Raw genomic sequence first — 144,179 nt, 5'->3', positions numbered from 1 at the left:
TTTTAAGCGCCTTCCATCGAATCGGTCTATATAACTGTTCACCGCTCACTCCTCTTCATCTGTACTCTCTGTTTAAACAAAACCAAAACTTTCCATCCAATTCAAACCACTAGCTATCCGAGGTGGGTCTCTACACCGTACATCCTCAATGCATTCTAGAGATGTGAGACCAATCTTTGCAGTCTCTATTTCTTCAAATGTCTCATTAATTAGTCAGTGAAAGTCATCGAGAAATGATCATCTAGAAAAGAAGCGCTTTTGTTTTAATAACACATTTTTTCTTCTATTAAACACAATTTTAAGTGGACTAGCAAGATCCCGCTGTGATGTCAGAGAAGCACACAAACACTAACATTTCATAGGAATAACAGAAATGCAGAACCAACCCTGCAAATCCGCTCCAGAATTCCTAAGCACATCACTTCGAAATTCTATATAAACATATTTAATGTGTCAGGGTGGAGTTTTCCTTTATGTGATGAGTCACTGTCAGGTCATCCATGTCTAAGTGTTATTACACTCAGCATGAATATGTCTGTAGAGAAATCAAGAAAAACAGAAAGGCAACGAGCGTACTGATACGGTATTAGGTGTTTGACATCATCAGTATGGGTTCTGTTCTTATGTCAGTCTTGTGCTGGTGCTAAGAGCATGTAACCGCTTGCATAAATTCTTCAGAGAGCCAACCACTGATACAATAAGGAACCCATGATACAAAAAACCCACATAACCACTCAAATAGGGGTAAACAAAACAATGGTGATGCCATAATATCATGTTAGGAATATGTTGTTTTTTTCTCTTGCAGTCTAGACATTATGGTTGGTGCTATGTTAGGAAACAAAACCAGCAAAATTGTTCTATTTTGGTGTGTTTTCTTGCAGAACAGGCTGTGTAAACAGGGGGAATGCATGGGCTAAAAACATCAACTGGTTCTTCAAATAGCACTGGTTAGAAATGTGGAATTAGCCAGTACATATTTAGAAACACTGAGGAACACTGAGGCCTAAGCAGCTATGTATTGTATGTTGTTCAGTTTGCAGTGTAGACTGAAAACTAGCTTCTTTCCCGTGGCTGTTTCTGCACTGAACAGCTGATATGGTGTTAACAATAACCACTTTTCTTCTGTGTTTTGCACTATTTTGCACATTTTAACTGCATTTCATTGGCTTTGTACATGTACCTTGCACAATGACAATAAAGTTGAATCTAATCTAATCTAAACCAGGAAAATGATATACTGTTGGACCTGGTTTCCTGGTAAACACAGCACTATTTGTCTGTTTGTCAACTATTAAAAAAAGATATGTATGACATCATAGGGTCATGTCTGGATAAGCTTGATATTTTGGTTATTTGGTTGGAATCATTCAGACAAATTTTATGGAAATGAATTGATATACATTTATGCATATATAGTTTTAAGATGATCCTTTCCAGAACGAACTTACTTTGTAGCAAATTTGGACATTTCATTTTGACCCTCAAAGCCAAGGAAGGCAATGTCTTTGTCACTTGTACTGTTGTTGAGTGATGTGGCGGCTTTGGTTACTGTTTATTTTACTGTATAATTATAGATGTAGAGTCTAGAAACAGAAAGAACACAGAGGAATGGAGGGGGGGGGGGTTGGAAGGGGGTGGGGGGTCGGTTGCAGGCATTAGGTTCACATTTCAACCTCTCAACCATCAGTGGAAAACACATGTTCTACAGAGACACCCAAACACTAAGGACTGACTGGGTGGGGATTGGCCAACAGCAGCCAAAATCTCAGAATCTCAGACATGGAAGACATAAGCTTCCCCCAGACTCCAGTCATCCCCTGGTTTCTATCAGCTAACTATGGAATGTTATAGTTTTGTATTCTGTATTTTACATCAGTGGGAGCCACTGAAAGTAGACATATGAAAGCACAGCATCCAAATCAGATAATTATCTCACATATGCTGTATGGGATACTGTACATTATGTCTAGTGGTGGGGATTTGGGGAATTATATGTAGTTAATTATATATACGTATATTTGATATACTGGGATTTGGTAAATAGTGTTCATCTCTATCTCTCCTCTGCTTTCTGTCTCTATTTTTCTCTCTCCCTCACACACACACACACACACACACACACACACACACACACACACACACACACACACACACACACACACACACACACACACACACACACACACACACACACACACACACACACAAACACACACACACACACACACACACACACACACACACACACACACACACACACACACACACACACACACACACACACACACACACACAGGTTCTCTCTTACTCTCTGTAGACAGGATCCCTGCGGGGTGCTGTGGTCCAGGGAAACTTCTGGAAACTTGCCTGGAGGATGCTGATCACTGTTGACGGCTCTTTGGAAACATGCAACGAGAGCCATAGTGCACATGTACTTAAACACCTACTTTTGTACCACTTTTATCCTTCTCTTACTTCCTCACTGGTTCATTTGCCTTATATTTACTGTAACTGCTCAAAGCTGCGAGCTGCCTTTCATGTTGCTACCTGTGATAGAACTTTAAAAAGAAACCAGTCAAAGCTAAAGCTTTAAGAAAGAAAGAAAGAAAGAAAGAAAGAAAGAAAGAAAGAAAGAAAGAAAGAAAGAAATAAAGAAAGAAAGAAAGAAAGAAAGAAAGAAAGAAAGAAAGAAAGAAAGAAAGAAAGAAAATGGAAAAACAATTGTAAAATGTACAGATTACTCAAATGGATAAAAATATTTTATGTTATATGTTTTGGCATTGCCAAAAGCCAAGGTACTGTATATGTCTTCAGGTCACTAGAGTTTAAAGGCCTAAATTCTAGAGGTCTTGCATTTAATGCACTTCAAAGTAGTACTTTTACAAATGCCAGCCTTTTACTTATGGTTGAGTTTTTCTCTCTCTTTCTGGAGTGCCAGGGCCCAGAGATCAGTTATTTTGGTTAACCACTTTACCTCAAAGCAGAGCTTTCTGAAGTCCAACAACTCCTTTGCTGTTGAGCCACATGTCTGCATTCAGCAGTCTGACATGCAGTAATCCACACAGCAAAGAAAAAGCACTGATCCTTCCTTTACTTCATCTTGAGAACGTGCTTTGTCCTGGTCAGTCTCAGGGTCAGTGGGGTTTCAGAGTCTATTCTAACAACACTAGGAGGAAGGTGGGACACAAACCTTGAATGGGACTTGAGTCCATCACTTGGTACCATACACACACACACACACACACACACACACACACACACACACACACACACACACACACACACACACACACACACACACAATTTAGCATAATCTCTCTGCATGATTTTGGGAGCCGGAAACCTTAGATTAGGGTTAAAGTTGGGACTGAAAAAATCTGAAAAAATATTTGGAATATAGTCAAATTGTTCTAGTATTTCTAAGTAATATTACATTAAACCAAATTGTTTAACTATGATTATTATACCTGTATTTATACATGCTCTACTATTTTCACTTGCTAAAATGTGTTAAAACTGTCTTTCATTTGTGCAAATGCAAGTGTAAGTTACATTACCTTACATTACATTACCAATCTGATCACTACACTTTCATAACTTCACAGGTATAAGTCATAGCAGAATTTCTCTAACTTTATTAACTTTTTCTTAAATTCAGCAGTGAAGATTTATATGTTGTTGCATATGCATCACTGTTTTAAAGCCTTGCAGACAGTAAATGCAGGATTATATACAGTAGTGAAAATAGGGGCATCATAATAAAGAGAATAACTAGTCCATATGGAACCCAGATGAATCTCAGCCTATGAAGGACGTCCTCTAGTTATAATAGATAATGGACAGTGAAGAAAGCATTTCTCAGAGATTGCTTCTCTGGTTAAGGGCTTCTAAATTCTAGTACAAGTTGAGGGCTGACACCTGTCCTATCTCAAATATTTGCTCTAAACCAAGATTACACTTGGTAATGTAGGCAAAATAAAAAAAAACTGGAAAAATAAAAATAAAAAAACCCCAATAAAACCTTTATTAAAACCAAAAAGTTCACTAGCATTACAATCTTTTCAGTCACTGGTGGTTATCAGTTTTATACAGTGAATGTATGAACATGTATGAAGTTGTTATATTGGATAAGAGACTTTTCTCTTTGCTAGATCTAGTTAATAAACAGCTAGGTTACTGCATGATTATGTTATTTTCAAATGTATTTTATGGTAGCTCCTGTCTAACATGCTAGTTCTGTTTTCATATATACTTACATTCAATATCTATCTGTTGGGTTTCATATATACTTACATTCAATATCTATCTGTCGGGTTTCATATATACTTACATTCAATATCTATCTGTCGGGTTTCATATATACTTACATACTTAGTGGGCATGCGGTGGCCCAGTGGTTAAGTTGATGGACTACCAATCGGAAGGTTGTGAGTTCAATTCCCACACCTACCAGGCTGCCACTGTTGGGCCCCTGAGCAAGGCCCTTAACCCTCAATTGCTCAGTTGTATAAAATGAGATATAAATGTGAGTCGGTCTGGATAAGGGCATCTGCTAAATGTTGTAAATGTACTCATCTTTACCTCAGCCACTAAGAATATGAATTCCTAACTACACATGAATGAACAACCATAGTAAATGTGATTTTTAGCCATACTCAACAATCAGCAGCAAACATATTAGCATATGCGAGTAGAGTATCTGTGATTGGGGGACAATTTACATCATTCCAAAGAGACTGAGAATAGTCATGGACTTTATTCTGTATATGACTACCTAGAATTTCACTAGAGACAAAAGTGCACACAACCAAAGCAAGCCTGAGTAAAATGCATTGATGCATGAATATTTATGTCTACAAACATGTTTGCCAGTATTAGCAACAATAGATCTTTTTGGCCCTATCATAGTGGTTCTGCTTAACTGTAAGGCTCTATAACTTTTATGAAAATTAAAGCAACTAGAGCTGCCATTGCAGGTGATAGGCTGAGCCATAGGGCACGTGGGTTAAGAGTTCAGTTCCTGCAGTGCTGCTCCTATCTAGGGCCCTGCACTGTTTGTATTTCATTAGGGGAATAGAGTGTTGTTTCCCTCTGTTTCCAGTGCTTCACTATGGGGCCAGTGGATAAGGATTTCTGGCCTTACAGAAGGACTGCATGCTGGGGGCCAGCGCATATCAGGAAGTATTTCTGTAGGTCAATAATGAGGTGTGACACTGAGAATGTATGTTAGGGGACGGGTTATCACTCATGCACAACCCTTCGGTAACCCTTCAGTGGAAAAAGATGTAGCTGAGGGGACATAAGTGGTATCGGGGAGGAAAGGAGATTCCCACCTGGAGCAGCTGGTATCTCCTTAAACTCTCTAAATGATTGTGACATTCATGGACAGGCCACTGGACTGAATTTACCTCACTCTGAGAGCTAAGAAACTCATATATATTCTTGATGGGATTTGAGGTTACACACACACAAAAACTCCTACATATAAATAGACATATAAGCTTGCATCCCCCACAAATGATTAAACAGAAGAAAAGATTTGCACTGTTAGACACACACATGGGCCACATTTTCATGAAATATATGTTGCTCTCATTTTTTAAACACACACTCATCTTCAAGCTTGTCAATATCAGATCCCGAGGTGAACCTGGGGACAGAGAAACTCATAAACAGGTGACCTTGGTGAAGAAAGAGGCAAAGATCAAGAAAAGGTCACAGATCACCAAGTTTTTCATGAGCAAAATAATGTCTAACCTCTTAAAGAGTAAAGGAAGGAGAGAAGGGAGCCAAACCCCTCAGAAGGTCTCACTAACACTTGCTGTAAATTATCACGTTTGCGGCTAGCATGCAGCCACTTTTGCAAAGCCTTGTGAAGTTCAATGAATAGTGAATAAGTCTGCAAGAATATTAACAGCCAGCTCTTTTCTCCACAGGGAGATTAGAGAAGTGGTGGTCTAAGCTGCAAGGCTGATGAAGATATATGAAGGCAAGTATTTAATATCATCACCTTTAAGGACACCGAATAAATTTACTGAGAAAACCAAACTTTAAAAAGTACAAACTGGTTCCTTTTTAAATTTGGGTCTATGAAAGTAAATTATCATTTGAAACATTAACAACAACATATCAGTATTCTCTGTCATCAACCCCATGAAGTGACGATGGGAGCTACTTAAGAGCTGATTTCAAATATTGTGCTCTCTTATACAAGTTTCTTGAATAGTGCCATCTTGGATAAAGTGTATATCTTTACTACTGTGCTTTCAGGTCTCCCTGCTCTGGTCAAACTCCAGGCTCAATATTTTCTCTCAATTTGCTCTGAAGAAGCAGCTATGCCTGCCAGGCTTCTGTCCTTCACAAGAAAGATTGTGTAGGTTTCAAAGTCAAACACAGCCTGATGTCCAAAGCATACATCCAGAAGGCTTTATCACCCCTTAGAGTTTAAATTCAAAGGCAATGTCTGTCACCAGTGTTTCCATTGTCCATTGTAGTTGGAAACTGTGATTAAAAAATACAATATGCTTTAAAGCAAAGAGGAAGCAACAGACAGGAGAAAGAGAGTTGCTTTGATGGAGTGATTCAGGGAACAGTTGCTTACTCTACTAAGTGACTTACTGTATAGGAGTCCTCATTGCCCCTTCCTTTTTTTTATTTTGTGGGGGGCATTTGGGGCATCATCTAATCAAAATATCATCTACTTATTACCGCCTTTGTTATAACATCCACTTGTTACTCAACCTTTATACTGTTTCAAAAATACATTCGAGGAGTCATAAATTCTACACTTAAATCCCACAGAATAAACATTACTAAATGTTTATTCTGTGACATTAAGTCAAAAATATATATCCTCATGTGTTCTTATTTTTTCATGGAATTTGTTCAGGAAGGAGCTCATATGTGTGCTGTGAGCATGTTTGGGTTTCAATATTACATAAGTCTACAAATGTGATGTATTATGCATTATTATTTACTTTATGTTATCTGTGAATATATTTCCTCCTCAGAATGCTTTTCTTTTCGGAACTATTATGTACTTTTGAAGAGTAATTTACATTTTAAACCCTATTCCATTAATATATCACTGCTTTCAAGGCTACATTTAAAGGTGAAGCTGCTTTGCTCCTTCTGGTTTAAGAAAAAAGACTAAATCTGTGTAATTTTCAAATTCAAATTCAAATTTAATTGTATAGTGCCATTAAAAGTCTCAAAGCAGCTTTACAGAACATTATCATAAAACAAAAGGTTAATATAAAGATTAATATAATACAAAAATTCAAGATTAATATGAGATATATTTAAATGTGTTATTATGGATTAACTTCACGTGATAATATTAATATTATATCCATATCTGTAATGTACACACTAAGCTGATATTTTTAAATAAATTAGACGGGTGTAATGAATGAGAATCTCTGATTAAGTGCTTATGTAGAAACATGCAGTGCGCCATAGTAAAAAAATACCAATATATAAAGTTAAAAAAAAAAAAAAATCACGATATGCAGTAAGAATGGCTCAGTGATGCAGAAGGTAGTGTTTCCACCTCATAGGTCCAGGATCTCCATTTCAATCCTGAGCTTAGGTTACTGTCTGTGTGGAGTTTCACACATTCCTCCATGCCACTGTTGGTTTGCTCCCACTTTCTCAAACACCTCCTGCCAGTAGGTGGATTGGCAACTGTGACTATTAGGCTGTGTTTCTGGAAAATAGTTTTTTAAGCTTTACTCTTTTGTGCAAACTCAACAAGGCTTGTCACTCTGGTGTAGATCTTACCTCTATTCTTAAGGAGGCTATAACAGCCTTCTTTGCAACATGAGTCAAAATGTGGGTCTCTCAGGACCACTGTTGGGTTCTGACTTCTTCACCTCAACCCTCTTTTCTTTTCCTTCATCTTGCTAACTCACTGACTCTGATTTAATGGGGAGGACAGTAAACCTTCCTTCTGGGGCAGGAGAAAGGTTTACAGGTTCTCTAGCTAGGGCTGGAAGTGTTTATTTACATTCTGGGTCTAGCCTTTGGGTGTCAGAATACAACAACTATGGGATTTTGATGAAAAGACAGAAAATGTTAGAAAATGATTTAGATTAAAGTAATCATGCCAAACTGAATGCTTAAGTTCTGAGGTAAACCTGCTCCCATAAGGATTTGAGTAATCAACTGTATAAAGATAATGGCACTTTTATATAAATTATGTATCAATTATTTATTAATTTATTAATCTGGTACAGTGTCCTTGCAAGTTGATCAGTAGGTGGCTATCCATCTCTGTGGTATTGAGGTACACTGTGGCACTGTGTAGTCACTGCCATTAGACTGTATTTACCTTGCTCCTATGTCGGTTCAAGTTCCCAAGACCGGCACTCAGGTTTTGTAATGACCTCACACTTTTCAGTGACAGATACGGCATTGTTTAAGGAGTAATATTTGATGCTGTTCACAACTCAGAGAAATGGATGAGGATTGCTGGGTACTCCATTCCTGGAGAAAAAATGATGCAGCTATAGATAAGGCACAATCTACTCATATGTACAGCCCTAGAATTGAGGCATTCCTGTTTTTGTGAGACCGGTGGTTAAGGATTAGAGGCAGAATGTTACTGTACAGTATATGGGCGACAGAATACAGTAGGTTGTGGTTGGATTATTGGTAAGGTTTGGTGGTCTCCAAAGTGTAGAATCAGGAAAAATGTGGCATAAAGGTGGAGGCTAATCTTACCATACACATATAACCATGCAGTATTTGTGTGTGTGTGTGTGTATATATATATATATGCTAAAATTAACACACCTAATCGCATGTTAGTCATTCTACTCACTATATCTTGCTATTGGTTTCTGATGAGCTGGGGAAGGAGCTGTTTGTGACATAAAATGAGCTTACAGCAGGGAGAAAACGGACCACACTAGGATAACAGCCCTGAGTCACAGGAAGCAGCAAACAACATAATACCACACTCAACTTCCTTTATGAGAAGACACATAGCCCCAAACAAGCAGCTAGATCTGCCTGCCTAAACTGTGGTTGGGCACTTTGTTCCATGACTCACATTCTTCTTTCTACAACTGGCACAGCAGGGACAAAGACCGGAGACGGTGGATATTATAGCAATGTAGTAGGAGTGTGATTCTGTCTCAATGAAATACACAGTGATAGAGTTATATAATCTTGTAATGGAATTTTAACTTAGAGAGAGGGCGGAATTAACTGTATATGGGATTACAGCTTGGACTTTGTGTGCTCTTTTCATGTACTTATGCCAGATTAAATCATTAGTCATCCATTAAAAGCCATATGATGCCAAAGAAAAGCTCGAAAGCAGTGGAAACGTCTTGATGGTACACTGCAACACTGTGACCCATACTGCAATGTCAGTGAAAGTCACTTAGTAGAGTAGACCTGGCTGATGTTAAACTGTAAGATCCATCAGGACCAGAGGGTGGATGCTTGACCCGGTCAGTGGTTTCATGCAGCTTGTGGTCAGTCTCCGGTCCAGCTTTTGCTGCTGGGACGCACATTTTCACTATGACTGTATGTGTGAGTGTGTGTTTGTTGGACACCATACCCCCTGACTAACCAAGCACATCCATTCTCAAATGAGCTGAGAAATGGTGTTATTGTCTGTCAAAAATGATACACGTTTGACAAATTTGAGGTTAAGGGCGGTTGAAAGGCAAAGTTTTACTATTCACATTGCACACAGGCTCCTGGAAGTGCAATGATGGTTCATTAGGGTGTGTCGCTACAATTCCCATAATACCCATCAAACACCACTTCCTGACAGGGAAAAGGAAATCTGAAATCTTTTAATCTTAATATTTGCCACCTTAACCATTTGTGGAGGTTATTTTTCTTCTTCTCAGTGCAGTGCCCATTCTAATGAAAGTACTGCATGGCTTTTAAAATGTCAGTGTTGCATGACTTTTATTGCTGTCAATAACCATACAAAAGAGTGGATTATATTAAGAGCAAAGCAGATTAACATTTAGTAGTCTTTTTGCATGTGTAGCGATTACTGCATTACAGTCCACAAGGTTGTTATAATGGATGTCTCCATCAATTGCATCATCCGAAGTGTCTAAGGTCAGCATATTGCTTTAATAAATCACACCTAAAAAGCTTTACTGAAAAGAAATTATTTGTATTTTATTTCAGTTCCTTATATGTTTTCTGCAGAGGTGTTGGCATTAAATAGAGTGAATTTCCCCATCAAGCATTTCCTATGTTTTACACCTCCTCTCTCACACTGTGTTACCGGTTACCATATTTAGCAATTATTTAATAATTGGCAATAAACTTCAAACGGTTACACAGGATGGAGTGAAAATGAATTGGCTCATGTGTGGGTGTTTTACAGTAAGAGTCATATTATGGCAGGAAGCCAACGCACAACTTAAACAGCATACACACTTGCTTCCAGCTGCATGTTCTAACATTGCAAAATTATATCTATATAATATGATCATATAGTATTCCATACCTTTGGACACTATTTGCATGCCAGCAATCATCTCTATATTATGAGGCAACAACAACAAATATATTTTATTCAAATGTGTCAGGCTAAAGGAGAGGAGAAATGACAGGTCCACATAAAAACAAAATGCAATACAATCTTGACACAGGTGAAGAGTGAGAGAAGGAAAGAAAATTCTTCTGCTTCTAATAGCTAAAACACAAAGCTTCCCATTACTGTAAACTCTGCGGTGTTCCTAATCACTGTGGGAATCTGTTACCCTGGGATCATGAGGTCAAAGTACCCTAGACTGCCACAGCCAGTGCTACATTCTGTGCTCAGCATATCACAAGGCTTCCCACAACATCAGGCCCCATCACCCCGGTGTATGAAAATACGCTAACCGCTGGCATTACCTATAAACTCACTTCCTACGGCAATATAACCATGCCCTCTAGCCTGACACACAGGCACTGATCACAGGTCAGTCGCTTTAACTGGTCCAATTACCATGCTTACACAATCAAACAGACTGACAGTGGGCCCCTCTGCAACCCCGCATACCCCAGCACTGTCATTAAAGCTTGGTCATTACTCCACACCAAAACCACACTTCTGGGGTTTAATAAATTCACCTTCTTCACCCCTCTAAATCTGCTGCTCCCCCTCTTCCCCCTCATTCTCCTCTCTGGTGCTTGCTCTTTTTTGTCTAACGAGAACAGGGTGAAAAGTGCAAAAACATACCACAACAGGGCTGGAACGTATTTACTGTGAGAGCATGGGTCATTATTTCAGTGAAGAGAGCCCTGTGAAACTCTGCCAGGGGATGGTGGCAGTCTGTGTGTGTGTGTTGTCGCTCTCTCTCTCTCTCTCTCTCTCTCTCTCTCTCTCTCTCTCTCTCTCTCTCTCTCTCTCTCTCTCTCTCTCTCTCTCTCAGGGAGAGAGTTTGTAGGGGAGAGAAAGTATGTGGGGGGTAGATTTACAGCCCTAGTCGAACAGCCTGAGCCACTCATTAGTCCTCACCCTCATAACACACACCTCGACGTTTCTACATGCCCCAGTAGAGACACACATACCACCTCCCCTGTGATAGTTTTAGCAGAACCCGTCTGTACAAGGCTCACGAGGGACGCCCACAGGTCAAAGGACAAACAAATTTTCTGTCAGATTTACTGGCGCAGCAAGGTTGGTGGCAGCACAGTTAAAATGCTCAGCACAAGTTCAACAGCAAAAGCCATTATTATAATTGAACTGACTGTAGATGAATAATGACATTTCTTACAACAACTGTAAAGAGGGAAATATGGAAACAGCTGTGAGGCTTCTTTCTATTGCTGTATCAACAATGTTCAATACACACATCTGCATGCATTATGTCTTACTTAATTAAAGGAAATATGATGAAAAAAATGTGGGTCTCTAGTGACCTGCATTTGAGTCACTGTAATGGTCTGCTGGTAAATACATGGCCTATCACTGACCCTAACACACACTCACAAATCTGTTAATGGGGTGCCATAGAGGACATGGTTATTCTAGTAACCTATCACTGACCCACAGAAGTCTTCTCATGGGAACAGAAGAAAAACTAAAAACTAAACATGCATACATGAACATGCACACTCACATCACACACTCACACACAAACCACTGTTATTAGACTGCTGATTAAAAAAAGAGATACAGATGATTTGCATGATTTACAATTAAAGGGCAACAACATAGCACTGTGTATAGCTTTCAATTCTGAGCTTGGCTTACTGTCTGTGAAATGTTGTATATGATCATTCTGCATCTGTATTTCAAAAGATTTATCTTTTATGAGACCTGAGTGTACAGTATCTGCAGATACAGGATTACTACCCTGCATTTCAGATGAGTTTCAGATGAGGATTACCTCCCTTTCATTATTCACTGCTACATGCATGAATAAGTGTGTGTGTGTGTGTGTGTGTGTGTGTGTGTGTGTGTGTGTGTGTGTGTGTGTGTGTGTGTGTGTGTGTGTGTGTGTGTGTGTGTGTGTGTATGTGTGTGTGCGTGTGTTTGTGTGTGTTAGTATGGATAGACAGAGTGTACTCATGTGCTCAGTGTCTCTAGGTTAGTTTCTGTTTCGACCGTAACTTAGTGAAGATGAATGAACTAAAGAATGGGATGGCTTATATGAGCACTCACCAATATTGGAGACAATCTTATTTGAAGTGTAAGCTTTTCCTGCACATATAATTTTGATGTGAATCATGGTTTAACTGACCTGCAGACTCATATATATTTTAAAATCCTCAAACCTTCCTAAACCCAGAAGCTACAGAAGTTATTTGGTTAGGTATACAACAAAACCAATGAAATTAATTTCACAGACACATCTCTGCTGTGTAATAGAGCAGAAACAGGTCTAAAGCTGAACCAAACGTACAGGCTTCAGCTGTGGTTAAAATAAGAGCTTTGGCCTAAAAAAAATGTCATTTATTTTTTAACTTGGAAAAAAGTTTCTTTTAAAAAGTTGTTTGGGTTTGGGTAATCCTCTGCTTTAGACAAGAACGAAAATATCGAAAATGTCCAGTGGCAGGCCACAGACAGTATGAGAGGCCAAACTTGAACTACACTGCCACCAAACCAACACCACATCTATCAGCAAGAGTCCAGTGTGACCATAAGGAAGCATACATCATTTACTTCAATGCCACTAACCAAACACATTAACAAATACTGCATTCACAACCCTGACAGATGCAAGCCAAAAATATTTAGGAATATTTGCCTAAATATTCAAAGAAGGCTGAAGGCAATCCGCTCACACTCTTTAAGTCCCGTTAGGTTATTGTTTTAGCCATTTTTAAATGTAGCTAGGATGTAAGAGATTGATTAGAAAAATAAATCCACTGTACGCTTCCCGTTCCCTTCAATTTGGAAGAGGTCTGTTGTTGCAATGAGGCAAGTTTGGTTTCTTATTTAAATATTTATTTAGTTTTATAAATGATCGTGCATTGGAGTTATACACTCAGGGTTTGCAAGCAGAGGAATTTCATGTGCTTGCAAACTCTGAGAATTGGCACTTGCTGAACCCCTTAAGCCAGAGACAATTAAATCCACATTTTTGTGCCAATCAAGGACAGAAAGAGAAAGAAATGGAGGATGGGAGGGGAGATGGGGGTGGAATACTGAATATGTGGTGAGGATCCTTTTTTGTCTTCTGTCAAGAAGCCATCAACATCACACCAATGGGCCAAGCCAAAGTAAAGACGGAAAACACATTTCCACTCACCTCAGAATATATACCTCCGGTCCACAGGTCCAGTATTATACACTGCACACAGCTTTAGATATGTGAATTGTCATATAGAGATCTTAAGGTCTCTTATCACTTTGTTATGCAGTATGTCACACTTTCTGTTTATTCTCTGAGCAGTTTTGAGAATGAATGCTCTAACTGCAGGGACTCAAGACCTTCCAACTGAGTTTGACCTTTATCATAGCATTTACAGTAAGCACCAGTGTTATTTGTCCCTTAAATCCCATTTAGACAAATTTAGGCAAAACACTCCTATTAACTACTCTGCATGAACATCCCCTGCTATCTGCCCCACCAGCATTACACAGGCAACATTAGAGATACTGTACCACACATGCTTCCAAAGTTGCTAAGTATGTTAGACAATGCTAGCACACATGTTGAGGCTGGATTTGGGTTTCCTTCCATTCTCGCCTTTGGGTCTGGACCTTCTTTATCAGCTAAGTCTATCTAAGTTCATCTACTAAAGTAGTCTACTCAGTTTTCCAAGCTGTACCATGTGCTGTTTACTGCTGAGCCTGCTACATTAACCACAACCAAAGGACTGGTTCTGATTGGTGGATTTGTGTATAAGTAAATATGTAATTCATAAAATAAATTAATTATAACATATAGGTCTTGAAGACTGCACTTTACGCACACATAATAATAATAATAATAATAATAATAATAATAATAATAATAATAATAATAATAATAATAATAATAATAATAATAATGAATAAAAATTGGCAGATAATGCTTGTTATCTCCCAGTAGCCCATGCCAAAACAGCCTGCACAACTAAAAACATCCACCCATAATTATCACTAATTTGTGTCTGCAGCCGAGCTGCATTTTTCACTTGTGCGCCAAGTGTTTCTAAATTATTGACACACAGCAATTTTAGATACAAAAGCTATAATTTAAATTAAATCATATGTGTTCTTCAGTAGTCTTTCATCTATGCACAACAGTTCTAGTCTGTGTAGCCTGAGGTTTCATTCATAAAGCATGTTTTTTTGTAGACATTTTGACAGCTGGTATCTGATTACAAACAGAATTGATTAGGCTTGTGTCCATTTCGCAATGGCATGTATCTATCCAACAATCTGATCAAAGTGTAACATTAATTGCATGAGAGAGGCATACTTGGCCAGGTTTTAGACATCTTTAGGCAGACTGATCAATTTTTTTTAACTTGTTTGTTAAACTGGCTCGTAACCCAACATGAGGCAGGATTAAAATAAAAACATTTCCACATGTCTGTGGTGAAATATATTTATGGTTTCTAAAAAGTGATGTTTGAAAGTATGTTTTCAACAGTAAAACCCAGTTTTGACTATATTTTCTACTTTATTGACTATTTTACATGTCACCTTAAAAAATATGAACATATTACACATGTGCTAAGCCAAAAAGAATGTCAATGACAGCCCAGACAATATGGTACTGTAGAACATCAAGGCATGCTAACTGTCAATACAAAAAAACAGATATCACTGGAACCTAATGGCGGTTGAAGACCTACTTATTCAGGAAACACTTCAACTAGCACTTCTTTCCCTATCTTTTGCATTGAAAAACAAACAAACAAACAAACAAACAAATAAATAAATAAAACCTTTGAAACTTTTTCATTGTAACTTTGAAAAATGTTTTGAACTCTTGGTATCTTAAGTATGTAACCTAGTGGACCAGCATTAATGTATCCAATGTTAGAGATTTAAGCACTCATGTACGTCGCTCTGGATAAGGGCGTCTGCCAAATGCTGTAAATGTAAATGTAATGGCAGCTTATGTTTGCTTGCAGTGCTAGTTATATGGGAGTAAGCAAAAGTATTTTAAATGAACAGAAATGTGTATAAGGTACGTGAGGTCACTACAGAATGTTAAAGAGCTGATTTCCTAGGCAGGAGACAGGCCTCATAAAACTATGTCCATAAAAACTGGGTTCCAAAAAAAAGTTTAGAATTATTTGCACTTGCCTGTGGTGAGTTTAAGAGTCTTGTTTGCAATCCAGGGTTGGTAACGCAAATGCTACTCACACTGTGCACCTCATGCTTTAGCAACAGGTCCAATATATAGTTGTGCTCAAAAAGTTTGCATGGAGAATTGGAGAATTTGCAAGATGTGTACCATTTTTTAAAGAAAACATGAGTGAGAAGGCAAAACAATTTTTTTTATAGGACACGAGTTAATATGTAAGGCACAAGAGAATGACACAAAACATAAAAAAAATTAAAAAAAAAGAAAATAAGGAGATAATCCCTGTTCAAAAGTTTGCATACCTTTAGTTTCTTAATATTGTGTATTGTCCCCTTTAGCATTAATTATAGTATGCATTCTTTTCTGATAATTGTACATGAAGTCCTTAATTCTCTCTGATTGTATAGCTGCCCCTTCTTCTTGGCAAATTGCCTCTAGTTCCTGTAAATCTTTTGGTTGTCTTGCACAAACTGAAATCTCCCCAAAGTGGCTCAATGCTCTTGAGGTCAGAGGACTGTGATGGCCACTCCAGAACTTAACACCTTTTTCTGCTGTAGCCATTGGAGAGTCAACCTTGCCATGTGCTTTGGATCATTGTCATGTTGGAACATCCTAGAGTGTATCATGTGCAGCTTTCGTGCTTTAGAATGCAAGTTGTCTGCCAGTATTTTCTGATAACATGCTGCATTCATCTTGCCATTATTTTTTACTAACTTTTCTGTGTCACAGGAGCTTACACAGCCCCAAAACATAAGAAGTCCACCACCATACTTTACAGTGGGGATGGTGTACTTTTCACCGTAGGCCTTGTTTACTCCTCTCCAAACATACAGTAGCATTTGGGACTATAAAGTTCAATTTTGGTCTCACCAGTCCAAATGACTCTGCTAAAGCTGTCAGCCTTGTCTTAGTGCTGCCTGTACTGAAGAATGGCATGGACACAGTAACGATTTTCTCCCTACAACTTGTTTGTGGGTTTTTCTTTGCATCCTGAACAATTTTTTAGGCAGTAGTAGGTGAAATCTTATTGGTCTATCTGACTGTGGCTTAGTATCAACAGACACTCATATTTATCATATTTATCAGAGTTTAAACAGTACTGACTAAAATCTTCACGTGTTGAGTTCAACTACATTATTACACAGGTGTATTGGCAGTTCTTTAGTCTTCCCAATGGTGGAGTACTCAGCCATGTCTGTGCATCACCTCATAAGCTGAAAAACTATGTGTTTTATTTATTTACTATGTGACTATTTATGCACAGACACTAATTACAAAAACAATGAGTCACAGGTGTGGAAACTTCCCTTTAATAGCCATTTAAACCTCTGCGTGTCTTCCTGTGTGTTTGTACGTGTAACACATACAGTAATGTGGCCAAACTTTCAAGGATATGTAAACTTTTGATCAGGGTTATTTAGGTGATTTCAGTTAACATTAGGTTTTAAAAGGGAGTCAAACAACTACTGTATCCTTAAATAAGGAAAAATCTTTTGCATTATCAGTTCATTCATTCATTTTCTACCGCTTATCCAAACTTCTCGGGTAACAGGGAGCCTGTATCTATCTAATGCGCCATCGGGCATCGAGGCAGGATACACCCTGGACGGAGTGCCAACATATCACAGGACACACACACACACACACACACACACACACACACACACACACACACACACAATATTTTCCAGAGATGCCAATCAACCTACCATGCATGCCTTTGGACCGGGGGAGGAAACCGGAGTACCCGGAGAAAACCCCTGAGGCACAGGGTAGAACATGCAAACTCCACACACACAAGGCGGAGGCAGGAATCGAACCCCCAACCCTGGAGGTGTAAGGCGAACCACTAACCACTAAGCCACCATGCCCCCTGCATTTTCAGGTATGTTTTCCAAATAAATTTCAATGCTCATCCAATTTTTTTAGGGTATGCAAACTTTTGAGCACAACTGTAGTTATGCTGACACTTATTTAAATTCCTTCTGCCTTCATTTGACATCACAGTCTGAAAAGTAGCAAGGTCACAAGCTCAACACTTTTGATTTTGCCCTGTTCATTTTCTCTGCCCATCTTCTCTCATGTCATTTCTCTCTTCAGACAGGTGGTTAATTATTACAGAGTGATCTGGCCCTTTCTACACAAATGCATCTCCTGTTCTCTTCTGTATGTATGTGACTCTCACACCTGCACTGGTCCTCTGTATCACTCACCATTACTTTATATTTCACCCCAGCTGCTGAGCAAATCCATCTTCCCAATGAGCTGAACTCATCACTAGCTTCTACCAAAGTGATTACACTGCAAATGGACGATTCCAATGACTGTAGTCCTCTTTGATCACTAACAGAGTGTAGATATGGTGAAAGACATGCAAGAATGGCCTTGTATGTAAATAAGCAGGCACACACACACACACACACACACACACACACACACACACACACACACACACACACACACACACACACACACACACACACAGAGAGAGAGAGAGAGAGAGAGAGAGAGAGAGAGAGAGAGAGAGAGAGAGAGAGAGAGAGAGAGAGAGAGAGAGAGCATTGAATTAACACATCAAAGAGCTTCTTTAACAGCCCCATTTTCTGGCATTTTTGCTCAGTATTCTCATTCATTTGTTAAGCACTTTTCCAAAACAAAATAATAGTGTAGCAAAATACCACCAAGGCAAGCAGATGTTGCAGTAGAGGTATGAACAAAGAAATGTGAAGGATTGAATGCAACAATGAAAATGCTGTGAGATGTTTTGAGGTCTACATAAATTGTTTGGTAAAGTCCAAAAGGAAGAAAATGACTCCTATCTAAATATATTTATGTTTTACACTTTAAAATGGTTTTGACAATTCAGAGGACATTCATGTAAATGTGGAACCAAGAAAGCCTACCACTAAGAACATCAGCTAATTGTATACATATAAACCCATCTTAGAATCTGAAACCTCTGTACACACTTCATATAAACAGTCACATAAATGAGTTATTATGTGTGTGTGCATGTATGACAGGAACAAATCAGTAAAACATACAGATATTCATTCATTCGTTCATTCGTTCATTCATTCATTCATTCATTCATTCATTCATTCATTCATTCATTCATTCGTTCGTTCGTTCATTCATTCTACTTTATGCTGGTCAGGCTCACAGGATATTTTAAAAAGACTGGGTTTAACACAAGACAACACCTTGTATGGAACGTCAGTTTATTGCTGGTAACAATGCACATCCACATTCACTAATTCACACCTAATAGAAATTTAGAATAGCCAAACTAACTACTAGTATGGGTGAAAACCACAGGGTGCAAAGAATGCTGCACCACCACACAACACAAGCATAGAAATCATATTTTTATGTTACATAATGACACAGTGTATGCTATGTTTTACTCCCCCTACTTTAAATTTTTTTTCTTTATTTCTATTTATTTTTAGCTAAATTCAAGTGAGGCCTGGTTGAGAAGGGGCTTCGAAGGGCCCCATAGTGACAGATTGCAGGGACTAAGAAGAATTGGATACACTGATATGGTTGACTTGAGGAGGATGACGGGTCTGAGTGTCTGGTTGTTCTCAGAAAGCACTCCATGAAGCTCCACAGCAAATCTGATCATAGTACAGCCCGACTGAGAGGGAACAGGCCAAATGCAAAAAGCACAAATGGTCAGAGAACAGACCTTCTAAGAAAGAGTAAGCCAACAGACCTAGGGATCAAAACAAGTCACTTGGTAATTTCAATGAAAACTGATGGAAAAGTCAACAAAGGATGTATATTGAAACCTTCTGAGTTTATGCTGATTTTCAGAAATCCTTAACTTTTCAGAACGTCTGGTAGTCAGGTTTCCAGGATTCCACACTCATTCATAACATTAAGGACTATAGTTTTTTTAATGTTAAATTCAAAAGAATTACCTGTGGTTAAATGTCAAAGGTGAGCTGATGACCTTTACTTTTCACAAACAGCTGTGAGATGACATTTATTTACAGCGCTGCATGGTGGTGGAATAATGCTACAGCAGATCATTTACAGAAGGGGACATGAAAGGATATGGACAGATGGCAAAAGAGGAGCAGACATTAGAGAAAGTACCACAACTTAAATGTAAACCAGTCTTGTGACTTCAAGGGATGAACGTTTCCTTTGCTGGAGTCTATTCCTTTCTGTCTCTTCTCCTCCTGCTCCTGCAGGGATCTGGAAAGTTAAGGTTTAATGCTTCATTGGGCGCACATGTGCCGGCCATGGAGAACTATGTAGTATTCTTTCCGCCATCGCCAGCTCATCTCCATTCTTACATCAGTTTGGTTTCTTCTCAAGGCTTAGCGGCTGATTGAACAACCCCTCAAATGACTTTTCAGCTGGTAGGAGATGTTATTCTGGTTATGATGAAAAGGCAAATTCAATACATCAAGTCCTCTTTTCTCCTCCCCTCCCCCCACCTTCCTTTGAAAAAAGAGACTTGCACAAGTGATTCTGGTAAATGAGGCCGCAAGTCTAATTAGGTTCTTAAGCCAATAAGGGGTCATCTTGAAGTAATTTGTGGAGAGATGAAAAAGAGAAATTCAATTCCATACTGTCTATGGGACGAAGGAGAACAACTCTAATCCCCATCATGGGATGGAATGGCTTTGGGTGGTGGGGTATGAGCTGGAGGTCACATCCCACAAGCCTTTGTGTGAGTCTGTGAAGCTACTGTAGTTAGAAAGCTATGAGTGTCACTACAAATATGTACAGTATGTGATCAGTGTCTGAATGAGTTCTGCTGGTTCTTGATACCTTCAGGGTCGGTGAAATGGATCTCAGAAGATCACAGTGAGAGGAGATGTTTTATTAGGTAGTGCAATCTACCATCACTGTTTCCTAATGCCTGTGTTAGTGCCATCGCTTCTGTCTCTCTGGAGTAAGACACATCAAAGTGTAATAAATAAAATTAGACTGTAGTGTTTTGCAATATGGGTAAGTAATAAATGTATGGTGGAAAAGCAAAAAATGAATAACACACAGTATTAAAGGGTTATTGGAATTGCTTATCCCAATGGGTTTCCTAATTAATCGTACTTTGATGCACACATGACTCAATCCTGATCCGTTTTGCATTTGTTCTCATCTGTGCTTGACAAAAGAAAACCAAATGTCCCACAAGGCTATGGATCTGCAACAGCTTTTGTAATTCTCCCCTATCCCCTTCAAAGATGCCTCACTTCATTGATTTCTTTCACCCTGCAAACTTCTTTTTGTCTCTTTTTTCTCCTCTGCTGGCCTCCTGGCTGTTGTTTTGAACTCTACAGGGAATGCCTCAGAAGAGTGTTTTTTACTGCAAAACATGCCCTGAGCACATTGTTAGCCAGCGAGATTTAAAGGATCTGTCTAATCAATCCCAGATCATGGTTCATGTCAGGGTCAGCATTCCGACTCCACAGGAGCTCGCAACTGGACCACGCCTGCTTATCGCTCACATTCCACGAGTCTGATCTGTGGTCGGACAGCCAGGTGTGAGGATGGGATTGTGCCCGACTCTACCCACACCAAGCCAGACCTTCACACACACAACTCCAACAGTGCAATAATAAAACGCCACTGAAAGAACCTATTGGCATAAGGTTTTATCAGATTTTTTTCTTCTCTTCTAATAGGAGAAGGTGAATAAAAAGGAAGAATGGTGAAATTAATGTAGCACAACTCCAAGTACTAATGAGCCTGCTATTTGTTCTTGTAGCTTGTTATAGGGCTATGTGAAGGATAATGTCCAAACATATGGGCCGTGCTAATGAACAGATGTAACCTAAGTGTTTCAGTAATTGAAACAGCTCAGAGAGGATTAATGTTCAATTTAAAGCTATGTATTTTGTGTTTGTCCACACTGACACAATATACCAAGCTAAGCTGTACATTATAGCCATTTAAATACCTGCACATTCACATAACTGTACATATGGCCATGCATATTCATCCACATATTGGATCAGAATAATTCTTCATTAGTTTGACGATGACGACACTAAAGAATTTAAAGGTAGCAGTCATAATGACTGTCATGTTGACACAGCAAATCGTACACCCCTGTTCACTCTTACCTCCCTGTCTCACCTTATGCGAGTGCTACATTCTTAACCTGGGGTCCCTCATGAAAGAAAGTGTGAGATACAAAATCCATGTACCTATAAAGAATAAAATCCAAAGGCCTCTATTTCCCTTCACACCACATGCTACTTCATTTCAGCATCTCTTCTTACACCATTGTGGCCCCTCTGTTCTGGCTACTGCTCCTGACTGCTCTCGCTCTGAACCGCAGCCCAGAAGACCCAAACGTCACATTTACTCCTACTGTTCTGATAAATAGTAAAGAGTAGAGAAACAGAGTTATATAAAACACAAAAAAAAGGACATCATGATGATCCTTTAATGTAAGATTCATAATGATGTAGATTTATCATTTTTGAATAAGCCTTCACCCTGCAACCTATTAGTTCTCACCAGATTCATGAGCTTGAAATAATAAATATACAATGCAGGATCTTTGGTTATCATCTTCCAAGTTTAGCTTCATCCTATAACGTTGGGGTAATTAGATAAAATAACTACACTCTAACAGAGGCTAATTGGATCCCATTAGAATTGGTTTGTTTTGCAGGTGAAATAAGCATATAACTTCTAAAGGCTGGATCCCAGCTTCTACTGCCCGAAACTCATCCTCTTTCAGCACAGCTATGATCTCTTGCAGATGGCATGGTTTGAGAGAAGAAAAATGAGAGGCGAATAGCAGTGGTAGGGGAAAAATGTCAGGGAAAACACACAAAAAAGACTTTCATTTCTAAATCTGCTGTTTTAAATTGGGCCCGGGCTCCGGCGTCTCAGGTCTCTTGGATTGTGTGGTGGAAACTGGATACTTCAGTCTACTGTAGATCTGTTTAAGTTATTCTGCACTCGCGAAGAGGGACGCATGTTTGAGCGATGCTTGAGAGTGCAGGAGTGATGACAGGTGGAATAGAGCCGAGGCATATGAATCCACATGGAACCCTTCAGACCTCTCAACAAATGGAGAGTATCCAGGGTGGAGACTGTCACCTTGACCTTAATAGGAGGGGAGACTCCTAGAAATAGGAAACTAGTAATAAGCTACTCCATACAGAGAAATGATTATTCTATGGATCCTCATTTATGCCTGATCTGCAAAATTGTGTTTTTCAACTAATACATTTTTTTCAATCAGTACAAATCGCTAAGTAGGACAATTGGTTAATCTGTCTAATGAGTGAGGTTCTCATTCATATTCAGTATCTGCTTTATCCTGGTTAGAGTCATGGTAGAGCATTTAGGCAATTTATTGCAGCCAGTTAACATATGGGTATGTTTTTGTAGATGAGGGAGGAAACCGGGGAACTTGGAAGAACACAGAACACAGAACATGATTGACCCCGGAGCTAAGAATGAGTAATGTTACCTTCTGATTGTTTTTCATTCATCTTGATTTAATTTTGCAACACAACCTGGAAAACACAGCCGTTCATTACCAGTAAATGCGTACATACAGTACACACCACACATACAGTCTTTGATTCTTTTTTTTTCAGTCCTCAGTCTTAAGTATAGCAGCTGTGAAAAGCCACATTTCTAAGCATTTTAAGGAGATACACTTCAGTAGACATCAGTGTTCACCTAGTAAAAAATGTACTATCATACGAGTCCACGCTTTAGACTATTTATACACAGAGACTATACACACTTCTTCAGTGCCTTAAACCCCAGACAGATACAGTGCAGCAATATTCTACACTTTCCATCCTGCTGTGTCATCCAGTTTTCATCCAGTTTTGCTATAACTTTCACTGACAGCTATAAAAATTATTCAACAGAACTCCAAGCACTCCTCACTCATCCGACATATCTGGCTTGCCTTACCTTCCTTTGGATTTACTCTCCTTTCACCCAGTATGCACTGGTTCATTTAATCCGAATTAAAATTTCCGTTATTAGGATTTTTCAGCCTGTTCTGCAATTCACTTTTATTTGAATGCTGGTTTCCTTTCATCCCTGAAAATGAGGTTTGTTTTGTTGCTGCTTTAAAAGTAAGGAAACCTTAATTATAATGACAGCACCAGTATTGGGCTACATCATTTATTAAGAGTGAATAAAGCTGTCGGGGGCCCAGCTAGGTAAAGACAATGAAAGAAAAAAAGGATTAATTTTTCTACTCATTAAGAACAAAATGTGGCAGTAGAGGGCATTAACGAATACTCCAAAAAACAAAAAACATACAGCTATTCAGTTACTCAGTCTGGTTTGTTCCTTGATTCCACAAGGCCACTTGCTACTCAGGGCAGCACATTGGTACAGCAGGTAGTATTGTTATTTCACAATTCTAGCATCCAAGATTTTATCCTGAATTCCGGTTAGTTTCTTTGCATGTCCATGTGTGTTTCCATCTACATTTCAAAATCATGCAAGGACGTGGCTTGCCTATCCTGAATTTCCTTGATAATTGTGTGTGTATGGTGCCATGCTATGGACTAGGGGACCATCCAGGGTGTATTCCTGGCTCATGGATAAAGTTCCTGTGATATGCTCTGTATCCAGAAACAATATGACCAGCAATGTTCCCTAATTTGCTCACACACACACACACACACACACACACACACACACACACACACACACACACACACACACACACACACACACACACACACACACACACACACACACACACACACAAAAGTTGTTCACTAAAATTATTTTTATAATCCCATCATGGTTGGTCCTCATTTGTTAGTTGCTTGGAAATTTGCCAAATGAATAAATCTGTTGGGGGTAAACTAATCCCTAACTTGTCCCAACTGCAAAAATAAATAAACAAATAAAAATAAATCTGAACTTATACTAAATCTGAAAGTTACCTCTTGTGAACTTCTCTTCTCTAGCACTCAATTAAAAATTGTCTATGGTAGAAATATATATTATATATTCATATGTACAGTATATACTTGTATTCACTTGTATTTCCTCATTTGTTAGTTGCATTAGATCAAAGCTAGTGAATGGTGTAAGAAGACCATGGTTGTAAATATCCAACCTGCTTATCTGTGATAATTATCTAAAATACCTGGTCAGGCATACATAAATGTTGGACCTTTCTTAAAAGCAGTGTGTCTTACATGAGTGCCTCTTATTTACTGATTTACTCATTCAATTATTAGTACAAACTCACTGACCGACTGGATTGGATGAGGTCTAATGGAAGATGGGGAGAAAGTAACCAAAGACCAAAATCACCAGACCGAGGGGGTTCTATTGCAGAAGCACTCAGCTTCACAGAACATTTAGAGTGGCAGCATGAAATCAAAGCCACATCTGAGCCTTTTGCAGGGTCTTCTGGAGGATTCTGGACTTACACCACTACGTGGTCTGGAAAAGTAACCATGCAATCCAGAGATAATCAGAGCAGTGGAAGAAAGGGATGGAGGGAAAGAAAGAGGGAGAAAAGGAAAAGTAATAAATCGCCCTCACTGGGCCAGAGTCTGCGGTTCGGATGTGACAGGAGGCAGTAATTTATCAGACGTTTTATAGCAAGATGATGGACTGGCATAGAGTGAAAGGTTTTAATGGAGGATTTCGTTTTGGATACACTCTGGGTGCAGTTTCAACCTGTACAAATGGTGAAGTCACACAGATATGGTGGTCTTCAGAACAGAAGTGGTAATCACAGTAAGTTTATACAAAACTAGCCTCATTGATGAGGTTCTTTATAAAAGAAGTGATTATTTTAATTCCCTCTTACTTCCTTTGAGTGTTTTGATTCATAAACCTTCAAAGTATAAAAGAATGAAAGAAAATGAAACCTTTTAGAATGTATGGAATTTTGGTTTGCAAATCTTCCAATTCACTATGACAGTATACCATATACAGTATAGAACTCTAAAATAATTCTTTCTTTACACACAATCTGCTAATCATATTAGATATAATATAGTTATATATATTTATAATAATAATTTACATGGGGGCCATGGTGGCTTAGTGGCTTAGTGGGTAGCACGTTCGCCTCACACCTCCAGGGTCGGGTCCTCCGCCTTGTGTGTGCGGAGTTTGCATGTTCTCCCCGTGCCTCGGGGGTTTCCTCCGCCAGTCCAAAGACATGCATGGTAGGTTGATACTCGTCTCTGGAAAATTGTCCGTAGTGTGTGAATGCGTGAGTGAATGAGAGTGTGTGTGCCCTGCAATGTGTTGGCACTCCATCCAGGGTGTATCCTGCCTTGCTGCCCGATGACGCCTGAGATAGGCACAGGCTCCCCGTGACCCGAGGTAGTTCGGATAAGCGGTAGAAAATGAGTGAGAGTGAGTGAGTAATTTACATTGTTAAGTGTCTAGTGGTGAAGGCTCACTTTTGGAGATTGTAAAATTGATATATTGGGATTTGGAAAACACCAATCTCTCTCTCTCTCTCTCTCTCTCTCTCTCTCTCTCTCTCTCTCTCTCTCTCTCTTTCCCTAGTCAGGTTTATTTTCTGGTAATGCTACTCTGCTGAACAGGACATCATTCATGAACTAGCACTTTGTGAGTAAGGCAAGCTTTTTATTTGGTATCTTAATTCTGCTTGACAGGAAAGGAGGGACATTGTTTGTTAAAACAGGGTGGCTCCTCTTTTGCCCTTGTTTGTGAATGAAAAGAAATAAAGAGGCCCACTTGACACATTTAATGGAAATAATAACTCAAACTGAGGGTAGTATTGGCTGGAGACAGCGCTGCTTGTGGGTGATACTTGTACTTGTCATTGGTCCGGTAATCCGGCCAGGCATGTTCAATGGCACATAAAAAAAGAACAGAGTTAATAATGATGTAAGACTGGTGACCTATGGAAACCATGCCATGTGTGGGTGATAATGTTGTTTGGAACTTAATCACTTACCGCACGGGAGGGTGGGAAAGCAGGAATGTGTGTCTGACAATTTGTATGTTTGTGTTTGCATTTGTGTGTTTGAGAAAAAGAAAACAGACGGAGAGCAGAACCAAAGATCGAGACACTTTGACTTACTTTGCTTCATACTCCATCTCCACTATTACCAAAATAACATGGCACTCAAATATCATGGCACTCAAATAATGTGGCTTCAGAGACAGACTTCAAATAAAAAAGTTACAGGAAAATGGGGCAGTGTGGCAGTAGCGTCAGCGGGCACATATGAAGGAAAATGACTGTTGATTAGAATCAGTCCCTTATAAGCCACTACATTCAGCTTAAAAGAACAACCCCAAGTTCCAAAAAGGAATGAAATACCAAAGAAAACAGTAAAAGAGAAATAACATTGAGAATAATTGTGCCCTTTGGGCAGTCTAGCCACAGTCAGTGTGTGGGAGAGCGATTACACAAGCTATTGGTATGGAAAAGGTCATTTTATACTACCAAGCCACTGTTCATAGAACTTACTGGAAAAATCTAGTGGCAAACCTGCAGATTACCTTTGAACTTTTGCCGTTCTGTTCTCTACCATGCACATTGGGCCTTAAAGTCAGTACAATACTGATTCAGACAAGGCAGACACAAGCAATCCTAAAAATGACTTGCTCTGAAATGTTGATACTGGTGTCAGAACAACAGTGATTTTTATTCTAATATAAATTTATTTACATATTCCATTATTATATAAATGAATTAATTTCTCATTCTCCCTTCAAGGCCCAAACCATATTTCAGAGCATGACAAAAAAAGAGTTTCTCTGTGTAACATTTCATGTGCTAGTTCTACCTTTGATTCTTTCCACTTGGTCCTCTGTAAAGCAAACAGTCTGCAGCCTAAAGAAAGAGGGACTTGTTCTACAGTGTGTGGGTGGCTAACATTCACTCGCACACCCCACTTGCCATTTCTCCATCACAAAATATAAAAAATAATAAGAATCATTTTGGGCTTTGGAGAAAATGTTTAAAAGTAAGTATGTCTGGAGTGTGTGTCAGGGAGGCAGGAGACACAGTAAGTTACAGCATCAGGAGGAGTTTGGGCTCCACACCTAAGCAAACTTGCAAGTAAAGGGCATGTTTTCTTCACCTTTATGCTCCATTTCTGAAGCAAATGAAAGAATGTCTGAAAAGAGAGAGAAGGCTAGTGAGGAACTTTGTAGTTGAAAAATGAAAGAAACCTACATTAATGAATGAAAATTGCATTTTCATCGCCAATAAATTTTTAAACCTGTGTTTACATTTTGTGCCATGCCGCTGTTGTTATTGTCTGAATTTGAAGCATGGTTCATTGTAAAAGCCACACACAGTGTAGTTCCTGGTCAAATGTTTTCCTCACTTCTTTTTGTGCATATTTTTCTTTCTCAATTTTCATTCATTTCCTCTTAAAGTACTGTAATTAGGTATAGATCCACTTTAAATGATGTTATTAAAGCAACAAAATTAGCAAATGATTAGTTAAATAAATAATTAGTATTTATTTAAATGTTAGCTAAATACACCTTCATTGACTAATATTTATTCAAACCAAGACTAAAAATAAAGACCACAAAAGATTACATTTCCTTAAATTTTGGTAATTAACTGAACTCTGGTCTCTGGATGTGAATACTGGAACATAGCTCTGACATAACTCAGGGGTTGGTACATATTATTCATTGTGGGTGTAATTTTAAACAAAGCTCACAATCAGTGAACAAAAGTGAATGGCAGCATGTGTATGTGTCCTCAGTCTGATCCTATTTATTGTCTGCTCATAGGTGTGAATAAGTCAAGAAGCATTTGTGTGTGTGTGTGTGTGTGTGTGTGTGTGTGTGTGTGTGTGTGTGTGTGTGTGTGTGTGTGTGTGTGTGTGTGTGTGTGTGTGTGTGTGTGTGTGTGTATGTGTGTGTGTGTGTGTGTGTGTGTGTGTGTGTGTGTGTGTGTGTGTGTGTGTGTGTGTGTGTGTGTGTGTGTGTTTGTGCAAGAAGCTCTTAAATTAACTGCCATGTCATCCAGGCTATTACAGCCTCACACCCAATATTCCCAAGACGACCAGGTGAAAACGCATAAAAAAAATTAATGAATGAAGAAATGAATGAATACTAATGTTAGATTATTTCTTAATGTTGCTTGTGGTGTATTCATTCTGACATTCGTGGTTTGTTTATGTTAAGGGTAAAGGTAAAGCGTTACTAATAAAATTACAAATACTGAGTATGAACTATTTTTTATGAATATGGTGAGTAATGTCTTGCACTTGTTCTGACCTCAGAAAGCCAAGACCAAACACACAGTAAGGAAAATAGCACATCATTACCCAGATGTCCTAAAGTCGCATCCCTCACTGCAAGTTCAATCAATCTTCTGAAATTTGGCAAAAGCCACTTTCTCTGTATACACTGACAAGACACATAGACACATGTAAAGGTGTATGATCCCCACCCCACCCCACCTCCAAACACAGTTACTGGTGTCTTCTCTTACTTTCCTTTTCACACAAATGTACACACACACACACACACACACACACACACACACACACACACACACACACACACACACACACACACACACACACACACACACACCACACACACACACACCACACACACATGCAGAGTAATGCTTCAGCATTGATTACCCTCCTGAGACACAACCTTTATAAGTGGAATAGAAAACAAAGCCTGTGCTTATGTGCACATTCTTGTCCAAGTTTCACATGTGATTTATTGTGATAACAGCAAAAACGGCTCAGTTGGCAGACACTCTTTACATTTTTACAAAGATGATTTTTTCTTCTGCTGTTTGTGTTGGTCGCAAGCTAATAGAAGGGCCTCAGACCGAGGTGCTTTGAATTTCCAGCTACTGAGAACATTTGTGTATTCAGGTATTTTTCTACTAGCACTGCATTCTATCATATAAATTATTGTTTTTATGGCCATTGTAAGTATTTAATCATGTATTTTAACTTTGCTTGGCACGAATTTTTTACTCCAGTTTTAACTTTTTATCAAAGATGAAAAAACTCTGTAAATCTTAAAAACTCAAACAACGCCAAGTTGTCTACTGCCATACAGTACATTTTGGACTTGAGGTTAGACCAAAAATAGTTTGGTGAATAGTTGCTGATATTTATGTAGAAGTTACAGCATGCTCTGAAATGTGAGCACCGTGATTGTTGACAGCATTGCAACATGTAGTAGGAATTCAGGCAAGGTGGTGGTATAGTTATAAAATATTTTAAGCCTGCTAATATTTCAGAAAATCAAAGAAATATGCAGCAGATACGAAGACAAAATAAAACTGTGGGAGGTTCTGAACATCACTTTTCTTTTTAGATGAAGAGGTTACCAAATTAAGAAACATGGGGAAAAACAAGTAAATGCCAGCTGCCATGTCTATCCCACATCAGCCTGGATTGTTTCATGTTTCTTAGGGATTTACTAAAGCAGCACACAGCCCTTTTAATCACTATAACAGATAGAACTATTAATTTATTAAATTAATCTATTAAGTATCAGCAACATGCTATACTACTTAACCCGTAGAGCTTAACATAAGCAGTCTTAATTCCAGTGTCTAGTGATGTGGTCTAGTTCTTGGAAAATAATACGGCTGAACGGCTTCATCTCTAATCTTTTACCAGTAACAAAAGGATAAGGATCCATTTCTGCATATTAACCACCTTATTTATTCCTGCCAGTACAAAAGCTGCTTAGGGAGGTACAGAGAAATAAAGCTGTTGAAAGGTTATTAGGCCCACTTTACAACCAAGTGTACCATGCAACGGCTGCCTGAAAAAGAGAATCAGGTAATGCAGTGGAATAATTTTACTAGTGTTATTCAGAGGCATTTTCCATCCCTGAGGGGACCAACCTTAATTCTCTTTTACTGAATTTCATTTCTTGGTACATATGCTGTCTAGCATTTACTCATTGGCACTAGAAGCTAGTTTCACCCCTATTTTCCAGCCCTCATGTACAAGAGTACAGGGGGGTGATGTCATGAAGGATTCTTGTGGATTTCTCCCTTTCAGAAAGCCATGGTGTCACTGTAACCACACAGAAAAATGAAGGGGAATACTAGTAGGATGTTGGATCTTGTAAGGCCACTAGAACTGGAGGATGATGGACTGGGTTTTAGATTGGAAATGATTGAACAGTGCTGAGCTTTGGTTTGTGAGTGTGACGTCAAACCTAAGAGAGTAGCATGCATATTGAGGAAGTCTGAGTTTTTACAGATGAGTAGACTTCTAGTGCGTGCACTCTGTTGATCCAGGGGATTTTGCATCAGTGGATTTTGTTCAATGTCCAAATTTCCCTTATGTCTCTATTTTGAAATATGAAAGTCAATGTAGAACTCCTAAAAAGCTAGCTTTGTATTTTTTTTTTTTTTTTTTTTTTTTGTGGTAACCAAATAAAATGATGTCTAGCAGAATCAGGCACTGACATTACTTCAGGGATCTGTACCTAGTTTAATTAACAGTTTAAAACGTTAAATATTGAATCATTTTCACAAAATTTATACCTGTATACTGTAGTAATAAAACTAACTCACTGTCTATGTGGCAGAAAAGGCAAGAAGCACCCCACCAACATGCTTTATAGGGTACCAACTTAAAAAAAAAAAAAAGATGTGAAATGCATTTTAGAATTTTTTGAATTCTACTTCAATTCAATTCAATTCAAGTTTATTTGTATAGCGCTTTTTACAATAGACTCAAAAGCAGCTTTACAGAACATAAACATAGAGCAGAAGGTAGACATAATTAATGATAAAGGAAATAACGAATAATAAAAGAAATAAGAGTTAACAGAATAAAAATTCTAGATTATTATTAGTTGTATATAGTTCACAGTGTGTATGTATTTATTCCCCTATGAGCAAGTCTGAGGTGACTCAGGCAGCAGTGGCAAGGAAAAACTCCCTTAAATTGGTAAAGGAAGAAACCTTGAGAAGAACCGGACTCAAGGGGGAACCCATCCTCATATGGGTGACACTGGGGGTGTGATTGTAATATACAGTCAGTTAAATGTTGTATTGGTGTGAGGTTCAAGGACTTCTGATCTCCTGAGTACCACAGAGTCTAACTGGAGATGTCTCAGGATTCTTAGAGTCGGCCTCGGCTCAGTGGAAGTTCCAAGGCTTCGTCCCACAGAGGACGATGGGAGCTGGTACAGTGTCTGGATGCCTCGGGATAGGTACAAAGAGAAAAGCAGTGGAAAGGGATTAACATATCTGCCGTTCATAAAAATGCGCTGGTCTGATGTACTGGTGCATGATATTATGGGATGTATTATGTGTACGCCTGACTGAAGAGATGAGTTTTTAATCTACATTTAAACTGGGAAAGTGTGTCTGCGCCCCGAACACTATCAGGAAGACTATTCCAAAGTTTGGGAGCTAAATAAGAAAATGCTCTACCACCTTTAGTAGACTTAGATATTCTGGGAACTACCAGAAGCCCTGAGTTTTGTGATCTCAGAGAGCGTGAAGGATTGTAACGTGTTAGAAGACTAGTTAGATACATGGGAGCTAAACCATTAAGAGCCTTGTACGTAAGTAGCAGCAGTTTGTAGTCAATTCTATACCTAACAGGTAGCCAGTGTAGAGATGATAAAATTGGGGTTATATGGTCATACTTTCTTGTCCTAGTGAGAACTATGGCAGCTGCATTTTGGACTAACTGTAACCTATTTATTAAAGATGCAGGACAACCACCTAGTAATGCATTACAATAGTCCAGTCTAGAGGTCATGAACGCATGAACTAGCTTCTCAGCATCAGATACAGACAGGATGTTTCTCAGCTTGGCAATGTTTCTAAGGTGGAAGAAGGCCGTTTTGGTAGTATGGGCGATATGATTTTTAAAAGACAAGTTACTGTCTAATATAACACTGAGGTCTTTCACTGTCGAGCTACTAGTAACAGTACATCCCTCTAAATGGGAGTTAAGTTGTGAGAGTTTACGTGCACTGGTTTCTGGACCTATGAGTAGTATTTCAGTCTTATCGGAGTTTAACAATAGAAAGTTGCAGCTCATCCAGTCTTTTATCTCTCTAAGGCACTGAGTTAATTTGGACACTGTGGCTATTTCATCTGGTTTTGATGAGATATATAACTGTGTGTCATCAGCATAACAATGGAAACTAATCCCATTTCTTCTAATAATGTTCCCTAATGGAAGCATGTATATAGAGAAAAGCAGAGGTCCTAGAACTGATCCTTGAGGGACCCCATAATTAACTGGTAGTAAACTGGAGGATTCACCATTTAATTCTACAAAATGGTATCGGTCGGACAGGTAGGATCTAAACCAGCTTAAAGCCTGACCATGAATACCTGTGTAATATTGTAAGCGATCTAGAAGAATGTTGTGATCTATAGTGTCGAATGCAGCACTAAGGTCAAGTAGAACTAATAGTGACATACAGTCTTGGTCCGAAGCTAAGAACAAGTCGTTTGTAACTTTAACAAGTGCAGTTTCTGTGCTATGATGGGGCCTGAAACCTGACTGAAACTCTTCAAGGATGTTGCTCTCCTGTAAGAAGGAGCTCAGTTGAACAGACACAACCTTTTCAAGTATTTTAGACATAAACGGGAGGTGTGAGATAGGTCTGTAATTTGATAGTTCATTAGGGTCTAGGTTAGGTTTTTTGATGAGTGGCCTAATAACTGCCAACTTAAAAGACTTCGGGACGTAACCTAAAGATAACGAGGAGTTAATGATATTAAGAAGAGGCTCACCAGCTTTATGTAACACTTCTTTCAGTAATTTAGTTGGGATGGGGTCTAGTGAACATGTTGTTGATTTAGCTGTAGTAATAAGTTTATCTAACTCTTCCTGTCCTGTACTTGTAAAGCTGTGTAAAGCCTTAGGTGAGATTGTGTCACTGGTTGCTCTCATATGTTGGGCGTCACCTATTTTATTCCTGATACTTTCGATTTTATCAGTGAAGAATCTCATAAAGTCCTCACTACTGAAATGTGATGGAATAGTGTGTTCAGATTTCTGATTTTTTGTTAAACTAGCCACTGTGCTAAATAAAAACCTGGGATTGTTCTGGTTATTTTCTATGAGTTTGCTCATACTTCCTATCCTTTCTACAAAAATCATATTGTGTAAAGAGCAAGGTTAATAAATGTAGGACCAAAGACTTACTATCTTCCTAACGATGTCTAAGCAACGCTAGCTACGTGTGACTTCCTCACAATGACTTCATGCTTTGATCCAGTTGTTGGATAATTACATTCTGTAGTTCTGCAGTTGTTATCATTTCAGATTGCAATCTGTGCTATTACGTCCCAATAGAGAAGCTGAAACAAATGCGTTTACAGGTAAAGGAGTTTAATAGATGAGCTGTGCGGTTATGTTTGTAGGCTGCAGTAAATCTTGGGAGTTGAAGTTCAATGTCTCTGATGACCTATAACATCATCAAAACTTAGTTTTAAAGTTCTAAGTTGTAAATTGTTTGAACAGAAACAAAATCAGTGACGATTACCACTAGGATGTAAGTTTGGACACAAATCAGCTAATTGAAAAGTGATGATGAAGCTTGTCTTTAACTGGCATAAGTGATTAAATTCGGGTGATACTGTAAGACTAGACAGACTGATGTGAATAAAGATAATAAAAAACAAAAAAAGATTACACATTATCCATCGTCAATTAATTTTCCCATGAATAGATACTGTATCAGTGTAAAAATTCAAGTCAAATCAAATCAAGATGCTTTTATTGTCATTTCAACCATTTACTGTATAGCTGACCCAGTTCATCGTGAAACTTGATAGCCATTAAGATATGTGAACTTATTTCTTCACTTCTACTTCAATTGCCATGAGAGGATTAGGATACTGAGCTCAAGTTTATACGTCTTAAACAACAAAAACTTTGAGTAATCCATTGTCATGACTTGTGATTCGGATCAAAGTTTACCTTCAAGTTGAGTTTACTCATATTTTTAAAGCAGCAGGTGAACTTTCATTTCTAGGTTTAACCATTTTAAAATGCTTTCTGTCAGCTCAGGGTTATACTTAAATCAGTTAAAATTAAAACTTAAAAATAGTTTTGAATTTAAAAAAATATATCAATGTATATATTATATTCTTTTTAGAAGATAACGTTATTTAACATGGAATGACTGATGGATGCCTGTAGGATAAGAGAGAATGTTGGCTATGAATAAATGATGTTATTCAGTAAAGTAAATATCTATAATTGACCATTAAAATGACAGCAACTGATTTGAGGGAATGTACCGGTGTCTTTCAGCAGAAATGTTAAGTTATGTATCGAGTTATGAGCAATAGAGAATATTCAGTTCAGGAAATCTTGTAGCTTCCTTAGCTTAATATAGTGGTTAATGTCAAAATTTCAATGTGTGAAGGTGTGTCTCAAGCCATCACTTTATTTAGTTACATATGCTTTCTATCATAGCTCTTTGAGAGCCATTATGATGGGAAATAGGTTATTTAGCCTTTTGATAGGCATTTGCAAAAAAAACAACAACAACAACAACAACAAAACTGGTTGGTGTGGTACAGTTGGCACTGTAATTGTTTCTACATCTTTTTTTATTGGGGTAATGGACAAGGACAATTACAGGGTGCTTTATTAAGTTCTAAAGTCCATGTGGCTGAGCATACACTAAAGTAGCAGTTTCACGTAGTAATTATAACATGGAAACACTCACTATAAAAAGCCAATTAATGTTTGCCAATTTTGTCTGCAATGAGAGGCAATAAAATATTCTGGAACACACAAAGTGGTGGTGTAGTTTAAGAGTGTTCTACACACATTCCATCTGTTAGAGTGATTTAGAGACCAAAGGGGGTCTTACACACTTAGTGTGGCACAACAACCGAAAGCACTTTAAGGAGGAAATATAGAATGAGATGTGTTATCCTATATCATTCTATTCTCTCTCTCTCTCTCTCTCTCTCTCTCTCTCTCTCTCTCTCTCTCTCTCTCTCTCTCTCTCTCTCTCTCTCTCTCTCTCTCTCTCTGTCTCTCTGTCTCTCTCTCTCTCTCTCTCTCTCTCTCTCTCACACACACACACACACACACACACACACACACACACACACACACACACACACACACACACACATGTTGGATGTGCTTATGTGTGATTAAGGGTGAAGAGCAGAAGGGGAATCAGGATGGAAATAAGTTTGAGTTATTCATTAAATCATGGTCCAAACAGATAATAAAACATATTTAATGCACCCTCCAGAATTATCCGCCCCCTTCATAAAAATGAGTTAACATTATCAATTAAACATTACACAATAATTGTAAACAGTTTTTACTTTCAATGTTCAGAAATTCTATTGTTTAAAAATGTTCATGAGGGAAAGAGCAAAGATCAACAGAAAACAACCAGATGGATGTTGAAATGCATGAATCAGATATCGGATTGTTAAAAAAATTATATTTGTGGTTAATATTACTATTATGTATAATTAGGGACAGAACAAAAAGTGTCATATGTCTGAAACAGTTGGAGGCTTAGCAGGAATTGGGCTCATAAGCCCATTTCTAGTAGTTTTCAAGTTTCCAAAATAACAAAAATCCATAATTGCAAGAAAGAAGCCCTGCCTGAAAGTATCTCACAATATGCAGCATCTGCACTTCACCAAGTGTCATTACAACTACAATAATTGTGAGGTATTTTGTGGTCAAATGAGACCTGAATAAAAATTTTGGTCATGCATACTTTCAGTATTTTTGTCGTCAAAAACACCCAATGCTCACTGTAAAATATGATGGTGGCACAGTGATGCTTTGGGCTGTAGAGCTTGTATTATGGTTATGACAAATAAATAAACTAAAATAAAAAAGAAACTCTCAGTCTCAGATTCCAACCCCAAATGAAAGAAGTCCACAAATGTTAGAATTAATTGTAGGTTAAAATGGTTTGCATTGAAGATTGGACCAAGATTGTTATTCTCTCCAGGGCAGGCATCACAAAATTTAAAATGTGCCAATCATTAATGGGAAAAAATGCATTTATACAAAAAAATACAATTGTATAACTCTCCTGTAGCTTAGAACATCACTGATTGCATGTGTTTACATATTAAATTGGCATAGATTTATGAAGTTTGCCAATAATTTTGAATGGCACTGTGAAAAAAGTTTTTTTTTACGTTTTTAAAGATGTTGTTGGCAAGAATATAATCTTGATTATCCATGTAGGGAAAATGCTGACCACATGAGAAATGATTATCTTGGCCTGCTGTATATAGTATTTGGGTGGAAAGACAAAAAAAAAATGATTTAATAACTTTTGACACATTACTGTAGGTGTTGGTCTTCTCATTATGGAAATTTTTGTTCAGGGAAAATTCTTTGTTCAGGTTTCAAAAGAATGCTGAGCAGCTCAAAAAGAAATGTTAAGAAAGCGTGACAGATTTGACTTTTACTATGGAATATGCACCTCTATTTCAATCACTCATTTCCTGTACCATGTCTGAAACAACAACAGAGTGTCACTTTGCGAGCTCGCAAGCCATCAGTGAATGCATCACAACATTAATGCACGTATTGGTTTCGACATTTCTTTTGAGAAAACCCGCTGAATATCACAAATTCATTCCAATTATTATTAAATGGATTATGGACATAATCGATTCAAGCTAGGCGTCAAAATCAGTTTGTTTGTTTCAACTTTTGGGATTGCCGGGTACATATAGAAAGCTATGACAGTTCACTTCTTCATTCCACAGTATATACTGTAAGTTCACAGGGTTCAGCCTGCCAAGGAAAAGTCTTGCCAGTCTCATAGCTATAAAAGTTCCGAGTCTTGTTTATTCATAAAAGTCTTGAATATGTTTAGATTGTTTATCCGTATACTTACCTGTCCTCTAAACTTGGCTTTCTCTAACCTGATCTGTAATTATGGATATGCACAATGGACCCTTAACAACCCTTGATACAATGATCTAGACTTTTGAGGCAATACTGATCCAATTAGCGAAACTAGAGAAATATGAAGGTGAGATTTCACTTGAAATAAAAAGGTTCCAAATATATATGGTATGTTACACTGGGTAAATTACACAGTGGCATATTGTGTGCCTCAAGGGACTCAGCTAGATTGATTTGCCCCATGTGCAGACAATTTATTCAACGGATTCAAGAGCAAATTTCTAAATTAAGAAATCAAACTCTACACCCAGGATCATGAAAGTGTAGGATGAAGGCCAGATCTGGCACCACCCATCCTCCACAAACTTTACTGTCACATTATATAGAATATCTTAAGAGGCTGAGAATTGAATACTGTCCTAATATCAAGCTCTACTGATATGTAACACATGTGAACAGCCTAACACACTGCTACTGCTGGCTATTAGATGGAAAATGATGAGTGTTTTTATAGCAAGCATACATTTTTTCCCCAAGAAGAATGAGAGCATAGTGAGAAGAATCTTTATCTCCCAGGTTTTGTCAAGTAGTACTGGCTTTTTCTTTCATAAATAGTAAAGCAGTTTTAAGGGGGATTATTTTTCATAGTTTTTTAGATTTTTATTTTTTCAGATTATCACGTAAGAAGTCACATTATTTACAACTGGATTTGTAATTCTGTGCTTTTATCCTAGCTTGTCAGGTAGACTGTGTTTGTCAAGATGTAACCAAGTTGGACTGTCCAACAGTTTGACATAGATTATGTTATTTGGTCACTTTGGTTACTTGCATAAGTTACTGCGATCTCTAGGTCATTGTGATCCCTAATTTCATCATCATCATCATCTTCTTCTTCTTCTTCCTCTTCTTCTTCTTCTTCTTCTTCTTCTTCTTCTTCTTCTTATTATTATTATTATTATTATTAATGTGGTACATATGATTATTTGTTGCAGAAAATACTCAAGGCATCACATATTTACCTCGAAATGTTAGTTGAAGCCGATCTTATCTGAGTAGAGCTGCTTCACTTCTGTGCTTCTTTACATCTGTAGTTTAAATACCTGAGTAATAGCAGGAACCAAGTTAATGTAATTGCAGGAAATGAAGTAGATCAAAATAGATACAAAATAGATCTCAGGGTAGGTTGACATCTGGTGGTAAGGAGGTAAATTAAGCGGAGCTGTAAAAGTCAATGAATTGATTACTAGGAAAAGCTATGATCACTTGCAGTACACACAGAAACCCATTATGTACATTTTCCATTTTCCAGTTTGCATGAGCTGCATGAAATTAAATTCAAATATTGGGAATTATGTGAATAATAAACTGGTATTTAAATGTTTGAATGACTTTTTGTAACTTGTTGTATGTCTAGACGTAATTCCACTGTACGCACGTATTTTTATGCAAAGAAAGCCGACCACCTTACTGCTTCATGAACATTTTTTTCATTTATTGCTCCAAGTCTGGCATCTATGCTTCAACAGATTAGTAAAAGGAATGACCGAAATGTCTTCCATATGACTGGGAAAAACATCTCTGGTAAAGCACCACTCAAATCCCAAACGTTTTTTTCTTGGAATATAACCTGGGATTTGGTTTCCCTTTGCTGAAGGACAGTTCCTGGGAACATGCTGTACTGGCTGTGGTGAAATTATAGTGACCAAACCAACCCCAGGCCAGGTGCAATAAGCCAAAACCTCATCTTAGCCATCAAAACATTCCTGGAATTCATATTGAGACACATGTCTTCCCTATTATTGAAAGAACTTAGATGTTATGAAAAATGTGATTTTGATATTTTTAGAAATTGTGTCAATATCTCACCAAATTGTGTGCTTTCAAATTCCTTCATGAACAGTACATTGTTTACTTTTACTGCTTACTGAGACCTGCTAATGAGCAATGTGTCGGCTGTTCCCATATTATTCTGGTTACAATGAAAATTTCTGTCATAATGGAAATGTATCGGCTCAAATTGTCCATGTAAATGAGAGCATCATTTTTGCAACAGATATTTTAGCATCGTGCTTTTCTGGGACTTCAGGGTAAAGGAAAGGGCTGCAGGCACATATAAGGAGGCCAAAAGAATGAAGTGGTGAACTGAATGCCACTGGGGATGACAATGTCGCTGCCCACAACAAAAGGACATATTGTTTGCTCTCGATTCTTGGGCAAAACAAAATAATGAGTTAAAAGAGGCAATGCCTGAAAAGGAAGGGCACAGTTAAGATCCCACAATGGAACTTCAAAGAAGTGGGCATTTTTCAGTTCCTGTGAGTTGACCTCTAATGTTTCCTCTTGATGTAATGAGAGGAAATAGATGGTGTCTGAGTAAAGTTCAATTCCCAGACATCCCGACATAAGAGTGATACCCCAACTGAGCAGCCACAGCCCACACACTTGTCTTCCATAACAGAAGGTCCTGTAAGGTCACGTTTCAAAAGATCACACTATTGTTTTTATTAGAATGCTTCCTTTCAGACAACAGATACTTCTAAGGATAGCATTAAATGGAAATTTTGTCTTTAAATCCCTTTCATTAACATAATATTGCTGCCTTTATTAATACTTCTAATGAGGACATTCTCCCTTTTGCACCTCCTTTCTCTTTACTATACCATATCTCCTCACAGTTTTAGTTGTATTTTTTGTGCTTGATGTCTCCCAGGCTCTGTGGTAGGTAGAAGTGCCAGACAGAGCTCTAGCAGGAGCAGCTTACTGTCAGGGTGGCAAACTCTGGAGACCACAAACCACGGCATTCTCAAAAGTATGCTTAGTGTTTTGTGTGAATAGTTTTATGTGGTGTGTGTGTATGTGTGTGTTTGTGTGTGGATGCCACCCCACTGCTTGCAGAATGCATAAAACAGGCAAACAATTACATTCACAGTGCCATAAAACCACTCCTTGGGTAGCATTCTCATAATGGGCTTTAGAGAGCATCGCATGGTGCAACGCAGCATTTAGTGAGCAATGCAGAGCGACCTGGCCTGTAAAAGATCACAAAACAATCCCAAATTTTAACTAAATTATAGCTTTTCTTTTAAATGGGGACTGTTTTATCCTTAATAAACTAAAGTCATCAAAACTGTTACAAAACAGTAGTGTAGCAAATAAATGTTTCATTGTTATCTGCATCTTGATCAAAAGAGACTTTATAAAAAAGGCATTTTGAAAAAACAAAAATGACTCAACGCATAAAAAAAAAACATGGTTGTGTGGCTCATAAAATTATATAGCTTTTTCCATTTCAGAGTGAAAAATTCCTCCTTGTTTATTCTGTTGATAATTATGTGTAAAAAGAGTTAATACCTATGTATATGATTGCTAAATTGACTTTAAGAGCCCACTTATTGAAGCTATTAAGCAGTTAGCTACAATACCAGAGATGGCTAATGAGATAGCCTCCATATCCCAAATCGCCCACTTATGACATCTCTGTTGTTTGAGAACTATTAGTTTGTTAATTCAATTTGCGTGATAATGGCCCTTTTGGTCTACAGCGACTGAAGGTTGATTTCTAAATGTTTGGCCATGCCAAGTTAGCAGTCAATGCAGATGTTGTTTAATAGGTGAAGGTTTTTGATGTCTAGATTTTTCCATGATCTCATTCTAGAGACAATAAAACATTTTCTAAGTTGAGAATCAAACATGCCTCACCTTTGTAATTACAGTGTAAGATGAGCAATGCCCCAACTATGTAGGTAATACAATTTAAGCAAATCTTTCCCAAAATGCAGTTAAACAACTCTGAAAAACAAATAAACAATTTTTTGATAAGATGAAAGCCATGGAGAATTTAAAGGTACAATGTACAGGTCAGCATCTTCTGTCTGCTAAATGTATTGTCAAATGTATTCTGTCAATAAAATAGGAGATCTGATCCCTTTTCCTGTATACTGTAGGAATTATGAGAGTCCAGGTTAGGCATGACTCTAGCCTCCAATCTTCAGTACTCAGTGGACAATGGTCAAGTAGCACAGGAAGTTCAGCCAGGCTGAAATAACATACCCAAGCTAAACACAAGGAACACACACACACACACACACACACACACACACACACACACACACACACACACACACACACACACACACACACACACACACACACACATTCATTACCTACACAAAGTAAGAAATGGAGAAAGAGAGAGAGAAAGAGAGAGAGAGAGAGAGAGAGAGAGAGAGAGAGAGAGAGAGAGAGAGAGAGAGAGAGAGAGAGAGAGAGAGAGAGAGAGAGAGAGATGGAAAGGTAGCAATTAAGGAAAACTCTAAGGCCATCAAAATACAATTATATAGAGACATGCTGACTGGACAATTTCTAAAATAGGTCAGTACATCGGACTATCTCTCATCCTCAATTTCTTTGTAAATACAGCTTACTATAGTCAGGCTAGCTCAGGCCATCTAATATCAATTTTCCATTAAACTACATCCTTTGATAAAATTGTGCCATAAGGAATCGTTCCTTTAGAGGGATCATTTTTTATTAAAACCTTTTCACCAGGAAATTATTCCACCAACAATGCCTTATAAGACTGGTGAACAGATCAGAGAGTTTTATAAAGCCGTGGATACAGCAAATCAGTTTGCAATTGATTTAAGATGGCTCTTTAAATGTTCCACTTTCTATTGGAAAACGTGCTGTACAGACGTTGCACAGAGTGTTCTAAAAACTATGAACAATATGGTTCCTTTAAACAAATCATGATAAAGCAACTAAAACTTACAATGGAATTGTTGGAATTTTCACTAGTGAACTGCAGCTGATTGATCTCAGTGATACTATAATACATCGTGGTCCACACCAATTACATCACATTAAAGTACATATATAGCGTACACACCCCACCCTTCTACATATAGCACTTTTCCACTGTATATATCAAATCATCCAAACAGGGTTTCATTTCACGGACTGTAAACCCACAATTATGACTTTTTAGTGCAGACCGGTGGGTTGTATTTGAGCTGTTGGACAGCAATAACTTTGTATAAAAGTTTGCCAAGATGTGGTGCAATCTAAGCAAAGGCTAGTAGGTGCCGATTATATCACTGTGTTACTGGTCGCACTGGGAGCTGTAATATAAATGTTTCCCTCCATTGTAACCAGGTTACAGTGAGTCAGAGACAGAGTGTTGTGGCCCGCTGGTATTGAGTCACATTCAGCACCATGATTTATTATGTTGTTATATTTCCTCCACAAACTAAAAAGACGTATTTAAAAGCACATATTGAAGCAGATGCCACTGTTTAAGCTTATTACATGTTAGTTACAATGTAACAATCATTTCAATATGTTTTGTGTTAAGATCATTTGTGGATGGATTTACTATCACTGCTCTAAAATGTCATCTTTAGTAATGGCTTTATCCTCGTTGTGGTCACAGTGTATCTGGAGACTTTCCCCAGAGCACTAGGCAAAAGGTGAGGTATATCTGTACACCCTGGAAATCCATGGCAGAATACAATGCATGGACACACACCTGAATTTTTCAGGTTTTTTTGTAAGAGCATCACACCTTCGTTGGCAAAAGGGTTAGATTAGCATGTTAGCATTTTTCATAATCACAAGTGAATCCTCACCTAGAGAAAAGAGAAATCCTAATCACCAAATTCTTCCTTTTCTATGAATTTACACTCCTTAGGGTAGAGTTTGATGACAACAATAGAAGTACAAATAAAGAATAGATTGCAGCACAGCATCATTCGTTCTTAGGACTTGGGAATATTGACACTGGGGTAAATCTGGCAAAAAGTGGAATAAATGTATTTGAAAAAAGAGTTGGAAAAGATGTCCATGCTGTTGTAACATTTAATCACAATACCTCATCATTCCTTTTAAAAACTGAATCTAACGGTGTTTTCCCTGCAGTTATACAAGATCAGATTATACTCATAAAGGTTGCATTGTGGTAAAAATAACAACTAACAACAACAACAGTTTGTTGTCTGTCTTCTTGTATCCTTTCGTAGTGTTCATGCATGGGTCTAAGCCCTCTGGAACATAATGTTCATATAAACAAAATCCTATGGAAGCAAGCCACTTGGTGAGTGTAGTCTTTAATTCTTATTAGTTTTAAGAATTAAAACTAATTCTTAAACTATGAATTATTAATAATAATTCTTAAACTAATTCTAAAATTCTTAAACTAATTCTTAAACTAAGAATTAAAACTAATTCTTATAATGATGCTTTAACTGGCTAATTTCTATTTAGCAGCCACAACTGAGCTGCTTGTTCTTATATGTTACGGAAAAAATAGTTCAGCTAGATTTATTTAGCTAGTATTATTGAAATGGAGTAATATGAACAGTGATCATCAAAGCAAGGTAATGAGAAAAGTCAAGAAAATAATGTCTTGCATTGCTTTTGGCGGGCTGTAATGCAAAATGAATTTTGGCCTCATCATTGTACAGGTGCATTGTCAGTCTCGCTGTTATCGTCATCAGCAATACAGGGGCTTTCCTTTTTCTGCCCATCTTTAAACAGTGCACTTCATGATGTCACGATGATGTCATTTGACTGGGTTACTTTGCCATTCATCCTGTGAGGTACTATACATAATTTAGAATAATGGAATTGTGGAATTCTTTGAATGATTTCACAGATCCAGTTGAGAACGCTTTGAATCCTTACCAAATTTCACCTTAATAGTGATGTGGCTGACAGTTGCTCCAAGTATCGTAGAAATAGATCACATGCTTGTAAGAATAAGCTTCTATTTTGTTTTTCCACCCTCTCTCTCTCTCTCTCTCTCTCTCTCTCTCTCTCTCTCTCTCTCTCTCTCTTTCTCACTCACTTTTACAGGGCCATGATTCACACTCGATTAAATTCCTGCTTTTATTTCAAGGCAGGCCAGCACATTTGAAGCGTCAGCAAGGCGACGGCAGTGAGACAGGGTCTGGTGGAGGTCCATTCCACATGGCACAACCCGAACTCTCTGTTCATGTGCCACACCTTTCTCGAGTTCCTGCTGGTTAATGTGTTTTTATAAAGCTAACCCCATCCACACACTCCAGGTCTACACTACTCAGCAAGATTCCAGGACTAAGCTAACGACAATGTGGCTAAGTTTCTAGCTGGGCAAACGACTACATGGTTTCTTGCCTGTATCTTATTTGAGAGTTTAATCCTAAGGTATGCATGGACTGTGGTATAAGGTTATTTTGAACACATAAAACCAATAATGCCAAAGCAACTATAAATTGGATTTTCATGTTTTCATTTTCACAAAAGGTTGATCATTTAAGCTTAGAATCCATACACATGCTCCTTCAAAGCAGCTTCATTTAGAAATCCCTAAATATGTGGAATGTGCTTCATGCATACGTACGCCATTTTAGGAAGATTTAATGTAGGTATTGATGCAACAAAAGACATTAGTAAGCATATATTTATATATATTTTACTGGTATATTGCTATGTTGTAACCATATATTTTCTGAAAATGGATGCACATACAATTTTAGGCACAGTGATCATATCCCTATAAGGGATTAAAGCCAACATATTCCCAACACATTCATTATTAGATTAGATATAGTGCAGCATGTTGTATTCAAAGTAACAGCAGTATTGTATTCACAGAAATAGTAACAGACCAGATTGTCATGTTGTGTAACATAAGCAAGGCATTACATTGACATAATAGCTAGTCATTCTTTGGGCATTTTGTAACCCTCAATTACATGGACAATGTCTATGAATATTAACAGTAGTTCTGAAAAATGAGCCATTTCAAGTATGTTGGGACTTAGATTTTACAACTTTAGTACAGGTATAGAACAGATTTACTGATTTTGACTACAGAGGAGAAACTAACAAACCCAAAACAAACATTTTTGTCTTTTAAATTATTGGTTCCTTGTCCTTCCCAAGTACCTTGTCCTTGTCATAATTTTAAAGCACTCTCAATCTTTAGAGTGAGAATTAGTAATATTAGTAATATACATTTTTTTGGGCACACTCCAGGAAATCTGTGAAAATTCACAGGGATTAGTCTGGTTCTCTTGAATCTCCTGTTCAGAGTGACACTGTGTAATTTTAACTATAGGATAAACTCACTGCTAAGCCCTCAAAGCACACAAAGGTCAGACTTATGTAATAGGCGCAGCACAGTGGAGCCCTGCACTATGATCTGATTGACCCTTCCAGTGGCCGTGCTTCAACCCCTGAGCTTGTGTTTCACTCAACACAGTAGGGAACATAGCACATAACCTACTTCTGTCAGTATGTTTTATCACGCTGATTGCCTTTTTATGAGTCCTTTAAAGTAGTCCTGACCTTGCCAGATGCACACATGTGATTCTAAGCTCATTCAAATACACAGGCAATCACAGCCATTACATTATTTTTGCTTTTTAACAGTTGAACTCTTAATTTTTCTGTGTCTCAGTCAGACAGTCAAACACATAAACAAACAGACATATAACTAGCTTACAGCTAAAGACAAAATGTCCATTTAGTGAGGGGTTTCTGTGGAGATTTTGGTAGTTATTTGATATTTGTTATCAGACAAACATACGGCTGCTGACAGCTGGAGCTCGGCTAACAAGCAGGTTGCTTCAGACCTTACAAGATCACAGGACTAATCCAGGCTTTAACCTAAAGCATCAGTTCATGTTGAAAGCAAAAAGGGTGGGTACATGGGTGAGTGAGGGATAAAGACACAGGAGGAGAAAAGGCAATTCTGTCTCTTTTTCTCTGTGTTAAGGCAGAAAAAAGTCATGGCTAGCTGTGAAAAGACCAGGCTTTTACAGACAGAATGAAGAAGTGTTTAAATCAGAGCGAGAGAGATAAAAGTATACATGGGGAATAACACAGAATTCAGATGGAGTTCAGCATTAGGTCACTGACAAGGCCATGGAGCTCAGAGTTAACAAACAAGTTACAAGACATTTCTACATGCATAGATGGCTGGATCCGAGGCACAAACTCACATCATTTTAAATGCTTATCTCTGTCTAACATCAGGTTACAATGCAATCCTCTTGCAGCTTGATCTCTATTCAAGTTGAAGACAGATCTGTAGGAGCAGCATGGGTATCTGTGTGCTCATACACAATGGCCCAGGTGATATGACTTGATTATGCCACAGGAACCCAAGAAATATACGATGGGGCAGTTTGAAAGCCGAGATGTATTTGGCATAGCAGTATAAGGTGCTAGGATGTTGAGATTCATTTCAGAGTCTTCTCAAATTCCCCCGCTTATTGTTTCCCATTTCCTAGTCCACTGAAGGGCCCGACCATCTTCATAGCAGCATAGTTCTGAAAGATGCAGAAATAAAAACATGTCATTCAAATCCAATGATTATGCAAATTTTAACGAGTGAGGTTATATGGTTGGATTGCAGTTAATGTTGTTCGGAAGAATATGAAGGCTTACTCTGTCTATGATCTTAACCCTAGCATTTGCAACCTTCATACAAACTGAGTCATGTGAATAATTACAAATTTCCAGGCATCAGACCATATTGAGTGATTCACGCAAAAGAGACATAACCTAATTCTAACGGTAAAATCAGCAACCGAAACATTTTCCAGAACTGCCTAAGGAATAAGTAAAATCAGTCCTTTTTAACAGAAACAATGTGTGACTATAGTGCACTTATCATCAATGAGCTTGTGTGTGTGTGTGTGTGTGTGTGTGTGTGTGTGTCAATTCAAGTCAAGTAAAGAAGCTTTTATTGTGAGTGTGTGTGTGTGTGTGTGTGTGTGTGTGTGTGTGTGTGTGTGTGTGTGTGTGTGTGTGTGTAAGAACGAGAGAAATATTTGACCCAGGTGCAATATTAAAGAATGGTCCCCACATTCTTGAAATATGATCAGAGAGATACAAACTATTCACACTCTACATCCATCCTTTGATCTATAATATTCCCACCCAGAAACGATACCCACCCCACACACAAATTCACATAGAATCATACACACAGCTTACAGGGAAAGAGTAGAGAAAGACTCCCAGGAAGAGCAGGATGAAGAACAGGATGATCATTCCCAGAATTAACCATTTAAACCTCCTCCACAGTATGAACCTCAGGGTTTTATATGGAGAGGAGAACCACAGAAATGAGGTTTCAGGACGCCTGCACAGAGATAATGAGAAGAATGATATCACTGTATTCATTTATCTTCATATTTCACTCATCTGTACCCAAGGTAATCAAGTCTAAATGATCTTAAAGACTTATACTGTATACGTAGTGTTTTGGGAACAAACAGGAAGAACTGACTTACTGTGGCTCTTCCAGACGAGGGTTCATGTTGGGCTCTTCTCTGCCCAGACCTGCAGGTCTCTCATCCTGTTCCTGTTCCGAAACGATCTCCAGCGTCATCTCAACCTTACCCTGAGGGATAAATTACACACATTTGCACATTTACCAAAACTAACTTGTCATAAGTCTAAGGGTACTTGTTGAATATAACTTCAAATTTAAAAATGTATTTTATTACACTCTAACAATTAGGGTCTTGGGTTGTCACACTTTCTCCTTCACCTGTGACAGTGACAAGCACCGTATGCTTCTGTTTTGGTTACTGTTTTGGTCCTGTCTCTGTCACCCTGTTTTTAGTTTGTTAACTGATTTTGTCCACCTGTTAAGAGTTACTTCTTGATTTTTCTCTTTATACCATCCTGTTTCTTTTTAGTGCTGTGTTTTATTGTGCTCTGAGTAAATTCATTTCTGAGCCTTTTTTTTCCCCAAGTTCTGTGTTTCATTATACTTCCTGGTTTTGACCCTTGCTGCTTTGCCTTGTTTCTAATTATGGATTATCTTTGTTTAAATTTGCCTTCAGTGTATAACCCCCATGCATTTTATACCCAACAGCAATGTCCACTTTATATGTCAGGATGAATCTGTCTAGGTCTGGTAACTGATTACCGATTAGTTTGGTAACACAAACTCAGAATAAGCATTAAAACAGAACATAATCGGAAAAGACAAACAATACTGAGATAAAACTGACAAATAAGTTAGCCTCAAATATTTGTAAATTCTACAGAAATATATTTTACAGATACATATTTACAGTTTTTAGAGCTGGTACAATTCTGAGCTCAGGTTACTATCTGTGTGGAGTAGAATTCTCAAATGAAGAAGGAAGGAAGGAAGGAAGGAAAATGTTTACTGACACCCCAATAACTGACCTTATACCTCCATTATCATTAAATTTAAGGGTCGAATGAAAAGAAGCCTTGTCAGAAGTCTTGTTCATGGTAATTTGTCATACACTACAAACACTATACATATACATATTTTGTGAATTGCTACAAGATGTTTGTGTGTGTTAGATGTCACTCACAGCTAAGATCTTCTCTCCCTGTCTGTCACACACACAAGGCCACCAGCCCTTGACTGTCTTTTGTTCAAACAGAGACACCAGCTTGTCCTGGGACTGAGAGAGCAGCTCCAGACCACATTTCTCGGGAGATTTCGCTGGCTTCAGCATGTGGTTCAGATCCATTTCCAAACAACCTGAAAAAGACAGACCAAACGAAAAAGATGCTGTCTCTTTGCTTGTGTTTTTTTAACCATCCCCTTTAGAGAAAGATTTTTGGCAGTTTTATACACTGCCACCCTAAAGTGGACAATTTGTCAGAGTCTGTAAAAATGTAAATTTAACACTGTGGCTATATGAAATATTGTTTAAACTTATACATACATACTCCATAATTCAGAGAACAGCATTCTTTTGGGAGCCATGCTCCTAAAGCCATAACTCTTATTTTCCCTGAATGTGCTGATATGCTGGAAATAAGTTTAAATAAAAGTAATAATAACAGTGGTCGTGAAGATGAATGATGCATTTGTGCAGGGGTCCACTGTGTGTGGTATAGCCTCAGGGACAAAGACTACAAGTTATACAGGTTCAAACTGGGGCCCAGACATATGCAACAAACTAATTGTGAAATATATACACACACATATATACATACACACGTGCACAACAAGACACACTTGTACATACAGTAAGCTTAAACATAAGGATTCTATCAGTGTGGTCCTGTTTTATGCAGTGTTTTTCTTCTTGTTCTGCTGTCATGTCAAGGCTGAGAAATGGTGCAGGCGAAAAGGTTTGTGGTTTGGGGAAGGTTAACACCACTGATGAACTCGCTGAATTGGAGGTATGACTAAAAATTTCTGCTCTTTGTGTGTTCATACCAAGGTAATCGTCAAAGGAGAACTTGTCATTGTCCCAAATCTGAATGGTTATTTTAGGAGGAATCTTTGTTGCTGCCTTATCCAAACTCCAGAAGTGCTCCTGCACACACAAAGAGAATTTTACATGTATAACATATGTAGAAAGTAAGCTTCAAATATCATCATTTTTTCACTGTGTTTACATGCGCTTCAGAAACTCAAAACAGGAAATCTAAAAACAAATCTACAAGAGTGACTCAATATTCAGATTTCTTTTAGTAGTCACTAATTAATAGTAACTAAGTCAGTATGTAGTTACTATAAGGTTAGTAATAACATAAAGAAGTAAAAGCTCTCCGCTGAATTAAAGCTTCTTGGAAAATTGGGAAATGGTTGCTTGAATATAAATGATCTATGTTATTCGAGAAGTGGCACATTAACAAAATAAATGCTCATGCATTTCATTTTCTGAAAATTATTCAAAACATACAGAGAAAAAGCCCAACAGAAAACAACCCACTCTGTATCCAGACCTGGTCTGAAGCCCTGCATGTGCAAGACATTTGCTTTACTTACAACAGATATGAGAAAAAAAAAGGGGGTTGAAGGTTACAAACATGAGAACTGAAAGGATCTAAAAGCTGCTCAGAGGGTATGGAAGAGTTTGGAAGCAGTTATAAAGACAAAGTGTGGGCAAAGTTATTTAAGATAATCGATATCACATTCAGCAAAAGAAAAGCACTTTTGATCTGATGTTACTTAGCTCTCTATTATTTTAATTATTTTGTCACTTCTGATAATAAAGGCACATCTAAAACCACCTTGCCACCGAAAAAGGACATAATAAAAACCATGTCTCTGTACATGGATTAATAAAACCCTCGCGCATACTGATCCAATGAGACTGAGAATGAGCAAGTATGAAAGTAGGCAAGTAGGAAATGTATGGAAACTTCTTCCCGTAATTAATTACTTATGTACGCCTTAGAATCTGAACGTTTTCATTCGTTCTTCTTAGTTCCCCTCTTTGACACCATTAGCTATCAGGAACACTGAATATATGCAAAATCGTCCTATATACACATCTTCCTCCAAAGCCTTTACCTTTGTCTTTTAAATCATACACAGCTGTACCTACACACTGGTGCTCTTTATTTCAATTCTTCTACTAAGTAAAAAATATTTTACTGCATTAATTGAATTCTTTAGTCTTCTATATTCTGTCCTACAATATATAACCTCTACAAATTTCTTTTCAGCTAGTTCACAGATTAAACTTAACTGATAAATTGAGAGAGATTGTAAAAAATGAACAGAATGCCCTTTTTTTCCCCCTGAAGTTTGTTTAATTGTTTTTAATCCAAACACACAGGTAAGCTTTTTTCTTAGATTTGCTCAGAAATAAACTGAAGATATAAGATGATATTATTAATGCTATAAATATATAATCCTTAAAGCTGGTGTCTTTCATTTCAATTCATGATCAATGCATGTAAATGTAGTGAATGTAGTGAGAGGGAAATTGGAGAAAGTGAAGAAAACAAACAGAGGCAGATGTAAACAGATAGAGCTTGAGAGTGAAGGAGTAAATGATGGAGAGAATGTGAGAAGGAGAGAATTTGACATGGAGTGAGAGACAGAGCTAAAGTGAGAGCAGGAGAGAGAATAGCATGACAAACTAGCTTGGAGAGAGTGTCACTACAACCCCATTTCTACACCCGGCCGCCAGACAGGATGCCATCGGTGTGACAGCACAGACGCTGTACAGTAGCAGCGGTTGATGTGAGCAGCAGCACTGTAGGGATAATGAAGTCACGCCCTGCACCCGTAAACAAGCCCTGTCTGTCCACCTGACAACCATGCAACGGCCAATCAAAACAAACCCTCACACGTAATCTATCACTCTCCTTTTAATGCGCACAAATGACTTTCGTAATGTATCGCTTCAATTGGAGCGTACTCCAGAAAACCCTGAGCCAAAAGTGGATCTATCTACTGACAGCTGACATAATTGCCCACTCTGGGTGTAATGGGTACAACCGCTATCTTAAATCTTACCATAACTGATCTGTTTCTTGCCAAAACCTCACTCTAAGTGCCCTGTCTATCACAGCTGTTTTCCCTGAACCAGGTTTGGCTGGGATGCATGGCAAACATGCTTTGACGATTCTTCTTGTACCTTGTTACAGTATGAAGAGAGCAGGCAGCCAATTTATGAAGTCTGAGACGATTTGTTCTCTTGTACTTGTCTGCTCCGAGGATTTCCATCACGTAAAGGCTTTCTGTGGCAGCTTTAAAGATCACTTAGGGCTTGTGGATTTGCCCAGAGAGCCTTACTGAAGCCGAATGACTTGATCAGGCCTGGAGATTAGCTTTCAGTTCTACCCTCAATCAGACAGCTGACACCAGTTAGGGAAGCTGATGGAAAGTTATTTTGCCTGCATTATGTTGGCCAATTGACAAAGACAATTTTTTTTACTAAAGGTACTGAAAAAATAATAAAGAAATAATAATAGCTTGCTTTGTGCATGGACTACGGTGTACTGTATATTCACCTCCAGACATACATGGGTGTTGTTGAAACTCACCTTTTTGTCAACAGTACAGAGTTGTTCAGCAGGTAAGTAATGGAAGGGAAAGAGGAACCTCCAGTTAAAGTTGCCCTCGCCACCCAGTGAGCGATAATGCACATCCGTCTTCTGCTTGTTCCCCTCGTGTCCATGCATCCATCTGCAAGCGATAAACAAAATCCACAGTTACACCACATGATGTTCACTGTGACAATGTCATTAGATTTGACAGATAGCTCCTGTTGCCCTGCAACTGTGTTTGTTTCCGAAATTCAGTATCTTTAGCACCTTACTGCTACTATTAGTCACGTTGGCAGCAAACAAACAAGACAATGTGTGGCATAGGAAACAATAGCTAGCAAAATTACACTTCTCCACAGGCTTAACAACGTCATTAGAACATCAAGATAAATGTACCCTTTCACATAAATGTCACTCATCTTCTCGCCTGTGACGCTGACATCATCGAGTATCACATCACTCGTGTTCCATATGATGCAGCGGAGAAAGAACCTGGAGAAGAGAATAATAAAAAAATATTCCTGTAAATGGACAAAATAATATTTCATACTGTAAAGTTTGAAAACTTGCTTCTTGGATCTTACTTCTTCGCTTTGCGTGGAGTGATGTTGAAAGGTGTTCCTGGGGGGCCCATAGATTTAGGGAAAATATCTACCCACAGCTGTAACCTTCCCTGAATAAAAGTATAAAAACATGCCAGTCAGATTATAATATAAAAATACGCAACATTCCAATATGAGAGGTGCATATACAATTTGGTACTTTAATTTAATTTGGTACCTTGGAATCAGGTTGTTAAAGTGTTTCTAATATGTTTAAGAGTTTTGCTCCACAATAAGATAAAATCATATAGAACTGATACTTTTAAGCAAACATAAATGTGAAGCTTCTTACACTTTATTCGGGCATTTTTGCCAAAAGAATAACCCTTATAATTACAAAATGTTGTACTGTTGCACTATTTTACAAAGAAAACAAAATGGGTGATACCTGTTCTATTTCAGGCTGCAGGGGGCTATATAGAGGCCTGGTCTCCACGTGTTCAAGCACAAGGCCTTGTCTCCTCAACACCAGCAGAGCCAGCCGCTCCTCCAATGGCCCAAGGTGAGGGTTTACTGGCTTTGCCTCATCTACAGAAGAAACGGAACGACAGACAGATCCATCATCATTGCATCAATATTATGGTGTATATGTGTAATGAACGCATGCATGTAAGTGATTTCCGGAATGTTCAGAATGTGTATTTGTTCAGCATACCAGGAAATTGCTCCAGCCAAATGCCTTTTTCTGTTTTGATTTTTTTTTTTCTTTTAAACCTAATACTTTAAAAGTGATGTGCAGTAAGCACAATATTCACCGCAATATTGTTTTTGTGTAAAAAAAAAAAAATCAGGACTTGACCCTCATATTTGAGCTGAAGTGGGCAATTGAAACACATCTTTATAAAGTCATCAATGAGACATTGGGAAAAGGGAGGAGGGAAAAGCAAGACTGTAAAGTAAATTCATGAAGCATTTCATTTCTATGGTCTGAAGAGTTTATCCTTTTCAGTTCTCTGGATGACCCAATGATTTCTGTGTTGATCTAAGGGAAGATTTTCCTCTTCCAAGACAGAGAGACTAAGAATGAGAGACAGAAAGAGAGGAAAAAAGCATTCTCCTCTGCTGAGTTTACAGGCTCAGACCCTGTGTCACATCCCTGTGGGAAATATGGTCAGGGTGTGGAGAGAATAGAAACACGAGAGGATCGGAGGCATACAGTTGACCATGAAGAAGCTGGAAGTCCACAAAAGGCCACCTGACAATCGTTTTAACATGAGTCACTATGGTTACGTGGAGGGAAACAAAGCGAGGTAGTATTCTTTGGTGGTGAAACGGGAGCTGGAGGATGGAGAGTGCTGGAGAAGCCCACCACAGTGTTGACCTTGGCTTTGTCAGGCTTGTGCACTAGCGCACTGTAAATCTGGAGCTGACCTTGGAAAGATGGCTGCTGGAGCCCTTAGTCTCCCTGACTGTGTGCCTCACCTCAATAGCAAAGGAAAGGCAGAAAACCATGGTTTGGCTTTATTTGTTGATTATTGTATTTGGAGTTTCGGACAGAAAAAAATGAGGAAAGTCGGAACACAGGAGGGGATTGTAGGGAAATAAGTGGAACGATAACTGCAAGCTTCTCTCAGGTGCGTTTCTGCAATGAAGGATGTGGGATCACTATAGGATGAAGGATATAAATTCTGTTGAAAAATGTCCATGCCACTGATGTTGTACATTCATGCAGGTTTCGTATATCACACAGTGTTTGAGTTGGACTGCTGCGTTGATTCGTTTTTACTTTTGACTAATACACTCAGTGGCTCCAAAGAAAAGACCCTCTTTTCTTATCCTCACACACACACACACATTGTTACAAATTAAAAATTTTGTGATGTCTATATGAGTGTGTATGTGTGTACTGACCCAGGTCTGCAGTGGTGTACTCATGGCCTCTGAAAATCACTCTGTCATGCTTGTAGACAGGCAGCTTGTAGTTTCTCCTTTGACAGAGACGATGGAGCAGCTCGGTGGGTTTCAGCTGATCTCTCCACTGGTTCACACCGGATCTGGGTCAGGGACAGGCATATTATACTGTTCTGATGAGATGTTCATAAATATACAAATACAATACTGTTGGACAGGGAAATATTGAAACACTGTAAATGCTGAACACTACAGTAGCTGAAGTAAGACAGGTTAAGTTTTTTGTTACTTTTTTCTCAGACCTACAGTATGTGAGGAGTGGGAACCAAATATCACAACACTAACTGGAATATCCGGCAGTTTAGACATTTGGCAGCTGACACAAGAAAACAGTGTCACTTTTACTAAAAAAAAACTAAAAGAACCAAAAGGTTCCTTCTGGGGTTACTGAGGTAACAATGTGGGGTTTAGACGTAGCAAAGTATTAATTAGCTGCATGAATTATTGTGTCAATTTAAGGTCAGGATTAGAGAATAAACATACTCCCGTGTGTGTGTGTGTGTGTGTGTGTGTGTGTGTGTGTGTGTGTGTGTGTGTGTGTGTGTGTGTGTGTGTGTGTGTGTGTGTGTGCACTCCTTACACACAGTAGGACTGCGGAAGGCCACAGCAGGCACTGTAACGTGAAAGGAAGCGGTTCTCCAAGTCAATGATGGTCTCACCAATCTTTTCATCTTTAGATAGCATGTCATAATCATACAGCATGATCCTTAGGTCTTTCTCCAGGGGCAGGGAGCATGTCAGTTCATACATCCTGAGAGAAAAGGTAAATGGTATTAATCCTACACCGCGATTCCTGACTCTCACCGCTCTTGATGAGAATGAGGGTTTAATCAGTTCTTCAGTCATGTTCTAATCTAGTGGAATATTTTAATTGAGAACATCACCATGTTGTGCCATTATTTGGTTTGCATCAATATGGGTTTTAAATTATTAGTGTGTAAGGTATTACAGAAATAGCGATGTGAATATTGCTAAGAGTATAGCGACCCCTGCTGGTGACCAAACTTAAATTACCTTCTGAGATACTACTGTACATTGACCAAGGAAAATACTTTGCAGGCAGGACAAATAGGAAAAAGGGAGAAAGTAAGTGAGTGTGTGTGTGTGTGTGTGTGTGTGTGTGTGTGTGTGTGTGTGTGTGTGTGTGTGTGTGTGTGTGTGTGTGTGTGTGTGTGTGTGTGTGTGTGCGCTAGAGAGAGAGGGAAAGAGAGAAAGAGAAAGAGAGAGAGAGAGAGAGAGAGAGAGAGAGAGAGAGAGAGAGAGAGAGAGAGAGACTTACTTTCCAAAAACTGGGTTCAAGGTGCAGGGTATGTAGTTGTCATGATCGTTTACTGATTTCTTTCCTAATGTGATTTTGATGTATGGGTCACACTGTGCATAGAGGAAGTGAGAGAGAGAAAAGGGATCCATTAAAGTGTATGCAGTAACACACAAACACAGACACACACACACACCGTAACATATCCATCAATGTCCAGAACATACAGCAGCAAAAAGTGTGGAAAAATCATCAAACCTCGACAATAATTGTAGGGTTCAGAGGAGGCTCGTGTGTGTGTGTGTGTGTGTGTGTGTGTGTGTGTGTGTGTGTGTGTGTGTGTGTGTGTGTGTGTGTGTGTGTGTGTGTGTGTGTGTGTGTGTGTGTGTGTGTGTGTGTGTGTGTGTGTGTGTGTGTGTGTGTGTGTGAAATGTTCCATATCATAACTCTTGACCTGAGTAAGTAATGACAAAACCTCTTCAGATTGTGTTCATAACTAATGACTCACAAAGTGAGAGCGTCTGTGTCCAGGTCAGTGGAGAGAGTATACTGTTCAGCCTATAGCCTGTAAGGAAGCATGAAACTTATAGATTCTTTCAGAAACCCTAATGTTTTAATATAACTTTAGTATTACAGCAAATCTGATAAATTACACACAGCTGATGGTTTTCTCACAGAACTATCATGTTTCTCTCAAATATTACTTTCCCTCTAATTAACCATCCAAGATAGTGTATCTTTAATAACAATGGTATTTATAACCCAAATGCATTATGCGTTTGGCAAATAGCAGTTGTGTTATTTGGCGAGTATCAGTTATAATTCATTAATCAGTTATTGAGAAGCTTATCGCTGATCTTTCCAGCTGTTTTGCAGTATTGTGAATTATACTGAAATAGATGCACAAAACTTTCAGCAGCTCCATATCCAGATTACATTTTATCAGACAATGCCAAGGACTTTTACATCTACATCTAATTCATTGTGTGAAAGCGTGTCGGATATTTCTAAAAGCTCAAATCTGGCATATCCAGCTAGCACAGTGTAATGTTACTGTAAATGGTGTTTCAAAGAAAAATGCACAATATATAATGCTTGTTAAATCTGTTGATGTTTCTTACAAACTTATTAACAGTACTGAAATGAGGACATAGATGCCAAAGTAAATACCATAAAGCAGAAACTAAAGTAATGTTTAAGTATTAGTTGAACTGTTTAGACTCATGTGTTTAGTCTCAGCCATGACCCGTTTGTATCTGAAAATGCATTTGCACCAAATGACTTTACCAGGCTTTAAGGATTATTGTAAGTACACCTAGTTACTGACATCTGAATTACTGATCTCTTTGAGCCACATTAATCAAGGTAGTTTGATTTGCAAAGATGTGTTCTTGTCAGGTGTGTGGACATAAATCTAGTGCCAGGTGTTTCGTGTCACTGTTCATCTTTGTTTCTTCTCAATTTCTCCATCTACGTTCTGTATAATCTTTAAAGATTTTCTGAACTGTACAATAGACTGAGCTGTAAAGAAAAATAAAAAACTGGAACATTTCCAGTGTTTATAATTGTAAGGGTGCCTACATATGATGTGTGTTTTGGGCTATGTTGAAGTGGTGCTACTGTATGTCCTCAAGCTGTGCTTTAAAAGATAGATTATTCACAGTTCTAACCAGTTCTTAATGTCTCTAAATACAGCCATGACAACCAATTCCAGAGCAGTTTTAGGATAGAAAAAAAAAAAGGTTGATATCCTCTTCAAGAGGATTCCTAACCCCAAAATTCAATACAGACTGTGTAACTAGTGAGTCACATCTTTGTTAAGTCATATATAAAGGCTCATCTTATTGGCCGGGTTTAAAAAGGTCAGAGTAAACTAGGTCAATGTTGATCCAAGTGGTGCACACTGCCCGATGTGGCATTGCATGCAGGCAAATTTGTCATGTAGGATTTTTCTGTATAACATCAGAAGGATTCAGCCATTTTTAGCCAAACAGGCTGCTTGGCTACTTGTTTAATTCTCTTGTCATTTAGAGACTAGGCTACTCACTGCTGGCAGGTCTATCTATGAATGCAATTCATCATCTGCAAATGATCCAAAATGCAGCTGCTGTTTTCAACCTGCCCAAGTTTTCACATACCACCCCGCTGCTGCGCGCCTTCCACTGGCTTCCAGATTCGAAACATCAGATTCATAACACTGATGCTACAAAGTCAAAACTGGACCAGCTTTCTCTTACCTTAAATCTCTTATCACTCCTCTCACAGCACCTCGCACCCTCAGAGCTACCAGCACTGCTCAACTAATCCCACCATCTCTCAGGGTAAGAGGCAGGTACACAGAAAAACTATTTTTGTTCTGGCACTAAAGTGGTGGAATGAACTTCCCGTAGATGTCCGAACAGCTGAGTCACTGGCTATCTTCAAACAACGGGTGAAGACCTACTTCTTCCTGAAACAATTGAAATAGCACTTTTCGCTGTTTGTTTTATGTATTGTTCTATATTTATTCCCAACAAAAGCTTTTGAGCTAATGGTAGCTGTATAAGTCCGTGACCTAGTGAACCAGTGTTAATGAATTCATTGATGGACTTCAAAGCACTTATGTACATCGCTCTGGATAAGGACATCTTCCGAATGCTGTAAATGTAAATGTAAATTCCTGATGCAATATCCAGGCTTGGGACCGGCACTGAGTTAGCACTTCAATGACTGGGTAAGCTCGCTGCCTGGGAATTGGACCAAGGGCATGGCAATAACAGTGCGGGATCTTGCTGCTGAACCATCATTCTTCACTAAATAATAATTGCTATTACTGGCAAATTACTTGGACATATAAAAAAAACAGACCATTGTGTGATGTCGTGGTATAATAAGAATTATATTGTTTAGAGTGGTAACTGTCCTCTGATTTATGTAGGGCCTATTCTGATTATATTATGTTTAAAGAGCATCGTTAATTCCTTATAGCAGTGTTATGAAATGTTATAAATACCTATAGCACAATTTTAACCATAACAACACACCTATTTTACGCAAGCAAAATGTCAGCTCATTGAATGGGAGTAAAAATCAAAAATCAACACATAAGACAAAAATTACTATAAAGAGGTGTCACACAAAGTCACCAGAGATTTTGCATTTTCGTTTTATAAGTAGCGACCTCCTGCAACATGTCTGACTGTTAGTGACTAGATGTAGGTCTGTCCAGCAATGCAACAAAGATGAGAAAAGGTTAACTTTACAAACATGGAACAATTTGTTGTTGTTTTTTTTTTTACTATTAATGGGAGTGAAGACAATAGAGCAAAAATGGAGAAAAAATAAGCTTGGTCCTCCCTTTTCAAGTTTAAACTTCCCAGACCTTTTTTTTTTTCTTTTTTTATATAAAATATTTATGTTATGTCTAGGAATGTGTTATTATTACCTAATAAAAGCAGACTTCAAATAAAATGATGTAATCATAATGGATGCATGTATTCTGATGACTGAGTAACAGTGTAGCACTCACCTTGCCATTGGTGTCTTTGGGCTGCAGGCCATAAGCCTGAATAATATACACCCGGACTAAACACACCTCTATGCCATTAGAAGGAAGGAGACAGAACTGGCGTGGGGGTAAAAGGGCAGATGGGCTGTCTGGTAATGGGTATATCTTAAACATGCCCTGTGTGACAAGGTAAGAGAATTACATATGAACACACAGTCATGACACCTTTACATGATAGTGATCACTTTCTAGATTAAATCCATGTTGAAGACATGAAAATGTAGCCAAGTGAAAAAAAAATCCTCAGCAACTCTATGAATTCTGTTAAAAAACCTGAAGATCCCTATATATATATATATATATATATATATATATATATATATATATATATATATATAGGGATGTTTTATATATATATATACAGTATATAACTCAACAGCAGGCAAAGATACAAGCAAAACCTCTTATAGCATTTCCATGAGTATCATGTCATTGCGAGACAAGCTTCAATAACATATAAAGGATTTCACCTTGAACTCTCCAACAATGGAGGGATCATCACTCTCACTCTCCTGAGTGCGTCCGCGGTAAAGCTTGAACGTCTGACAGAAATCTGCCAGCTGCTCAAACCCATCAGCTTTTTCCAGTTCGGTGTCATACACCTGCAGAGGGAATAATATTAAGTGTGTGAGAGAGAAAGTGAGGGCAATATTGACTTGTTTTTAAGGTCTTGAAGATGGTTTGAACTGTAAAGAAAATTAAAAACATGTTTTTTACCACAGGTCCTGAATTGACTGAGGCATTTAAAATGACATAAAACGAATACAAACTTTCACAAACACAGAGGAGAGAGTTTTTATAAAGGGAGATATCCGTCATGGAAAGCATTGAAAATATACTTACATAACAGTTACTGTTCAATGGATAATTATACCACATGTTATTGTAGCAATTGCCAAGATGACTTTTAGGTCAAGGGACTTAATTGTGGTTCTAAAATTTCAAACTTCATAAAACAACTTTAAATGTGGTTATAATTATAAGTGTAAAGGTATTAAGGAATTTGCTTTTAATAAGGACATTTAAAGATTTTATAAATGACTAATGCAATGAAGGGAAAATATGCACTGCTGTAATATCAATGCACCACATAATTCAGCTACCTAAAAAGGCATTGACCAGGCCATTGAACAGGCCACCCAGGAGACAATTTATTGATGAGAGCAAGAGTGAATATCCATAAATAGTCTGTGTTATTCCAAATGATTCACTCAGAGTCCTGGCTTCATCCCCACAACCGATGTGCGATGTAGCACGCATCACACGAAATTACTCTCTCTCTCTCTCTCTCTCTCTCTCTCTCTCTCTCTCTCTCTCTCTCTCTCTCTCTCTCTCTCTCTCTCTCTCTCTATCTCTCCCTAAGGCACTATTCGTTCAAAATAACAGCTGATCACAGCACTTCTGAGTGAGAGTCAGTGTCAGTGTCACTTTTGTCTCCTCCCTGCTCAGAAGCAAAGCCCAGCCTAATTTTTTTTCTTTTTTGCCAAACTTTCCACACAAGAGAAAGGTAAACCCTGAGAAACAAAGGATGGCTGGAAGGCTGTCAGACTATGCTCCTGGGACTAAAAAGGATGGAAAGCCTGGCTAGGAGAGATATTGTGGTGGTGTGGAACAAGTGGGAATGAATTGATGATGTCAGTAGCTGAGCCCCTGTCTGCTCTCAGTTATCCCCCTGCGGCATCCCCGACGTGAATTCATCGGAAAAGTTGTCAGCCAAGGGGCTGCTTTCTAAACAGACAAGCTCGTGGGAAGTGGGCTGGAGTGGATAGAGGGAAGTGTACACTTGAAAGACGGCACGTGCTGTCCCCAAAGGCTCACAGATCTCTGAAGTCATGCTGCAGAGCTAATGTTACTGCGGCATTATACAATGTTCCCATTGCTGTGTTGGTTTTGCTTGGCAATGTGTGAAACCGATGTGATTTCAGTTGAGTAATCTATCATGCTGATTTAATATTGTAAGTCATTCGGTGATGATGTTTATTTCTCAGGATTGCCTATACAAGCATTGAAATTAAGCTATGGCTCCTAAGCAGATCCACCAATGTTCTCCTTATCCTCATGGGGTTCTTAGTAAAAATCCTAACACCAGTCGAACCAACGTGATCTCAAATGGCATACTATGCACTATAAACTACATCTTATAATTTGCACTTAAGTAAATTATACATCTCATGTCATATATGTCAACATCTCACTACATTTATCAGAGTGAACATGATAGTCACACTAGAAGAATGTAAAGTGTGCCATTTGAAGGAATGGCCTTCTATCGCCTGCTCGAGTGCTACTACAGATATGTGTCTGTTCACTCATGGATTCAATAGTTTTGGAAGAACCATTATAGCGTTCTGATAACAGTCATGCCATAGATGAGACTCTGCTAGTGAGAGGAAATTGGACCTATTATTATTTTGCATTATCTATACTGTTTACATGTTTGTTTGTCTTTGTCTTTACCTGTAGAGTGTCGAGGCCTTTCTCCAAATAGCTCCCACACTTTTTCCTCTCTCCTGTTGAGGCATAGAACTTACTCCACCAATCCATAAATTCATCCTCCTAGAATAAAAAAGTACATCAAAACAAAAAGAAATATTAAAAGTAACAGTATTTTAGCAGATAACTTATTTAAACATATTTGTCTCTGTAATAAGCCTCACTTACCCACTGGATCATCTATGTCCGGTAAGTTCAAATAGCATGGCAAAAAAAAGCAATTAAAGTACTGTGCCTTATACAACTAGAGTGTTCATGCACATGCAAGAATGACTGTGGCAATGTCCACAAAAGTCCTAAAGGGTGGAGGAGTAATGAGTGGAAAGACTTTTTTCCAAACTTTCCGTTCTTTCCATAGTATACTAAACCGAATGACAAATCCCTCACAGGTGATGAGGCTAGACTTTTAGGATGTAATCTCAAATCTTTCAGTAACAAGCTCTTGGCCAATATGTGGTAGGAATTAAGTCACTGATTTGTGCCAATGTTAAATGTGCTCACTCCCACTGATAAAAGTGGTCACCTCTAGGCCTCATTTGTGTGACGTGAGGGATGTGGAAAGTGTTTGGTGGGAAACTTTCAAAAGGTGGCAAGTAACAAGCGCATTTCATTTGAGCCAGCACCATATTTCCCACCAAAAGAAGGACAAAGCAGTGCTTTGACACTGCTTTAACATGAGACTACACCCTCTGCCAATGTTGCTGCCACTACACGTGAAACAAAAAGTATATTTCAGCTTCAATCTGAGCCAGGGGAGCCATCATCCATAGCTGAGGGCTTTAGTTAACTCAGCACATTATTCAATTGCTGTTGACCTTCAACAAAGAGAGTGCTCTGTGTGTGTGTGTGTGTGTGTGTGTGTGTGTGTGTGTGTGTGTGTGTGTGTGTGTGTGTGTGTGTGTGTGTGTGTGTGTGTGTGTGTGTGTGTTTGTGAGCAAAAGACTGACTAGCCAGCAGTACAGAATATATGTCTGTGTCTGTAAGCACATGTCCATTTTAAAGAAAGAGTCAGTGTATGTGAGATCTCAGCTCTTGCCCAGCTCTCACACACTCTGTCCACCCACACACCCACACACACAGACACACACAGACTCGTTCTCTGTTCCAGAAGCATGACATGACACTGAATCCAGCATTCTTTTCCTTGCTATTTTTCAACTGTGTCAAGGGAGGAAAAAGCAGTAGTGGGAGAGGAATGATAGAATTTGCTTTTTTTTTTTCTTTCAGTGCGGTCGTGGCGCATGTCAGCACAGCATGTGTCATGGTCACCAGGCACAACTTGTTTAAGTGGTGCCAGTGAGTGTGTGTTTGTGTGTCCACGTGTGGAGGGTTGCGAGGCCTAGCATGTTGGATTGTAAACACACTGTTTTAAGTGCGTGCATGTGTGTGTGTGTGTGTGTGTGTGTGTGTGTGTGTGTGTGTGTGTGTGTGTGTGTGTGTGTGTGTGTGTGTGTGTGTGTGTGTGTGTGTGTGTGTGTGTTTGTTAAATAAAAGAGAGAAAGACAGACAGAGAGAGAGTGCTAAGCAGGCCGCTAAATGATACTGTGGTACCCCTGTTGCAGTGAGTGAGAACCTGCTGGGCAGAAATGTGAAACTGCTCTTCACAATCAAGGGGAAAACCATCCAAAAAACAAGAAAAACAAACACAAAAGTGATTAAATAAATGTCAAAGAGAGAGACATTCATTTAATTCAATTACTGGTGACAAGCCACAAAAAATGAGAGCACAGAAATGGGGGTTTTTAGGGTGAGCTGTATTTGGGGATTCCCCTCTCAGGCAACAAATCTATGCATAGGCGACATGAATGAAGCGGGAGAATAAGATTGGCTGCGTGGTGCACAATAGCCATCGGAGCCAGTTTGGCTATAGAGTCGAGTCTCTAGGCTCTGAATAGTGCCTTTCATAATATGTGTGTGTGTGTCTGTATGTGTGTGTGTGTGTGTGTGTGTGTGTGTGTGTGTGTGTGTGTGTGTGTGTGTGTGTGTGTGTGTGTGTGTGTGTGTATGTACTTTGAGTACTTTTATGATTTTATGGGTGTCTATGTGTATAATGAGGGGCCATGTGTCTGGGGCTTTTATTATAAATGTTACTGCACCATGGAGGACAAAACGGGTGTGTATGTGTGTGCACTTAATAAAACCTATCAACGAACCCTTCCGTTGAGGGCTTCACTGTAGTTATGGATAAATGCCATAATCATTTGCTCCGGCTTGCCAAAACTTGTAGAGAAATAATACTAGACAGTACAGCAGAGGCAGGCTTTGTGTGCCAGCTGCACTTTGCCAAGGTCACTAAGTGGGCAAACTGCCTAATGTTGATACAAGGTGGTCGAAACTGTCAGAGTGAAAACAGGGCACTCTGTCACTGTTCCAAGAATTAATTCATGTAAAACTTGTAAAAGATGCCTGGTACTATGCACATTTCCAGACTTAAAGGGTATAGGGTTAAAGCTAAAATTTAAAGCTTAAGGTTTGGGGGGGGGGGGGGGGTTAAAGAAGCTGCATGTAGCTTAGCAGTAAATGGATTTAAGGTAAATCCACAGATTACAATGTGTAGATTGTTTTGAATTTACTGTACTAGATTTCCAGATGTTTGGCCTGAAAGGTTAGGCGTTTTGACTTTTTCCAAAATGGCCTCAGGAATTTGCACAGTGGTGGGTGAAAAATTAGTTCGATCTCTGGTGCAGGTTGGAGTCCAGACATGAAACTTTATCTTGCAGCCTCTTAAATTCAACCTGCTACGTTTTTCTGTAAGTGCACAGGATCCAGTACAGGGATTTTAAAGGCTTTATATTTTCAGGACCAATATGAACCAATTGGATGGCAAGTATTAAAAAAGTGAAGAAAGAGATGAAATATACACTCTGACCCAGGTTACAACTCAACACTAGAAGCACTTTTCATCAGAATCAAGAGGACCCTTTAAATAACCTTTAGCATATTTGGACACACTAAAGAAAATTCAGAATTGAACCAACATTATGTTTTATTAGTGACCACAGTTTTGGCTCCCCCCCTTCCCCTAAACTTTTGAAGTTGTTTTGGATGTCAACTATAAAAGACGAAAAATGGAAAAATCATTGAAATGCTTTTTATACTTTGGAATGTCTGGAGGCTTGGCATGTAATGGGTCAGCAGTGTTCCATGTTTCGCAATGACTGCATCTTAGTGAAACAGGCCTCTGTTTGACAGTCATCATAAAAAGTAACAAGTGATTGTGATGTCTGTTGACATTGGAAGTTCAATAAGCCACTCAGATATAAAGAATAGCCTTATTTTGTGAATGTTACCACAGTGCTTAGTCAGTCGAGGTCAGTATTTTTGACAAAGTTCAGTGTCCCGCAAATATAGAAGATATGTGTAGCGGTGTCACGGATACAGACTGAAAATTAAGTGCTATTAATTTTACGTAGGAAAAAACAAAATGTAAATGCTTGCTTTGCTAGATATATCAGTAATCAGTATATACACATGGAACAATGGGAACTAAAAGGATAATAGTTTATAGATTTCCCATTTAAACTGAGTAACAGTTTAAACAGCATTATTAATTTCCATGTAATTAAATAGCAAATTCTAGAAGAAATTGTATTGCTGGATGCTGTATAGTCTGCACACAGCATTTATTGTTCAACTCACAAATTAACAAATTATTTGAGATTCAGAATTGGGCTTTCCAAAAAGCAGTCATCCCACTAATGGTAATATTGCATAGCTTGTCTCTATAGGTAACTGACTGCATCCCTGACAGGTTTAAAAGCCATAGCACATTCACAATCAGAAAGAGTTTTATTCTTTATTTTTTTAATTGTTTGTGATAAGTCTTCAATTTTATTGATAAAGAACTACTCTAGATATTTATTAATTTTTTTGCAGATTTAAGGGCTGTTTTGACTTCTTTGGGGAAAAATGGGGAAAGCAATGATTAACTCCTAAAGTCAGGACTTAGATTTAGCCCTAAATCATAGCAGCGTTTTCAGCATTATGGAGTTTTTCTTTTTTTTTTTTATTTTGCGAATGTGACAATAAGTAAAGCTGTGTGTTTTTTATAATAAGCTTCAAGACTCTAAGTTCTATACTAATTTGGCGGTTTATACATGTATTGTTAATTTGAGGTTGTTTGTACATACAGTACATTAACACAGTGCTGAGGCACAGCACAACTGCTGTATCAGGAACTGCTCGGTCCACCGCCCTTAGTCCAACAAGGCACAGCAAGAGTGGCGTCCTTGGGATCATGTAAAGTCTACATGCAAATTTCATTAGTGGAAAAGTGACTGAAAAGCACCCCCTGCCCCTTCATCTGCTCCTGGCTTTGGCTTTGGGGGGATATACATTGGGAATCTTTTAACAGCTCTATTTACTTTGGCTCTATCAAAAGAGAAAATTCAGGTTTTTGATCATCTGGTTTGAATATTTTCTAATAAAATAAATACTTTGCAGAAAAAGAAACCTCCAAGTCTTGGCCTGGAGAGTCAGTGAGTGCTACATTTGGTGTGTGATATAAACATGCATTTGTATCAAAGGGCCTGCATAGTGTAGGACAGCATGACTCACAAACAGTTATGAAGACTAACCAAACCTCTGCTATGGAAACTGGGTCATATAACACCAAAGAGTTTTACCATGCCATTGAACCATCTTTTGCTCACACAGTCACAATTAGTCACACACACACACACACACACACACACACACACACACACACACACACACACACACACACACACACACACACATATATATATAACCCATAATTCTTGTAGGCAAAATAGAGAGAAATTTAGGTCGGTGTTGAAATCTATTGGCTTTCTGTGTCTCAACATAAACAAATGTTTTACAACAAAATGTAATAGCAGTCTGTCAACAGGGGGTATAATGTCCCAGGATGATCAGTAGTCAGATTTGAACTATTCTGCCTATTGGCATACCATAAGAAGAACATGGACAGGAACTCCACCCAGACAGTGACCTGAGCTCAGAATCTAATCAGCGAACTATAGAGCTCTGAGGTGGCAATGCTGTCCACTGCGTCAACATGCCAACCACTAAACTAATCAGATTTAGTGTAGTAAAAAATACTTGTTTAATTTGAACTTAAATTGAGAGAAGTTTTTTTTTATTCTTGATGACTAACATTAACTACTTTCCTGTCATTCTGCTATGAACTCTAAAAGCACTAAAATCCAAATGGACAATGTTTTGAACATTTATTTACACAATAGTATAAGGGATAAATAAGGGATAAAGTGTGGGTAAGAAGCGTGTTAGAAAAGAGTTGTGGTATTATCTTCACGGTCCATAATCAGTAGCTTAACAGAGTGATACATGTTTATACTCCCCACTTGAATCCATTGCTGTTTATGCCTCAGCCATTATTAAATAATTTGGGTTGAGTGATGAGTTCAACCAAGTTGAATTTTCAACTCAGTTTTCTGGTGAATAAAAACGATAACAAGTGACCATTCTAAGCACCTGAATCTCTTTTAGTTAAGTTGGTTTATGCACAACACCCATACAAATCCACAAATACATCTTACAGGATACACCTTAGAACAACCTTTAAACTTTAGACTTTGGACTGGTATCCTTCCAGTTACTGTAAAAACTTTACCTAATTAGTACAATTTATGACTGGTGGAGACAGCAATACTTTGGAGCACCATTTATTTAGACATATTTATTTTACTATATTTATGACTTTATAGCCACAGCTACCCTGAAGTGGTATCATAATTGGGAAAATGTTTCTGTTTTTCATACTCTTCTCCCCAAACAAATAATCGACTGAAACCAAAGTATTTCATAAATGTCCCACATGAAAATCGCAGAGCCTAAGAGCTGGCTTTCATTCTTTTGTAACATTTTTAATTATTCCAGTATATCTGTTATTTTTTATGTTTTGCTTGTGTTGTTCTTGGTTATATGTTAAAATCTATTCAGTGTGCTAGGAATGACTATAACTCATTGATTAATATATTGCAAATAGCTGATGTTTAAAAGCACTGGCTCCTGGACAAAGGACATAACATAAACCGAGATTAAAGTACAGGCAAACATGTATCACTGAACATGCACATACAGTACATGCAGGGCCACACAGAGGAAGTAACACACATTTACACAAGACATTGGTAGGTATGTGTCCACAACATTTAAATTATAAATACGTACATGGAGGCTGGAGCGAGAGGGCGAAATGTTAATAATAGCAGAACTGGTGCCATCTGCCAGCTACAAACCAGAGGCATAGTACATTTGTTAGTAGGTTAAATTAATGCACATTATCCAAAATTGTCATAAAAAAAACACAGTTAAAAAAATAGTTGAAAAGAAAAATCACCAAACAATAATATATCTATCTAGCTCTGTGTATATATATCTCATAGTGTGTAATCAATCACATTCTGTATTTGGTATGATAAGATGAAGATGCACTGGTACTGTTTAAGGGTAATACGATCTTATATTTTAAATCGGAAAAAAAGATGCTCACATATAAGACTCAGTGCAATAAGAGTATGAGGTGAGGCACAGAGGCAATGGCATTTTACAAGCATCCACATAGTTATGCAGCTATTTTTCTGTCAAATTCCTAAATCCACTGATTGAAATTGTAATCTGATGAGTTGCTCATTTATGTGTCTTCAGGAACTCTTTAATCTACCCCAGGTACTGTAGAACCCTGGAGCTCTGGAAGGTAGGAGAATTCACCCCAGATGCCAGTCAATTGCAGATCACCATGTACACACTGATTCACATAGTCAGTTACAACGATTTGAAATTTAGCCAGTTCATACAGTGGTATATTTCATAGGTGGGAGGTGGGAAAAAACCTGCAGACACAGACAAAACTCCAAACAGACAATAAACCAAGCTCAGGAATGATCCAGAGACTGTTGAGATTGTGTAGTCTGCAACACTCTACCCACTGTGCTACCCTTAGTTATTTAGGAAAGTGACCTTGGATTTGCAGTTCACAAAATTGCTATTTTTACATTGAATGATTAATGTATGTTTATTTCTGACAGGAGAATGACTCATGATTTCTATATTTTGGGCAACATTGTGATTTTCAGCACATGTAAATGTCACTATGAATTCTGGACCTTTGAATTGCATTTTGCTGATGAAGAAAGACAGTCATATTTCCATGATGGATCTCAAGAATGTGGTTTCCCCAAGAATAACTCTAACAAACTGTGACCAGGAACAAATAATGTGCAAATCTAATGCACAGACATGACATATGATGATATCACATCACAGTAGTAAATATTAGCAGTTAATAAAGCTATTGTATTGTATTTACGTGAAAGAGCTAAGCTCATATTAAAGTATCACAAAGTAATCTTCTGAAATAAACATTGGGTGGGTAATGAGACCCTAAAAGCCAAACAAATAATGGAAATTTGTAGAAAATAATAAAACTTCCAGTAAAAAACATAAAATTGTACTTATCAGTCAATTCCGAATAATTTAGTCTACGTTAATATAACTCATGTTTTGCAGAACATCATAAGAGGAGGGTAATGGATGTAGGTGTATTTGCACTTAAATGTGAAAGTTTGGGATCGAGATGAAGGTTTATAATTTGTCAGTTAGATCATGTGAGTGAGATAGCTCTGAATCATCCTCAGAGATGTATACTTGCCAGGTTGCCAATAAACACCAAGCAAACACAACCACTGCCAAATCAATTAGACTGCATGGTATGCCTTGGAAGCTAATCAGATTGACAGAAATATTTGCTTATACACTCATCCAAAACCATCATTATAACCACGTCAGACTTAAATACTGGGGTGTGGGGAAAAACAATATAGAAGAACAGTGTTAGAACTGTGGAGCTTTGCCCAAAGAATTGTCATTCCATGTGCTAGCACAGAATGTTCAACACGAAACTTTGTCAAATTCAGCTATCCTTACAGTATATCACAAAAGTTAAACAAGAGGTTTGTGTGGTGGCATCGAAAAGTGCCTAAAGGGACTGATTTTACGCATACATCAGAACCCACGTATAAACAAACAAAGTTTAAACAGGCAAAGTCTTTTTAGGTCACAGAAACAATCCACCACTTCCAAATCAACAAGATAATCAAGCTAAACAAGCAAATCATCCCTTGCCAATGCTTCAGCCTTGTTCTGGTGTGGTACTTCAGAGAAGGACCTGGTTACAGAGGTCTGTCAGCAAGTGCTCCCTTTTTTCCTAGAATCGACCTCTTCTGTCCTCCTCCCAAAGCCTCCTGCTTTGGGAGGAGGACAGAAGAGGATGGAGCAGGGAAGGGGAGGGATGGTTCCTGTGGCGCCTGTGGTGAGCAGGCAGGAGCGGGGGAACGCAGTTGCCCACGACAACGACTCACCACATCAGAGGCAGGCCTGAACCCTAGCAGCGCCTTCTGCAGCCTAGTGCCAGGACATTATGTATACAATAACAGAGGCAGCTTTACAAGGCACTCAAAGGAACAGCTAATTAGGAACAGGGCCATTCGTTTTCTGTTGTCCTCTAATGTGGGGCAGTTGCATTACAGCACATTACAAACGTACACTTGGAAAGTATCAATAGACTGAATGGGCTGGATCACCTCTTCACATATAATAGCACAGACATCCTCCCTAGCTGTAACCTAGTTGTAACCCTACTGGCAAATCCACAAAGGTATAGCAAAGCTGATCATACTCGAGTGTTCTGTAGGTGTTCAGCATGTCCCATTTTACAAACCATTCTCAAAGCTCCTCTACATAGGTAACCACTTTTAATACATCTTTCTGCAGTTTTTTCTTTAACCAAAGAGTAACGTTTGCATCTATAAAGCCACTAAGGGTGTGTTAAATTTCCAGAAAAGTTGTTGCCTTTGGCCGTCAAAACCTTCACTGAGTGACAAACATGCTCCTTTTAACCAGAAAGCATTTTTCAAGGAATACAAGATCCTAGTTCAGGGTACTATCTGGAGCCAAAGTGGAGTCTTTAGGGAAATGATGGGGGCTCATGTTTCACTTAATGCACTGGGGAGTGTAGCCCAAATTTCTGCCCCCACGGCATAAAACACAAGGAATTCACAGATGTGGAAATAATTCAGAGCACTGAGAGTTTTTGGCCCACTGTAATGGTGTATGCCTGGTATAACTTTGTACATCTAAATTGGTTATATACACAAAGTTGGACATGACCCTCTCATCATCAAGCTCAACAAAACAGTCCACTCCTTTATTTGATGTGACAGGCTAGAAGGACTGGCCCTGTTATGAAATGTCAATTCAAAACCAAAAAAAAGTCAGCAAATAACTACTACTCATCTGAAAGATGACAAAGTATAGACTATTAGATGATATGTGGCTATATACGCCAAAGAAAACCTGGGTTGGCCTAGCTCAAATCTACAAAATCTCTACAGTATCGCCCCTATCGAGGGGAAAGTCTTAAACCTTTAAACAACAGAGTGGCACAAGATCAAATTTTTCTTTTTAGATTTTTTTGCTTATTTATGCAGAGGATCCCATTAAAGTGGCAGGAGTCATTTGAAGCTGAAATTCTAGGATTCAGATCAATTTGCACAGGGTCATCTATTTGACTGACCTGTTGAAAGGGAAATGTCCAGCTGTTCAGCTGCTGTGTGAAAACTTTATCTCAAAGCACACATAATCAGTGAGTCTGGATTAACAACATGTGGCCATGCATCTAGCCACATACAGTATAAGTTAGCACATATAAGCATGCACCTGCATCCATAATTAAGCATATAATAATAATAATAATAATAATAATAATAATAATAATAATAATAATAATAATAATAATAATAATAATGTCAAAAAAAAAATGTCAAAGACCATAATATGACCTCCAAGTAATGTGTTAAGATACATATATCATCAAGCTAAATCTGCAGCACATGAACATCTAGTACACCCCAAAGCCCAGCATCTGTCTCTTTACTGCTCCCAGAAACTTTTATGATGGACAGAGATGAGAATCATGAGGAGATTTTCACATGGATAGCTGTGGTTGTGGTTCCCGTTTTATTTATTCTGACCCTGAACAAACCATCTGATGGCGGTCCTTTGACAAGACAAGCCAGAAAACAAATGAGAGAAAAATGTCTCCTCCTACAAACGCAGAGACCTAAATAACCCATTTTGCTGTCATTGCAATTCAGACAGCTGAATTCATAGAGGGATTTAGAAGAGGTATTTACTCTGTATTTAACAAAATGCTTACTTAGTCAAAAAAGAATGGTCATCTTTCATTCAAAGTACTGCATTTCAATAAACAATTTGCGTATCAAATGATTGTGATATTATAGCAGAATGTAAAGCCCGGTTTGAAAATCAACAATGTAAATAAACTGCAGTCATAACTGCAAAAAATGCCAGGGGGAACAAGTCATCCATTCAATCCAAAATTAATTTGGTTTTCATTTATTTATTCCAGTAACTAACCAAACAAAAGGTGAAAAGGTCAGAAGTAAGAAATGGAAACAATTTTCCAATTTTCATAACCTCTCTTGATCATTTTTTATGATGTTAGTATGTATTTGGTGTAGGGGGTAATGTTTTCACTCTGAAGTCATGGCAAGCAAATTGATAAAAGCTACAGGACGCTGTATTAAAATCTAGATTCTTTTTGATGTACACTGTAGGAGGTTTTATTAAAAGCTGTGGATATGGGTTCTAAAAGGCATTTATTAATTATATGGGTATCTATTATTTCCTTGTTTGCTTCCAGCAATTCCTTAACAATTACTTCACTTGTTAACTATACAGAAACAACCTTGAACATAAACATTAATAAGAGCATGATGATTCAAAAGCCTTAATTTTTGTTGAGGTGGGGGCATTGATTAGTGTGGGTCTACACCATGAAGGGGTTTGGGGATGAGCTACAGGGGTGATGATAAATGGGGCACCTGAGCCCTGTTGTGTCATGTATAGTTATGTAATTTCTCTCATTCTCTCTCTCTCTCTCTCTCTCTCTCTCTCTCTCTCTCTCTCTCTCTCTCTCTCTCTCTCTCCCTCTCTCTGCACAGTGATTTGAGTGTGTTTGTGTGTGGCCGTGAGCAAAGCAAAGTTTTATGTTACCGCCTAACTACACTGCCAAGGAATGGACCCAAATTAGGAAAAGCTTACATGTGCTCTTACCATTGGTCTGCTTTATTCTATGAGTGGCATACTGTTAAGATTGTTAGACTGATTCCAAAAGCCAGGAGCTGCTCACAGACTGAGACCAAGAGCCAAGAGTCTCCTCGCCCAAGCTGTCCAGTTGTACAGGAGTGTTGCCTGTGCAACAACATCAGGTTTTCTTTGGCTAGCAAATGCAGCACTAAGAGATCTTCAAACTCCTCCAAAACACAGCTTTACATTCTCCCACATGTTTCACAGCTCCTGCGAGAATTTACTGTTACCTGACCCACAGCAGCCACAGAAGGTAGAAGGTTTGTTGTTTGACTTTCAGATGACACTTCTGAGTAGGGAAAGTGCCACAAACCCAACACTCTAGCTGAATATTGTGTGTCGTTTGCTGGCCAAGAGAACCTGCACGGTGTCATCCCCAACCCCGAACTGCTCCTACCCCATTATTGCTCTGGACCTTACAGTGTTCAACCTTTCTGCAAGTGACATAGAGTACTGACACCAGATCTGATGGAACAAAGTCTGATTCAAGACAAGACACTAGAAAGCATCTGGTAGGTGAAGCTGAGTTGTACTCACTAGGATCTGCACACATATCTTTTGCTGCCACCAAATGGATTGAATACAGAGCCCAATAACATACAACAAATGTAGCAGTTAATCCACATCTGTTCCACTCGGTAATTTTTGGAACAGATTTGGTTCAGTTAGCAGCAGACGTACATTTCTGCTACTCAGCATTTTTTCTTAAACTGTAGAGGTAGTCCTTGTGACAGAGAGATGAGCTGGAGCAGCAGTTTTCAGAAACACAAATCCCACTCCAGTCCCTCTTGGAGTCCATCTCTCACCATCCCAAAGAGCAGAGGTTGCCAAGCTGTAAGCAACATAATTTGACATGTTTTCTCCCCTGCTTGGGCTTTGCCTGAAGAAAAGTGGCAAGTATTCAAGTCAAACTGGGCTAAATGCTTTAGTCTGGAGTAACAGAGGAGTCACAAAGTGACTGGAACAAGTCCAATGTATTTGTGCCAGAGGTGTATGGAGTGGTCAGTCTCTGTAAGGTGGATACAGTTTGTATTTGACTCTGTATGAGATCTTGATGTAGTATCTTGAAACCACATAAAATTGTGTGCAAAATTAATTATTGCAAAAAAAAAAAACTTCTACTTTATTGAGGAAAAAATAGAGAATGTGCTGTGATTTTCATTGATTTACAAAGATGTGAGGAACAATAAGTATTCAGTCATATTCTCTAAATATATTAGACTCCTATTAGATAATTAATTAGTCATTCTTTAATTTGTTTGCTTTAAATTGGCTCACTTTTTTTGCAACAAACATCTCATTTTAGAGAATCAACTTAAGCACCTCTATAATGCAACTGAATATTCAGTAAGCTTGATGTAACTTTTAAAACTAAAGTCGCCGAATTAATTTGCTACCTCCTAATACTTTCTATTTCTATGTCATGCCAGGGCAAAGAACTGGCCAGTGATCAAAACACAATTCTTATAGGCAGGGTGCGGCAAATGTTAGAAATGAGACATAGGTTCCGTTGTTAAGAAATTACCCCTTGACTCTGTGTTTAAGGGTGTGTTCTGTATATAACATCTCATAAGATCATACCTCACTTACTGTAAGTGTCCAAAGGGAACCAAGAGAAACCAAAGCTACGTGAACCCAGAACTACCAAAGAGCAGCCAAAAGAATTACACTCATGAAAAAAACTTATGTAATCAAACAAATCATATGAGTCTGTCACACTTAAGTAAGCCTTAGGGTTAATGCTCCTTTTAGAACAATGTTAGTCTGAATCAGCGATGATGGCATTCTCATCCATACACCCAAGGGTCTCAAGCAATGGACTTTCCCATTTTTGTTTGGTTTGGAAATTATACTCATTTGTGTTTCAATGAGACCTCTAACTAGTAGACAAAAACAAACTCTACCTGTCCAGGAATGAGAGGTTCCTTGTCATCAATGTCAATCAGTATGTCATCTCTTGGTGTGTGAGGAATAGTTTCTGTAAAGGAAAATGAGTGAGGTCATTTTTAATATATTTCAATTACCTTTTTCATTCACAATCAAATATACTCTCCAAAATGTTCTCACCTAGCTCTTCTACTGATGGCTCTACATCCTGGTTCTCAGGCAGGCAGCGGTATGCCTCCAGAGAACGTATGGTGCATTGGCCCACCACTGGCTTTCTGCCAAACTGTCGGTTGTCGATCACTTTGATCACCAGTGGAGGCATGTAGAGTTCCTCTCTGGGCAGCCGCTGGGTATAAAAAAGGTCACAAAATGTAATATAACAATAGAAGTAGGTCATTTGTAATCTTAATGTGGGCTAACCCAACTGGACTGAACAGTTATGAAAATGTTTTTAGATAAATTGACAAGTGGAATAATGGGAGGAAGGTCACTAATCTTTTGACACAGAATGAAGAAAAAGATAAATGCCTCTGTCAGTGCTGACTGCAGTGCGGTGCATGGCTTTGGAGTACAGTATTGTTGTTTTCTCCATTTCACATGCGATTAGAGAGAGGCTCATCTCACTGCCACAACACTCGGTGCAACTAACCAAAGGAATGATGACATGGTGAGCGTCTGTCTCGTGCTTGGCATAGAGTTGTCTCTAACTGACAGTGAACCGTCAACATTTCCAGCCAGCATTTGTTCCACACAAAGCCCTTCACCGTAAGATGAGACTCCATGCATGCTCCAGACCGTTTAGAGTTAGGTAATTACAGGTTGGACTTGCTTGCGTGGATTGTTGCTGTGGCAGTCATTGCAGAAATTAGGTCCAATAAAGTATGCCAACAGACTGAAACCCATGTCAAGGCTAATGATATTGATGTCCTTTATTGCCAAAACTGAAGTTTTTAAAAATGTCCAAGCAAAAAATAAAATCCAGTACCGAAATTAGATAGTTATAAAGCTATATTTAGTTATTGCTTAGATAATTAAAACTTTAGTGGCTACAAACAAAATAGATCAATAAAACTACTGGATTTGATAGGCTGATTACTTTAAACTACATTGTGATGATTATGATGAATAAGCCTAAAATGTACCACGTCAATGAAGAGTGTGTTGACTTCAAAGTTGGGATTCTTCTTAGTGTTCCTGATGACACAGGACTGTACCATGCAACCTCCACATTCAATCTGCAGGCTCGGGGAAGTGACACTGGCCAGCTGGAAGCTCTTAAGGTTACGCACCCCCCATGCCAGGATCTAAAATGGTCATACATTGAAAGTCATATTATTTGTGATATTTGGGTGCTGGATAATATGCAGCTCAAATCCTTATTGATCACTATGCAGTTCTCTTTGCCTGTATTGAACTAACCTCAATAGCAGTGCGCTCTAAGACAGGTTTGATGCCGTGTGGCACCATGAAGACATTTGGCTCTCTCTGGGGAGGCATGTTCGGCAAATCGGAGTCTTCTGGCTACAAAACACAAAACAGGGCTTAACGATAGATGGACCCATATTAAAATAATGCACCGAATTGTCAGATTTGCCCTGTGCACCTTAATATTGAACCTTCTTTATATGTGATCATATGGGAAACACTGTAGCTGTGCGACTCACAGTACGTACAGTGCCTGAAACTACACCATGCAGCCACATTTGGAGATGGGTGAGAAAAAACACATATGTTTTAGCTCCAGATTGCACAGGAAATCGGTCAAACACTGTTATGTTAAATATTAGTTGTGGTAAGCCAATATGCCAAAAAAATGAAACCCTGATTGTTAGCAGAATTGAATCGCAGCCTTTGGGAGCAATGTTAAATCTAATGTCACTGTTACATACAATGGCATATTGTTTAAAACATGGCTATATTTCTCACATCTTTAATAGTACACCATGTAATGTTTCAGTGTCATTATTTTGACGTCCAAAAATTTGCCCTTAAATTTCCCCAACCCATTAATAAGAAAAATGTTTCCCAACACTGATACCAAATTATTTCCAAACACAGAATGCAAGCTTTAGTTAGAAGCATGTGAGCAAGTGTCGTATTAGATGATGCACCGTCTCAAAATTGCGGGAAATCAATTTTTTTTTTCAATTATCTAAATTGCCGACAGCCCAATGGCTTGTTTTAATGTTAAGCCAATTGCAATAAAGACAAAGTAAAGCTTTTAGTAAAATGAAAATACAAGAAAGTGGAAGCTTCACAGAACCTTCTTAGAAAATGATCCAGCACATTTCAATGTCACTGTTTTCTTGCCCTTTGAGAATACTGGTCTAATCCAATGTAAATTTACACAGATGTGAATATGATGTTAACATATTGCAGAAGAAATAAAAAATCTATCTATGCCTTGTGCGTTTTTTTATGCCAGTAATCTCACCAACGTCATAGTATCTGACATAGTGAACCAGTATGAAGACAGAGACTTCAAAGCCCTTCTGTTCTGAATAAATTCAAATTCCAATTTTATTTCACATTCCCAACCATACACAGTACAATGTGTAATAAATTGCTTTATCGACTGTTTGAGTCATAAAAATATAATCAATAATAAAAATATACTACAAATATACTGACAGCATACAATAAAATACAATGAAAATAGAATTTAGTCTGGTGGTGGATCGGGAAGAAGTCTATAAAATAATGCAAAAATGTATATATAAATGGAGAACAGTGGTAGAACAGTATGACTATAATGATTATTAGGGAATAAGGGTGTCTACCAAATGTCATAAACGTAAATGAATGACTTACTTACAGTAAATGAAGATTTACTGTACAATGTATTCCACAGGTAAATAGACAGACCGGATCCACAGCATGCTATAGATCTATGTAAATATTGACTGTTTGACTACAGACATAATTGTGAGTTACACTCTCAAGGGTTCCTCAAGACTTACAGTATTTGGATGTATAAGATAAACCCTTTGTGTATACAGTTCTACGCAGACACCTTAAATGTTTACCCCAGAAGAACAAGTCAGAAAAGAAAGTTAGGACTTTTGCATTTCAAACTGTGCATCATTCCCTCATCCCTTCGTCATTGTGGTTTGAGGGAATGAGCTTGTGAACAAGATTCAGGAAGACATGTAATTGGGATTAGAGTCATTTGCTGCATGATGTTCTAAATTCCATTGTGCTTAAAAGTTTGTGTTGGTGTTAAGACTTCAGCACACCAACAAGCCTAAGTGTGTTTGAATGTGTGTAAATACTTTACCCATTGCTGCAAACCCTCAGAGAAGGCTGCAGGAAATATAAGCTAGAAGATAAAGATAAATTAAAAAAAGAAAGTAATAAATTATTAAATTAAAACATTATTAAATGTTAAAAAGTAGCAAGCCAGCCAAAAGTCAATTTTTATAGTTGGGTCAGCAATACTTACTTCTTCCATAATATGAGAATGTGGGTCACCCTGGGAATAGAAAACATGTTGAAAATATAATAAAAAATGTCAGAAAAAATCAGTATTGAGAGAGTCAGCTGCCTATATGTGTGCATGAGCATGTTTATTCTGGGCTTTTACTGTGGTATACTAAGTTTGATTAGGACCCCCAGACCACCATGATTTTTAAAATAGATCTACAAAATACACATACTTTACTAATTTGGCAAAAACCTGCTGTATCAGGCAGTCTATGAGCCCCCCTTGTGGTGCGAAAAGAATAAAAGACAAAAAGAAAATAGCAGAAGTGGGGAAACAACCCAAATCTTACTGATAACGGAAATGGGAAAGCTGGTTTGTAACAAGCTAGCTAAAAATAGTACGAAATTGTAATCTAACACAAGTTGTTAGCTACTCACCAAATCACGGAGAAGAGTGAAGATATAATCATTATTATTATATTTCCATTTATTTCCTTGTTTGTTTGTTTCATACAGATATAATTATTCTATAGTTATTGTTCAGCTGTTTTTTGTCTTATTCTTTAACTGTTTTTCCATTCTCGAAGATAATTCTGTTCATCATTGCATATAAAACATGATGGTGTGGGTGGGAGATGCCTAAGTAAATCATCACTTGAGGGAAACAAACATGTATTTATATCTCAATTGACCAAATATCCCCAAATGGATAGAAATATCTGACAGTTTCAACCGTGTGGGGTCCATTTATTTATTTATTTATTTATTTTCTTACTGGTCCTTATAAAGAACACTGTTTTTTCCCCTAAAAATATTTTATTAAAAAACCTGAAAGAGCCAAATGTTTTTCTTCTGGTTACTGAGGTTAGTTTGATTTAAGTGCAGGGACAGCATTCATCAGCTGCTTTAATAATTATGTCAATGGAAGTCTCACAAGTATTGTAAGACAAATGTGTGTGTGTGTGTGTGTGTGTGTGTGTGTGTGTGTGTGTGTGTGTGTGTGTGTGTGTGTGTGTGTGTGTGTGTGTGTGTGTGTGTTTGAACATGCTTGCTTGGGTGGCCTGGTCTTTAAGCATGTATAGTAATTCAATTTCCATCTGATTATGCTGTTGTAACTAGTGCCAGGTGGGCATGCTGGGTGGAGCCTCTGGCATACTTAACCACACAATGGTATCTATAGTCATTCTCATAGCATTCTGCATTACACAGACAGGGTCACTGGGCTGATCCAAGTGCAGAGGGGGGTGCACTTTAAAAATCTAGGAGAGTCTGTTAAACACGTCCAGGATTGATACAAGGCCAGATAAATGGGTCCAGGTACAGTGATGTTCTTAACATTTAGGAGCAGCCCTTTCCAACTACTCTGACATGCTTGGAGAACAGTAAGGGCCTGTGCTAGAAAATAGAGACCACATAATGTGCTTGCGTGTGTGTGTATGTGTGTGTGTTTGTGTGTGTGTGTGTGTGTGTGTGTGTGTGTGTGTGTGTGTGTGTGTGTGTGTGTGTGTGTGTGTGTGTGTGTGTGTGGGCAAAATGAAACATTACTAACCTCTTGACCAGGGATGTGATGGATTGCAATCTGTGATAGATAGATAGATAGATAGATAGATAGATAGATAGATAGATAGATAGATAGATAGATAGATAGATAGATAGATAGATAGATAGATAGATAGATAGATAGATAGATAGATAGATAGATAGATAGATAGAAAGCATTACTGGCAGACCACACATTTAATAAGCTCAAATGAAAGCGATGACATCATGGGACATTATTAAATTAGCCTGTGGCCACTGGGAATGCAGCCTGTTCACATGTGAACAGGCACTCATCAAAAAGCACATAATGTTCTCCTGGGACCCAGGCGCCCTCCTAACACACACACACACACACACACACACACACACACACACATAATTTCCTACAGTAGACACAATGCAGTCTATTCTAAGCAATGCCGCAATGTAAAAAAACAAGACCTCCCATAAATGAATTAAGCGATATTGTACAGAGCAATAATTCAACACAAAACAGTACACAACTGAAACGTACTTGTAGAGAATTTATAATGCAAGTGTCTTGCCTTGCTCATTTGCTCCTTTTTTTAAATGTGTGTGGAATTTGACTTTTGTCTTATGAGCACACGTATAACACCAGAATGCCCATACAGTCTTCTGTTCTGACTTAATATTATTTATCTGAATAAACAAATGCTTAAATTTATTACAAATCTTTTGACATGGCAGATGAAACATGGTTCCAGCTGTCTCTCTCCGAGTCATATGAACACCCGCTAGCTGCTTTGCTTTGCTTCTGGAGCAACCACATTTACTCAAATGTTAGAAATGTTGGCCAAATCTGATGCAATGTTCACATCGGTTCTCAAAAATTTTGAACTTCTCAACTTAAGAGCAGGCAGTCATGCATGCTGGCGAGGGTATCTTATGGTTGAGTCTGCTTCTTATTCTGCCAGTGTCACTGTGACTGACCACACAGACTCCTGTCTGAATGTCCTATGCCAAAGCAGCTAGCGGGTGTTTATATTCATCAGGAATAAGAAACCTCAGTTTCTTAAGTGTTGTCAAAAACTTTGCTAACACGTAAGAGACTTTATAAAGTAATGATTAACAGACAGATTACGAGTCAAGCCAAGTGGGTAGATATGTACAGTAGTAGGTAGTTATGGGTAGAGGTGTGTATAAGTATTGGCTGTGTGTGTGAGGCAACAAAAAAGTTATGTCATGCAGGCGTGAGTAAGTGGAGGTTTAAATAAAGTTCATGTTAATGAACTGAAAACTAAAAACTGGTACAAACAAATGTAATAGATGCACAAGCAGGATACAAGCAGTCCTTAGTATACACACAGACACACATACTGTACACACACACTTGAATTCAATTTGAATACAGATATGAATATTTTAAGCAGTAAACAGACACACATTCATATACAGGTAGTAGTAGTGTGTTTAGTTTTGTGGTATTTTGTGTGTGGTTTGTGTGGTATTGTGTGTTTGATAACTGTGATGTTGTGGTGCTCCATTGGGTCAAGATCTTTACGCAGGTATGTAGCTTTTTAAAAGTCCATTCAAGCTTCTAATAATTTTCTAACAAATTACACCATGTATTTTCTAGTAACATGCATAGTTTGATTATACAGTTATTATACAGTTATGTCTCAACTTATAAGATACAATAAGTTGAGACATAACCATATAATAATGATGTCATCCTTTACCTTATCTCTGCGAATCAGCTCAAATGCAGCAAGTAGTTCACCAGCTGGTTTGCCACATTTCTTAATGGGATACCATGACAGACTAGGAGAGGAGAGCACAGACGGCTGGCATATACTGCGCCCCATAAACTCATCTGCCCCCTGTAGTGGAAGTCAAAACACAAATGCCATTATAATGAAAGATAACAACATAAGAAGATCTATCATATTATCTGATTCAGAAATATAAAGTGACGTGACATACGGTGAACCATTCTCAGAATTCGTTCTCTGCATTTGACCCATCCAAAGTGCACACACACGGCAGTGAACACACACACACACGGAGCAGTGGGCAGCCATTTCTGCTGCGGTGCCCGGGGAGCTGTTGGGGGGTTCGGTGCCTTGCTCAAGGGCACCTCAGTCATGGCCGGCCTGAGACTCGAACCCACAACCTTAGGATTACGAGTCAGACTCTCTAACCATTAGGCCATGACTTGCCCAATATACAGGATATAAAACATCCTGTAAATGTAGTCTGGCTGGGCTTTTCTGCACAACACTACTAAGTATATATTGCACATACTGCACTAATATTACACACATATGCACTTTAGTTATGATAGTTATACTGTTCTGACACCAATCTGTTTTCATATATCTTTAATTTTTTATATTTTCTGTATATTTACATCCCACCTGTATTATTAAAATCTATTTTTATTGTAATTCTGTTCTTATTGTATATTTATTTACACAGACAGATAAAAAGATCTGTTGAAACAAATTTCATTTTCCTGTATGTTGGACTGTGTATGGTTCAAATTTGAATTTAGCCAATATCGATGCGAGGCCGACTGTAAGAATCCTGAGACATCTCCAGTTAGACTCTGTGATACTAAGGAGATCTGAAGTCCATGATCCTTACACCAGTACAACATTTGTTTGACTGTATATTACAATCACACCCCCAGTGTCACCCATATGAGGATGGGTTCCCCCTTGAGTCCGGTTCCTCTCAAGGTTTCTTCCTTTACCAATTTAAGGGAGTTTTTCCTTGCCACTGCTGCCTGAGTCACCTCAGACTTGCTCATAGGGGGATAAATACACACAGATTGTGAACCATATATATCCAATAATAATCTTGAATTTTTATTCTGTAAATTCTTTTTCTTTTATTATTCCTTAAGTTTGCTTATAAGTATGTTTATGTTCTGTAAAGCTGCTTTGAGACAATGTCTATTGCAAAAAGCGCTATACAAATAAACTTGAATTGAATTGAATTGAAGCTGTTTCGTGTTGAGGTTTTGTTCAAACCATCAAAAATACCCTCTCTAATGAATTTTAGATCTTTAGAAATTAAATCTTACCCAGATAGTGCTATTTTCTGATTGGCTATTGTGTAGCCTCTCTTTTTGATTGGCTGATAAGTGTCAGGCTCAACTAAGAACTGAGACGCGCTTGATTCCTGCCCGGTTCCATAGAGACAGCGGTGCAGCCAGATACATTTTGGGCGCTGCGGCTTATTAAATATATGATAAATAGTCAAAAAGTTTTTCTGCATGACAAATACGATGCGTGGCGGGAGAGCTGGAGAAAAGACCCAAATGCGTGACTGTCACTCTCAATGCGTGACACTTGACAGCCCTGTCGATGTCAACACCATTCACGCACCATCAGTCATCTGCTACCAAATGCTAATGATAAATATATCATTAGCATTTGGAATTTTAGCCAGATCTTTGAAATAACCACCTAACCCCTGCACTCATTTTTGAACCACCCATTTACACATACGTGCATGAAAACATTCACATTTAACATATAAATTTATGCACAGAAATGCTCACATACACAAACACATACACACACATACACAAACACAATCATCGAGTGCACCGAATGTAAACTCACATAAGTGTCTTGATCGTAGAGCTCCACTATGACGTTTGGCGGGTTCTTCTCTGTCACTTTGGGATCTCCGAATATCTCCACCTCATAGAAGATAAGAGTCTGATCCCAGGTTGGGTTAAGAGTGTTCCTTATAGTCACTGTCTTCTGGCTCTGGTGCAGGAATGACACAATGGCATAGGGATCTGCAAAGAACAGAAAAGACCATTTAAAACACATTGTGCTGTATAATGATATATATATATATATATCATGTGTTCTTATATGTTCATATATATATATCCTCAGTTCCTGGAGAGGTAAACATTACAATTCATTGCTAAATACATTGCAAATCAGATTAAATTGTCGAATTAAAGCATATGAACATTTTAGGCAGTAAAATCCATTACTTTGTAATTACATCCAACGGATTCCTTTGTAATTTAATAATGGTGATTTTGTTATGTGCCACAGTGATAGACAAATAAAATGGAAAGAAACAGTTACCAGTGTTAGGATGTGCAACCGCAAAATCTAGCAGAGGTCTGGTTGTCATTAAAACCATGGCAGTGATTTAGTAGTTAATGAAAGTCCTTCTTTCAAGGCCTCGAATGCATCGCTGAGCATAATAAACGGTGGTGTTTCTGTCTTTGATAATATAATAAGGGCAATGAAGTCAAGAATACAGTGCCAACTCATCTAGTGAAAATAGCCATATGGTCATCCAAATGTAATGTCTATACAGTTTGTGTTAGTGTGTGTGTGTGTGTGTGTGTGTGTGTGTGTGTGTGTGTGTGTGTGTGTGTGTGTGTCCGCGTGGTGTGTGTGTCAATGTGTGTGTGTTAGTGTGTGTGTGTGTGTGTGTGTGTGTGTGTGTGTGTGTGCGTGGTGTGTATGTGTGTGTGTGTCTATGTGTGTGTGTGTGTGTGTGTGTGCGTGTGTGTGCGCGCGCACGCGTTTGTGTGTGTACCAAGAGTTAAACTTATATATTGTGAAGTGATCCAAAATGAAAATGAATGACATAAACTGCTTAGGAATGCCTGAAATGGAAGAGACTGTCTCAGTTTATTATTATAGTCCACGTAAACCATCCTCAATGGGACAGTTTCACTAGGGAGGAGAAAATGGACCTGCTTTTTTCCCAGCTCCCATTAACACATGCACACAAACTTATACCCCTTCCCACAAAACATTCTGGCTCAAATAAACAGAGGCATAAGTAAGCCAAGTGTGCACCATCACCCAGGAGTCAATGGGAAATAAATACAGGCGAGGGCTAATCGGGTTGCACAGAGTAAATAAATACTGCTCCTGAGGGGATTGTGGGACTGGACAACAACACAGCAATGGCCGCCCACGTGTATGACTCAAACATGCGAAATTCTGAAGAGTACTGTCAGACAACAGAGAAGGCATTGCCAGTATGCATTGTTTGCAATCTGTCAACAGTAAAGTGTTGGCTTCTTCAAGTGCAGTGTATCATTTTTATATTCTTAAAAATGTATCAGGGTGCCTGGGAAAAAAACTGTAGCCACAGGCAGGTCATAAATAAATGCGCTTTGTAGCCGACCACAAGACAGCATGTTGAATATTGGGTGGAATCACACATAGTTGGCACATTTTTATGGCATTATCAAGGCTTTACCAGATATTTAAAAGCAGATATTGTTCTTCAGTATTGTATTTGAGAGTTAGTGGGTTATAATTATATGATTATATGAATTTATTTCTTTTCCAATTTCAATTCCATTTACAATTTTCATGGTCAGATTCCACAGCAGGGGTCCAAAAACCGGCAGATGTGGTCATTACAAGCAAATCCATACACGTGTAGAAAATCATATTCATTTAGTGAACTAAGAGCTTCTTTGGTAGAGGGAGCCCTTAAAGGATCCACACAGAATCAACAGTCGGTTTCTCTTATTCCAAATAAACCCCTTTATAACAAAAAGCACTTTTAAATGAACTTTGTACATTTTGATGCCAGTGTCTCTCAGCAAAACTATTATGTATCCACAAAATATTTTCTTAAGTGTCATGATGATATATTTTTATTTAGTTCCTTTCCAAGCATTGTCGAATTCTCAAATTCGATTGGTCAGAAGGTTTTGATTAGTTTTCTTTCATTTTTCTTTAAGAATGGACAATAATGCACTCACTTTAACCCTCAGGAGTGGACAGAGGTGCTGGCTCAATCACTTGGACTTTTTTCTTATAGTAATAGAGACAAATTAAAAATACCCCATCATTTATATTCGTACAGGAAATTGAAAGCCATTGCTGGAAACTGTAAAGTGTCTACTTTCATTTGTGTCCACTTACAACAAAAACAAAATGTTGTGCTTTGGTAAAACAGGGTAAACAGGCAGGATGCATTTTTCAATTCATCCATCTCTGTGAACTTCTCTCTGGAGATAGTTACCATTTAATATCATTACACTACCAGCTCATATACAGCGACTTCTGGACAATCCGCATAATCTAATCTACTTAGGCATTACAGGGTTGTAGGAAACCTGGAGTCTATCCCTGGAGACTCAAGGGCACAAGGCAGGAGATACCCTGGATGAGTTGCCAATCATACACACATTCACTCTCATTCACAAATAATAGACCATCTAGAGAAATCATAATACAAATCGCACAGTCTAGTGTCACCAAGATGAGGATGGGTTCCCTTGTGAGCCTGGTTCCTCTCAATGTTTCTTCCTCATGTCATCACAGGAAGATCTTCTACGCCAATGTCGCCTCTGGCATAATCATCAGAGACAAATTTCTAAATTTATATGTTTAAGATTTATATACTGATATTTTAATATTTAATTAAACTATATATTTCTGTAATGCTGCTTTAAGACAATATCCATTGTTAAAAGCGCTTTGTTCAAGTGACTTTTCAGTGCAATGCTGTTTGGCGATGCAGCATGATGGCACATCGAGTAGCATTGCTGCCTGGCAACTCCAGGATCCCTATTTTTTATTGTTTTATTTTATTCAGCTCCATCTCAGTAATCAGGTACAAGTGGTTCCAGTCCTGATTTATACATTTTTCCCTATACTTCTAAAAATGAACTGTGGGTCTGGCAAACTCTGGTAACTGACCCTAAAATGTCCTGAAAATTTGTAGTCAGAGCGTCACGCCTGGTGATTTATATTGGCTTTATATTTTTTTTAAAAAGATCTGCCTTTTTTTCATCAGGTCTGTGGACTTGAAATTATGCCCCAAGCACAGGACCTGCCTAAATCAGTTTCCATTATCTCATCAAAAACTAGAGGAAAACTCATCCATTCAATCGCCACTCCACTCCTTTGCACCCAGTTTTCTCTGTGCTTAGTGACTGTGTTTTTTTTTCCAGGCAGAGGAGATTTATGCTGCACAGCTGTAGCGGGTGATAACCACGGACCATGAAGAGTGATGACAGTGCTTTAATGACACAATTCACCCGGTGCCTTATGGGACGTTCTGTGTTGAATTTCTGCCTAGAAATTACTTTAAGGGTTAATCACATACTTTTCTTTGATGTGGGCCTGCTTAAGCCTTGTCTTTACTTATGACTATGATCGGAGCAAAGACATCTACATGTGTATTACCAAAAAACTATTTTATTGGACTTATTATTAGACAACAATATAACAACAGGCTAGTCAAACTACTGCCTTCTTCCTGCCTTGACTTTCCTAACAGTGTATTAAAACGACAGATGCATTAGAAATGGTGCACTGTTTGATCTGATCAGGACTCCTGTAGAACTCTTTTTTCTGAAGACGTTTTGAAGAATCCTTTTTTCTCACAATTACAGAACAGTGAAAGACTTTTCTTCATATAGCCTAGCTTAGGTTGTTAGGTTAGAAAACAAGGTCAGCCATGATAAGCAATCCATGTAGGACAGAGGGTTAAGCTATCCAACCAACAATGCAGAGCCTGGAGCTAAACCAGGATACCTATGTCTTTTCCTACATCACTGCTTTCACAGAGCCCATAGGAAAAAAAAAAACATGTGCAAGTGGCTTTAGTAGCTAAGAAGCCTTTGTTCATTAGGTAGACAAAATGATTACAACACTGAAACAGTAGCCCGGAAAGCTTTCCCACAACATCTGGAGCACTATTCATGCATCGCAGACTAGAACTTTCCACCTGATAAGCGTGGTTAGAGTGTTTGTCTCAACGTCCGTATCTAGTGAGCTAACCACACTCATAATGCCAAATCCCCCTTCACCAAAGCATAAATACACGTCATAAAAATCCTGATGTCTGTACACATGTACTTGCACACAAGTCAAGACACACACACACTTTAGTTACACTTGCTTTGGATTTTGGTTTCCAAGGATACAAGGTATGACAAGCCAAACCACAACACCGGTCCAAAGAGACGTTTGCACCGCTGTGAGCTATCTTCATTAAACCACAAAAGGACATGACCTCATAGAAGCTTGCATGTAACTAATGAACAACAAATTTAAAATATTCCCTTATAGGTCCTTTTAACTTTATTAAGTTAACCTTCTGCCACTCTTTGGTTTTATATTAACGGTTATACTCCAATGAGTCTTAATGTTTGCACTGATTCAGTTTCAGTGCATCTCAAACCTAAGCAGAAGAATATGTCTTCTATTATCGATAGAAAACAAAAAGTCTATTCAAGAGTAACATTTGTTTCACTACTACAATGCCTTCTGTTGTGTCCGCAGCAGTAAATCTACTGTTTCTCTACATTCAGGGATAAGCTTTACCAAAACTACTTAATCCCAGTCTTTGCCAGGCACCATATTTTACCTCCTCTGACATAAACTCAACTATTGGTACGTTAACATTAAGTCTCACAAGACTTCACTTTTATGATTTTGTTGTTTTTGAAAACCCATCTATTATACTCAGCAATGCTGAGCTTTTTTTTTTACACAGAGGATACATAAAAAAGTTATTCCACCTATATTACTTACCGCTTTCAATGTGCATCATATCAGACTTACCAGTAAACACCGATCTATGATGCAGTAAGAGCATGCTTGGTAGGGAAATATAGATCTTAGGGTGCATTTACTTGGCATCACACTCAAAGCCCATGTGGTCCAGCAGTAAAAGCTTAAGGTCAGATTTTGCATCATGTCTGGTGTGTGCCTCAGAATCACAGTGCAACAGTGGATCTCATTAAGAAAGTACTATTAGGCCACCCCAAAGACTTCAGGGTATTTCTTAGGTATTAATCCCAGGGTTAAAAGGTCAGAGTCAGGGTGTGGCACAGCTTACACACATGGCATTTTGACAAACAAATGCAGATGCTTATAATAAGCACAAGAACAGCTCCTACAAAACACATCTGCACTTGGCTCCCGCAAAGCACATCTGCTAAAACTAAAAGCGCTTTCTTAACACTAAAGATCAATGTCAGAGAACAGCAGGTTTTAAAGATCATCTTATTCCGTAACTGATGTGACGTATGATTCTGACCCACCTGAGAAACTGTCCTTGTCCATAGCCAGCAGGTCTCGAGCTTGATACAGATAGCATCGCAAATGGTAGCGTGTTCCACCTGAAACACAATGAGGGAGTGAGTGCTGCACGATACACTATGTTGTGTTTAGACACTTAAGGATTATTTCAAACGTTTGAAACATTCTTACTATCAAAGAAGCATGAGATGGTGGGACGATTGACACCAAAGGTTGTTGTGACTGACTTGTCATCATTTTTGTCATCAGTCACATTACCCTGTTGACAGAGAGCAAAGAAACATTAGACTGAAACGCTGAGCCAATTAAGCAGTAATATGTTCCCTAAATGTAAACAAGCTCTGCATATTTTGGCTGTTAAGCAGGACAAAGAGTTATTATGCTGGATCAGATATCTAACAATTCCAACCAAGAGTGTAATGGAGAATGTGTTAATGATCTGCATACCGCCAGTTAGTAAGAGGGCAACTCCACTTGCACCACAAACCACTGGCACTGAACTACTGTACGTCACCACCTCATGGTGCTGGAATTTCAGATGAAATAACCAGAAAAAAAATATTAAATAAAAAGAAACATCTAATTGTGTGTCTTGTTTAAAGGAAAAGTGCTGTGTCATCTGAGGTTCTACTGACTTGCATGACTTATTGCCTTATTTGTGGAAAAAAAAATATGTTGTTCCTTAAATCAAGGCTCAGAGTTTAAACCAGTCACGGCTAAAATAGGATATGACAAATAAAATACACAAAATACTGCAAACCAAATTGCATCAAAACCAGTACAGCCCTAGAATCCAACAAATTCATCTGCGGGATTGGCTTGTGTATCATAGCATCATTCCAGTGGTTACAGAAACAGTCTAGTGTCATGTGCCATCCATGGTTTTGAGAACACGGAATAGTAACAGACTTCTTATGCATATATGCGTGATATGCTTATTTATAGAAGAATGTATATGCAGCAGGAGTGTTCCTGCTTTATACAGGAAGTGAAGATGACTGAACTCGGTGAAATGTAGCCATACAATAAAGGAAACACGGCAGTGTCATAGTGAGGAACCAGCTCACCCAGCTCTAAACCACTGCTTAACCACTAGCGTGTGCCCAGCATCAGCTCATGCCAATCCATCAGAGTTTACTTACTGGCTTCAGAGAGTAGACAAATCAGAAGCCAGTAGAGTGTTGAATCATGCAAATTCTTTCATGTTTATCATAATCTAGAAAATTCAAGCTTACAGTGCAACAGAAAACTCATACCCTAACCTTTTAAACTTTCAGAACTGTTTAGTCTAGACTGAGCAGTCATTCTGTACTATCATTAATACATGTCTCTCCCAGGAATCTGTCGAGTAATGAGCAGAAAGTTTAAGGAGTTAGTTGATATTTTACAAAACGGTTTTGACCCGCAAACATTTCTTAAAAGTTTTTTAGGGACCCATATGCTGTATTTATACAGTAGTATGGTATGCTGCTAACAACTTTTCGGCTGTTTTTCAGCCTTCCTCTTCTTTGTCCATCAAACTACACCTATTCATTTAATATAATGTATATAATATAATTAGCAAATAAAATGACCAATAAGAATAATAAGCTGGCAACTCAATGTATGTTATTTGAATTATATGTTTTTTTATGGAAACATATAGTACATGACTTTCTTATGTTTAGGGTTTTCCTGATTTCAAATAGTAGACGGAAATGTAGCAGGGACTAAATAAGCTTTTTCTATTTCATGCTACTAATACAAACTTTTTCTTTGCTTCTCCCATTTTCATTTTATCTTGTAACTCCCAGAGTCAGATCGTCATGTCTAAATGATTTTTCATGATTAAAGTGAGTCATTCAAGTACATGAATTTTCAAGTATTGTTTCATATTGGAATGTTTCATTTGGAAAAATATTTTTCCAATTTATTTGGAATTTTAAAAAGATAATTTCAGCCCAAAAAACCATAAATGACTATGATCATCGCTTGGGTGGGCATTGACCCTGAAACCAGACTCTAAATGTAATTATTAGTGCCCACTGTAAAGAAAGATCAGTGAGTTCAGAAGCTGCCAGGGGATCCCCGACCCACAGCTGGTAGCATTAACATTAACAGGGCCTTTCAATAACCGACCCAACTCCATCCAGAGCAATGTAAAGCACAGATCCAGCCAAGCCCACATCACAGCCCACGCCAGAGCAGCCTGGAATGGATGTGACACAACGGACCCAGTAGACTGGGAGCCTGAGAAACGACTGAACATACTGTACTGTACACACATTTTCCGTTGCACACACACACACTCACACATACACACACACATACACACACAGAGAGAGAGAGAGATCTGTCTGTTATTTTGTGGTAATTAGTCTCCCATAGCGCCCTTATTTCATCAAGCTGATTCTTTACTGGCTGCCCAGTCACTCTCAGCACCTTTGCCTTATCCAAGCCAAGGCCATTTGTGCCCATTTTTGCTTTCTGCTTCTACAAATCAAGCTTCCATCTTAATGTTTCTGCTTCAGTATTCAGTATGTTGAGAACATTGTTTTCTCTCTCCCTCTCTCTCTCGCTTTCTTCTCTCGCACACACACACGCACGCACGCACGCACGCACGCACGCACGCACGCACGCACACACACACACACACACACACACACACACACACACACACACACACACACACACACACACACACACACACACACACACACACACACACACACACACACTTGTCCAATTCCTGCAATTGCCAGACCAAGTCACAATCTCACACCTTGCAAGTATCAATTAAGTTTCAACATTCACGTTCTTTTTTCCTTTTTCATTTATGAATTAAACCTGGTCAGTTTGGCATTGTCCAGCTTTTTTGTCCAGCTTATTAAAATTTAAAAAATTCAGCTTATTAAAATTCACTTCGCTTATTAAAAGATTTATTTATCTTTAAGATCATAGAAAAGGTTATAGAACAGCAGTAATGCTCATGCTTGCATACGTACATGCATCCATGAAATGTATCGGTCAGGATTTAGGCCTTATCATAACACAGAGACAGCACTGGTTAAAGTTTTGAATAACCTAGCCACTGATCAGGGTTGTGTCTCTTTGCTGTTGTTGATCAATCTTAGTGCAGCTTTTGACACCATAGACCATGCTATTTTTATACTACTACTAACACACAAAGCACTTAATGGTCTTGCATCACAATACCTGAGTGATCCTTTGTTTTTTATCATCCATCACACCTACTTTGATCAAAAGGTACAGGCTATTTGCTAATTCAATTACAAATAGCTACAGCAGGGGGCAGAGCTTTTTCTTATGGAGCCACACAGTTATGGAACAGCCTTCCAATTAGTGTCTGGAACTCAGACACAGTCTCAGTGTTTAAGTCCAGGCTAAAAACACTAAATATTTGTTTAGTCTAGCTTTTTATTAATAGCTTTTCTTAGGTAAAGGAGTAGATCTGGAGGGTTCTTGGACATAGACTGTTTGGTGAACTGAGATATCTGAATGCTGTCACCTTACCACCCTCACAAGTCACTCAGGTTTGTTAACTGTGGAGTGGAGGGATGCTTTCCGTCCCAGGAAGCCCTCATGTCTGTGTCACCTTCTGGCTCTCCCTGTTAGTTGTCATATCTAGTCTTGCCAGAGTCCCTGTCTGCACTTTGCACATGTACATTGTGCGTCACATGATTACAATCATACCTAATAATAACCCCCCTCTCTCTGTCAAGCGACACGTCATTCCCAGTGTTCTGAGTTCCTAGTCTGAGCGCCACTTTATCAATCCTGACGCCCTACTCCTAGTTGGAGTCTTGTTGCCCGGTGTGCACTCTGCCAGGGATTGATCTGCCTGGACATCCAGTGACTTATGGGATTGCTGTGGATGGGGCCGTCTGAAGACTGTCACGCCTTCTTTGAACCACTGTTGCGTCAGCCAACTGAAAGGTCGGGTCTTCATCAACCATCATTCAAACACTTCGGCAGGAAAGAAATTATTGTTGGGTCTGTGGTGAACTCGGAATTTGCACTGACCCATTAGTTCACTACAAACAGTTGTAGGAAGGACATTATTTTTCTATACATATCTTTTTTTCTTACTCATATCATCTCAGGGAGTTTTTCTTTGGCACTGTCTTGCTCATTAGGGCTAGATGTTAGAGATCAATATTAACTTAATTTTAAACTTTAAATGTATTTCTTTTTTTTTATTCTGTTTATATATTTTGTTGCATTTGCACTATACCAATAATTGGAATTGAATTGAATTAAAATGCAAATTGTTCACTTTCATTACCAGTGAGCACTCCAAGGCAAAGATGGCCGCAGGTCCAGTCTTCTCCAGAGGCTCCATGCGGCAACGCCAGCGGCGACGGCGGAACGTATCTGTCTTCTTTTGCTTAAGGTGGAACTTCCAGCCAAAGAGAGAGGTATACTCCCAACCCTCTCTTTCCGACTCATCTGGACGCTGCTGTTGGAGGTCAAACACACACACACACATATTGAGGAGTGCAAAATCAACAGCTATGGGATTAAATAGATTTTTCAGATCTGTGCTCTCAGAGCACCACCATGAGGAGAGCATAGGAAATGTAAGGAATGAAGCCTATGTTTTATGGTTCTCTCTCACTCCTTTTCTCTCACTCCTTCTCTCTCACTTAGACTGACTCATGCTGAAGTGGTTTCCATTCTACCTCTTTATCCCTCTGCTTTTATGTCTCATCTATCATTGGAAACAGTGAGATAATCTCAACAATACATCATTGTAAAAATGTGTGCTTTAGATATTATGTCTGTGGGGTTTTCAGGATACACACACAGACTTTCAAAAACAGAATCACTTTCTCTGTCCTTCACGTGCACACATGCACACACACTCTCCTACAGATGATTAACATTAGGCATATTTGTGGTAAGACGCTAAATTTGGATGAGCTGCGGATTTCTTGCCAAGGCAGAATAAAACTCATAGATTAGAGACATGGGATCGATTTCAGATTAGTGTCAGATGGTGTGATTGATTAGGTGTCCTCTCAACCTCCATCTACAACCCAGCAGAACCCCACTTTCATCTGCCAAATACTCTACAGAACTGCACTCACCATCCCACCACACTGACATTTCCCAGAATCCCCCTGAACTCAGACAGCAAGTATGGAGCTTCAAACTGAGAGTAAAGAGCAGTGTTGAAGTAGATATTTTTATCTAGTTCCCAATACAAGAGTGAGGAAAAGTTTGAATTTTATTGCACTGATGAAAACCATATGACTAGGATTTAAACAATAATGGTGAGACAGCAATGTGGTACCTTTCTGAGTGCTTCCATTTTCTGCAGATCTCTCCGGCGAAGGCGGATCCATCGACGCCGGCGATTGGTGTGGTACATTTTCTCAGCTGGAACCCAAGACTTAGGCCGTCGATCAGGAGGGATGGTAATGCCATACTCCCACCCTGAGAATAATGGAAATAAGAAAGGCTATTGTTTGTAGTTTTAGGTAAAAAAAAAAATTCTTTAAACACATAAATAAATTAGCAAAAGTCGAATACACTCATAAATAGTAAAGGTTTATCATAGCGATCGGTACAACATCACTGAAGTTTCTATACCCTGATCATCTACAGCCCGTTTTAGATCTTTACTCCATTCCTCGTCTTCCCACGTCCAGCCTGGAGGACACTCAATATCGTCCTTAGGCACTGCTTTCTCTCCATTCTGTTCCCCGGTGGTAAAGGCAAAACAGCACTTCAGTATTTTCTGTTTGAAGGGCAACTTTAGGACAACTAAAGGATAACTTCTTTAATTTCATTTTGGAAAACCAAATAATGGACACCAATAAACTTTATATGGAGACAAACCATTCAACTACATAAAGTTTTATATGCTCACCACATCTGTGTAACCTTCTGGCATGCCGATCCATTGTCCTCCCGGCAGCCGCATCTGATTCTCAAACACTTCCTCCATAAAAGTCATGTGTCCTGCATCCACATCATATAGCAAGCTGGGCAAAATTAAAAATGGGAGAAAAAACAACATCTGGTCAATAAAGCCTTAGGATTCAATGGATTATGCAATTAAGAGCATTCTTTGTATCAGCTTATATAAGTCCATTCAATACAAAACTTAGAGCTAATAATCTATAATAAATAGATTATAAAGAGCTAGCAAATATTATTAAATTAATTATTATTAATAAATAGTATTTTGACTGTGAGACTGTGGAGGAAAGTTAAAAGTTTAGTGTGGAACTTACGTTTTCTCTGGGTTGATGAACCAGTCTCCAGCCCATGCCCATCCTGATGAGGGTTTAAAACTCTCCTTGGGCAGCTTCACCTTCCCAGTGATGTCACTAAACTTGGGGTAAGTGAGTCCTGTTGTGCCCCAGTTTCCCACCAGTGCTAACTTAGTTTGGTTCTCATACTGCAGAAAACAGTAGGAGGAAAACATGAAAAACAGACAGTAATAACAGTATACATACATAACACATAACAGTAAAGTTACAAGTCATACAATAACAATTATTAAGGAGTTTTAGCTGAATGACAAGTAGGACTGAGGTCTGATTCTATATCTTCATAGAAACTATAGCATATGCACTTTGCCCTTAAATATACAAATCTCCTCTGTAACGATCCATAATTACTCAACACTCTCATTTACTTAAAGGCTGCATGTTTGGCTGAATGGTACAGAAATATTATAGTTTCTTTACCGAGATTATCTACTGCCAGTATTACACCATTCCAATAATTGGATAGTTAGCTGAAATAATTCCTAGATATCATATTTGTTAATACTATTTAATAAAAATAAATTGTAGTACATATTGGTGTTCCTTTACTTGAAGTAATCAAATTTAAATAGATCTTTTTAAGACAGCAGGGATGAACACAATTTAGACATGTGAGGATATCAACTTAGATTTTTTTTAAAAATGAAAGCTTACTGTCTCTGCAAACACCGACAGTTTTCCCTCTGAAAACTGGTTGAAGTGCTTGACATCAGCAGCCAAACCAAACCACACCTTCACTCTGAGCTGTGCTGGGATCTTACAGTCCTCACTACCACCCTGAGGATACTAAAACACACACCAATTAAGCAGACTTAAATAATATATAGATAATAACAAACATACAGATTTGGAGAGCGCATTTTAGCTCTTTCCAATAGCTTTTTTTTTATATACACACCTTCATGAATATAGTTTGCAGCTGGCCACAGTGTTTACCACAGTAACCCTGAGAGAAGAGCACCTCATGGACTGGGATTCTGTGGTATGCCACTCTTTTGTCCCCTTGAAGCATCCAGATTACTATGTCAGGCAGACTGTTCTGGGGCTGAAAGAAAGAAAGAAAGAAAGAAAGAAAGAAAGAAAGAAAGAAAGAAAGAAAGAAAGAAAGAAAGAAAGAAAGAAAGAAAGAAAGAAAGAAAACAATTATTGAAACTGAGATTTTTGCTGGGCATAGGTAAGTTTTGGCACCCCCTAGAGTTCACATGAAAATATTACAGTTTCAAGTAAAGTTGTGGATTTTTTTTAAATCGAAATGGACAAATTGCTTACTGATTTCAACTACAATCAAGATTCTCAGTTTCATATAATGAGTGTATAACATAGCTGATTGTCTGAAGTCTCAGTGGCATTAGCTGTTAGGATGTTATACAGCATGCCTCAAATTTTCAACTGATCACATAAAATGGTTTACTACTTAAAGGTAATGCCAAATATTTTAGACTGGGCTAGCAACATTAAATATCAATCTGTTTTAATTCTGTTCTGGCTGAGTAAGAGGCAGAACTGAATAAAATACAAATACTGAATGACAGAAGAGAGAGAGCCAACGAACAAATAAGAAAAAGACGAAAAGGAAAGAAATCTTCGTTTTTAAAACTCTAGCTGCTGAAACAGAAACAGTGTGTACCCTTCTTTCTCTGGAATCTGGCTTTCTACAAACAAAGAATGCCAGAGTAACAAAAGAGACAAAAACAAAGAGAAATGGGAAAACAATAGGAAAGAGAAAAGGAGAAGGATATAACACTTAAAAGCAGCTAATCTAAAACAGTCTGTTTTGTTTTAGAATGTTTTTGGTCTCTGGTCACATCTGTGGATTCTCACCTCCTCGGCTAGTGAGTGCAGTCTCATGGCCCAGTCCTCAGCCTGCTCCAGCACTGTGCTCAACTCCGTCTCTTGGCCATGTTTCAGTGCTAAAGCAGCCTGCACGATCTGCTTCAAGTTCACCTTACGCAAACGCCGCAGAGCTTTATCCAGAGGAGTCACACATGGCCATCCATCCAGCTCAGGCAGCTCTTCACTGAATCACAGTGACATGGCCATTGCTCTCATAAATACTCACACAATACTAACCCAGTATAGAAATGTCACAAGAAAACTCACTGATATAAGTTAAAAAGTTCTCATTTCCCAAAATATTGTGTTAAAGCTTACACATAGTCATTTTTAATGACCATTTTTTTTACATATAAAGCTAATTTTTGTCTGTAGATAATATAGTAGTTAATATTTAATTTAATATAATATAGCCTAGTTAATATTTAATAGTATATTCAAATAAAGGAAGGCAGGAAGCCCAAGCTGTCATCAACTGAGACAGAAATGTTAAGATAAAATTGTAAGAGTAGTAAATGAGTATGCAAAACATGCTAAAATTACAGTAAGAAAATCTCACCATGGATTTCACAAGCTACAAGTACTAAACACAATAAATTAATATAAAAATGGCTAATTGTATATTCATGTAAACGCAATAAAACATTTTGAGGTAATAATTATTTTATACAGTACCAAAGAGGAGATTTACCTGCAGTCAGAGATGAGATCATCGAGTAGTTTAACCACCTTCTCTTCCAGTTTGTCCTGATCACCACCTGATTGGAGCTCCAATTGTACAAGTTTCAGGTTTGATTCCTGACAAAATCAGTCAAATATATCAATGACTCTCCTTCATCACACACACACACACACACACACACACACACACACACACACACACACACACACACACACACATATATTGGAAGCATACTCTCATATTCTTATCCTATCACCCTCACCAGACGTTCTGTGATCAACAGCAGCATGTTAAGGGCCTCTATTCGAGGGCTGATGTCTTCCCACTCTGAAGACAGCACCACAACAGGCTTCACATTCCCCCAGGGCAGGTAATAGTAGTGGCAACCTACAGTCATACACAAAGTCAGAACGTTATTATTTGACCACATGTACAGGACACATGCACCCTGAACAACTGGGATATTCATCTTCATAATTAACATGTGATCTTCAGCGGCATCTAACATTACTTACTTAACGAAAGTGTAAATTTCTTTTCTCAAAATTGTTTATAATTATAGATTATCTCTTACCATCAAACACAGCTCGGCTATATTGCGTTGTGGAGGCCAGAGGCAAGCAGGTGTAGTCAAACCTGTTTCCATAGTTGCCGATGCTGACCTCGAACTGGATGGCGTCATCCACATCCTGAAGAAGGGTGGCCGAGTAAAAAGCCGCGAACAGAGAGAACTTTCTCTTCCGCATAAATTTCTGCACAGGAAGCCAAACAGAAAAAGCTTTTTCATACTGTGTGGTGTCTCTGTGTGAAGCAGCAGTAAATATAAAGAACATATATACAGTAGAGCGTATATAAGCATATAAAGAGCACTCAAATCCTTTCCAATGTAATCATGTTCAGAAGTTTTTCAGAAAGCAGAATGTTTCTTTCACATGTGGGAACTTCTTACCTCTACCACCAGAAGGTCATCGGGGGAAATGTCTTCCACCTTCTGTTCCACTCGTTCACACAGTTTAGTGGTGAGTTCCAAGAGCACACGGCCACGATACGCTACACCTTCACCCTAAACCATATGACACAAACCACCATTAAACATTTTAATCATGTTTCTCCACACAAATAGAGATATCCATTACATCTAACTTTGGTTAACTCTAATGGATGTCAATGTAGGTTAGATCCATGCCACTCTGTATTCACTCTTGTTCAAGATCCATTTTGTTAATAGAATTAATGTCAAGCAAGATTCTGTCATTAAGGAGGCTTTTAGACTCTCAATATCTCACACAGCATGCTTAGCTCTAATGCTGTTAAATAGGACTCTACTTTACCTTGCCAAGGTTCAGAGCCTCATATGGGTCAGAGAAGGCAGTGAACTCTCGAAGACTTCCGTACATATTCACAAAACAGGGGCCGAATGACGGCAGGAAGCCCAAGCTGTCATCAACTGAGACAGAAATGTTAAGATTAAATTGTAAGAGTAGTAAATGAGTATGCGAAACATGCTACAATTACAGTAAGAAAATCTCACCATGGATTTCACAAGCTACAAGAACTACACCCAATGCTTTTCAAAAGAAAAAGTACCTAGAAGTGAGTGATTGTAAAGTAGATTACACATATACAGTAGGAATGAAACACATACTGGCATTTTGGAAGGTCCTGGGGGGCAAGTCATCTGAATGCATAGAAAAATAAAGGATAATTTAAATACAACTGAAAACTACAGCTGCACACTCACTCTTGCTATTAATTCATGCCTTCACAAAGTAGTTAGGTCTCCAAATTCGTGTTTATAAGAAGGAGCTTCACTAACCAGTTAGTCAACCAAAAATCAAACCAATTCAAGCACAACAGTGTGTAGAATGCAATACAACAGACAACTACCAGTTTACGTGCTAACATTCTGAGATATCAGAATTCTTACATCCACTGGCTCACTGTAATCAAAGTGGGAATTTAGATAAGTGGATGAGGAAAATAAATACAAACAGATATAAGTTTAGAAAGTTAGTTGTTGTTCATGCCACAGACCAGTATAAAGCAACTACTGGCCTTTTCTCTGAATGCTCACATATACCAAAACCTTATATCACACCTGTCTTGTTCCTTGGACATTACTGAATATACTATCCATAAAATTTAGCTACTGATGCACTAGTCTAATTACAGTCCTTACTGAATAAAGCCTAGGGTAAATTACAAGCCTTCATACAAGAGCAGTATTAAATGCTCCATTCTGATTGGTCAGAAGGTGTTAATTTCCTATAACAGCAGAGAGCAGACAGTTGATCAAGCTGCACAGTTTATATTAATATATCCAAACAGTTAACATCTTACGCAAAGACTTTCATGCAGACAATCCGATGTGTGTGACTGTTGTGTGCTATAGTAAATGAGTCATATTTATTGTGCATTATAAGAAAATCTCTCGTGTCTGTTTCTGTTTTTTTTTCCAACAGAGATAAAGCTATAACCTAAGGATGTAGGGCTTTGTGGAATCTATGTAATATTTTTGGTATTATTTACTACAGGGAATAGAATGAACAGATGGGGATGATATAGGAAGTGCCTAACTATAAACTAATTAAACAATGTTTAATTAATAAAAAATTGAATAGTTGGCAATTGCTGTGGTATAAGATGAATAAAATTTGTGCTGTTATTGGAAAATAATCAACATTTTGGAATCAACAAATTTTATCAATGATTATTTTCACATAAAAAATTTCATTTCTTACTTAACCGGTGCAGTTTTCACCTTTGACATATTACTAGCTCACTACATTCTGTATTAAAGCTTAAAACAGTAATTGGTGCCATACTACTGATCTCTTATGAAATAGAATGAAATAGTATCATAATGCATTCAAGGTACTGCTGTTGCTCATGAGAGACTGTTCTGCTAATAGGTTGTTTGTCACATAAATTTAGTGTTTTGGACTGTAACTCATTAGTGCTGCTGCAAAACTCAGAAATATGGATTGAACACTACTATAATGCCAATACGCTATAGTAATATAATGAATGCAAATGAATCTTATAAGTAAAACCACAAGTCATCCACAGTATGTTTACAGATAAAAGATGGACTGAAGATGAAGAGGAATAAGGAAGGAGCACTTACACTAAACAAGCAATGAGAGCTTTTATTGAGCTTCCCATAAAATGCATTGATTACCTTCTATTTCTCCGCCTGGAGCAGAGATCTTTGACATACTCAGATGTGTGGTGCCAATGACATCATTGTGGCTTGCTCGATCCCTAGCAAACATTAAGTAATGATAATGCAAGAAGTTAAAGATGTTACAAATGTAAGAACACTGCATATAATTGTTGGATAAGATGAATATGTCGTGTACAGTGTTAATTTTATCAGATGAACTAACCAATCTAAAATGCGTATCCTCATCTTCTCACACATAGATGGAAACTGCAGATAGAAACAGCATTTATTAGGAGCATTGTGAAATTTGACGAATAGAATCTGATAAGTGCTGCTATGTAGGTCAACTTACTCTGATAGGGAGAGTAAGACTTTGGTTCCACTGTGGGTTGGCATTCTTCTCCACTATCTTACTGCACATCTGTAAATACACATGCATTGGCTCTATAATCAAATATCTTAGAGAAATTGGACCTCATGCAAGGCCATTCTTGTGATGAATATGACACGGAGTGTTTTACCTGTTTCAGTCATCTCTACTCAGGGGTAATTCAAAATAATTATTACCATCTTACCATGGCAATTATATTTTTGGGAAGATTTTACAAGAACTCTGAAATGCACATTGGCTGTATATTGTCCTGCTTCTTTATGCTACAACATCACTGGCCAGCATCATGATTCATGACTTTCATGAGTTATGAAGACCTGGTCGAATGTGGCTAAAACTTGGTTGGAACATTTCGGTCAGGCAGCTATAATTTCTTGTCATGGGTTGGAGTGTCTTTAAAATAAAGCAGAGGCAAATAAAAAAAAAGTCTCAGCTGTGGATCGATAGAACATTTAGTCATAAAAATCCAGATGAATCTAGTGGGCTGTGGTGTGGACTGCCTGAACATGGCTATTGCAGATCAAAGACATTTTCGCATCATATTCGAAGTTTGTACCGTTTTGCCAGCAAAGTTGACTTCCACTAATGGATCCACCAGGTTTTTTCGGTTTGACTCAAAACCCAGAAATTGCTTCATGCCATCCATAAAGGCATCATCCACTAAAAGGGATAAAGCAAGGGGTGAAACAATTAAATATGTATTAAAAAATAAAGTCTCATACAATAATTTTGATACACACATAAAATCATACTACTCACTCTGAGGCAAGTCCTCTGATCTGTATACTTTAAGAGTGAAAGTGGCTCCTCTGAGTGTGAGACCTGCTGGTCTCAGCAGGTTTGCCTCAATGTCCTCCCTTTCCTGAACCTCCTCTTTTTCAGTCTAAGACATAGATTTCATAGATATAGAATTGTTTGAAAAATAATTGCTGGAATAATTAAATTTGACACCATGTTCTAGTTCTTACTCTTACTCACCGGTGGCTCATCACCTGCAGCCAGGACTATAAGGCTGACCTTCAGATACCCTCTGGCCCCAGCACAAAGATCATCAGGATCAGCCAGCAACAGCCACTTCCTAAGAATAGCATGTCCTACCACCAGGATAGAAATAAGCAATACTAATCAGCTTGTTACTAAGGTACATATTTCATTAGTGTAATAGTAAGGTGGCAGTGAATCTAATGCACTATTAAACCAAAATACTTTTTGCCTTGGAATAAAGTGTGAGATATTAGAATGTGCTCCTTTAAGCACCAGCAGGGAGCCAAGTGTCACAAGAGTTTGCAGTACTCACTGTGTTCGTTATACACCATGCCAACATCCATCTGAGAGAGAAGACAAGACTCATAATTATTAGCAGCTGTGCATGAGAGAACAGATCTGTGTGTCCCACAAACAAAAGATAAAAAGGAAGCACAGATGTGATTGGAAGAGGCAACAAAAACAGCTTCCAGTCACAGCCATTGAAAGGGATGAAAGAATGTAATGAATACAAATGTATAGGTTAAGAGAACGCTACCTTAAATTCTCCAATAACAGAGTCTGTCCGTAGTGACTTGGAGTCAAATACCTTGAATAGAACACAGGGTTAAATATTACTATAGGGTTCAGTATTAATACTACTGTTGAAAGTAAATGGCCAAAAAGAGGAAACAGATCTAGAGGTCAGGCCACCAGATGGCACTTAATGTCCAGCTAAAATGGAGTATTACCACTAATACAAACACACACACAATATGTATTGAGCATGTACACCCTTGTCAACTGAGAATCTGATTTGCCTTGCATTTCTGCAAGCTTTTGTGAGAGCTCATGGGGCCAACAAGCATACTTTTCTTTGTATTTCAGATCAATCCATCGAAGAGCTCTTCGTACCTGCTTAGCCTCCACTAACCATTCCACCTGAAATAGTTACATCCTATATGTATGCAAAACATACATTGGCTCATCCAGTTGGGTGCATGAAGTCAACCGTTCCAAGAAATTTTAGCAAGCTGAATGTGACTCCCAGCACCAACAGTTTCAGGTCAAATTAAAATCAGATTTTAAGTAAAATTTTGAAGCCAAACAAGATTACATTAAGCAGTAAAATATCCCCATTAACCAATATAAACTAATGTCCTAATTAATCTGTATGTAATAGTTATCTGGCAAAATTAATTAGTGCTGAATAGTGTGTGCCAGAATTTAGTGCTGATTATGAACATTTATTAATATTGTCTTTTTTAGTCCTAAATGAAATAAACATTATTTTATGTCGGTGTATTTACTCAAAGTTTAAACAGACTTCAATTAACACTTGTTCATTTCATTTGTTCTTGCATTGCTTATTGCAGCTAGGCCCTCTTATTCTTGCATTCTAATTCCACGTGACAAAATCCCAATTTCCCAATTCACTTTAGCTATTAGATTAAATATAAATATTGCTTACTGTTAAAAATATGGGCTCATCAAAGAGATCCGATGGTGTCTCGAAGAAGTTCATGAAGAAAGTCTGTGGAAAGTTTTATTAATGACTGTTGGCTCTATAATAAATTGTACTTTAATGTAATAATAAATATAGCAAAGCGAAGAACCAGTGTAGTGAATGTAAAACATTCAATAAACCAACATTAATTATTCATTTTTCATTATTCATTACCTCATCAAAGAATGGATTGTTGCCTTTCTTGATGCATGTTCTTTTTGTCTGGCCTCCCACAGTTACTTTTACAACTGGTTTAATATTGATGCCAGGCAGTTGCCTTCCCTCAATGACTCGCACCCGCACCTGAACGATTAATCATTCATGTCATTACTTAAAATCTTTAATTGATGTCACTAGTTCTTTTTTAACATTATCAAAATGAAATGATTGTATTTATTAACATACTTTACTAAAATGCATTGGACCGTATTAGTGAAATGTATTGTAACTCAGTGCTTAAAAACATTATACTGATTGGAAGGATCAAATCCCAGTAATGCCAAGCTGTCACTACTAGGCTTTTGAGCAAGGTCCTTAACCACCAACAGCTTAGTTGTATAAATGAGAAAATGTAAGTCTCTACAGGCAAAAGCAGTAAACCTTTTTCCTTTTTGTACTCAGACTTTTATTTCTGCTTCCCTACTGCTTATCAGCTAGTACATAAAAAATCGAATTAGCTTCCCCATTCAGAGTAAATGGGCTCACATTATTCTGGTGAGACAGTCAGATAAAGGTACATAAATAATTAAGGGAAATTTTCTGTGAGGTTTCCGTTGTATTTCCAACATAAATCCTAGTGACATTGTGGAAATATCCGACTGTTGTTGCCACTTGAGGGCACTGTATCTGACCAATGCTTAAACACCAACAAACTACACTCGCAATTCCCGCATTCAAGCACTTATCTAATCAGCCAATCGGTTAGCAAATCAACAAACATCCGCTCCCTTGTCCAAGTCTTCCACTGTCTAGTTTTGTTTGAATCTGTGCCCAAAATTTCCTCAGATTCTTGTACTAGGCCGAAAGGACATTAACCTGATGTGGTGTTCAACTCTTGTAGTTCAATTACCTCAAGGTTGGATGTTGTGTGCATTCTGAAATGCCTTTCTGTTCACCATGGTTGTAAGTAATGATTTGATATATACATCTGTCAATAACCATCCATGGTTATAAATGTTTTGTTTTTCATACCATTCTATGTAATCTCTACAGATATTGTATGTGAAAATTGTAAGATATCAACTGTTTCTGAAATACTCAAACCAGCATATTAAAATCAAACTGATTAGATTGCTTCATGAATGTTCAGGTGTATAGGTGAATAGATAATGAGAGTATATTTAAGATTAACAGACACTTAATGTAATAACAACAATCTTATAGAGGCTAATCTGTACACTAGAGAATTAAGAATCCACCTTACTGGAAATGAGACCTAATGTATAATTAATAAAATATTCAAATTATAATTATAAAAGCCAAAAAAAAGAAAAGGATATTAAGGCATCATGTTATAACATGACCATTCAGATGATAGCTGCTGCTATTTTGTGATGGTGTGTTTAAATACCCATGATCCATATAATGTAAATTTTTGGATTCATATCAACAAATACACACCTGGAGATCCTGGGGTTTGTTTGAAAGCGGGGCTTTGTTGCTTTGCTGTTTCTTTTTCTTCATGCCATGTGTAAATATTGGAGGAGCTTTTTTTGGTGGTGTATGAGGGGCCCCAATGTCCTGGCCTTGTGGTCCTGGAACAGGTTCTGGCTCCTCTGCAACCTCTACCATGAGCATGCTCTCTGTGTCATCGTCTCCCATAGTGTCCAACGAGAACACTGCATCCATATGAAGCATTATGCACTAAAGTAACTAACCCGTAAATTGAATTATGAATTAATAATGTGTGGGTGTGCATGTGCGCATGTGTGTGTGTGTGCAGTCTTTACCTGTGACAGTGTCCAGCTCTACAGTATTGTGTGGAGTTTCTGGCTGTGGTGGGGGCAGAAATATTGGAGCCATGCCTGGTGGAGGGATGTAGGAAACCTGCAGAGTCACTGTGGCCTGTTAGGACACAGTCAGTATAACAGGCTATAATTAGATTGTGTTGCTCAGAATCTATGTGCAGTTAAAACATTCTTTTATACTTCTTATTAAAAGAAGTTGTGCTTTAAATATCACCCGACCATATTTTCTGTGTACTAAAATTGGGCAATTTTCTTGTACTGACCAACAAAGATTTAAAACATGAACCCACAACCAAATGTGCACTGTAACTCTGGTGCTACATATAACTTTGGAACAGTGGAAGCAGAGAGAGACTGGGTGCCAGTACTGGATCAGTTTCAGCTGTCAATCTGATATCAGTATTAAAAATGGTGACAAATAATGAAAATGAATAAAGTGAGATTATTGAGTCCCTATTTCAAACTTAGAGATTTATAAAATGTATTGAGAATTTGATCAAGTTCCTCATAAATAAAAAAAAACATGCCAAATATACCATACGATGCATGGCTAAAAGTATGTAGATGCCTGACCTTCAGACACATATCAGATTCTTCACCAAACTGCTACTACAGAACTGGAAACAGGATTACAATTTTCCCTCACTAAAACTTAGATGCACTTCTAATAGAATTACAATTGTATTGAGACCAGAAATTCACTAGCTACTGGTCTTCAGTTCAGTTTTTTCCAAGTACACTGGATTCTCTTTACTCTGCAATAAGATACCAAATCAGATATTATATTAACATATACAGATGTTTATTAAAGTAGCCTTTATGAATGAAAAGTCTTTCACTGGTTTAAATTCTATTTATTATACATATAACATATAATTAATTACACTGGAAGTTCTCATGTAGATATGAATATCCATAGTACTGAATACATTCTGGTGCTATGTGCTACTTATATTATTAAACCAAGATCTTTTGCTAAACAAATTTGCTACCCAGGCTTCTGATGGGTCAACAAAATACACTTATTACAATTATTAAACTGTTACATGTAAGGTTTCCGTTTTTATTATGGGAAGGTTAAAAAGCAGGGAGATAAAACTGTTTTGAAACACAAATACCTGACCAAACCTTCCTTAAGTTATTTCCTATGACTGTGCTATTCCGGAGAACACGGATACAAAACAGCTTAGAGGGACAACCCCACCTTCTCCTGTCCATCCATTTCCATCCAGGGGTAAGACACACACACACACACACACACACACACACACACACACACACACACACACACACACACACACACACACACACAATGACAGGAAGCAGGGCTTAGATGCCAGGAGCTCAGTCCCACATTTGGACAGGGTGTGTGACAGAGGCCAGTAGTTAATGTCATCAGGCTGTAGGGTTGGAAATGGAAAACACTGCTGACGTCTAAAGGCGACCCGCATCAATAAGGAAATTGAGAGGTCCAAACAATACTTATAGGTCCCTAGCAGCCTTCAGGAAAAAATGTGTTTTAGTTTTAAGACGTGTGTACAAGTGTGCATGCTTGTTTGCCCCATCAATTCACTTTGACCTGAAGGTGGGGCTGAGGGGAAAAAATTGTCCAGTTCCATAATATATACAAGTAGCTGCTTAAATCCAAAGCTGGGTGTTTCTTGTCACTAAATTAGGAGGAAAACGTACTCTTGAAATCTCTTCTAATGAGTGTACCATGGATTTCATTACCGTCAGCTGGTAGTGACCAAAATCACAGTCAGTGTTCTCCTGCATTTCTCCCATATTAGAAATACATATTAACCCATTTTACAGTTTACTGTCAGATTTAAAATGAATCACATTTTCATGTTTGTGTTTGATTAAGGCCTCATTTTTTTTACTTTCTTTACATTAATGTTTGCACTATTTCACTATCATTTTTGGATTTGTTATGTATAGTGAAATAGTGCAAACATTAATGTAAAGAAAGTAAAAAAATGAGTCAGTAATTGTTTAAATGTTAATGAAATAACACATGCAGTAGCTATAGTTACAGAATATTGCTGAACTAATCCCAGCTTTCTAAAATTCATTAAACATGGTGTAACTTCATTAACCATTGCAAATATGTTAATTATGCAGTTTATGGATGTAATAATTGTTGGTTAAGATGTTCAGTGTAATTTGTTGTAAATGTAACCATCAGCTTTTTATTAATAAGTATTTCTGATGATGGATTTTTACTGTGAGCTTATTATTTAGTGTTTTTCATAAATTATGTCATGCACTTGGAAAATTGATAAATCTAATTTCTAGATTTTAGGGATGGCACTAGGAGTTAAAAAGAGTCTAGGGAGATAAAGAATGAGGAAGAAAACTGAAGCATCCTACCCCAGTATTATTCCTCTTGGTGTCCACTAAGGATACAGTGAAGGTAGCTGCTAGGTTTGGGGAGTTGAGTACATCTCTTAAAGACACCCGACATTCTCCCAGAAACCTGCAGAATACACACAAAGCAAAAAGGTTATATGTAATGTTTATAATATACAACATCTAATCAGAAACTTTGTGGCAGGTGGAGTTACTGTGGCTTAAAAGTCTTGTATTCCTACAAACATATCAGCACAGAAATTTCACCAACAACACTTCTGTCATTTCTTTCTGGATATGTATCTCTGTATATCTTTCTGTAAATAAATATGTATCAAATGCTTTTCAGGTTCATGTGGTTACAGAAACTCATGCAAAATACAAGCTTGATTTGTTTTCTTTCTTTCTTTGACTTTTATCAAGAAGTTACTCAAACATGTAAGTATTGTAACCACAAACTATTCTAAAACCTATTTTAAGGAGGATTATATTCTTGGTTGTGAGGATAAGACATGGCATACAGCAACATGTCACATCCTGTGGGCATTCCCTTCCATTTATTCCACTCATCCTTCCTCTTGCATGACTCCTTATTTAAAACACACCGATGGACATCCTGAATGACCCTAAACCTGGCACAAAATGACCACTCCCTAAACCATGAGGTGCCTTTCATAATTATAAAAGATGTTGTGTAAAGAACTCATACTTTAGTAATTAAAGGCTGCAAACCATAGCTCACCATCAGCTAGCATGCAAGCTTCATTAGTCAGTAATGTATTGAGCCTTCATGGAGACAGATGTTTATTCTTCATGCAAACAATGCAATAGTTGTTGGAAAATGAACAAAAACATTCACATAGACAAGTAGATACAATTGGTGAAATTTAAATCATTATTATTGATAGTCTCACCCTCAGAATTGGCCCTTGCATAGGGTTGTATCTTGTCAGAGAAGGAAAATGCACATTGTGTTCACAGAAATGCTATAAAATTCCATACTACATGGATTGTATGTCTATTTTTATATTTGTTATTTGACAAGGCATTCCTGCTGACCAACAGTATGGGCAAGACTGCAAGTCATCATAAAAGTTGTTAAGAATAAGGTATTTGCTACATGCTATCAATATATTCATGTCCTTTAAAATTGCCAGGGATTAATTCACATCCGTGATTTGCAAACGTTTTAGGCATCCAGTACTGTACATAAACATTTTCCTGCATGTCAGTAGGCTTGTGTCCAGTCTACTCTGTGTATGCATAAAGAATGAATTGCCATTTAAAAAAGTCATATATATTAAAAATGCCACACACCAACTAATGCAAAGACTTGTTTACAGTCTCATAGTCTCCATGTGAAACTGCCTCACTGTAAAGGTACAATGCAACGGGTGAAAATTAGCTTTGGGTATGATCAGGACGTTTGGAACATTTACTAATGTTTATTGTGCACATTCTCCAGCACTCCAAACACAGCTATGTGATGATCTCTGAGTTTATGTTTTCATTGAGTACCCATGCAACAGAAAGAAGGAGAAGGATGATAGCCTTGAAGAGATGAATTGCTAGCATCCAGAACTCAAATTATATTATTTGTAGTATGGTTGTATGAGTATGCAGTTCTATTTTCTTTATTTAAAAGGTACTATAGTCTGTTTTCGTATTTGGTACGAAAATCTACAGGGGTGTGGATGAAAGCACAGGTTTAAGGAGAAGTGCATGGTATAGCATGCAATTTAGGACAAGTCTTTATCTTCCAAATGCTGTAGATGTAAAATACACATACCTGTTTCTTCCCATTTTTTCATGGTCCTTTACAACCACATGCAGCTCTGCTGCTGAGTCTAAGGGTATTCCTTTTAGGTCCCATTCAAAACCCTGACATAGTCACAAAACAGAAAGGAAGAAGGGAAAAACATTCTTTGCCAGTAAAAAATGAGGAAAGGTAAAGTTTCACATGTAATTGATGCAGTTTACCTTTACATGTTAAAATGCTTTATTTAATTTTCTACATAATAATATTCTATTACATTTCATGACATGTTTCATAACAACCATAATAGACAGTGGGTAGCTAACCTCATTCCAGACAGGGTTGACATTGTTTTTAACCACTTTGGTTTTCTTCTTAGACCCTGAAAGGAGAAAAAACAAACTGGTAATTGTAGATAGTACTGTCAGATTGGTACTGTAACTGCCTCAGAATTAGCTTTAAGCCACATTTGATGTAATAATAATCTAGATTCTGTAAGCACTAGTGAGTGTTTTAATTCACATGGGACAATATGAGGATCTGAATCTCTAGATGTTAAAAAATAATGTTCACAGGCTACCATATTATGAATATTACTAGATTTCTATTTTAAAAATACACCACAAAAAACAGGTGTGAGATCCTGTAGCTGTTTGTGCCACCAACATTTATTATTACTAGATGGGATGAGGATGAAGGGTCAGATTGTTCATATATAATAGAAGGAAACTGATTTCTTAAAATGGGAGGCAAAGGAAGGCTGTGTTCAGTTTTTCAGTGTATACAGGAAGTGGTGTTTCTTTAACTATAAACAGATCTAATCAAACAGTAAACATTTTTATAAGTCATAGAAATTGATATACATCAAAAAAGATTGTTAAAAAGATCCGGTTAAAGAGGTTTGTTTAATTGCAGCTGGTACTAAAGCAGAACCATAACATGGACAAAATATTCAATGAGAGTAAGAGAGATAACATGCTATTTAAAAGTACAAAGAGAAAAGTGTTTTACTTCCAGAAGTTTTGTCTTATGAAGGATATAGATGTTAAAGCTGCTCATTCTTCATTCTGACTAATTATAATGCCAGTGATAGTTATATAAAGCCAGTCAACAAATCTGTCTAAATAACTATAAATGGATACATGAAAGGTCTTTCCTGTCATGGATAACAGTCATTAAAATAACTTAACTGGCAGACATGCATCAACTGGTATTTTTAGAAACTAATCTACACTAGCAAATGTGTATCGAAAATAGTAACACAAATTTGAAATATTGTCTCAACAGTTAGACAAGAACAGCTGGTGTCACCAAATCCCACAGGGTGTTCTGGGCTGGTTCATATCCTAAGCCCACAAAAAACGATCCTGATTCTGAAAATTAAGTGAAAAAAAAATGTCCTTCATCTAAACCAGGTTTTGTGGCAAACATGTGATATATCACATTATTGCACAGTCACTTGGAAAGATAATCCTATAAGTATATTGAAGTAACATTTAATTAAGATATATTAAATCCCTTTATTCTTCACCTCAACATAGATTAAAAACAAGTTCTATTTTACATCAAGCCTAAGTTTCATGTAACTATCCACCCACATGCCCCCCTCATAACTTGTTGCTTACTCAGAGCTTCCTCTGTGCAGAATAATTTGCATCCATTATGTCTATAAATGGAGATGGCATTCAATATCATGAGGGTGGAAATGCTTGGTTACATTAAGGTTTCCACGATCCATCTAAGATACAGTCACAAAAACAACTTTTTTGGATTGTTTAAGCGATCAGCTTCAATGTAATAGTTAATCACCTTAACTGCAAAATGATTAAGATCCTCAAAAAAGACAATTCTTAAGTTACAGTTAACTACAGCAGATCTGCAGAAACTAGTGTACACAATGCAGCATTTACTGTAGATCACATCATATTTCATTCTATATGTGTTGAAACCTGGGGAAAAAAGCCTTCACCTTTTCTTGTATATACAGTTATATGTGAACCAAAATAGGTTTTGCACATACGACTTCAAGAGAAAAATTTACTTTGAAAAAAAAGCCATGCCTTTATTTATAAGTCAATCTATTCATGGAAAAACAACATAACTAAATTTTAAAAAGTTTATGAGTTATCAGGTTTCATCACCTGAGGTAAAAGTGACTCACGTTATTCAAATACAAGCCTCCTCAACGTCTTTTCACTTAACCGATCTCAGAACTGACAGAAACAACTGCAGATTAACAATTAAGGATGAGGCTTTGTTTCTTTTTGTTAATGCAACTTTATTTGATTTGGAATATTGAAATTGAGTTGATAGCTGACATCTGATTACAAGCTGCTTATTATTATATCATTCATAAATTAAATGACTGAGTGAGGCAATCACACCTAGTTTAGTTTTGGACATTAACACAAATAATTAACCATCTCCTTAATTACACAACATGAGCTTTGCTCACAGATGCAATGCGAGGTTAGAAAATAACCTAAAAGTAAACATTTGTGTAACATTTTGGTAAAAATATGTTTCTGTTTTCCTAAAGCAGAAATGGCAAAGTACATTACTGGAAGAACAAACAGTATTAAGCCACAGCAACATGTATTGTAATTATAATAATTGAAAACTAACTGAAAAGCAAAAGCACATTCTGTAATCTATTTTAACCTGTGGGTCAATGTTAATGTTACAAGGCTGATTTCCAAATAGTATGAAGAAAAATGACACAATTACACAATCTAGAGTCAAGAGATCCAGTGAAATGGGTCAACAGACGGGGCAGAGAGCTGTTTCTCGATTTACCCTGCAAACTTCACATCTCAATAATCTCCTACACCCACAGTACAGACTGCAAAGACAAAGAAGTAAGTGCAAATGTAAGTCTCAGATTTGCAAAGTGAGATCAGCTATTTGAATTCATGGAGTATTGAAACACCCTGTGCTACACTCTTACGCACAGATGTAGGAAGAGGAAATGGAACACAATGACCGGAACTACCAATCAACTTATAGTGCAAAATAAAAGTGGCTAAGTAGTGCCCATGTTACTCATTCATTCCACTGGAATTGAGCCAAGAGACACTTTGCTGTTAATCTGCATTTTGTTATGGCAGCACGTTGTATTGTTTTGTATGGCATAAGAAGAGGCAGGATGCCATGTTTTCTCATCAACAGTTACACAGCTGTATCATTTCTGACACAATACTTCTTGTCTATAGCGAGCTGCCACTGAGCTTCATACAGTAAACATCAATTCATACATATTTCAGATCAGTCATAGAAAATCAATTAGACTGTACTATGAAACTCTTAAAACATGCGTATGTATTGTATCTGCTGTCAATTCCCTGAATTAGAGATTAATGATTTATTCATCATTCATAGATACCTGGAGAAACCCATCAGTCAGAATGATGTAAATTCTTCAACCAACAAGCAAATAGAAACACCACCCACAATGCCACCAAGCTGGCCATAAATTCAAATATTCCACCAAGGTCCATTCTAAGCATCTTACCTCTAAATGTAATGCTGGCTAATGGGTCACTTTGCCGCTCGCCTTTCTCCACATTCTTCAGGTGAGTCGCTCTCTGGAGCACACACCTCAACATGCTGCCACAATAACTCAACTTTCAGGTAGACCGGAAAATACTCCACACATCACAGTAAGCATCCACATGCAGCAAGTAGACAGATGTGCACAGTCAATCACTTCTTCTCACAGCGGTGGCCTAGAATATAAACCACTTTAAGTAGAATGAGAATATTTCCAAGTGCTCTCGTTCTAACTCCTGTGGCACGATGAAAAAGTCAGTGGGAACTTGCTGAGATGTACATAGACCAGACACCCCACTCCAGTAACCCTGCCCATGGGTTGAGAGGAAATCTTAACATTTCCTGCTGCTTTGTCCTCTGCTCTCTCTCTCTCTCTCTCTCTCTCTCTCTCTCTCTCTCTCTCTCTCTCTCTCCTTCCTCTCTTAATAATAGCAATAATAAACAAAAAGTTCATAAAATAAAATAATCTGAGATGAGCAATGTGTTACTGTTTATTATTTTAGAATTTCTATAACTTTCTCTAATGATTATTTACACGTTTTGTTTCATTTTGCTAATAAAATTCATTATGATGATTAAACTGAGATCTGTCAGTATTTCAGAATGGCTTAAGAATGCTGTAGGAATTCAGAGATAACTGTACACCCTGTATTTGTTTACTGTGTGACATGGCCTTTAGGAAGGGATTTGAGCTCTATACTCGTAGCCGTAGGTCTTTGTTTATGAAAATTCTTACCTAACAGTGACATTTGGCAGATTGGTACAGTAACAGATTTAGCTTTAAGCCATATTTGATGTTATTACAATACAGAATCTGTAAACATTACTGAATGTTTTGGATCACATAAGAAGATCTGAATTATCTGAATTAATTATTTATTACTATATGAGTATGAGGTATAAAAAATAAATAAAAAAGCCTTCAGTCTATGGATAAGTGGGTAAATAAATCATAACCATGAATAGAATAAAACATTCCTAGAAATAAAACAAATAAAATGTTCCCTAATTTTAAATAAAACATTCCTTATATATAAAATAAAAAAGATACTTCTTCGATAACTACTAAGTAGGTAGTAGGTAATAGGTTTCTTTCATACATCTACTTTATTACTTAACTAAAAATCCTCTCCATTTCCTATCTTTTAAATGATATGAATCAGCATTTCTCAATGCTTCAATTATTGATTCTTGCTCTCTTTAACCAACATTAAAGCAGTCATGATTTCATCAGCATACAGTTTCTAATATGTTCCCTACTACTGAATTTATATCACTAGAAAAAAGTAGATCTTAAATACAGAAAATGGTTAGGCTCAGTTACTGTGTACTAAGACATAGAGGAGGAGGAAATGTATTTTAATGCTCTTTTAAGAAGAGTTGTTTTCATTAGCTGTTTTCATTAGCAAATGTATCGAGTTTTTTTTTTTCTCTTCAGATCAAGGGTCCAAATGATTGTCATACCAGCTAATAGGTTGGGATGAATATAAACACTATTTTATACATGTTTTGAGATAAGAGTCTTCTCTCTGGCTAAAGAGGGCAATAATTGATGCAAAGCTTTTGCACTGATAAAATCTCTATCGTATTTTACCTGCATATACCTTAACATTACCCAATAGATTTTTAAGATTCCAAATCTGGAGAATTTAAAATGTGAAAGTAAGATGGATGTTAAACAATCATTGTTGCCTGACATTTCTCTGGTTCGCATGCAGAGTAAATTCTCAGGACTGACAAGGCAGTTAGAGAGGAGTGACTCCCACACAGGCCCCAAACTCTGATGACAGAGCGCTCCTTATAAACACAGAGCCACAAAGCCATGCTAAACTAAACAGACACATGCGCACATCCACAATGTAACAAGACTCCCCTGCATGTCCCAGATGCAGAGAGAGAGAGAGAGAGAGAGAGAGAGAGAGAGAGAGAGAGAGAGAGAGAGAGAGAGAGAGAGAGAGAGAGAGTTTGTTTTTCCAATTATAACCTCAGCTGCTGATGTATGGACACATGAACACAGTAAGATAGGGACAGGGGACTTTACAGACCAATAACAAAACAGAATGAATAAAGCAAAATGCTAGAAACTCTCAGATATTTGTCAGCTTATTTATAATTTAATACTGTAGACCCTTTTCCTAAACCCTCCTGCCTACCTTCATATGTGACACAGCAGTAGGCATCTGTGATGTCCTCATCGTGCGTCAGCACTTTCTGGGCACAAAGGATAAACACACGCAGCATGAGGAGACAGCAGCACCAGCCCTGTCCACATTCACCACCCCACGCTAGTCAAACACACCCCAGAGGCAAGGACACAATGCGTCTGAATACAGAGCAGTCCGGAAGATTCCTTAGGCAGCAAGAGTAGAGAGGAGGAGAGAGGAAGAATAAGGGAAAGAAAAACAGAAGGTGAGAGAGAAGAGAGGAGTCAGTGACTGTCCAGGTCTGGGATACCAGCCTACTGCTGCCAGTACACACACACATACACACAAACTCACACATACACAGTCAGAGAGGGAGCGCCTGACTCATGCATACACACATCGTCTCTCTCTCACACACACACACACACACACACACTGACCCATCAATCATAGACAGTATTCTTCTTAAAGGCATAGAACACTTTTCACACAGTATATTTAATGTCAGACAAAAAAATGTAAGAATAAAGTAATGAGAATAAGAATAAAATCACATATACTGATATATACTGTCACAATATGCAGTGGATATAAAAAGTGTACATACCCCTGTTAAAATTGCAGGATTTTGTGATGTAAAAATTAAACAAAGATAGAACAGTAACTAACAAAATGTAATAAATAGAAACTTTCAGACGAAAAGAAAAAGAAAAACACATAAAATGACCTGTCTGTTTAATTAGGTGACTCTATGTGACCCAGAATGAACCAGACTCACATATTCTTCACAGGTCTTGGTTTTCTTGGATGACCAGAGCGAACACCTTTCTATCCAAAAAAGAAAGACTTCCTATCCCACATAAATCACCTCAAAGTACCTGAATAAACATCTGAGCATAATACTAGAAGATATGTTTAAAAACAAGACACCAATTTAGATAAGTCTAACATTTTTCTTCTGCAGAAATTATTGCTTTGTGCTTAAATGTCTCCTTGGTAATTTCTTTTTTTTTTCACCTGAGCTCTGTCAATCTCTGCTATCAATCACCCGCTGACATCGTTAAATACCTTTTTTTTGTAAAACTTATGTATGTTATCAAGAAGCCATTAATCATCCTGCTGCTAGACGGAATTAAGATTGACTTATTTACTAGTTCATTACATTCAAATATCTGAAGTATATCTGGTTTTTACACATAGTGAGTATTAATGTAGCCCATGTAAATACCCATATATCTCATTTCTGATATTAAAAATATCACATAGGTTGTAGTAAGTTTTAGGACAAGCAGTGCAAATTAAGCAAAAGCTACAATCATTTAATCACAAAAATCTGTACCTTTGGACCCTGTTTTGTTGTGCACGTGTTCTTGAAATTCTTTGTCATGTCATAAAGAATGACTTTGCCTAATAGCTCATATAACAGTAGATACTTTAAAGTAGGGCTTTAAGAGTGTCTAGTTTACTACTGTGTAGTTTACTACTGTTTGTACTAGTGGAAAGAAAGAAAGAAAGAAAGAAAGAAAGAAAGAAAGAAAGAAAGAAAGAAAGAAAGAAAGAAAGAAAGAAAGAAAGAGTTTTTTAGTTTCTATCTTCAAAGTAAATGGTGATATCAAACCCATTTCTGTTTGATTTTGTCCTAACCCAAGGACTTATCTTCAACCATTAAAAATTCTGTTTATCCCAAATGTAAAAATATCTCACTCTGAAAGCCAAGAGTGTCCTCAATAATTCTGTGTGAGACTTGTGACAATAAGATTACTTGTTTGTTTCTACTGATTGAAAATGTTCCATAAGTCAATTCCCATTTCTCTTGCGTAATGGAATGTCAGTGTACTAGTAACAACTACTAACTACTAACTATCAAGCTAGTCAAATAACTCATACAGTGAACATTCTAACAAGTGAGTAACAAACCAAAATAAGTTTGAGTGATGTTTATAATTAAAATTTTAAAATTTAAGACATTAAAAAAAGATTGTTGAGAAATAATTTCTTTATTGTTTGATCAAGAAAATACCTATTATAATATACTATTATAAGCAGATACGGATAAGCGGTAGAAGATGGATGGAAGGATGGATGGATGGATGGATGGATGGATATACTATTATCAAATTGATTATTGATTTAACTTTCAAAGTGTAAATATGGATAGCAGTGCACACAGAACTATTCCTTAAATGCAAGTCGATTAGAAACTGTGATTTTCTGGCTCTGAATAAAGAAAAAAGAGGAAAACAAAAAGTTTCAATATAATTCTGATTTCAGGTCTTTCCACAACGCAACAGTCAGTGTGATTTATAAGGTTTGTAAAAGAGTTAAAGCTGTTCTCAAAGATATCGTTGCAGAAAAGGATGAATGTGATGACCGTGTAATAAACATTTTAATGAACATAAACATTAAGCAATAATGCTGAGTTGTACATTTTTTTATTATATTCAGTATAGACATGTTATACAGCCATGTTTATAATTATTTAGACATGAACAAAGTTATTGTTAATAACTGACATTCAAATACATTTACATTCTGGTTGATAACGAAAATTATTATCTTAGTTTAATATCTTGGTGTCTGCCACACTATATTTCATTGATCTTTGACTGCAAACATACACCACTCCAACATTTTCCATGACCTGAGTAAAGTAACCCCGACAGTGTAAATAAACCATTGAGAAAATTAGCTCCATGACAACGCTAATAAATCTGGGTGTGGTTTCAGTGTAATGTCATTGTATGGCACAGTGGCACAGCAGGTAATGTTACCACTTCATTGCTCTAGTGTCCTGGGATTGGTCCTGAGATTTGGTTACTGTCTGTGTAGAGTCTCACATTTTCTCCACACATCTGACTGTACAGCTTTCCTCTAGGCTCTTTGGTGTGTTAAGAGCCTACTGTTCTGGACTAGGCTGTGGATCCAACAGGTGCTGGACCTGTTGGAATCAGCTACTGAATTAAAGATTAATCCCATCTTATTTGTATAGCTGTAATGAGCCTGTCTGTGTTTGCCCTGTTTCTGTCTGCTGTCTTGCCCTGCTGTTGATTGTTTTGCCCCGCCCACTTGTTTGTTACCATTGACACTAATTGTACTCAATCTTTCCCTCAGGTGTGTCGTCTCTGTCTCTCATTGTCTCTGCTTGGTGATTGGTTCATGTCACATATATATATACACTGTTTGTTCACTTCCCTGTTGCGAGTTGTTATATGTGTGTATGTTTTTCTGTTTGCTATCAGCCCGGTGTTTTGTCTAGTCCTGCCTACCTGTCTGTGTTCCTGTGTCGTGTTTTGTTCATTAAACAGATTTACTGCAATTGGATCCTCACTCGCCTTTGTCTAACCGTGACAATAGCACTTTCAACAATAGATTTTGACACAAACCAGAGCCAGCGGCATTAAGGAATACTTCATGAAGTTGGCACGATGAATGATGAACAGACTCCAATCAGAACCCATCCTCTCCTGAATGACAGGTATAGCCAGGGGAGTGGCCACATGTATAGGGTCTGGTTAAATAACTGGCATGGTTGTTTGTGCAGGTATCAAGGAAGATTAAGACACAAAGGTTGTGGAAATTTTGGTATGTCGCCAACGCTTTCTGTGAAGATTTGAGTTGATCACTGTTTGTCTTGCACTGTTTTGTTTTTGTTTCCTCAGCTGGCCAGGCTGTGTCCAGCATGTATGGGGTTTAATTTTGTTATGAACAAGACTAAGCAGCTGGAGGTTCTACTTTTTTGTGGGTTTTTTATTTATTACTTCCACGCTCTGCATCGCCAGCCAACTTCTCTTCGTCTCTTGCATTCCATACGGGTATGCAGTAATGGGGGGTGCGTGTGTGTGTGTGTGTGTGTGTGTGTGTGTGTGTGTGTGTGATTTCATTTGTGTAATTCCTTCCCTTTCAGGGTTGTGTAGATTTGGTTGGTTGCTATTAAAAGTGTTAAGGGGGGGTGGAACTGACTCTCTTTTTTTCTTTCTTTACATATGAATTTGTTATGCGCTAAATAGTATTTTTTTTTTTTCCTAGTCTAAATTTCTTGTTGGTTCATTCTTTGTTGGTCATTCAATTCAAGTTTATTTGTCTCAAAGCAGCTTTACAGAACGTAATCATAGAACAAAAGGTTAATATAAAGATATATTTAGTTCATAATGTGTATGTATTTATCCTCTATGAGCAAGTCTGAGGTGACTCAGAGAGCAGTGGCAAGGAAAAACTCCCTTAGATGGTAAAGGAAGAAACCTTGAGAGGAACCACACTCAAAGGGGAACCCGTCCTCATATGGGTGACACTGGAGGGTGTGATTGTAAATATACAATCTAACAAAAGTTGTATTGATGAAAAAGATCACATGGAGTTCACATCTCCTCTTTAGTATCGCAGAGTCTAACTGGAGCTGGTAAATCTCTAGATGCCTCAGGATTCTCAGAGTCGGCCTCATCTCAGTGGAGGTCCAAAATCTTCATTGCACAGAAGATCTGAGCTGGTACAATTTCTGGATGCCTCGGGATGGGTAGAAAGAGAGAAGCAGTGGAGAGGGATTAACATATCTGCTGTTCATAATATTTGCAAGTCTGATGTAATAGTGCACAATATTATGGGATGTATTATGTGTATGCCTGACTAAAGAGATGAGTTTTTAATCTACATTTAAACTGGGAAAGTGTGTCTGAGCACCGAACAATCTCAGGAAGACTATTCCAAAGTTTGGGAGCTAAATAAGAAAATGCTCTACCACCTTTAGTAGACTTAGATATTCTGGAAACTACCAGAAATCCTGAGTTTTGTGATCTCAGAGAGCTTAAACAATTGTAACATGTTAGAAGACTAGTTAGATACATGGGAGCTAAACATTTAAGAGCTTTGTACATAAGTAGCAGCAGTTTGTAATCAATTCTAAACTTAACAGGTAGCCAGTGTAGAGATGATAAAATTGGGGTTTTGTGGTCATACTTTCTTGTCCTAGTGAGAACTCTGGCAGCTGCATTTTGGACTAACTAGCCTATTTATTAAAGTTGCAGGACAACCACCTAGTAATGCATTACAATAGTCCAGTCTAGAGGTCATGAATGCATGAACTAGCTTCTGAGCATCAGATACAGATAGGATGTTTCATAGCTTGGCAATATTTCTAAGGTGGAAGAAGGCTGTTTTTGTAGTATGGGCTATATGGTTTTCAAAAGACAAGCAGCTGTCTAATATAACACCCAGGGGTCTCATTTATAAAGCGTGCATACGCACAAAACGGGGCTGGAAACATGCGTACGCCAGTTTTCGCGCAAAGGTTGTGATCTATAAAAAACAAACTAGACGGGAAAATGTGCGCACCTATAAGCAAACTTTGAGACGTGCGTACGCACATTCTGGAGACAAAGGGAATTGGACACAGATGGTGAGGTCGTGAACTGAAGATAGATTGTAGAAAATTCATGTGAGAAGAACGATTATAAGAATGAATGACATTTAATTTTCCCTCCATTTCATACGTTATATCCACATTATCATGAAAATTAAATCCAACAGTGTTATTTGTGCTGATTGTTTTAGGCTATATACATCTAGTAAAATCCAAACGTAATTCAAAATGTATTAAAAATAAAATAATAATAATAATAATAATCAGCGCTACTCCGTCCAGTGTGTATCCTGCCTTGATGCCCAATGACGCCTGATGATAGGCACAGGCTCCCCGTGACCCGAGTAGTTCGGATAAGCGGTAGAAGAAGAATGAATGAATAAATACTCAGCGCTGCCTTACAGTCACATTGTCCACAACGTGGCGCGACTACATGTGATACAGAATAGCATGAAATACCCTTTTATTAGAGAACTGCAGAGCACAGTGTAAAAACGAAACATTTTCCTTAATGTACATATATCATAAAATGTCAAAGTCTGCAAATACAGTCATGAAGCACAATCGCTACTCATCATCGGTCCTAACTATTACGGTGTTCATTACAAATCGGTATATCGACCGCATCACTGCAGAAGATACACCAATCCGCCTGTCGATCTCCCGCTCCATCCTTCCCTCACTCGTGAACAGGACCCCAAGATACTTAAACGCATCCACTTGAGGCAGGAGCTCTCCACCAACCTTAGTTCCATGGCCTCGGACTTGGAGGTGCTGATTCTCATCCCCGCCGCTTCACACTCGGCTGCAAACCGTCCCAGTGCACGCTGAAGGTCCTGATTTGAAGAAGCCAACAGGATAACATGATCTGCAAAAAGCAGAGACGAAATGCTGTGGTCCCCAAACTGGACTCCCTCCGGCCCCCGACTGTGCCTAGAAATCCTGTCCATATAAATAATGAACAGGACCGGTGACAAAGGGCAGCCCTGCCGGAATCCAAAATGCACCGGGAACAAGTCTGACTTACTGCCGGCAATGCAAACCAAACTCCTGCTCCGGTCATATAGGGACCGGACAGCCCTTAGCAAAGGGTCCCGGACCCCATACTTCCAGAGCACCCCCCACAGGTCACCACGAGGGACACAGTCGAATGCCTTCTCCAGATCCACAAAGCACATGTGGACTGGTTGGGCAAACTCCCATGAACCCTCCAGCAACCTAGTGAGGGTATAGAGATGGTCCAGTGTTCCACGCCCAGGACGAAGCCCGCATTGTTCCTCCTGAATCCGAGGTTCGACTATCGGCCGAATTCTCTTCTCCAATACCCTGGCATAGACTTTTCCAGGGAGGCTGAGGAGTGTGATCCCCCTGTAGTTGGAACACACCCTCCGGTCCCCCTTCTTAAACAGAGGGACCACCACCCCAGTCTGCCAGTCCAGAGGCACTGTCCCCAACCGCCACACGATTTTGCAGGGGCGTGTCAACCAAGACACCACAACATCCAGAGAATTAAGGTACTCAGGGCGGATCTCATCCACCCCCAGTGCCTTGCCACCGAAGAGCTTCTTAACTACCTCAGTGACCTCAGCTTGGGGGATTGACGAGTCCACAACCAAGCCCTCTGCCTCTGCTTCCTCAGTGGAAGACATGTTGGTGCGGTTGAGGAGATCCTCGAAGTACTCCTTCCACCGTCCAAGGATGTCACCAGTCGAAGTCAGCAGATTCCCACTCCCACTGTTAACAGTGTGCGCAGGGCACTGCTTCCCTCTCCTGAGGTGCCGGACGGTTTGCCAGAATTACTTCGAGGCCAACCGATAGTCCTTCTCCATGGCCTCACCGAACTCCTCCCAGACCCGAGTTTTTGCCTCTGCAACCACCCAGACTGAAGCTCGCTTGGCCCTCCGGTACCTATCAGCTGCCTCCAAAGTCCCCCGAGCCAACCAGGCTTGATAGGACTCCTTCTTCAGCTTGACGGCATCCCTTACTTCCGGGGTCCACCACCGGGTTCGGGGATTGCCGCCACAACAGGCACCGGAAACCTTACGGACACAGCTCCGTGTGGCTGTGTTGACAATATAGGTGGAGAACATGGTTCCCACTCTGACTCAATGTCTCCACCCTCCCTCGGGATCTGGTTGAAGCTCTGCCGGAGGTGAGAGTTGATCTCTCTGACAGGAGACTCTGCCAAACATTCCAGGCGGACCCTCACAGTACGTTTGGGTCTGCCAAGTCTGTCCAACTTCCTCCCCTGCCATCGGACCCAACTCACCACTAGGTGGTGATCAGTTGACAGCTCCGCCCCTCTCTTTACCCGAGTGTCCAAGATATACGGCCGGAGGTCAGATGAAACAACCACAAAGTCAATCATCGACTTCCGACCTAGCGTGTCCTGGTGCCATGTGTACTGATGGACACCCTTATGCTTGAACATGGTGTTCATTATGGACAAACTGTGACTAGCACAGAAGTCCAATAACAGAACACCACTCGGGTTCAGGTCGGGGGGGCCGTTCCTGCCAATCACGCCCCTCCAGGTGTCACTGTCGCTGCCCACGTGAGTGTTGAAGTCCCCCAGTAGAACGACGGAGTGCCCGGTCGGGGCACTTTCTAGCACCCCTCCCAGAGATGCCAAGAAGGTCTGGTACTGCCATTTGGCCCATAAGCACAAATAACAGTGAGAGACCTCTCCCCAACCCGAAGGCACAGGGAAAAGACCCTCTCATTCACCGGGGTAAACTCCAACACATGGCTGCTGAGCTGGGGGGCTATGAGCAAGTCCACACCAGCCCGCCGCCTCTCACCGCGGGCAACTCCAGAGTAGTAGAGAGTCCAGCCTCTCTCGAGGAATTTGGTTCCAGAGCCCAAGCTGTGCATGCAGACGAGCCCAACTATCTCTAGTCGGTATCTCTCAACCTCCTGCACCAACTCAGGCTCCTTCCCCCCCATCGAGGTGACATTCCATGTCCCTAGAGTCAGATTCTGTGTCCGGAGATTGCCACCCAATCCACATTGCACCAGCCCCTTACGGTTTCTCCTGCAGGTGGTGGGCCCACGTCGCTCCTTCGGGCTGAGCCCAGCAAGGCCCCGTGGGGTAAGACCCGGCCACCAGGTGCTCGCATGCGAGCCCCAAACCCGGGCCTGGCTCCAGGGTGGGGCCCCAGTTGCGCCATACCGGGCGACGTCACGGACCTTGCTTTAATTTTCTTCATAAGAGGTTTTTGAACCGCTCTTTTTCTGGCCTGGTTCAACACATGATTCCTTTATCTTGACATATAACAGTCTAGGGAACAGACTAAATGCAGGCGCAATACGTGATGGCTGGCTTCTTGGTTAGTTTAACAATATTAAAAAGTAGAAAATGTAACAATTTTGTTTTTAATATAATTATAACAATGTTGCTTTTATATATAATTATATAATATATAACTATATATAAATAAAATATAATTATGACCTGCAGGCGACAGTGGCTACCCCTGAGATGCTGGCTCCTCACCCCATTTTTAAACACGCAGAGTGAAGAGGAAACTCATTGTAATGAGGTCCACTCTCGTGCCTGCGCAGTGATTTGCATTGACTATTTTGGTTAAAAATGGGCATGTACAGGGCGAGATTTGAGGCTGGTTCACGTATGCACATCTGCGGGTGATCTGTGATTTATAAAGGGAACATTGCTTACAGGTGTGCGTACGCACGGTTTCATAAATCGGAATTTTTTTGCCGTACGCCATTTTTGGCTTTTGGGCGTACGGTAACATTTAGTAGGGATCCTACACACAGTTTTATAAATGAGACCCCAGGTCTTTCATTGTCAAGCTACTAGTAACAGTACATCCCTCTAAATGGAAGTTAACTTGTGAGAGTTTCTGTGTACTGGTTTTTGGACCAATAAGTAGTATCTCTGTCTTATCTGATTTTAACAACAGGAAATTACAGCTCATCCAATAATTTATCTCTCTAACGCACTCATTTAATTTGGACAATTTAGCTATTTCATCTGGTTTTGATGAGATATATAATTGTGTATCGTCAGCATAACAGTGGAAACTAATCCCATCTTCTAATAATGTTCCCTAATGGAAGCATGTATGTCGAGAAAAGCAGAGGTCCTAGGACTGATCCTTGAGGGACCCCATAGGTAACTGGCAATAAACTGGAGGATTCACCATTTAATTCTACAAAATGGTATCGATAAGACAGGTAGGATCTAAACCAACTTAAAGCCTGTCCATGAATACCTGTGTAATTTTGTAAGCGATCTAGGAGAATTGTTGTGATCTATAGTGTCAGGTCAGGTCAAGTAGAACTAATAGGGACATACAGTCTTGGTCCGAAGCTAGGAACAAGTCATTTGTAACTTTCGCAAGTGCAGTTTCTGTGCTATGATGGGGCCTGAATCCTGACTGAAACTCTTCAAAGATATTGTTCTCCTGTAAGAAGGAACTCAGCTGAACAAACACAACTAGTTCTAGTTTTCTAGTATTTTAGACATAAACGGCACATTTTGTTAGACATTGTTTATATATATATATATATATATATATATATATATATATATATATATATAAAATGTGTGTGTGTATACTGTATATATAAAGTAAATTACCACCTTAAATGCAAGTAATACATGGTATTGCACACACCATTATTGATGATATTTGGAGCAATATTACATGTAATTATTAAACTTGATTCCCTTACATATACATTTGCTTTTAAGCCTAATTGTTAATTTTGATTATGATGTGATTGTGACAGAGGAAGAGGTTTCAGGTTGGGGGTGCTAAGTTTTTTCTGTCACCACTTTTGAATAAGAAACAATATCAAGGCTATAAAACTTGTCAAAACTCTGCGAATCACAAAAGTATCAGTGAGAAGTTGAGAACACTCGTTTAAACAGTGCATACACTGAATGAATGGGTTGTCATGTCCACACATGCATGTATTTATTATTTATTCATTTCACAAAATCGCAGCATTTTGCATCATATAATCGCACAGGCTTGATATCGCGATTGCGATTGCGATATGATTAATCGTGCAGCACATGCGAGGAGTTAATAATGTTAACCTCCTAAGACCCAAGCTTTGCATTTTAGATGCAGTGATGTCCACGTATGTGGACACCAGGTCATAGGAGGTTAAGAAGAGGCTCACCAGCTTTATATAACACTTCTTTCAGTAATTTAATTGAAATGGGGTCTAGAGAACATGTTGGTTTAGCTGTAGTAATAAGCTTATCTAACTCTTCCTGTCCTGTACTTGTAAAGCGCTGTAGTTTTGAGTGTAGAGCTTTAGGTGAGACTGGGTCACAAGGTGCTCTCATATGTTGAACATCAACTATTTTGTTTCTGCTGCTTTCAATTTTATCAATGAAGAATCTCATAAAGTCCTCACTACTTAACTGTGATGCAATAATGTGTTCAGATTTTTTGTTAATCTAGCCACTGTGCTAGATTAACTGGGATTGTTCTGGTTTTTTTTCTATGAGTTTGCTCAGGTGCTCAACCCTAGCAGTTTTTAGAGCCTGTCTATAGACTGTCTATAGCCTGTGTCATAGGCTCGTTAAATGATGGCTCTCTCATTTTCAATTGTGAGGGTGACATAGTGGCAAGTAGACAAGTAAAAGCAAATGGTATTGTGTGTTGTGTGTTGAGTGGATGTACATGTTGAGCATCAGGACATTTATGAACTACAGCATCAGAACACTACAGAACACTCATATTATTTTATATAGTATACTACCTTAGATTTATTAATAACTTAAATAAACTAAATGATTAACTATTTCCTGTTAAAATAAACACATACACAGAGATTATATTTGATATATTTCTTCCAGTACAGAATGTGAAGGGGTGATTAGCTTGTTTAACCTATATAAGACTCCATAGGTGAATTTCCTGTTGTGTAAAGGAACATTACAGGAATATTCCCAGAATTCCCATACTCCCATATATTTCCTAGTAACGAAATATAAAAGGCCACCATTGGCTAACGTTTTTTACTAGTAATATAACCAAAAGAGAATATTTTTTGTTTGTTGACGTTTTAAATGTCCCCTGGACAGGGCTGACACTGTTGTTTGAAATTCAGCGTTATGAAATGGTTACTTGCAAAATAGTCAATGGTTACTAAAAGCTAATGGTTTGTTTTTTGAAGAGGTTACTGGGTTACTACCCAGGCGGAGCCAGCAGGGGGCGCTGCGGTGTTTGTTATGCAGGTGATAAGCCGAAATCGGTGACCCAGAAAAGACTCTGACTAGAAGTCTTTGTTAAATTGTTACGCGGGAACGCGCCGGAGCCTTATCGGGAGCGCGCGAAAACAGGTTAATATACAAGATATAGACCAAAAAGCAGCTTTTATATATTTTATGTTTGTATTTTATGATTTTGATTGTTAATAAACTATGTGTTCTCCACCCCGATGCTCCTGTGTGTTTATTGGAAATTATAATTTAAATGTGTGTGTGTGTGTGTGTTTTCATTGTGGTTGTTATTTATGTATAGAATATAATATATAAGAAAAAGTATCGGTACACTAATTTACATAATAGTTTAGATATAAAGTATATATGGTGTGTATAAATGTCAGATGTAAACATTCACAGAGATACAACAGGGTCACGTGAACATTTCCTTTAGGACAGGTAGTGAGTTAAGCAGGTGATTAGTGGGCGGGGCTTAGCTTTTAACAATGACACAGGATGTACACTGTGAAACTATAATATAGACGATTCTTGTGATTCATAGTGAACGGGAGGCGTTAAATGAACGGTAAAACAGTTGAATGAAAGAAATTAGAGAATATTAATATAGTTAATTAATTTTTCCTTAGTTTAAGCTAAACCCCGACACATTTAGGACAAGGGCACGCTATTGGGCCCATTTTATTTTCTACTAAACTCTCCTCTATTAGCAATGGCTGCTTTCAACACTTTTCTAATTGAAGAGCAGTTGCAGTGTTCTGTCTGTCTGGACATATTCACTAAGCCTGTTTCTACACCATGTGGACACAACTTCTGCATGGCTTGTCTCAACAAATACTGGGACAACAGTCAAAATTGCATCTGTCCATTGTGTAAGAAAGAATACAGCAAAAGGCCACAACTTTGTGTTAATACGTTCATATCTAATCTGGCCGCTCAGTTTAAAGAGTCATTGAAGGTGAAATCTAGCAGTCACACAAAGGAACCTCCTGCTGCACAGGGACATGTGCCGTGCGATGTCTGTACTGACCAAACCCAGATGGCTTTAACGTCCTGTCTGGATTGTGGTATGTCGTTCTGTGCTACACATCTGGAGCATCATAAAATTGCTGTGAAACTTAAGCAACATAAATTAATTGATGCTGTAAAGAACCTGGAGATCTACATATGCCAGAGGCACCAGAGACCTCTGGAGTTGTTCTGTAGGGATGATGAGAAGTGTGTGTGTCTGTTCTGCACTGAGGGAGAGCATAAGAGCCACAACACCATTTCTTTAGAGGAGGAGAGTGCAGAGAAAAAGGTGAGGATATATATACAATTTTAAATACAGGATTTACACTCACCATCCACTTTATTAGGAGCACCTGTACATCACATTGCAGCCAGGTAAAAATAAATAACACTAGAGACTGTTGTGTGTTGACGTCATAGAGATTTTTCATTCCAATTTTTATATGAACATTAACTGAAGCTCTTGACCTGTAACTGCATGACTTTAGGCAGTAAGCTGCTGCCACATTATTAAATAATATAGATAACAGCGTGAATGTTCCTAATAAAATGGATGGTGAGCAAATAAGTAGCTTGTTAATATCAGATTATTAGGAATATTCTGTGCTACAATAAAGTGTAAAACTCCATTGGCAGCTGGAGTGTATTAACATTCAAATAAAAGGAAACCATGTTTGATGGTAACATGAGGATTTTACATTCCATCAATTATTTGTCATGAGTATTTTCTTCCATCCACAGATTAAGTTGCAGAAAACACAAGCAGAGTTTCAGGTGAAGATCCAAGACAGACTAAAAAAGATTGAAGAAATAAACCACTCTTTAGACCTCAATAAAGTGAGTTTTGAATAAAAATCAACTGCTGAACACACCTCATTTTCTACTAATATAATGTAAAAGAAAGTGATGATAATTTTGCAATTATATCTTTAGAAAAATATAGATGAGGAAAAAGACGACAGCTCTGAACTCTTCAGGTGTCTCATGAGCTCCAGCAAAAGAATGCAGGCTGATCTGCTTATGGTGTTGGAGAAGAAACAGAAAGGGTTAGAAAGCCAAGCTGAAGAGCTTGTTCAACGACTAAAACAGGAAATTACTGAGTTGAAAAGAAGTGACACTAAACTGGAGAAGCTCTTGGTCTCTGAAGACCACGTTCACTTCCTCCAGGTTAGTGTCTGCTCAGAGCACACGCAGCACATCCCATGAACAGCACTCTGGATGATGAAGGATTACTCTTTATTATATTTATATTATAATATTATATTTTTTATTTCTGTAGGCTTGCTTAACAATGCCCACCCCTTCATATACCAATAACCTGGATAAAATGAAAATTAACAGCAGTCTGATTGTGAAGGATATGATGAAAGATTTGCTTGATCTTCAGCAATCTGTCAGTGCTACTGCTAAGAAGATGTCTGAGCTAAGTGAGTTACATTGTAGTGTATTTTTCTATGTTATTGTTCATTGAAAGATAAATTGTCCGTATAATTATGTACTTAATGGCTTGTAGTTTAAATTCATATTATGTACTTGTTTGTATCCCACAGCAAACCTGGATTATCAAAGAGAAGAGATAAAAAAGCTGTTGAATACTCCATTACAAAAAGGTGACACATGGTACCTTGTTGACAGCAAGTGGTTCAACAGGTGGAAGAAATATGTGGGATTTGATAGCAGTAACATGGCTAGTTTGGGAGACCAGATGTTTTACCCTGGACGAATGGATAACTCACAACTCTTAAAAGATTCACTCTCTATCAGGGAGCATCTACTTGAACATCTGGACTACAACCTTCTGCCTAAAGAGGTATGGGGTAAACTGCTAAGCTGGTATGGACTGTCTGAGCACCAGAAGCCTATTGCACGAAAAGTGGTTGAGGAAGGCTTGTTTGCAAAGTCCTATAAGGTGGAGGTCTTCTTTACTGAACTGAGATTATGTGAATTCAGCAACATGGACCAAGGCATAAGTCGGCACTTTAGCAAAGTAGAAACAGTAGCATGTATTGAAAAGGAAATGCGCAAAATCTTCAATATTCCTGATGGAAAGGAAACCAGGTTGTGGAATATATATTTGCGAAATCTGTTTAAGCCTCTGGACTGCCCTAGTAAAACCATTCAGGAGGCTGGTCTCTTCCAAAAACAAACAGTGTTTATAGAACAGAGAAATGAAGATGGAACATGGCCACAACGTCATTACTGAAATCTCTATATATATTTCAGTAGTAAAGTGCACTATAAAGCACTAGTGGCCACCATATGAATCTAAAATCATATGTGCTTGTTGAATGTCCCATTCTAGGTTGACTTCCCTTTTGCTGTTCCAATAGAATTTGAAGTGTGGATGTGGGGATTTGTGTAGTTGGGTGAGGAGCCCTGGGGCACAGGCAGGGTTCCAGTTCATTCCGACGATGTTCAGGGATGAGGTTGAGGTCAGGGGTCTGTGCAGGACACTCAAGATCTTCCATTCCTACTTTGGCAAACTATCAGTGTGAGTCCACAAACCTTTAGCCATATAGTGTATATACAGCATATAAGGAGTATGAAAATATTATTTGATGCATAGCTTGCATAATTGAGATGATTGAATATCACACTGTTTAACATTTATTTAGCATTTATGTTATTTGCACTGTAGGGGATATATTCTATTGTTACTTAATAATTGAAAATATCTTTGGCATCATTAAGGATTTAGGAAAAGAAACATGTTTACCTTATTTGTTAATCTAAGTGACACAATCATGGATTTTATTTGAGCTCTTGTTTTAGAAGAGCACATTTAGTATGTGCTAGATACTCACTCGCTGGGTGCTATCTGTCATGTTATGCTAAGAGCTGTCTGGATGGGACTCGGTAAAGGACCAAATTGGGAGGAAAAAGGTTCAAAGTCACAAAGAAAGTAATAAAAAGTGAAATGATCATATTGATGCCTTCAGAGTTTGACTAGTTGGAACTGTGTAGATCATTGTTTGCTTTTTCTCTCCAATCATTACAGCTCTCTTACTTGCAGGCATGCAGAATCTAATCATATTGATGATATGGAGATACAGTATGTGTGAAATGTATGTACCACTCTTCTCAGAATAAATATCAATATAAATATGCCACAAGCGAATGACTCGGTCTTTGTAAAAGCAATAAGACTTTGCCATGTCAAGCCAAGCAGTAACATAGAGTTCAAAGCTCAAGTTCATGAACAGAATTAGACAGATTCTCTTTATTGATTTCACTTTTTATTCTAACTAGAAATTGTGTGCTTGGTTCTTATCATGAGCTACAAACTTAACCATTATTCTACCAAGATTGACTACATTATCATTCTCTTAAAGGAAAAATAACTTTATTATTGTATATCATCCATAATGTGCCCTGGGTTGCGAGCCGACTTCAGCAGCATGCCTCTTCCTCGCACAGCACTGAGAATTCTAACGCTGTGCTGTTATTGATCAGTCTGAACACACACACTGCCCTAAGTCAGTGGATTTAACATGGAAGGTAGGAGACTATTGATCACACACTGAGAAAGGAGCTATTCAGTCATTCCTACAGGCCATTATTTTTATTAAAAAGCCTGCTTAGACATCAGTCATAATGAATCACAGGTGAAACCATACATCCATATCCATAATAATATTAGATGCCAGTGTGCAGTAAACAGAGCTGTTTATTTTGTGTATGATAACGTGTGTGTGTATATATATATATATTACTCATATAAATGGAAATACTGTGTGTGTGTGTGTGTGTGTGTGTGAGAGAGAGAGCAAGAGTGAGAAACAGTATTTTGATTAGGACCCCCAAAAAACACCAGAAATAAGCATTAAGTAAATATACTTTAAGAAGAATCATCGGGTCTTGTTGGCATAGTGCCCTAACGTGTTAAATAGGGATTTCAGTACTGAGGTCTCCTACCCAGCACTAATGGCCACCATATTGCTACAACACTATATGTGATTGTTCAACATCCCATTCCAGATTGAACTCAATTTTGCTCTTATAATAACCTCCACTCTTCTGTGAAGGTTTTTCACTAGATTTTGGAGCATAGCCATAGGGATTTGTGTTCATCCAGCCACATGCGCCTTAGTGGGAGAAGGGTACTGATGTTGGGTGGGTTAGTCTGGGGCTCAGACAGGGTTCTAGTTTATCCTAAAGGTGTTTAGTGTGATTGAGGTCAGGGCTCTGTGCAGGACACTCGAGTTCTTCCACTCTAATCTTGGTGAACCATGTCTTCCTGGAGATTGCTTTGAGCTCAGGGGTGTTGTCATGCTGAAACATGTTTGGGCCTCTTAATTCCAGTGAATGCTAGATCATACAAGAACGTACTACACAACTGAGGAATGCATTTCAAAATGGCTTCCAAATTTTGTAGCAACATTTTAGGTAAGGACCATATATGGATGAAATGGTCAGGCGTCCACAAAACTGGACTATTATTTAGATTCAATGCTTTTGTCATATCACACACCCTTATAAGGTGTAATGACATCGGTGAGTCTGTGAGTGGCTCACATTATCAGGAGTATGAACTTCATAAGCCGTTATTTTGTTAGACCTTTATCAGATTTCCGTTTTAGTCTGTAATAGCTGAGGTTACATGGGGATACTAGACCTGTTTTTTTCTTTTCTTTTTAAATAAGATAAACCCTGCTGGCAGTTAAACATAACCTGAGCACAGTGTCCACTAGATGGCGCTATAGCACTCTGTGAAGAGTTCATCCCACCTTCCTGATTGCACAGGCTTCTCTTTATCTTTAAATCAGGTTTTAGGCTGCAAGTCAAAAATCAGCATTTGTGAAATTCAGATAATTAACCTATGACTGGGAAGAAAATAAACACAAATGATGCATTGATATATTAAAGGTTAAGTGGACCAATAAGCATTCCTCAGATTTGCTCAAATATTTCCTAATATGCATTTAATGTGCTGCCTCCCTTCCCGTCCTACCTTTTAAGGACATCTTTAATCTACAGATAACCCTAAGTGTGTGTGTGTGTGTGTGTGTGTGTGTGTGTGTGTGTGTGTGTGTGTGTGTGTGTGTGTGTGCGCGCGCATTCCTGAACATCTAGCATCTCGTATTTTTACAAGATGTCAGATCTGCCCGATAACCCCTTTCCTTTCTATCTTCCTCCACTTATGTATTTCCCCCGTTCCTCTCCTTTCCTTCCCCTTTCCTGGGATGAATGAATGGAGGCTCCCCTGCAGCACAATGGAAGCAGTTCACTAAGGAATGCCAGAAATGTCTGGAGTCAGCAGGAGACTTGTGGCCACGAGCAATGCACTGAACACACCCCTTGCATCCATTACATCACCTTATACATTCCCCTCTCTTACAGTCTAACATACACACACTCCTTTATACCATTCCCTCAGTTTTTCTGGAGAGAACTAAAAGACAGTGTGAAAATATATAGCTGTCGTCATGTGACTCACACCTCATTAATCTTAAAAGATTGTGAAGTCTATATATTTTTTTAAAAATTATTTGACAAATCATAACGCTCCAGTAGGCTCTAATACAAATTAGCATTTAATTCAATTATTTTAATGCATGAATATTGGACTGCTGGAGTGAATAAAACCAGCTGGAGCCATACATGTTGTGCAAGTCATCTGGACGTTATCTGTGTTGACTGAAGAAATCATCATGTAGGATGGACCTCAGAGGAGATCAATACCAGCACCTCAGCCATCAATGTGCTTGCTCCAAATCAGATCTCCTTAAATGGAATAGCACGGCTACAATCACTGCTGTTTGATATATGTGCTATTGGTTTTCTCTGTTGGTTTTTTGTGGAGAGTGGGTAATTATTTCTATACCTTTCTCATTCTGCCTCTCTCTCTCTCACACAAACACACACACACACACACACACACACACACTCTGCCTCTGTTTCACTCTCTCTTTTCTGGCCGACGTTCAATTTCACACTTGGGGGAGCGGAATGAGGGGAAGGTCAGGGCTGTGTCAACAGCAGCTAGCATTTTTTTTCCCTACTTCTTTTTCTGCTGATATCAGGAGGATGGAGAAGAAGAAGGAGAGGGCCAGCTGTTTTCTTCAATCTCCTTCACATATTCACTTCCCCCTTTTGCTCCTTTATCTTTCTCCTCACAGTGCTTCTTCCTCAACTGTTTTTTTCCTCTTGCAGTAGTACTAAAAAGCTCAAGACATAGCCCTGGACAGTGCGATGTGTGTTGGTGTTGTATATGTGTTTGTGTGAGCCTGTTGTAATACTTAAGTCTTAGACACACCCTGCCGGGGTGACTCAGGATGACTGTGGTACACATAAACACCAACAAAGTGATTTAGAGAGACATATTTAGGTCCATACCTCATTTCCCCCTCCCTTGTCTTTCCATCTATCTTCTAATTCGCTCTCTCTTTTTTTCCTATTTCCCCCTTTTGCTCTCACTCTCTCCCACACTCACTTCTTGTACGTTGTATTTCTCCTTTTTGCCATGTCAGCCATCTCTATTACGCAGTTATTAGTGACTGTGTGCAGAGCAGTGTGGCTGTGCCAGTTTTTCTGACAGAGCACAAGGGCTTTATTGACCTATTGCTAACCCTGAGTGATTCCTCTTGTGAGCTCAACCCATACTTACACACAGACGAGACACACCCTTCAACCCCATTACTGGGTATCTGACACCACTTGGTCTAAATTTAACAAAATTGCACTTACTTCAACACTAACACTACAAAATTTATATCATTACATTGTGACAGGATGTAATCATTTTGAGTAATGCAGCATCATAACGTCAATCTATTGGAATACACAAACAGTATACAACAATGGTTCCTAACTAAGGGTCACAATCCCTGGTGAAGTATCTTCATTTACAAATGCATACGCAAGAGAAAAGCACACTCAATTACTGTTTCATGAAATTAATATTAGAAATATTATTGCCGCTATCACATTCAGAATATACAAGTCTATGCATAAAATGCTATTTTAGTCATTTTCAGGAGTTTTCTGACTATCTACCTCCAATAAGCAGTGAGCTGTGGTGGCTCAAGTGGTTAAGGCTCTGGGGTTTTGATTGGGGGATTGGGGTTCAAGCCCCAGATCTACCAAGCTGCCACTGTTGTGCCATTGAGCAAAGCCCTTAGCCCTCACTTCTCCAGGGGTGCTGTATTGTTTTGACCCTTACCTCCAGATTTTGAAGAAATAATTTCACTGTGCTGAAATGCTTATGTGACAAAACAAATTCTTCTTCTTTAAACTAGTATTGTGTTTCAAATTGCATATTTATGTGCTATTCTATATCATTGATGAATAATAATATTAACTGGATTTCCTCTAACAGTTAGTGTGAATTAAAATCCCTTCATGTGGATTTTCTATGTTAGTAAATCATTTTGACTCTGCTTCATGAAGTATTCGGACATTATTCGAGATGCCAAGGCCATGTGGTCTTTGAGGACAACAACCTCCAAATCAGTAAACAATTGTCAGACTGTATATTTATAATCACATCCTCGAGTTCCTCTCAAGGTTTCTTCTTCTTCCATCTAAAAACGTTTTTCCTTGTCACAGTCGCTTAACTACAAACACATAAATATGTCTAATACCAATATAAGAAAAATATTCTTTTTCTTTATGATGTTTTATGTTCTGTAAAGCTGTTTTGAGACAATGTCCATTGTTAAATGTGTTATACAAATAAAATTGAATTGAATTGACTTGGAAACCTGACAGACAGGGATGTTTTGGTGCTCACATGTTGCTTTTAAATCTTTCAGATGTACATAAGATATGCAGGCAAGAGTGTGAGCAATGCCACTCAAGTTACTGCTGCTTCTGCCCGTGCATGTAAAGTCATGCACCAAGTATGAACCAGGCTCCTCTGCCTTGCATCAGGCTCTATCACACCATCCTGGTGTGAATTCTTTTCCTATAACAACACAACCCTTTCCACTAGACTGGTAATTCAGTGCAAACAATATATATTTTTTTTGTCACTTACATTGTACACACACGTTACTTACATAAAAAAAAAATTCAGATGTAACAGTAGTCCTCAAATGTTTGGTAAGTTATTCGCTACATGCTGTATAGTATACAATATACAGTGTAAAGCATTTTGGGTAATATCCAATCATTCATTTTCTCTACCACTTATCGTAGACACAGTCAAAGGGAGCCTGGTGTCTATCCCAGAGGACACAAAGAACAAGGCAGGGGACACTCTGGATAGGATTCCAACCCAACACAGGGCACAATCACACACACGCTCACACACATACCCCATTTATGTTGATAAAACTAAAGAGATGGTTGTTGACTTAAGAAGAGCACAGAGCGACCATTCTCCACTGAACATCGAAGGATCATCTATAGAGATCGTCAAATTTCTTGGTGTTCATCTAGCAGAGAACTTCACCCAACTTCACTCAACACCAGCTCCATCACCAAGAAAGCCTAGCAGCATCTCTACTTCTCAGGAAGTCTGAGAAAAGCCCATCTCTTTCCCCCCATCCTGACTGTGTTTTACAGAAAGACCATTGAGAGCATTCTGAGCAGCTGCATCACTGTCTGGTTTGGGAACTGCACCATCTTGGATCGCAAGACCCTGCAGCGGATAGTGAGGACAGCTGAGGAGATCATTGGAGTCTCTCTTCCCTCATCATTTACACCACACGCTGCATCCGCAAAGCCAACAGCATTGTGGATGATCCCACACACCTCTCACACACTCTTCACCCTGCTGCCGTCTGGAAAAAGGTACCGAAGTATTCGGGCCTTCACAACCAGTCTGTGTAAAAGTTTCTTTCCACAAGCCATCAGACTCCTTAATAACTGAACTGAACTGTACTGAGCACAACACACACACACACACATGCACATAAACTGTATGGACTGAACAGACCTACAGCAATTACACACTCTTCCATTATACATCCATCAAACTGTTTACATGTTGACTGCTGTTTTGCACAATACTTACATTACCTCATGCAACTGCTTCTATAATACTGTGTTCATTCCAGTATTTCTGCACACAGAATATTGATTAGACATGCAGTATTTACACTGGTATTTGCTGTCTCTGTTTATTGTGTTGGGGGCACGTTGGCTTAGTGGTTAGTGGTTCACCTTACACCTCCAGGGTTGTGGGTTCGATTCCCGCCTCCACCGTGTGTGTGGAGTTTGCACGTTCTCCCCGTGCCTCGGGGGTTTCCTCCGGGTACTCCGGTTTCCTCCCCCGGTCCAAAGACATGCATGGTAGGTTGATTGGCATCTCTGGAAAATTGTCCATAGTGTGTGTGTGTGTGTGTGTGTGTGTGTGTGTGTGTGTGTGTGTGTGTGTGTGTGTGTGTGTGTGAGTGAATGAGAGTGTGTGCGCCCTGCGATGGGTTGGCACTCCGTCCAGGGTGTATCCTGCCTTGATGCCCGAAGACGCCTGAGATAGGCACAGGTTCCCCGTGACACGTGAAGTTCGGATAAGCGGTAGAAAATGAATGAATGAATGAATGTTTATTGTGTTGTGTTTTGTCTTTTTGTCCTGCACTGTCTTGTTTGTCTTGTCCTGCACTGTTTGCACCAGGTTGCACAGATGTATCTAGGACTTACTTTTTAAGTCCTTATAGCTCTGTTGTTGTTTTATGGTGCACCATGATCCTTGAAAAGCGTTGTCTCATTTCACTGTGTACTGCAAGAGCTTTATATGGATAAAATGACAATAAAAGCTTCTTGACTTGACTTGACTAGACTGAATATTGAGACATGCCAATTAGCCTACAATGCATTTTCTGGACTGGGGGAGGAAACCCCAATGCACAGGGAGCACATACAAGCTTCAGAGCAGATGCAGGAATTTTGAATGGAGGTGCGAGGCAAATGTACCAGCCAGTAATCTGGAGGTAATAACACATTTTTTAGATAAACTTTAATGTTTCAGATCAGATTTTATATAGTGAAACCATTGCTTTCTTAAAAAAAAGGCATCTAAAAACACATCACCTTTTTTTTTATGGTTAACAGGAAACAGTGCTTAACCAGACAGACAGACAGACAGATATGTGAAATAGTGAAATGCTATTAATTAGTAAGGTTGTCACCTCACAGCTCCTCTAGAGGCCCCACATAAAACATCCAGAGTTCAGTTTATTGTCTATCATGTGGCGTTTCCCTTTGTCCATCAGTTTTCTCTGCATTCTCTGGTTTCCTCTCACCAAGCTGACAGCCTCCACTAAATTGCCCCTTGGTGTGAGTGAGTATGGAAATGTGTGTGTGTGTGTGTGTGTGTGTGTGTGTGTGTGTGTGTGTGTGTGTGTGTGTGTGTGTGTGTGTGTGTGTGTGTGTGTGTGTGTGTGTGTGCATGTGTCTGACTTGTACTGGTGTCCCATCCAGAATGAATTCCTGCCTCACACTCGGAGTGATAAGGATTTGCCCGGACAACCCTGACTAAGAGAAAGTGGTTACTGAAAATGAATGAATGAAGTTGCACCGTTAATTTAAAGCCCTTTATCTGTGTCATGTCGCACAAGGCTCAGCTAAAATTGTAGGAGACATGTTTCGATTGATTTTACAAGGGAGAGTCAAATTAAAAACTTAAAAGCGTGACATAAATTAGAGATACAGTACATTTCATTTGTAGTTGCAAATGTAAAATGCATACTAATGTTCTCAATAGCCCATTTTACTGTTACCTTAAACCTGGCGATGCTTATTGTTATACTTATTGCTTCATTCCAAGAATGGTGTGTGATGGTGAGTCAAATGAAAAAATCATATTTGAATCAAAAATTTGATTTTAGGCTATACATACTCTACATCTAGAGCATGAGAGGCTAAACAGTACATTTTTGCAATTCTATATATAAATACTATGAAAATAGAGTGCTGGGAAAATAGAGTATTGGGACAATGGCATGTTTTCTGACATCCTTAATGGAAATGGAAATACAATAAGGCTAAGGCTGTTTATCAAGATGGTTAGAAAAACTGCATGCTGTCACCTTAGGGGGAAAAAATATCACAATGTAGACAGATATAAGGTATAACGTGAGACACTAAATCAAAGAAGCCAAAATATATGTCAAAATTAGTTGTTGTTTGTTTGTCTGTCTGTCTGTCTGTCTGTCTGTCTGTCTGTCTGTCTGTCTGTTTGTTTGTTTGTTTGTTTGTTTGTTTGTTTGTTTGTATTCAGGCTAAATCTATACATAAAACTATAGAAGGGATTTTGATAAAGAATCATTGCTAATCATTGTAAGACCATGAGCTTTGTCTATCAAATCTAATGGTAAACACACACACTCTTCTCCACACTACAATGAGCCACCTGGACTACAGAAAAAAAGGGAATTATGCAAAAATGCTGTTTGTGGACTACAGTTCAGCGTTTAACACCATAATTCGCTCCACTCTCACCTTTAAGTTGAAGGTCCTGGGACTAGCCTGCCGCTGTGTCAATAGATCTCCAACTTCCTGACAGACAGACCACAAGCTGTATGGGTGGGCAAACACACCTCATCCACCCTCACCCTCAGCACTGGAGCTCCCCAGGGTTGTGTTCTGAGCCCCCTGCTGTCCTAACTGTACACCTATGACTGTGTGGCCACTTCTAACTCCACCACCATCATCAAGTTTGCTGACGACACTGTTGTGGTGGGCCTGATCTCCAACAACGACGAGACGGCCTACCTACAGGAGATTAAATACCTGGAGAGATGGTGCCAGGAGAACAATCTTCTCCTGAACGTCAGCAAGACCAAGGAGTTGATAGTGGACTTCAGCACAAAGCAGGAGCGGTCATACCAACCGCTAAACATCAACGGGACCCCAGTGGATGGAGTGGACAGTTTCTGGTTCCTAGGTGTTCACATCACACAGGACCTGTCTTGGCCTTGTCACATCAACACCCTGGTGAAGAAGGCCCAGCAGCATCTGTACCATCTGAGATGCTTACGGGACTTCAAACTACCCTCTCAGGTGCTAAACGCCTGACGGGTAGCATCACTTCCTGGTTCGGGAACAGCACCATGCAGGACAGGCGAGCCATCCAGAGGGTGGTGCTGTCAGCTGAACGTACCATCCACACCAAGCTCCCTGACCTGCAGGACATCTACAGCACGTGGTGCCGGACCAGTGCCAGAAAGATTGTAAAGGATGTCAGCCATCCCAACAATGGGCTCTTTTCTTTTCTTTTCCACTCCTTGAAAGCAAACACAGAGAGAATGAAGAGAAACTTCTTCTCGCAGGCCATTCAGAGTTTAAGCCAGGAAACACCCAGGATCTGGATCTAGATCTGGACCTCTACCCTTCACTGTTTTTCAGCAAACCTTTTTTGCACTGACACTTTAACTCTGGACTTGCACAGCGCAGTACCACTTTATACACCTTATACACACCATACTGCACATGGACACTTTAAGGACAATAATTAAAAACCATACGCATTTATGTATATTTATGTATATGTATATACATTATTTTTCAAATATATTTTCATTTTTTATATAGTTTCTCTTTATATAGTTTATACTTTTTTATTTATCTACCTCTTCGTTATATTTTTTATCCCAAATTGCATTCCTTTTATGTTTAAATACCGGACAAATGCAAAAAGCATTTCACTGCATCTTGTACTCTGTATGTATGTGTATGTGACAAATAAAATTTGATTTGATTTTGATTTCACTCACACACACACACACACACACACACACACACACACACACACACACACACACACACACACACACACACACACACACACACACACACACAAACACACACACACTCGTCCAAAAGTGTGAGGACTCTCATGTGTAACTAGCAGGAACTATTCTGTTTATTTTTTTTCTAAATAGTTGTCAGTACAGTCTGTTGCTTTAACATACATTGTTTTACTTTAAAGAAATAAATGTAAGTGACTATTTGTCACCTGAACTGAAATTCTGCGAATCATTTCTTTCATGATATCTGTTCCATCTGTCACTCTGTCACATTATACACTTTTTAGTTCATGTTGAATCTTTTCTTAGCTCTTGGTTTTAGAAAGAGCAGCTAGAACCAGACATAGAGTAATAGCATAGGATCATCATAGCATGGACACATCATAAATCAAGATAACTAAGTGGCTTATGAATGAAAAGACAAAGCCAAATCAGACATGCACTTGGTTTGCAAAATGCCCTCATTCGTTTTGTCCTCTTGTTCGGTTTAGCATTCGCGCGCAGTCTTTTCACACGCTGCATTTATTTCACGTTGAGAGCTGCCTCCTCACAGGGGGTCTTTATGTTCACTAATCTCTCTATGCTTAAAGAGAGGAGCTTCAAATGTGTGTGGTTGGGGGGGTGGGGGTGCGGGGTGGGGGCAAGGTCTACTAGAAGCCTGAATGCAGTTTTGGGCTGGTGGCTTGGAGAAGTTGGGTGCTTGTTCTTTTTCCAGTCCTTTTTGGTTCTGTGTTTTGAGAGGTCTCCTACCCCGTTGTTCACCGAACAAAACACTGTCGAAAGAAAGCGAGCGCTGACCTTGGGAGACGAGAGGTGGGCAAATAGATTGAACTGAGGTTACCTTGACAACTGTCCATGCTGATTTTGACTCTTTCTTGGCTTAGGGGAGAAGGAAAGATAGGGAGAGAGAAAGGGGAGGGAGGATGGGAGAGAGACTCTCAGGGTTTCGGTGTGTGTCTGCATGAGATTTTGGGTGGGGGGAGTAGGGGAAAGGAGGGGGGATTGCTGAGAAGCTGCCAGACACGGAATTCTTCTGACTTCATATTAATCATTAACACAATGTTCCCGAGCAGTCCTGCCAAACTAACACGGACGAAATTTATGATGCGTTTTTTCCTTTTCTCTCTCTGTCTGTGTGTCTGTCTGTCTGTCTTTTGTCTTTCTTATTTACTTTGCTCTTGATGCTACAAGAGGATCCTTTTGGTGGTGATGGTGGGTGCTTGAGGGCTTAACACTCCATTTCACTGCCAAAACCAGAGGGGAAATGGAAAGCCAAACTGTAGCCAAGGCATTAATTATTTAGCCCCTGACACATATAAACACGCGTACCCAAACCCAAACTCATGGCCTTGAGTGAATACATATAAGCAGACATGTGAAATTGAATATATATGTTTAATTTTACTGAGAGATTTTTTTTTTTACTTTTATAACTTTATTAACCAAATGTTAGGATGTAAATCAAGAACATGGGAACCCATGTTTGGATTATTATATGAATTAGACTAATTAGAGTAAATTGTATTTTTTTTAGATTTATCATTTGAGTTAATCTTATATTTCATATTCACATTCACATTCTTCCAATGAAATGGAAGTTTCACAGTACATCTTTAATTAACAGCATTCATTTTCTAATGATGCCTCCACTTCCTGTATTATTACCTTTTTTTTTTTTTTGCACTATGACATTTAAAGTAATCGCAAAGTGTTCTGTCATGTAGATAACATTAGCTATGTGGCCTTCGAAGAACTTGTCAGATCTGAGCGTGCCAGCTAAATCAAATCTGTCTTCACACAGTCAGCCTGTTATTATATGGAAAGATACTTTTATTGAATTTGATAGAGTAATGTTCCCACATTGTTGGCTCTTATAAAAGAAACAGCTTCCTAAATGGCGATTTAACAAACCCTGTGTGTGTGTGTGTGTGTGTGTGTGTGTGTGTGTGTGTGTGTGTGAGTGTGTGTGTGTGTGTGTGTGTGTGTGTGTGTGAGTGTGTGTGTGAGTGTGTGTGTGTGTGTGTGTGTGTGTGTGTGTGTGTGTGTGTGTGTGTGTGTGTGTGTGTGTGTGTGAGAGAGAGTGTGTGAGAGTGTGTGAGTGTGTGTGTGTGTGTGTGTGTGTGTGTGTGTGTGTGTGTGTGTGTGTGTGTGTGTGTGTGTGTGTGTGTGTGTGTGTGTGTGTATACCAGCCAAAACTGCCTGCACAAGAGATATAGGCTACATAAAATAAGAGGAGACACTGATTGAATCAATATGTGAACATTTTGTCTCTGAAGTTTATTGCAGTGTGTCATTATACAGTATACGATACGTCTGTGTTAGTATCTGGATCATAACTAAACTCTTGCAACCTTCTCAGATAGAATTCTTAACTGGAATTGAATATAAGGTGTAATGAGAAAAAACCTGAGAGAAACATTTGAGAGAGGTGGACAGTAAATGCATGTTAACCTCTCTGGTATGAGTGACTTCACTGTATAAACACGAGGTGAGTGGAATAAGGGCTTTGTTTTGACTTTTCAGGAGTTCTCTCTCTCTCTCTCTCTCTCTCTCTCTCTCTCTCTCTCTCTCTCTCTCTCTCTCTCTCTCTCTCTCTCTCTTAGTCTTTCTGCTGGAGGGTGAGAACTTGTCAAGTTTCATACTGCGGCAAAATTGCTGTAACATCCTTCTAAGCAGATACTCGGGACTCTCTTTCTCTGTCTTTACTTGCCCACTCCTGTTTGCCATTATTTTTGTTTCTATGTCTTTGTTTGTCATTTCACCTGTTTTTTTTTTTGTTTTTTTACAATTGTAACATTGTTCCGTTTAAGTTCACAAAGCGATGATACAACAGTATAATAGAATGAGAGCGAGAGATTCTTTTATGCAACTCTACTTCTAAATGGTTTTACATATGTAACCTGATGCTTGTGGAGGAGCAGGGAGTGTCTGAATGCTTGAGATTGTTATCAGTGTGAGATGACAGTGTGTGTGTGTGTGTGTGTGTGTGTGTGTGCGTGTGTGCGTGCATGCGTGCGTGCGTGTGTGTGTCTGTCCATTAGATAGTTCAGCACAAATGTATATGTACTTAGTTATATTCAAAACTCAGGAGCATAATGGTAAGAAATCTAAACTATAAGGTTTTTTCTGAGAATACCACCCTTTT

General features: G+C 38.5%; 2 protein-coding genes and 1 long non-coding RNA gene across 13 annotated transcripts; 2 read left to right on the top strand and 1 right to left on the bottom strand.

Annotated features, from left to right (window-relative positions):
• The first annotated feature begins 43,754 nt into the window (after nt 1-43,754).
• On the top strand, nt 43,755-44,790 carry LOC113635134. The gene is made up of 3 exons (XR_003438760.2): nt 43,755-43,914; nt 44,002-44,136; nt 44,393-44,790. It is a non-coding gene; the product is annotated as an uncharacterized LOC113635134 (long non-coding RNA).
• A 186-nt stretch (nt 44,791-44,976) lies between these two features.
• dysf (dysferlin, limb girdle muscular dystrophy 2B (autosomal recessive)) lies at nt 44,977-116,171 on the bottom strand. Of its 11 annotated transcripts, none has more exons than XM_027134375.2 (58): nt 115,780-116,171; nt 110,404-110,459; nt 110,111-110,202; nt 108,343-108,448; nt 105,952-106,066; nt 105,623-105,840; nt 104,177-104,305; nt 103,967-104,029; nt 103,055-103,105; nt 102,830-102,860; nt 102,511-102,626; nt 102,292-102,415; nt 102,089-102,192; nt 101,494-101,562; nt 101,365-101,408; nt 101,157-101,239; nt 99,621-99,653; nt 99,307-99,422; nt 98,925-99,038; nt 98,550-98,727; nt 98,238-98,362; nt 97,985-98,091; nt 97,282-97,477; nt 96,359-96,505; nt 96,115-96,246; nt 95,422-95,588; nt 95,055-95,169; nt 94,775-94,880; nt 94,476-94,618; nt 93,465-93,638; nt 89,351-89,438; nt 89,182-89,259; nt 83,747-83,928; nt 81,854-81,994; nt 80,161-80,190; nt 78,631-78,660; nt 78,466-78,507; nt 76,608-76,709; nt 76,331-76,492; nt 75,369-75,534; nt 75,206-75,279; nt 68,304-68,363; nt 62,298-62,309; nt 62,094-62,192; nt 60,107-60,238; nt 59,598-59,753; nt 56,111-56,202; nt 55,412-55,582; nt 54,772-54,914; nt 53,309-53,448; nt 52,903-52,991; nt 52,715-52,810; nt 52,316-52,457; nt 49,749-49,848; nt 48,889-49,061; nt 47,824-47,933; nt 47,525-47,672; nt 44,977-46,854 (listed from the first exon to the last, which is right to left on the bottom strand). In XM_027134375.2, the coding sequence occupies exons 1-58, from the start codon at nt 115,865-115,867 to the stop codon at nt 46,795-46,797; spliced, it is 6,360 nt and encodes a 2,119-aa protein (XP_026990176.2). In that variant the 5' UTR covers nt 115,868-116,171; the 3' UTR covers nt 44,977-46,794. The 11 variants fall into 11 exon arrangements, with proteins under 11 accessions (XP_026990176.2, XP_026990175.2, XP_026990177.2 ...); XM_027134374.2 differs by lacking the exon at nt 115,780-116,171 and adding an exon at nt 113,589-113,925; XM_027134376.2 differs by lacking the exons at nt 62,298-62,309; nt 115,780-116,171 and adding an exon at nt 113,589-113,925.
• An 11,672-nt stretch (nt 116,172-127,843) lies between these two features.
• Nucleotides 127,844-131,449, top strand: LOC113635126 (E3 ubiquitin/ISG15 ligase TRIM25-like). The gene is made up of 5 exons (XM_027134367.2): nt 127,844-128,631; nt 129,084-129,179; nt 129,276-129,509; nt 129,622-129,769; nt 129,893-131,449. Exons 1-5 carry the CDS (start codon nt 128,044-128,046, stop codon nt 130,543-130,545), a joined length of 1,719 nt encoding a protein of 572 aa, XP_026990168.2. The 5' UTR covers nt 127,844-128,043; the 3' UTR covers nt 130,546-131,449.
• The last annotated feature ends 12,730 nt before the right edge of the window (nt 131,450-144,179 follow it).

Source organism: Tachysurus fulvidraco, chromosome 1 (assembly GCF_022655615.1).
Source record: "Tachysurus fulvidraco isolate hzauxx_2018 chromosome 1, HZAU_PFXX_2.0, whole genome shotgun sequence".
Lineage (NCBI taxonomy): Eukaryota > Metazoa > Chordata > Actinopteri > Siluriformes > Bagridae > Tachysurus > Tachysurus fulvidraco.
The sequence above is the reverse complement of the archived record's forward strand: the minus strand, read 5'-3'. Positions and strand labels throughout refer to the sequence as shown.

Excerpts from the sequence above, each read along its gene's own strand:
- dysf (XM_027134374.2), bottom strand. The coding sequence starts at position 113,682 with ATGTTGAGGTGTGTGCTCCAGAGAGCGACTCACCTGAAGAATGTGGAG. Across the intron at positions 102,627-102,829 it reads CATGGTGTATAACGAACACA|GACATGCTATTCTTAGGAAG; the intron begins GTGAGTACTGCA and ends TCCTGGTGGTAG. Across the intron at positions 56,203-59,597 it reads CCAAAGACACCAATGGCAAG|TGTGACCCATACATCAAAAT; the intron begins GTGAGTGCTACA and ends CTCTATGCACAG.
- LOC113635126 (XM_027134367.2), top strand. The coding sequence starts at position 128,044 with ATGGCTGCTTTCAACACTTTTCTAATTGAAGAGCAGTTGCAGTGTTCT. Across the intron at positions 129,180-129,275 it reads ACTCTTTAGACCTCAATAAA|AAAAATATAGATGAGGAAAA; the intron begins GTGAGTTTTGAA and ends TTATATCTTTAG. Across the intron at positions 129,770-129,892 it reads TAAGAAGATGTCTGAGCTAA|CAAACCTGGATTATCAAAGA; the intron begins GTGAGTTACATT and ends TGTATCCCACAG.